Source organism: Schistocerca serialis, chromosome 8 (assembly GCF_023864345.2).
Source record: "Schistocerca serialis cubense isolate TAMUIC-IGC-003099 chromosome 8, iqSchSeri2.2, whole genome shotgun sequence".
Lineage (NCBI taxonomy): Eukaryota > Metazoa > Arthropoda > Insecta > Orthoptera > Acrididae > Schistocerca > Schistocerca serialis.
In genome coordinates, this window is record NC_064645.1 from 297,634,957 (window position 1) to 297,779,135 (window position 144,179).

Genomic DNA, 144,179 nt, shown 5'->3' on the forward strand with positions numbered 1-144,179 from the left:
ACCTGTAATGCACCCGTGTGTGTGTCCAAGGCCGGCAGTTCAGCAGCAGTGGCGGTGATCCACTGGTAGTCCTTGTCGAAGAGCTCGGTGGGGTACCTGGTAGCGTCGCGGGTACAGCTTCCGTCCGGCAGTAGAAATGTCATGCGGCGTCGGCTGCAGGTGCGAGGAAGTGGTGCGGGGGTTGGGGGCATGGCCGCGTGCGACAGCTGGGCGGTCTGCTTACGCGCGTCCGTGAGCTTGGTTTGCACGGCGGCGATGCGTAAGCGGAGGGCCCCATTTCTGTCCCGAAGTTCGTCGTTGTGTGATCTAAGAGAAAGCACTGCAACAGCAGTTTCCGCTAGCTCACACAGCAGAATGGCGCTTTCGGATGAGAGGGGTAAGATATCTGAACCGGTGGTACGGTCTCCCGAGTTAAAGGTTAGTGTACCTCGTTGTAGGTTGGGTGACAGTGCGTGGGCTAAGAGAAAATCTACCCCAAGCACGGGTTCATCCACATCCGCGATAACGAAAGTCCACTGTAAGGGCGTATTAATGTCCTGCAGTTTAAGGCTTAAATTCGTTATTCCATGAGAGCGGATCAGGGAATTATTGGCGGCTCGAAGCGGGGGGCAAGGCTGAAGCTCGAATTTAATACCTGCGGACAAAGGTATCACACTAACCTCGGCCCCCGTGTCGACTAGAAATGAAAGGCAAGACACTGCATCTTTCACGTACAAGCGTCCTGGCGCGTGAGGAGAAGAAGTATTTAGTTATAGGCGTCTGTGCGGTGCAACGCGGCCCATAGCGCCTGAATTGGGTCGCGTTATTAGTTTGGGAACGCGCATGGAGAACGACATTTCTTAGCCGCGTCGCCAAAGCGGGAGTGGAAATAACACCAAGCGGGGCGGCGCGTGGCGTCGCCCGTCGCGCTGGTTGAGGTCGAAGCGGCAGTGGAGGGGGACTTGTTTGTAGTTCCCTCCGATGGCGACGCTGCAGTAGTGCTGGTAGGAGAGGAGTTACTGCGGCGGTTGCCAGGCGGCGTTGGCTCAGCGCGCATGCATGGAGCGAGTCGTGCGCACTCTGTACTGCAGGATGGGAACTGCCGCGCAGGTGTGCCAACCCCTGAGGCCTGAGGGCACCCTGGGGGGGTATGCGGGGGGGGGCAGAATGTTGTAAACCTGGTCTGCGATCTTCAGTTTGGCATCTAGTGGGGCCGAAGTTACATGTAGAAGGTGAAGTTGAACTTGCGGGGGAAGTTTCAGCAACCAGATGGTCCAAAGTGTAATGTCCGGCATGTGATGCGTGTCAATCATAGCGCGGAGATGACGCCAGAGTTGTGACGGGGACCTGGATCCCAGCGATTCCTGACTGATGAGGCGGATAGCTTCCTCTGTCGATGTGGATAGTCGCTCGAGGATGGTGCGTCGGGCGAACGCATATTTGTCCGTAGCGGGGGGCGAAGCCACAATGTCGCAGATCAGATCCAGTTCGTCATGGAGGTGACACAGTAAGCATAGGAACTTCGAATTGTCGTCGGCGACGCCGTGTAGCTGCAGGACGTGGTCGACCAAGGCAAACCATGTGCGTGGGTGATCCTTGCGAAGGGGTGGTAGCTTCGGCCAACGGGTAGGAAAGTCTTGACATAAATGTTTATCAGAAACTGTCTCTCCCTGTCCATAGTTCTGCAACGTAATTGTCTCGGGTGCAGTAGCGGTGCACCAGCTTCCGCCACTGTCAGTGGCACGCGGCACGGTAGGCGCGGCTGGCTCGACCTTGGTCGAGAAATCAACGAATCGAGCGGTCGACGGAGTAACGCTGACGGGCGTAGAATGGACCGGCGCGGTAGAATCGACCGTAGTCGACCGATGTGCGGCGAACGACGGAATACAGTTTCCGGGCCCCTCCCCTACAGGTGCATTAAAATAGTTAAAATCACCTAATGTTTGTGGAACACACGCGGCAGGAACGGCGTGTGCCGTCGGAAACACTCGTAAAGCGGACGCTGGTGGTGTAGGGGGGGTTGGTGCAAAATCTGGAGTTCCGGCAGAAATATGAACTCTCCTGTCTTGAGCGTCCGGCTCGGTTTGTACAGTCACTGATTCGGGTGGAAAATTCACACTTGCACTTGGGAAACCTGTAAACATAGTCACTGGGGTTTGAGCACATTGCGTCGGCTGTTGAGCACTCGGAACACGTGGCTGTGGAATTGTATAAACACTGTCCTGTTGAGTACAGCTAGTCGATGTGTTCGGAACCTGCGTAGAACTATTGCGGACGCCCGGTGGATAATTGTAAAACCATGCCGAAGCGTCCGTTGGAACACTTAGTTGGCACGTGTTCGGTGTAGCAGGCGGCAAGCGATCCATTGTGTACTGCTCGATGGTATAAGATTTCGTTGTAGCACTCGCGAACAAAATTCGGGGTCACCAGTATGGGTTTAGCGTGGTAGGGTTGCCGATTCCAATGATGCACGCTACACCACATGTAATAAACACTATTTTTATTTCTCGTAAGCACACATATACAGTTGTTTACATTCTGAATTCTCGGTACACGTCCGTACACTTTCACGCGCGACCACGGACTGAGGCAAAGAGCTTGCCAAAACAAAGATATTACCCGCGACTTGGTCGATAGTCGCCACAAGTTCGTAGTATAGGTCACCTTGAACTTGAAACATTGAAAGACTTGTACAGTTGTAGCATTAAGCTAGTGTCAAGAATCATTTCTTTCCATTTCATTTATGTAATCAGTTAATGTATTGTTCTTTATTTGCTTGCACTTACAGTTTTTGGATGATTAATTATTATAATCAGAGGATAACATCTTCTCCTATGACATCTGATCAGTGAGCCTGGCAGTTGTAGTTTTTTGTACAGTATTTACACTTTGATAATTCACTGCAAATTTGAGACATACTGGTATCCTCTCATGTTTTACACATAGAAAATTACCTTGTGGATAGGAATGTGCTAATTTCTTAGCAGATACCTCTTGTGTTTATAATAAAACTGGTCAGTTTAATACTTGAGCATTGCTGTATTAGTAGCTTGTCACGTCACAGCTAAGTTATGTGCTAGAACAGCATGAAAATGGCATTTTTGGCTCAGAAATAACTGCACAAGTCTTGGAGACATAATTCTTCTCAGAATTTGTCTTGGAATGTAGTAATGGTTTGGTTTCTTCAGTTGATATTGTGTGCACAGCCAGTGGGGTGTAAGCATGGTCTGTTCCACCATTCGCAGTGAGGAGGCAATAGTAGTGATGCTACTGAAGTCAATTTGTGATAAGATAGTGGAGCTTGGTATGATTTTTATCATGCCACAGACACTGATGGGGGTATCTTGCGAAATGGACATGGGCTGTCCATGCCAAAGGCATGTTTACGATTGAGTATGGTTTTTTTCTTGCTTAGTGTTATTGCCAGTGGAGAGATGTGTACTCGTTGGTGGTTTTCGAATGTGGTACACTTATGGATAATCACCTGTGTTGCAATGCTTTTTGCTGGTGGTACTTTCTCATCTGGGGCTCTAGCTTTTGGATTATTATCAGTGGTGCAATGGTGTTTACCTTGTAGTATTTAGATTGTGGATCACAGCCCCAGAGGCTTGTTATTGGCAAAGTTTTGTATTACATGGTGTGAGCTTGTGGAGCGTTAGTGACGATAGTACATTTCAGACTAAGTACAAAAATACGTGCATTACAATGCATAAGAATTGGTACAGTTGCAAGCTGCTGATGCAAGTTGCCAACTATTTGCAACACAACCATTCTTCATAATTTATGACTGGTTGTTACATGATGACAATTATTGAACTATATTAAAAAACATAAATTCGTTGCAAATTATAGTGTGCACAGTATGGCAGCCAATTGAGGCCCATGCCAGTGGCCTCTGGGTACCCCAGAACCAGAATGTGGTCTTCAAATTGCTCCTCCAGGACATCGAACACTCTCCTGCTTCGATGGGGTTGAGCTCCATCTTGCATGAACCACATCTAGTCAAAATCAGGGTCACTTTGTATAATGGGGATGAAATCGTCTTCCAAAACCTTTCTAGTACTGTTCGTTTGTCACAGTGCCATCAAGGAATATCGCACTGATTATTCCATGACTGAACATTACGCACCACACATTCACCTACTGAGAGTGAAGAGACCTCTCAATCATGAAATGCAGATTCTCAGTCCCCCAAATGTGCCGATTTTGCTTATTGATGAACCCACCCAAATGAAAGTGGGCTTTGTCACTAAACCAAACCATACACTCTGTCTTCAGACCACGAGTGGCCTAACGGGACCATCCGACTGCCGTGTCATCCTCAGTGGAGGATGCGGATAGGAGGGGCGTGGGGTCCGCACACCGCTCTCCCGGTCATTATGATGGTATTCTTGACTGAAGCCACTACTAATCGGTCGAGTAACTCCTCAATTAGCATCACGAGGCTGAGTGCACCCCGAAAAAATGGCAACAGTGCATGGCGGCCTAGATGGTCACCCATCCAAGCACCGACCACGCCCGACAGCGCTTAACTTCGGTGATCTCACGGGAACCGGTGTATCCACTGCGGCAAGGCCGTTGCCAAACCGAACCATACAGTGCATACTAATTCCCATCATGCCTCGCGGCCAACGAGGTAGTTTGAACATCCTAACATAAACCATTTTATTTCATATAGTTCAATAATTGTCACCCTGTATGTAAACAATCAAAGCCCTGAGCTCATATTGTGGTACCAGCTATGTTTCAAAATGAAGTGTTAAACTAGGTTCATGATTATGTATTGGTAGGGCATGGGAGTCGCTGAACAAAAGAGGGATATGGGCACACTAGCACAGAACATTTATTTCCCTACTAGTGGGACATACGTGTCTCATGATAGATTTCAGAGAATGAGTGGGAATTTGCTGCATGTTATTGCTATGTATCGGTGTGTCAGTTGTAAAGAGAGGGATGCTAATGGTTTGCAGAATTCTTATAATTACAGATTGCACCTGTCGGCTGTGCTGTCTTCAAGTTTCACTGTTATACCTCTACTCCATACTGCTGCACTGAATTGGTTTGCATCTGCAGATAGGCTACCCAGTTAACAAATTTCTAAGTGGGCTGCTGTCATGCCTTCCGGACAATTCTTCTCCATGAACTGCATGCACATATTGATGTTTCCTATGTGAGAAATAATGCCCATTCTGAGCACCTGTAATGTGATTCAAAAACTTGGAAACATGTTCTATCCACTGAGGTGTGTATGTTTCATGTCTGTCTTTTATTTCTGTACAGCCATCTTTTGAAATCCTGGAGGTACGTACAGCCTACACCTACCTGGCCAGTCATCAGTCTAATGTATTGTTAGACCACAATGGCTCTCACTGAGCAATGATCTGCAAGTCAACGGCTAACCGTGATGGTTCCACACTTCAAATAGAGCAAGGAGAGCACATGGCAATTGGATTTTTGTAATTTCTTATATTTATAGTATGTGAAATTCAGAACACAAATGTCTATTTCCCAAAGCAGTTCAATGCAGCTCCTAAAAATTCTTGAGAAAATCGACTTTGAAATTTTCTGAGTATCGTTAATACCTCAGATTAAGGTCAGTGTTTTGACGGGCAGTGTGGGTGGTACTGTGGTAGAATGCTCTCCTGGCACACGTGGGGCGTGCGGGCTGAGCTCAGTTCTCAGCCGATGCAAATTTTCAAACAAAGGTACATGTTCAACAAGACTGCTATGAAATGTAATTCACAAAGCACCTGAGAATAGTAATCACTGGTTTGAGTCTTGTTTTGTTCATTATTATTATTTTTTTTCAGTTTGAATACCTACATCATTTAAATATAAAATTTATCCAATATATGCTAATTAACACATATATAATTGTAATTTTATGGAAAATGCTTGTCTTCATATTTCTTGGTACTATCAAATCAAGTTTTCATTGTAAATTAGAATTTGTAGTTACCTATTTGTTATGAAAGCCAACGTACTTGCTGTAGTGGTAACACTGGTTCCCATCAGATCACTGAAGTTAAGTGCTGTTGGGCTGGGCTAGTACTTGGATGGATGACCATCTGGTCTGCCGGTCTCTCTTGGCAAGTGAGGTGCACTCAGGCCTCGTGAGGCAAACTGAGGAGCTACCTGATTGAGAAGTAATGGCTCCGGTCTTGTATACTTACATACAGCCGGGAGAGCGGCGTGCTGACCGCATGCCCCTCTGTATCTGCATCCAGTGATGCCTGTGAACTGAGGATGACACAGCAGCTGGTCGGTACCATTGGGCCTTCCAAGGCCTGTTCGGACAATGTTTAGTTTAGTTTTACCTGTTAATAAAATGCATTCTGGTCTGAGCTGCCAGAGTTGGCAGTCAAGTATGCATGAGTGCGCACTTGCTTGGGTGAACGAATGGTGTGTGTTTCTCTCTCCTCTTCTGATGAAGGCTGTGACTAAAAGCTAGTGTGTAAGGGTCTTTAGCAGCGGCTGCATTGCTGGCACCAGACCAGCATTCCACTGCGAGGACATCATACACTGTTTGTGAGACAAGCTGGACCATGACAGCTACTGCTGTATTGCTGCATGGAGGGCACTGGTCTATAAATTAAGGATAAACTGCTCATGCATTCCTGACTCCGATCTGTCATGGTACTAAAAAACCCATCTGCACACTCAACACTTCAGTCAGGAGAAGCTGCAGCACAGCAGTTATTTACCCAAACAAAATCCAGAAACAAGTTTTCTGAATTAAATTTATTGACTTCTTGCAGTAAACAAATAGCCAGATATTTTTAACATACAGTGTTGTATGTTTAAAAATACAGTGCCTGAAAGGCAATAGAATAGCAGCCAGAATGAATAAGTTTTCTGAAATGTTCCGTATACTCACAAGGTATCATGTGAGCTGACATGGACAACCAAGCGGTGTAGCAGTGTGTTGACGGTTACCATATCTGGTCACACATGAGATCCCCCAGGGCAGAAGCCAAAAGCTCTAATGTGGAAGGGGGTGCGTGGACTACTACACAATATAAAGGTAGAGGTAAGAGTTCAGTTCACACAGGTGTCTAGGAGGGACATATGTGTGAGTCAGGCCTGGGCCTGGACTTTTAGTATTCACTCTGGCTCTGCCTGCATTCACACTTCGCCATGTACCTCTTGCCAGGAGATTTTTGGACAATTAGGAACAGTGTACTTTTATTCAGGTTGCTTATTCAGTTTTGATCAGACAAGCATTAAAGATTTTGTAGTTAGTCAAGTCTTACCTATTTGTTCATATATTTCCCGACTGAGTTCCGTAACTCCAAATATTCAGTTAGCATTCTCCATGTTGCTGAATGGATGGACCATCCTCAGATTCCTATGTCTAGACCGCTTACTGGACATGACAACAGCTATTTTGTACATATATAAAATAACAAATTTCATCTCTGACATGTCACAGTTTTATATCGGCTTTTTGTAACAAATTATTAAAAAGTTAATTTTGAGGTTGTTCTCACTCATTAACATTTTAATATTTGTTCTCATGGAAATAATTTTTACGAGGTTTTCCTGCAGTTTATTTTGATGTGGTATACATCAGGAGCGTCCCAAATATGATATGATCAAGATCCCCCATCATCATCTGGATATTTGCTACATGTGGGTGAGTCTGTCACTCCAGTCCAGGGATGTGTAGGGAAAGACGTGTGCCCAAATCTTATTCTAATAATTGTTGATCAATATTTACTCGGGAGATTTTTATGGCTGTATACACAGTTTTATTGGTACAGTATGCTGAACTGAAGTGAAGAAACAGTCCTTCCTCTGCTGCAGTATTTGCCACCGAGTTTCCCATTCGTAGTACGTCTTTGTGTGTGTGTGTGTGTGTGTAGAAAAAGTAGTAATATGAAAGCTGTGTAAATAGCGGGTACTGTTATTTCATACTTTCTTCAGAAAGACCATCTACTACTTCATTATGCCGAATAACTCAATGTCCCTTTACCCACATTAGATGTACAGATTTATTTTCTTTGCTGGATTTCATTGTTAGTTGTGCCACTTCGTAAGTATAACCTGAACTGCTTCTTTACCTGCTATTCCTTCTGCAGTGTAACTACTACATTATGGTGGTTGTAAAAACTTTTTAGCTATCTGAAACTCAGGGCAATAGTATGTACAACCAACTCCCTCATTTGTTTGAGATCTATCAGTATACACATGCAAAAAAAATCTGGCCAGTTAATATCCTGGTAATTTGTTACATCATTGTTTTAGCTCTGAACACCTGACCTATCTGTCTGGTACATAAAAGACTTCAGGTTACCGAACACCAGTAGCATTTGGTCCTTCTATGTCAACCAAACGTAACGTAACATAATGTAATCTTACAAGGAAACATAAATCTGAGATATCTGAAACTATTTACTGACAGTGGTGCCCATGTGTCTTCTGGATATCCTCTTTTTGCCAGCTGCTTAGCTTTAACTGCAGGGCGACAGTTATTGAGCTATACGAAAAAAAAAGTAAATTAATTAGAAACTACACTTTATTCAACACGTAAATGTCGCTACAGATATTTGGATTTAGGTTACAACAGGTTTGATATGCCTGCCTGCCATCATTGGTGATGATTTGGCATAGACAAATAGCGAAATTCTGCATGACCTACTGAAGTTTCGAAATATCGATGCTGTCAGTGACCTCATGATGGGTGTTTTCAGCTCAGCAATGGTTTTGGGGTTATTGCTGTACACCTTGCCTTTAAAATAGACCCACAAAAAGGAGTCTCATGTGTTCAGATCCAGAAAATATTGTGGCTAATCGAGGCCCATTCTTTTATTTATTTATTTATTTTATTTATTTATTTTTTTTTTTTTTGAGATAATATGGGGCATTTCCACATAGAAAATTCCATAGACCATTTCAGAACATCGGTACATAGTATAAGATGATGAGGATGTCCAGTCAGGCTCCCTGGTGCATATGGTAATTTTGGATGTATGACATAAAAGAAATGTGTATCTTGATGCATTAACATTCACTTTTATTCTTCAGGTACTTTAATGACACTGCAGTGGCTTATAGCAACATATTACAGACAGTATACTACATTATGATACAGCATAAATGGAAGACAGAATAGAGTTGTGTTGAAAACTGACACAAATGTGAAGACAATTTATATATATTCATGTGCCTGGCACAGAACCAATTAATTAATTAATTAATTAATTACAATTATTGTTTCTGCATCGGAAGTGATAACTGTAAAACGGGGCCATAATTAGGTCCTACCTAAGTGTAACTACATGTATTATATCCACTCGGGTCATATTTTGGGTGTGCTATTTACTATACAATATTTCTTTCCAATCTGTATTCTGTCTAGTTTCACATTTTTAATTACCCAATAAACTGTCAGATATGAATTCATGTGTTAGTATTTCTCCAAAAGTTTAACTTAATTGACATCTGTGATAAGAGTGAAAACAAACAGTAAAAAACAGAGTATCATGCCTTCCTCAGGAGCCAAATGCAGTTTCAGCATTTTCAGTGCAGAAATGCAGTTACACATTTAACACATCTGTATGGCAACAATATATTTATATCACACAACCAGAGGTTTAATACTATCTTTTTAATGGCTTCACAACCACCTGAAACAGTTATCGGGAAGTTCACAAATGCAGATGATTATGGAGCTATTTCATACAAGTTTAAGCATCTGTGGACCCATATCCGAAGAAAATTATTGAATACTGACTGTTTTCAGTGCTGTAGCATTTAAAATATGAACAAAATATTTGAGTAAAACATAGGAAATTCTAAAACTGCTCCCACTGCCCAGCAGTTTTACATGAGAGAAATTATTTAGACATATGTAATGAAAATTTAAAATAAAATTACATTTATAATATAAAAATAAAGTTAGAATTGTACTATGATAAGAACTACCTGGGACTAAATCATTTAAGCTCAGTATTAAATTGAGAAAATGCAAGACGTGGTATTGAAACTATATTTAGATACATCTCAATTTCAAATCACTGACTAAATGAACATGAAAATTATTATTTTAAAAGAAGAAACTAAATAATAGACTTTTGACAAGACTAAAATAATTTTTGACATTACACTTTCTTTGCAATAAAAATAAAATACATTCAAAAACTACTACAAACAGTAATGATGTTGAGCTGGACCATACAATTATGAAAATTTTATTTCACAAAATAAAAATTATAAACGAAGATTTTCCCAGTGTAAACTGCTGGATAAAAAGCTAATTTCCTGCCAGGTTGAAGTGTGAGTGTCTCATCTATCATCTTCCAACACTCATCACAATGGCATGGCATTTCAACATTTTAAGCCAATTGAAACCCAAGGGCTTTTCATGTAAATTCAGGGTTGGTTTGTTTGGTACTGAATGAAAACATAGTAAGATTCCCTAGATAAAATAGAAGACAAGGAAGTGTAAGACAAACAACTGAAGGGTTTTGGATATATTTAATCTCTACAGGACTTAAGAAACAGGCAAAAATGAACTATCAGACTGGGATGGGTGGGTGTGGGAAGGAAGCATATCATCGACATTAAACTACTTGATTAAAACATTACTGAATAGAAAATTTTCCTCTTCTTTTACAGCAACATCTCCAACTTACAAGGAGACCATACGGAATGGCCTCCTCCAATTTTCTCCATACTTTCAGGGTTTGAATGTCAGTGCAAAGACTTTAGTTTCTCAGAGCAGTAAGATGCATTTTTTTTTTAAAAAAAGAAGCTCAACCTGAACATTAAGATTTTCGAGCACTGCTAACTACAAACAATAAAGTCACTGGTAGGAATCTCACCTAAAGCAGCTTTTTGGCTTTTATTTAAATTTCACATTTAAAAATTAATGGAGACATTAAAAAATACTGAATCATAATTCTTTAATAAAGGAGATACGCACACTTATAATACTGAGCACTCTAGGTATAAATTATTTACTTTCCTGTTCGATGTTTTATACCAAATTATAAAATAAATAATATAAAGTTGCTGCTAATGAGATTCAAACCAGTGACTTTAGTATTATTAGACATTACTCTAGATTCACAGTTACTGATCGCATTGTTAGTGCACTTTAACTGTTTTAGACTTGACAGCAGTTGGAAATCTAACCTTCAAACTGATTTTTTGGAATTGAATCATACTGCTTTAGGGAACTGATATCTGATCCTTCAGTTTCAAATCTTAAAAATATGAAGAACATCAAAGAGAACCAGACTAACGTACTTTGTTAAATGCTCTAACCCTTTCAGATCTACTATCACACTACGTCTATCATTATGATTTTCCACAATGGCTCAGATGACGGATGATGTATAACAGATTTCCATTACTGTGTTTTCCATCCGCTCCATTGTTGGAGTGTGCTAGGTGAACAGCAGCACTTGGAATAAAGATGTGTAACTCCAAGTGTGTTGCATTCTAACATTTGTGGTAGATAATAGCTGGTAGAAAACATGTGATGATGATATTGCCAGAAAGGCCCCTCGAAGACACTAAGCATGAAGGAGAATTAAGTGATCAGAAGAAATTTTGCACTGTGGTCAGTGATATAAGTTCTAGCAAACCAGACTCTACTGATGGAGTGAAAGTGATGAAGATACACAGCCTGTATCAAGTACGTGTAAGATATCACGATGGCAAGGGTGATTTCATGAAGTTTGTTTTTCCTGTCACACATCAAGGTTTCACCATTCCTCATGGTGTTTGACCAAAATGCAGACTAGAACATTTCCAATTCTTCTTTACTGACAATCTTATTAGTGACATTGTGAATACTACAAATATGTACACTAAAGAAAAGATAAAGAAAGTCACTCTGCCTACAAAACACTCAATGTCAACAAGATAAGGAAAAGTATAGATTGATACCTACCATAAAGATGGCACACTAAGTTGCAGACAGGTAGAATGAGAAGACTGCATCCCAGTCCAAGCTGCTGGAGACAGCAGTCATGGTGTCATCTCTACAGTGAACAGTAATCCATCCTTTTCCTTATAATGTTGATATTCCAACTTAAGAGTTTCCATTGTTTGAAAACACTGAGTGGCATTCATGGAGAAATGTTCCATTGGATTAACTGAAGGCTTTCCCTGGTATAATATTGAACTTGGCCTTGAATTTGAAGGCAGAACTAGTTAACAATTTCACGTAAGACTGGCTAGAACAAACTCCATTTTTCAAAAATGTTTTCTCTCATCTCCATCTATTTTTGAGGTGATTTTTAAAACTTTTATAACTACTCCCATATATGTTCCTTATTCAGAGATTAAGGTTTAGTTGGGGAAGGATCAAAAGATTGGGAAAGGAGTGAGCAGTTGACTAAGACCAAATGTCAAATGGGATACATCTATTTCCTTATATGTAGACCACTGGGAGAAAACCTAAAAAAACTGTGGACAGCACAAAAGGTTATTTCAAATCCATGGAAACATTGGCTGTACATGAATTAACACATGTATCATTTATGAAGCAGGACCATTTAGTGGGCCTCAGCTCTATCTCACAGTGCGACCTTTAAAGGAGGAATGCATTATAAGTGTACTGGAGACTACAATCAATGAGGTTTCTATAAGCTGAAGAGAGGGGCGAACAAAGTCAAGAATAAATGAAACACTTTGGTGTGTAGGATTAGGTTTTCTGTTATAGCTCTGAAGCACTCCTCAACCAGAGGCTGCATTGAGAAATTTATCTTAGTTATTCTGAAAGTTGTTCCACGAACCTTCTACCAAACATTTCAGTCTGAATTGCAGAGTAATCATGTAGACGAAGAACGTATCAAAGCACTAGCTGAGTTAACATTAATGTATTTGTGTTCACATCTACATTCCCATTTTTGTGTTAATACAGGTCTACCTAACATTTCAAACACTTGCTATTTCAAACATCATTTTATTTGCTGATGTTCTAGCAATATGGAAACAAGGACCACTTAAAATTGCAAATCCAGTAGAAATTCTGATTAGTAATTGTCAGTATTATCCTGGAAGCATAAGGGGTTGAAGGTCTGTTATACAACAAGTACGTCAGGTTTGGCACACAGTCCAAAACGATTTTTCAGGTCAGAATTAGGACATACAATACAACTGTTCCACTTAAGCAGTCATTACAACATGGACCACAAGTTTTACATAATACAGCTTTTACAAAGCTTAATTAATTTCTCACATTGCAGAGAAATCTACAAGGAAGTATAACATCCATTTTTAAAACAAAAATGGCACTTAAGTAACGAATTACATAATGCATGGCAGTTAATGTGAACAAGTACTGAACCAATGTAAAAGAAACAGCACAAAAAATGCTGACATAAAAAATTAAAACAAATTCGGGCTAAAAATTCACAACACTTTAATCAACAACAAGCTAAGAGCTGAACCACATGCCAGCCCTAGCCCGAGGAATGCAGCCATCATAGATGATGCAGTCTCCTGTTCAGCAGCATCCACAACTCTGTTGAAGGAGAAAAAAGAAGATTTAACACAAGAAAAAGCACATACATTATTGACACAAATGATAAACCCTCTTTTTCTAAATTCACATATTGTTCAGAATATATCCAATTAATTGCTTTGCAACTGAAACATTTAATAGCTTCATAAACATATAAAAGTACTTCAATAGAATTTTGTTCTCTCATATAATTAATTTTAATTGCATGAACACTACATTATTTGCTGAAAGAAGCATATGAAGGTAACTTTACCACATAGCTGTGGACTGCAGTAATACCATTCTCCTACTAACTCCCCCCCCTACTCTCTCTCTCTCTCTCTCTCTCTCTCTCTCTCTCTCTCTCTCTCTATCTATCTCTCTCTCTCTCTCTCTCTCTCTCTCTCTCTCTCTCTCTCTGTGTGTGTGTGTGTGTGTGTGTGTGTGTGTGTGTGTGAACTGAGAAACATGAAATATTATTTTTTTTGGGGGAGGGGGAGGGGTAAAGTCTCATTGGCAAGAAGATCATTAGACACCATCTGCATCTTTTTTCAAAGGAACGACATCAGTATTTAAATTAATTAATTTATTTCGTAATGGATGGACACGGAGTTGTACCACGCTCAATCCAAAAGTGGGCCCAGTGTGGTGACCACAGTGTCATCTCAATCAATCATTTATCTGTGGAATGATTATGCTTGAAAATTACTATTAACTTAATATTTTTTTCAATATAATGGAAGGAAACATTCCACGTGGGAAAAATTATATATAAAAACAAAGATGAGATGACTTACCGAACAAAAGCGCTGGCAGGTCGATAGACACACAAACAAACACAAACATATACACAAAATTCAAGCTTTCGCAACAAACTGTTGCCTCATCAGGAAAGAGGGAAGGAGAGGGGAAGACGAAAGGAAGTGGGTTTTAAGGGAGAGGGTAAGGAGTCATTCCAATCCCGGGAGCGGAAAGACTTACCTTAGGGGGAAAAAAGGACAGGTATACACTCGCACACACGCACATATCCATCCACACATACAGACACAGGCAGACATATTTAAAGACAAAGAGTTTGGGCAGAGATGTCAGTCGAGGCAGAAGTGTAGAGGCAAAGAAGATGTTGAAAGACAGGTGAGGTATGAGTGGCGGCAACTTGAAATTAGCGGAGATTGAGGCCTGGCGGATGACGAGAAGAGAGGATATACTGAAGGGCAAGTTCCCATCTCCGGAGTTCGGATAGGTTGGTGTAACCGCCCCCGATGCAAAACCTGTCCCATGCACCCTCCCACCACCACCTACTCCAGTCCTGTAACCCGGAAGGTGTACACGATCAGAGGCAGAGCCACGTGTGAAAGCACCCACGTGATTTACCAACTGACCTGCCTACACTGTGATGCATTCTATGTGGGAATGACCAGCAACAAACTGTCCATTCGCATGAATGGACACAGGCAGACAGTGTTTGTTGGTAATGAGGATCACCCTGTGGCTAAACATGCCTTGGTGCACAGCCAGCACATCTTGGCACAGTGTTACACCGTCCGGGTTATCTGGATACTTCCCACCAACACCAACCTATCCGAACTCCGGAGATGGGAACTTGCCCTTCAGTATATCCTCTCTTCTCGTCATCCGCCAGGCCTCAATCTCCGCTAATTTCAAGTTGCCGCCACTCATACCTCACCTGTCTTTCAACAACTTCTTTGCCTCTACACTTCTGCCTCGACTGACATCTCTGCCCAAACTCTTTGTCTTTAAATATGTCTGCCTGTGTCTGTATGTGTGGATGGATATGTGCGTGTGTATACCTGTCCTTTTTTCCCCCTAAGGTAAGTCTTTCCGCTCCCGGGATTGGAATGACTCCTTACCCTCTCCCTTAAAACCCACTTCCTTTCGTCTTCCCCTCTCCTTCCCTCTTTCCTGATGAGGCAACAGTTTGTTGCGAAAGCTTGAATTTTGTGTGTATGTTTGTGTTTGTTTGTGTGTCTATCGACCTGCCAGCGCTTTTGTTCGGTAAGTCATCTCATCTTTGTTTTAATATTTTTTTCTTTACACAAGACTTTATGGATAAAATCATACTGCTCCCGAACTCAAAATTGTTATTCACTTACAATTTGTAGCTTGGAAGTATCCCTATGCAGCAAATGTAATTCTTTGATTTTCTATTCCAGCCCGCTTACAATAAAATGCAAGGACAGTGCATACTAATTTCAGCAGAATAAGATGTTAGAGAAGCACCTCATCCTTAACCTTTTTCTGTAACATACTTCTTACGTTATCTGTCACTTTCCTGTCCTACATAGGCCTCTGTGTTCTCTTGGTTTTTAAATATCTTTCTCAGAGGTGCTTCATCAGTACATATTCTTGTAATTTATTTACTGAAATTCTACTGATCTAAATGTTATTCATTTAACTACTGATTATCGGAAGACAAAATATTCTAAGTAGTTAGACCTCATCATGTTCCTTTTTAAATTTCTTCTTATGCAGTGTATATTTTGAACCCTGTTCATCTACATCTACATTTATACTCCGCAAGCCACCTAACGGTGTGTGGTGGAGGGCACTTAACGTGCCACTGTCATTACCTCCCTATCCTGTTGCAGTCGCGTATGGTTCACGGGAAGAACGACTGCCGGAAAGCCTCCGTGCGTGCTCGAATCTCTCTAATTTAACATTCGTGAGCTCCTTGGGAGGTATAAGTAGGGGGAAGCAATATATCTGATACCTCATCCACAAACGCACCCTCTCAAAACCTGGACAGCAAGCTAAACTGCTATGCAGAGCGTCTCTCTTGCAGAGTCTGCCACTTGAGTTTGCTAAACTTCTCCCAATGCTATCACGCTTACCAAATAACCCTGTGACGAAACGCACCACTCTTCTTTGGATCTTCTCTATCTCCTCTGTCAACCCGAACTGGTACGGATCCCACACTGATGAACAATACTAAAGTATAGACCGAACGAGTGTTTTGTAAGCCACCTCCTTTGTTGATGGACTACATTTTCTAAGGACTCTCCCAATGAACCTCAACCTGGCACCTGCCTTACCAACAATTAATTTTATATGATCATTCCACTTCAAATCGTTCTGCACACATACTCCCAGATATTTTACAGAAGTAACTGCTACCAGTGTTTGTTCAGCTGTCATATAATCATACAATAAAGGATTCTTCTTTCTATGTAATCGCAATACATCACATTTGTCTATGTTAAGGGTCAGTTGCCACTCCTTGCACCAAGTGCCTATCCGCTGCATATCTTCCTGCATTTCTCTGCAATTTTCTAATGCTACAACTTCTCTGTATACTACTGCATCAGCCAAAAAAAGCTGCACGGAACTTCCGACACTATCTACTAGGTCATTTATATACATTGTGAAAAGCAATGGTCCCTTAACACTTCCCTGTGGCACGCCAGAGGTTACTTTAATGTCTGTAGACGTCTCTCCATTGAGAACAACATGCTGTGTTCTGTTTGCTAAAAACTCTTCAATCCAGCCACACAGCTGGTCTGATATTCTGTACGGTCTTAGTTTGTTTATCAGGCGACAGTGCCGAACTGTATCGAACACCTTCCGGAAGTCAAGGAAAATGGCATCTACCTAGGAGGCTGTATCTAATATTTTCTGGGTCTCACGAACAAATAAAGTGAGTTGGGTCTCACATGATCGCTGTTTCTGGAATCCATGTTGACTCCTACAGAGTAGATTCTGGGTTTCCAGAAATTACATGATACGCGAGGAAAAAACATGTTCTAAAATTCTACAACAGATCGACGTCAGAGATATAGGTCTATAGTTTTGCGCATCTGCTAGATGACCCTTCTTGAAGACTAGGGCTACCTGTGCTCTTTTGCAATCATTTGGAACCTTCCGTTCCTCTAGAGACTTGCGGTACACGGCTGTTAAAAGGGGGCCAAGTTCTTTCGCGTATTCTGTGTAGAATCGAATTGGTATCCCGTCAGGTCCAGTGGAGTTTCCTCTGTTGAGTGATTCCAGTTGCTTTTCTATTCCTTGGACACTTATTTCGATGCCAGCCATATTTTCATTTGTGCGAGGATTTAGAGAAGGAACTGCAGTGCGGTCTTCCTCTGTGAAACAGCTTTGGAAAAAAGTGTTTAGTATTTCAGCTTTACGCGTGTCATGCTCTGTTTCAATGCCATCATCATCCCGAAGTGCCTGGATATGCTGTTTCGAGCCACTTACTGATTTAACGTAAGACCAGAACTTCCTAAGATTTTCTGTCAAGTCGGTACATAGAATTTTACTTTCAAATTCACTGAACGCTTCACTCATAGCCCTCCTTACGCTAACTTTGACATCGTTTAGCTTCTGTTTGTCTGAGAGGTTTTGGCTGCGTTTAAAATTGCAGTGAAGCTCTCTTTGCTTTCACAGTACTTCTGGTGTCACAGGTTAGCTGAACAAACTTTTTGGACCTAATCCTTTTCAATATGTCAAAGCCAATGTCAGTGGCTCCCCCCCCCACCCCCTATCTTCCCATGTTTGTTGCAAGGAAATCTCTGTGGTCCTAAATTTTCAATCAGTATTTGTTCTACCTCCTGCCATCAGATTAAACTGAAATTTTGTACACGCAACTCATGGTAGTCCAGTATTATCCATTTACACCACATAATTTTAACACTGTAGTTCTAAAATGCTACGCATCTATTATTCCATGTCCACTTTCACTAAGAATCAATACTGGGAAGTTTTCAAAGCTACAAACAATGAATTTCTATGCTTTTCAAATAAAAAGTTTGTCTTTCATAAAAATGCGGCATTTATTTATTGTGTTCTGTAAATCACATCATGAATGAAATACTTAGCAAAATTTAACAAGGACATTTAATCTGCTGTCAGTTTTATCAACAAGACTAGATAAATTTATTAGAAACATTCAGCATTTCTATGTAGAAAGCTATCAAAGTTGTGACTCAACTTTTCTCTTGGATTTTCCTGGTTTATCAATACATTTCTCTTGACTGGTCCATTGTCGTTTTCTTCAGATTTACATACCTAGCATTCCCCGACCGGGACTCGAATCCGGGATCTCCTGCTTACACGGCAGACGCTCTATCCATCTGAGCCACCGAGGACACATAGGATAGTGTGCCTGCAGGGACTCATCCCTTGCATGCTCCCCATGAGACCCACATTTCCAACATGTCTACACCACTACATTCGTAGTGCACCTAATAGATGTTTACCCATCATACTCATTACTCGTGGCAGATTAATCTACCAAGTCCTGTACGAGTTTGGGCATACAGTGTGCATGGCTTCCCAGCCATTGACCTTCTTGTATGCGAACGCACACGGTATGCCCGAACTCTTACAGGACTTGGCAGATTAATCTGCCACGAGTAATGAGTATGATGGGCAAACTTCTATTAGGCACACTACGAATGTAGTGGTGTGGACATGTTGGGAATGTGGGTCTCACGGGGAGCGTGCAAGGGAGAAGTTCCTGCAGGCACACTATCCTCTGTGCCCTCGGTGGCTCAGATGGATAGAGCGTCTGCCATGTAAGCAGGAGATCCCGGGTTCGATTCCCGATCGGGGCACACATTTTCAACATGTCCCCAATGAAGTACATCAACACCTGTTTGCAGCTAGGGTGTCCATTTAATAATCATTTCATTTCTAGCAAAGTTGCATGGTCATCAACGGTAACTATTCTTTCGGGAACAGATACTAACGTCATATATAGTTAAAAAAGGATAGTTGCTACTCACCATACAGCGGAGATACTTGCCATATAGCAGAGATGCTCAGTTGCAGATAGGCACAACAAAAAGACTGTCAGAAGATGAGCTTTTGGCCACAAGGCCTTCATTGGAGATAGAACATGCACACACATACTCATGCAAACACAACTCACACACACATGACCTGCTGAGGCCACTGCAAGCAGCAGCGCATGATGGGAGAGACAACTGGACGACGGGGGTAAATAGCAGGCTGGGTTGGGGAGGGGGAGGGATCACAGTGTAGCGGTGGGTGATGGTAAAGTGCTGCTTGCGGGAGCATACAGGGACGAGGTGGAGAGGGGGCAGAGCAGCTAGGTGCAGTCGGGAGGTTAGATGGAGGGCAGGAAAAGGTTAGTGGAAACGGAGACAGATAAAAAGACAGTGGGTGTGGTGATGGAATAGATGACTGTGTAGTGCTGGAATGGGAACAGGGAAAGGGCTAGAGGGTAACGACAAAGACTATCAAAGGTTGAGACCAGGAGGGTTACAGGAACATAGGATATATTGCAGGGAGAGTTCCCACCTGTGCAATTCAGAAAAGCTGGTGTCGGTGAGAAGGATCAGATGGCACAGGCTGTGAAGCAGTCATTGAAATGAAGAACTTTGTGTTGGTCTGACTACCACTATGCACCACCTCTACAACAACTTCCAAACCTCTCCCACATCCCCTCATAGCTGACAAACCCCACCTCGCAGACCTACTACATTTACCTTACCCTCAAGAACTCCCACCCACCACCATACAGAACCTAAACAGACTGGAAACCCAGTCATGAACCTTTCCTTCAAGAGCCTTAGCTCCACAGAAGAATCAGTCCTTTCCAAAGACCTCACCTTTTGCTTCACTCCCAAATTCAGTCATGCAGGACCTTCTCCTGGTCCCTACAGTGGAAACACTTTTTCGCCACCAACCCTACCAATCAGACACAACCAAAGACCAATGCTGAACCCTGCTTGACTTAGTTCACTCCTCCATCCAACCGTGACCCAATCCCACTGTCCCCAAGTCACGCCCTGCTAACATTCCAGAATTTCTTAACCTTGAAACTTACCTTCACCATCATTCCCCAAATCCCTCAACATGCAAACTAACCTTATATCCACAGAAAGTACCGCATCCACCACATAAAAACTGATCCCCATCTTATAATCCTGACAAAGGCTCCACCAATGTAGTTTTGAACACAAGGACTATCTGGTGGTAGGACTCTGCCAGCTGTCAGATTCATCCACCAACAAGCCCCGCCACATTGACCCCACATTCCAGTCTCTCCTCAAATGCCCAGGCCCATCCCAGAACTTCTCTCCTCAGTCTGCCTTTCTCCTCATACCTACCACTCCCCACACTCCTACCTTCTACATGCTTTCTGAAGTTCATAAACCCAACCACACCAGGATTCCCCATTGTCGCCGCTTACTGTGCCCCCACTGAGAGAACCTCTGCTCTCTTAGACCAACACCTTCAGCCTGTTACCCACAACCTACCCTCCTACACATAAGATACCAACCATTTCCTCCACCGACACACTACAATTCCTGTTCCTTTACCACATCGTGCCCTGCTCTACACTACTGATGCCACCTCTCTTTACACTAACATCCCTAATGCCCATGGGCCTACCTGTATTGAATACTACCTTTCCCAATGTCCAACGGATTCCAAAAATACAACCTCCTTCATAATTACCATGATCAACTATATCCTCTCCCACAATTATTTCTCCTTCAAAAGCATTACCTACAAACGGATCCGGGGTATGACTATGGACACTTGTATGGGCACCATCCTATGCCAATCTATTCATGGGCCATCTAGAGGAATCCTTCTTAACACCCAGAATCTCAAACTCCCTCATCTGGTTCAGATTCACTGATGACATCTTCATCTTCATTATCTGGATCGAGGGTGAGGACAAACTACCCACATTCCTCCAGAACTTTAACACCTTTTCCCCCATGTGTTTCCCGATGTTTTGACCTCCACCTCAAAGATGGTTACATCAGCACCTCCGCTCATATCAGACCTATCAACCATCAGCAATACCTCCACTTCGACAGTTGCCACCCATTCCATACCAAGAAGTCCCTTCCATACAGGCTAACCATCGGTGGCTGTCACATCTGTGGTGATGAGTGGGTGGTACCACTCGTAATACAGCGAGGGTCTCACCAAAACCTTCACAAACTGTAATTACCCACCCAACCTTGCACGAAAGCAGATCTTCCATGCCTTATCCCTCCAGTCGCCCACCACCTCACAAAATCCCACCGTCCAGCCACAGAGAAGCATTCCCCTCATGACTCAGTACCACTCAGGACTGCAAGCAACTGAATCACACTCTCCGCCAACTTTTCGACTACCTCCCGTTGTGCTCAGACATGAGGAATGTCGTACCCATTATCCTTCCCAGCCCTCCCATTGTGGTAATCCGCTGCCAACCGAACGCACACGATATCCTCCTTCACCCCAACACAACTCCCATTCCCAACCCCTTGCCACATGGGTCATATCCCTGTAATAGACCTAGATCCAAGACCTGTCCCATACTCTCACCACCACTTACTCCAGTCCAGTCATAAGCATCATCTATCCCATCATAGGCAGGGCTACCTGTGAAAACAATCATGTGATCTACAAGCTAAGCTGCTATCACTGTGTTGCATTGTACATAGGCATGACAACTGACAAGCTGTCTGTCCACATGAATGGCCACTGGTAAACTGTTGCCGAGAAACAGTTGGACCACCCCATTTCTGGCCATGCCACCCAACACAATGTTTCTTCATTTCAATGATTGCTTCACAGCCTGTGCCATCTGGATCCTTCCCCCGAACTAGAGATGGGTCGAACTCGTTCATTCCCATGAACTACTTCATTCACTTCACTCTTTGCCGTGAAGCATTCAAATGAAGTAGTTCATTCATGAAGTACGGATGCCTGGCGAAGTTGCCCAGTTTGCCGTTCAGCCACGGCTACGCTCGCTTCACCTCGTTCATACAATAAAGCTTCGTAATACTTCATAATTTTACCAACAAATGGCCGAACTATGCAGTAACGTGCATGCAACATTTTACTCTCTTACAGTGTCTGAGTTAACTTAAATAGAGGATGGTCGAAGGGGACAAAGGAAAGATAAACAGAGAAGCCTGTCACACATAAAGAAGGTATTACATATCAACTTGCTCGACATTTTCTCATGAAGCGCCCAAAAAAGTCTTTATCTGACAAGTGAAGCCTTATTTGTTGTATTCATGGACTGAAAACTAGGACTACCAACAAAATGCAGTCCAATTTTATGTTCTTTTTAAAATTTAATCCAAAATAGAATGAGTATGTTTCCCACTGTCACAAAGTCTATATACCTACATTAAGTAATTATTCAGAAGTTTTCCTGTAGATTTTATTTTTGTTGAGAATAATAACCCTCCAAATTCAAAACGTAAACTGTCACCTGTAATCATTGGTACAATTTCAGGTAAAATCCCTCTATTTTATTTGGAAAGCAGTTTTTGTGTCTGTTCACTCTTATACAATGGTTAGCAACTCGCGATCAAGTAAAAGTAGTGAATTTGGGGTTTCTTCACTGATTTAGGTGATGGGAAAGCAAAGTGCAACTGTTGTTCTAAGTTTACTTCATATAAAGGAGGAAACACATTTAACCTAGCACGTCATGTTCGAGTGCTGCATCAAACAGTGTCAATGTCAGTCAGTCATCTTCCGATATTTCTTGGACAAATAACTCAGACAATCCGGAACCAACATCAGCAATTGCCAGAAACGAATAGCAGTCGGTGCCAGAAAATAACAGTATCACTTCATTATCAGACAGCAGACATCAATATCATGGAACATTACCTATGTATTTTCCGGAACCTCTTTCGAACAAAAGAAATCAGGAGATAGATTTCGCACTTCTGGAGACTGCTGTAAAGGATTATTTGCCCTTCAACATAGTGGAAAGCAAACATTTTCAAAGTTTTGCAGGCGAATTGAATGGTGCTTACAGAATGCCAGCTTGGAAGACCATTCCCAATACACTACTACTACAACAGTATGCCATGATGAAAGAAACTGTGAGAGTCAAAATTAATTCTGAGGAAGCAGTTGTACTGACAATGGATGGGTGGAACTCAACGACAAATGACAGTTATTTGTCAGTGATAGTACATTACGTTAAAGACCTGGAGCTGGCATCTTCCCTCCTAGAGTGCTTTAAATATGATGAAGGGCACACGTCAGAAAAACTCTCCGAAGAACTGCGACGTGTCACAAGAGAATGGGGCATTCAAGAAAAAGTCGTGTGTGTTGTTAGCAACAATGCTGCTAATATTGTGGCAGCTATAAGACACTCAGCCTGGAAACACATCCCCTGCTTGGCACACACAGTAATTGCTCAGAATGGGCTTCCGCACATTCAACACATTCTGGGGAAAAAAAAGGTTGAATTTTTTAAAAGAAGTTCACAGGCATGCACGAAACTGAAAAAGATGCAGCAACAGTTAAAGGAGCCAGTTCTGACACTAAAACAAGACACTGTCACAACATGGAATTCAACATGTAATATGCTGTGAAGAATAATCGAGGTTAAGAATTCCCTAATGACAGTTATCACTCTGAATTATCCGCATCTTCCAAATCTGACTGCAGAGGACATTACAAGTGTAACACAAGCCTGTGACCTGTTGAAAGTTTTCAAAGGCAGCACCGAGGAAATGTCAAGTGAAAATGTTGTCACTGCTTCTAAAGTTATACTCCTTAGTCGCTCATTGAAAAAATGGTGTTGCAGGTTTGTTAGTAAAACTGAAATTCGTGCAACAGATGGCCAAAAAGTTAGCTGAAGACCTAAAACAATGATTTTGAAATATAGAGGAAAATTCCATTTTCACAGAAGCAACTTCATTGGATCCCCGGTTCAAATTACATAGTTTTTCTGATAAAAATTCTGCCGAGAAGGTGAAATTAAACCCAGTCAGGCACTGTGAGAAATTTGTGTCCAACACATCCACTGCTACTGCAACAATCTCAGTTCCAACCACTGAACCTACTTCTAGTCTCTGGCTCAAATTTTCCAGGCTGCAGAGTAATCCACACCCGAGAGCTGCTGCAATAGTGGAAGTGGACAAATATTTACAAGAGCCCCTCCTACAGAGACAAGGCAATCCACTTCAGTGGTGGTTTGAACGGCTGTCAGTATACCCCTCACTCTTTGAACTTGCAAAAATACGACTGTGTATTGTTGCAACCTCCACGCCATGTGAAAGTGTGTTCTCGAAGGCAACAGGACACCTTATAACTGACAGAAGAAATCACCTGACAGGAAAAAAAAGTGGAACAAATCATGTTTTTAAACAGATACCTCTGTACATTCGCCAAATCCGTTTATGTTTATTTATATAATAGAGGGAAACATTCCACGTGGGAAAAATTGATTGGAATGACTCCTTACCCTCACCCTTAAAACCCACTTCCTTCCGTCTTTCCCTCTCCTTCCCTCTTTCCTGATGAGGCAACAGTTTGTTGCGAAAGCTTGAATTTTGTGTGTATGTTTGTGTTTGTTTGTGTGTCTGTCGACCTGCCAGCGCTTTCGTTCGGTAAGTCACCTCATCTTTGTTTTTATATATAATATGTTTATTTATAAATACATATGAATTTTTTTTAATTTAATTAGGACAATCCTCAAATTGACGTTTAGTGTAATTATTTCAATAATGTGTACGAGATAAACGTTCCTACATGAATGATTATCTTTCAAGCGTGGATTCCACGCATGCTTCAGTTCCAGATTCACAAGGTAAACATTTTATTTTCATGTTTGCTGTGCATGCTCACACAGCCAGCCTCTTCATTTGTATCTTTAATATTCATTTGTCTGCAAGCACTGCCAACGGTAGACTAACCGTAGACACGAAGTATAACTGCACAAATAGTCCCCGGGTAATGATGTCAGCACTGCAAGAAGCAGCTGAAGCAGCTGACACTGCCTTCCCCTTGCCCCTCACCTCCCCAACTCCTCCTAAACCTAACATTCCCCACAAACACCACACGATTCGTCGACTGGCAGTAGAGGGAGAACTGAAGTGAAGGGAGAATGAGTGACATAGCGATAATGTAGTGGGAGAGGGAGAGTGGAACCGAGTGAGTGAACTAGAAAAAAGTGTGGAGTGTGCTATCTGTGAAGAGTTTGAAGTACCAGTTCATTGAAATTGAGTGGTTAGTTCACACTTCACAGGAATGAAGCGTTCATTTGAACGACTCATTCACGAGCTCCCCATCACTACCACCAACACCAAATTTTCTGAATAGCACAGGTGGGAACTCTCCCTGCAATATATCCTATGTTCCTGTAACCCTCCCAGTCTCAACCTTCATTATTATTTGTCCTTATCCTCTAGCCCTTTCCCTGTTCCCATTCCAGCAATACACAGTCATCTATTCCATCACCAGACCCATAGTTTTTTTTCATCTGTCTCCTTTTCCACTAAATGTTTCCCGCCCTCTGTCTAACCTCCTGACTGCACCTAGCTGCCCTGCCCCCTCTCCACCTCATCCCTGTATGCTCCCACAAGCAGCACTTTACCATCACCCACCCCTACACTGCTATCCCTCCCCCTCCCCACCCCTGCATGCTCCTTACCCCCATCACCCAGTTGCGTCTCCCATCACATGCTGCTGCTCGCAATGTGGCCTTAGCAGCCAGACACTGCAGCTACGCGCGCGCGCGCGCGCGCCAGCGAGTGTGTGTCTGTGTGTGTGTGTGTGTGTGTGTGTGTGTGTGTGTGTGTGTGTGTGTGTGTGTGTAACCTGAACAAGTTTCATGACGAACAACTGCTATGGCACTACCTTGAAGAACAAAAGAACAAGGTAAAATTATCTCCCATTTGTCCATAGAGGAGTTTTTCCACTAATTATGGTCATGACTGGCTTTTCAGGTATTACATCCTGCTGCTCCAAATTTTCAAAGCATTTCTGCAAGTTGCAGTATAGTGCAGGAAATTGTTCATCCATAGATAATTTTACAACTATATAGGGCTTGCCAGCTTTTTGCAAGGAAAAATATAAGCAATATACAAAGCCTTATCAACATATACAAACTTGTTTAATGAGGAGAGGACAAATTTATATGAACACCGCTTAGGAAAACCACTGAAAACCTAAAATTGGCATAAACAGAACCATTTGAGGCCAGTGTCACTGTAACAAATGCACAACGTTATTATGTAAAGAGTAATATTCCATATTTGCACAGAGATGTATAGAGAAAGGTTCCCCCACAGAAATTTATCACCATGGACAGAACTTTATGAGATATAGGATTGTTCAAGCCCTGGAGAGTTAGTCAAGTTTCTTGACAGAAATTTTGGGTGATGGTACTAGGTCATGTGGGAGACAAAATGTTAAAAAGCCTGTAGGTGGCATATTTTGAACAATACAGTCACGACAGAATTGGAGGAACAGGAATTACATCCATATAATAAACAGCACATGCAAACAGTGGGTTCAAAAATTATTTTTTGTTTAGAATTCCATTTTGTCAATGTATTTTGTTGTAATGTATGCAATAAGACTGGCAGTTGTCACACTAGATACTTAGTATGAAGCTGTTACTGTAAGGTGTAAGTTGTTAATGTCCATAAAAACTTAAATATTCATTTATGAGCATTAGCTCCAGTATTACGTAGCCTTCTCTGCTATATGCATAATTTTTACTTGACATATTTGGGGCACCCTGCACAGAATTGTAAATAATCCACAGGTGAAAACTTACACAGTTATGAAACACAGATTGCTACTCTTCGTATAGATGACTTGTTGAGGCAGATAGGCATAACAAAAAGACCGTTTAAACATTGAGCTTCTAGCTCCTACATCTGACATCATTCGCATTGTGAACACAGACTTGTTTAGATGCTTCAGCAATTCTGTGGTATGCCCTTCCCAACTGAATTTATTATCGAGTCGTAATCCCTGAAATTTAACACTGTCGACCTCTTTTATCCTCATGTCTTCATATATTATACACATGCTGGAAGGCAGTCTCTTACAGGTTCTGAACTTCATATAGTGGGTCTTTTCAAAGTTTGATCATAGTGAATTAGCTTTAAACCAGTTAGTAGTGCCAGTGAAAATCTGATTAGCAGCCATTTCAAAATCTGTACTTGACTTGCTATTTATTTCAATGTTTGTGTCATCTGCAAACAAAACACAATCAGCATCTGGCAATGTAACAGACGAGAGGTCATTAATCTATACAAGAAAAATTTGTGGACCCAAGACAGAACCTTGTGGAAAAGCAAAAGTAATTAATTTGCCATCAGATGAAGATGACTGCTTACTCCACACGCATTTCCCAATGACACCTTTTCTTTTCCTGTTAGTTAGGCAAGAGTCCAATGATTTTACAGCACTGCCAATGACACCATAATATTCTAGCTTACTTAGTAGAATGCTGTGACTCACACAAACAAAGGCTTTCGACAGGTCACAGAAAATGCCAGTAGCCTTTAATTTGTTATCTAATGAATTAAGTACATTCTCACTGTGCGTGTAAATAGCCCTCTCTATACTTGAAGCCTTCTGGAACCCAAATGTGACTGTGACAATATATTATTTGCAGTTGGATGCTTAAGAAGATGCTTGAACACAACCTTTTCAAATACTTTTGAAGAAGTCAGAAAAAGTGAAATTGGTAGATAGTTTGACAGTATCTCATTATCCCCCTTCTTGTAAAGAGACGTAACTTCAACATATTTTAGACAGTCTGGAAATGTTGTGCTGATAAGATATTGATTACACAAATAACTTCCAAGACAGAACCCAACTCACATGAACTCTCTTCGATTAACTTCACTGATATGTTACCATAACCACTAGAGTACTTTGATTTTAAGGATTTTATGATTGATGCTACTTCTTTGGGAGAAGTGAGTGTCACATCCACTTTACTGAAGTTATTTGTAGAGACTGGTCTCAGATACTCCATTGTATGATTTACTGAACTTGACATCCTCAAGCTGTCAGTAAGAGAAACAAAATACTTGTTGAAGAGTTTGCAACACAACATGCACTAGTTACCGATATCTCCATTTATTTTTACAGCTATCTTTTAGTCTTCCTTTCTGGCCTCACGTTTCTCTGTCTTCACTATACCCCCATATAGTTTTTAATTTGTTGCCTGATATAATTATTTTTTTCTCATGATAAAGCTACTTAGATTTCTGGATTACTACTTCAGTATTTTGCAGTATTCTTTGTAATGCATTACAATGCTAATATAAGAGCTGTTCCTACATAGTAGATAGAGTTTCCTTTTTGTTCCACATTATACCTTTATTCCTTTTGTAATCGATGGTGACCTCTGTTTGAACTGAGTTACCTTGAGAGGAAAACAATTTTCAAATGAGGAAGTAACTTTATTAATGAATAATTTGTATTTTCCATTTGAGTAAGAAGTACTGTAAACATTTGTCCAGTTCATGTCTTTGAGCAATCTCCTAAAATTCCCAATTTTTGACTGATTTTTTAACCTCCTGTACTCAGGTATAATAGAGTTTATATCTAGACAAGTTTTAACATCTAACATAAGATGCTGCAAGTCATGATCAGATAGCCCATTTACTATTGGTTTTGTGATATGACTTCTTTCCTCTAGATTTGTCTACAAAGATATGATCAACAGCAGTATCAGAACATTTACATACCCTAGTTGCAAAGTTCATAGTAGGAATTAAATTTAATGACAGTGTTACTGATGGCAACAATTGTTCACTGACAGAGCTTTTCAGTAAATCCAAATTAAAAATCACCAACCACCACTTTTTTTTTATTTTTATTTTTTTATTTTTTTTTATACTGTGAGATGGGACAACAGAGCTTCCAGATTTTTAATGAAGAAGTTGAAGTTTGCTGAAGATGCTCTGTATGTACTTACTATTATAAAGGACTTTTTCTATTTGTACAGGGTGAACAGAGAAAAGGAAATCAATACATACTGTACCTTGGAACACATATCAAGGTGATATTTGCCAAATATCCATTTGAAAGGCCAAAAATCACCATGAGTATGATGTAATACACATCTGAATTTATAAGCAAAGGCATGCCATGGTGTCTCGGATGGGCATTGCACATCAGAAATAGTGGAATGAATACAACTCTTAAGATGCTGATAAGCCCTATCAGCCACGCACTGCCACGGGGCTGCAACAAAATACACATTTTCAAAAACATGATGAACTACTTACTGTAGTGGCGATATAATTTGAACTTTTTTTTTTAATCTGAGAGGTGTTCTATCATGAAATCCATGTCTTCAGTTATAAACACTGAACTACTTTACAACTACTGACGGTATGTCATCAGTTTGGACACTAGCTCCCACAAAGACATGTTTAAGTGGATAGTAGTATAATAATACATTAAACTTAACAAGAAATGGAAGTGTCTTGACAAAACCAAATTACTAAATTTTTTTCACTACATTTGCAATAAAAATTATAGTTTTTATGCAGAAAATACTACCAAAAGTAACTAACTTTCCTTAGCATTAATAATATACATGCAACCAAACATTAACAGTAATTTCACACACCCATTTCAAAATTCCAGCAGTGATTCGACCAATGTAATCACACAAACTGAAGATCAAGTAAGCAACCACAGGAACAAAGTAGATATCTGCAAAAAAGCAAATTAAATTTTAGTAATTTTGTTCCATCCAGTAAACTATGAGAATTCACTGAAATATATATAAGATGGAAACAATGGTGACAGAATGTTGATCGAAATAAATTGGGCAATGCTGAGGAAATTAAATTAGGAAATGAGGCACTAAAAGTAGTAGAGGAGTTTTGTTGTTTGAGTGCAAAATAACTGATGATAGCCAATATAAAATAGAGTCTAGCAGTAGCTTCTGGAAAAGAAAAACCTCTTACATTTAATGCAAATACACATGTTCAAGTCACATTAATGTGATCACCACCTAAGTTCGACTTCATCATGCAGTAACCACTCAGATAGCATGTGGCAGCACTAGCACTGGATGGTATATAAAGCATGTCAGGGGATGTGGAAAACAGTGCAGTCGTCATCTTAATATGGAAATGGAGAGCTCTATCTGATGTCCAAATGGGCATGATCACTGGCTTTCTGATCAAGAGAGGGAGTGTTTCCAGAATGTCTAAGTTTGTAAACTGTTTGCATCGCACCATGGTTAAAGTATACACGGCATGGCAAAATGGTGCTATCAAAAACCAGCATTGAGGCAATTGTGATCCACCATATGCCATAGATGACTAGGGTGAATGATGGATGTGGAGGTGCGTACGGGCTAATAGACGTGCACCTGTTGAGCAACTGACCACCCAGATGAATCAAGGGACTAACAACAGTGTCTCCTCAGTGACTGTTCAGCAAATGTTGCAGCATAAGTGCCTCCGCAGCAGGCATCTGGCTCATGCATCCAAGCTGACTGCTGTTCATCGGTGACGAAGATTGGAATTTGCATACCAACACAGCAACTTGCTGTTCACTGAGTGGCAACAGATGGCCTTTTCAGACGAATCAAGTTATATACATTGACGTGAAATACCAAAGCACACACCCTGCAAGAATTGTTGGAAGGGTACAGGAAGGAGGATTGTTTTCTTGGCATTCTTTCCGTTATCTCATCATTCTAAAAGGCACAATGGATCAATTGAAGTATACAGCTATCCTTGGGGTCCATGTACATGACTGTACCTCAGCATGATGGCATCTACCAGCAGCACAACACAATTTGCCACACAGCTTGCAGCGTATGTGCATGGTTCGAAGAGCATCAGGACGAATTTAACGTGCTCCCTGACCTCCAAACTCCCTGGACTTATACCCAATCGAGAATCTATGGGACCTCGTCAATCGGGCTGTTAGCACCAATCCTCAACAGAGAAACCTAGCACAGCTTATGATGACACTAGAGTGGGCATCGTTCCACACCCCTGCTGGTATCTATTGGAACCTCAAGGACACACTTGCTGCAAGTCTTTTAGTGGTCCACTTTCAGCCTTTTGACATGTGGTCACAATGTGACTGACAGTGTGTATATTATGAAGTCTTTTCTGAAGGTGTTTGCCTACTTTGCATGAAACTGAAATGTGTACAATAAAGTTCAGACATGAACAGAATAGAAACTTTTGAAATGTGGTGCTACAGAAGAATGCTGGAGATTTGGTGGGTAGATCGGGTGGGGAAATAGTAGTTTTTTATTATCTGCATTAAGTCAGTCTTCAGACAGAAGACCAATCCCTGACCTCAGAGACAATCTATTAATAGGAAAAATAAGAATGGTAGTCATTAGGTGATAGGCAAAGTTGCCAAAATTTGTATACACAATAATTAAAAATGGTGATTGTTGAAAGGACATTTGTTATCTGTGCTGATATGTAAAGTACTAGAGCTAACTGAGGTATCTAAATAAAAATTTTTTGATGACTGGCAGTTACAATACTTAATATACCAGCACCAGTTAAAAAAATTCTAAATATTAACTCAATATGCTTCTATGGAAAACTTTTCACTGTTACCCAACACATACAACATGATTACCAGATTGTACATTTTTACATACAAACATGGGAACACAAAGTTAGTTCCAACTTTATGAGGTACAAAGAATTTCTTTTTAACAACAAAAACAATTTATTATTGACAAAATTATTTAATTGGATAGATAAAAATATATACTCACCAAGCGGTGGAAGAACACACACATAAAGGACGGTTGTAATTGGCAAGCTTTTGGAGCCAGTGACTCCTCCTTCAAGCACAAGGGTTGATGGGGAAGAAAGAAGGGTGAAGGAAAAAGGACTGGAGACGTCTAGATACGGGGTAGATTTCAGGCAAGTCACCCAGAACCACGGATCAGGCGAGACTTACCGTATGGGATGAGAAGGAAAGATTTATCATTGGGCGTGACTGTCCCCGCTGCAAGACTTGCCCTATGCACACTCCTACCAACACATGTAAAAGCCTTGTAACTGGCAAAACATATATTATCAAAGAGAGAGCCACCTGAGAAACAGCACGTCATACACCAGCGCTTGTGTAAACACTGTTCGGCCTTCTATATGGGCATGATTACCACCAAATTATTAATTTGGGTGAATGGGCATAGGCAGAGGTTGTATACTGGCAACTCACAATATCTTGTTGTACAGCACGCTCCACAACATGACATACATGACCTTGGCACCTGTTTCACCACACACGCCATCTAGGTTCTACCTCCAGACTCCAGTGTCTAAGAACTCCACAAGCAGGAACTAGTCCTACAACATGTCCTTGGTTCTCACCACCCACCTGGCCTTAATTTACATTAATTTCTTCTGTCTCAGCTTTTCTTCTCTGTAACTACTCTTTGCTTCACTCCATTTTAGTTTTCTACATCTTTCATTGTCTTTCCCATCTATTTTTCACCACCACCTTCCCACCTCTGTTATGTACAATGCACTTAGCTTTTCACTCTGTTTAATTCATGCATGATGTCTAAGCAGTAATCTCTGTCTGCATATTACCCTGTCTTCCACCTTTAAGCTCTCAGGTTTTTCCTTCTCATTCTGTATAGTAGGTCTCCCCCGACACCCCCAATCTACCCATTTTCCTAGACCTCACCAGACCTTTCCTTCATCCCTTCTGCCTGAAGGAGGAGCCACTGGCTCCGAAAGCTTGCCAATTACAACAATCTTTTAGGTGTGTGTTTGCCGCCAATGGTGAGTAGATTTTTTATCTATCCAATTAAATAAAGAATTAATAGAGGGAAACATTCCACATGGGAAAAATATATCTAAAAACAAAGATGATGTGACTTACCAAACGAAAGCGCTGGCACGTCAATAGACACACAAACAAACACAAACATACACATAAAATATGTGTGTATGTTTGTGTTTGTGTTTGTTTGTGTGTCTATTGACGTGCCAGTGCTTTCATTTGGTAAGTCACATCATCTTTGTTTTTAGATATACAATTAAATAAAGAATTTGTTAAGGGTTTTTCAGACCAAAAGACCTTTTTCCTGTTAATCAAGTATGCAGCAAAAGCAAATCTGCAGCACTTACCATTCCAAGCAGAACCATTCCCTTTCTTTGTTGAATTTATAAGGACAGTCACAGAAGGGTATAAAGAAAGGGTCACGAAAAAAGTCATCCACACTGAGAATCCGTACACCCACATCTACAGAAAGGGTACACAAAAGTTAGCATTTGGTTATTACAGCACATATAACTGAGCTACAATGACATGCACATTAATACAGTAAACTATTGTCTGACAAAGATAAGGTACTCATGTCCCTCGTTTTTTAGAAATCTCAGTTAACACAAGACACAGATATTCATGAATACCTCCAAGGTATACTGTATGGAAACTACAAGACATACAAAAAAATGACACACATCAGTAGCTAGAGCATCTCTCTAAGTTTCAATCATAATGAATGCAGTGTGCAGTGGAGTATTTTGCACTACGCAGCAGTTGTATGATAATTTTTAGGTAAATCATGCACTCTGTATTGTTGTATCTAACTAGCTTGTGTCTGCAGACAGAAACACAAAGAACAGATTTCCAAAGTCGACTGTTGTCGCACCTTCCGAGGCAATTTCTGTCACCAGCTTCAATGAACTGCACACATGTACTGACATTTAGCATGTCACAAACGGCGCCCATATTGGTAATGCGAGTTAAAAACATGAATAGATGCTCTACCTACTAATGTGTGTCAAGTTTTTTTATATGTTTTACAGTTTTCATGCTGTGGTCTTCTGAAATGCTGGTGGTACTTACCAATCAACCTTGTGTCATACTCACAGCACACAGCTATTAATGTTGTTAGGAAAGATTATATGTGAAACATTATCCTCTAAAATGCACAAACACACACACACACACACAGTTCACAATGTAAAAAAAAATTAGTTTATATCTACTAACCAACTGCTAAAATTAATGAAAAAGATGCATCATTATGCACATACTAGTACTAACATCAAAGTTATGAATGAACTGTTGAATTATGTATTACATCATATCCTTTGATATGAACTGGTTTTTTCTTTTTTTTAATTTAATTCAGGGTAACAAGCAGAATTTGGCAGATGGACAGTTGAATGAGTGGGACAGACTTTCAAGTACCAGTGTAGTACCTAAAATCAAACAATAATGACCCAAACTAATACCGGCATATACTTCTAACATTTATGGAGGTTTCTTTCTGATAAAAAATGTGGAGGAGGATATCCACATAAACTTAATTATGCCAAATCTCCAGGTATTTTGTGTTTAATTTATTTCCTTCAGAGATATTATCTTTTTTTTTGGGGGGGGGGGGGGGGGATTATAGAAACTTCAATACCAGAGATCATGGTTTTCAGAAAGTTGTCAACTGCTGCTGCTGCCATCTCATAGATAATCCATCACTTACACTAGCTTCTTTCAACTCAGCTGGCACTGTTACAGATGTAGGTAACTATTTAATTTAATGAAGTACATATTAAATTACCAAAAGAAGATCTACAGCAACCACATACATTACTAAATGACTAAATGGTCATCTAGTACCAGTTGCAGATCTCCTATATAATGGCTTCTGGGATTTTCAGTACTTCATTTATTATGAACTAAATTTCAAAATTTAAAATGTTGTCATAATCTACTTGTTACGAGGTATAACATTAAAGGTTTAACAGAATTAGTCAAGTAATTACAGTTAGAAACTGTGTATATGAATTAATCAGAGCTGAGAGGCATTAAGTTCAAATGTGCAACATTTCTCTTTTTTTTCCTTCTTCTTCAAGATCATGAACTATTTAGACAACCCGCATCAAATGGCACTGAAAATCATTAAGTCACCCTTCCACTTGTATGTTGAACTGATGTTGCACCTAATGTGTGCGAATCAGAAAAGCATTAAACTATGGACTTTTTATCTTTCAGCTTTGTGTCATTGTGTATACTGCCAACACTGGTAGGTGTTGATTCCCGCACAATTCTTTCTGTGTGGTTTCATATTCATTCAGTTGTTGCTTGTTAGTTGTGCGGAAGTCAGTATTTCACTATTTCATTCAAAAGAAACAGAAATAATTCTGCTCATATGAAAAATTTAATAAAGCAAACCATTACTAATGGTGTACAATACATTATCTAAAGTGCAAAACACATCCACAATAACAAAAATAGGTCAGTACAAACTTTTACTATGACAATACTGACAATAATAAGCTTTATTTTCACTATATCATTTTCTGATGCCGGGTTATATATGCTAATGAGTCCTGTATTCTTTTCCAATGTCTATAACAGATCACATGATTAAATATGCCTAAGTTTTAAACAATCATTTTGATTGCCACTGCTGGAAAGGCTGTTTTTAGAGAATCAATGACATGGTCAACATTTATGTCCTTGCAAAATTTAAGTGCCTTCCAAACAAACATGCTCAAGAACTGTACCTAATGGGCCTTATTCAAGTGCGTGATGTCAAGAGACACAGACCTTGCAAATTAGATGGTGACATTTTGTAACGTGTGGATCCATAGAGGGCAGGTTTGTCAAAAATAATATTGCAGTTTCCACTCCACTGGAATGAAGTGGGTGTTTACTATACTGCATATGTTAATAAATGGGAACTATTCCAAGATAAATGCAAGAAGAATATAAAAAGAAATAAAATTGCTGATATCGTCCTGAAAACAATACATGAACATGTACAATCTTTTCTTCTGAAGTCCATGGTATCCTGGAAAGGAAACTAAATACTTTGATTCTCAGCTGTGTGTGAAAACTATGTATAAAACACACTGTAATGCTTATCCATATGCTGCTGTGAAATACAATTTCTACAGGCAGTATTCTGGGAAAACACGATTTCTAAAGGCAGTATTGTGGGAAAAAATATGGTTATACATTCAACAGACCACAAACGGTTGTTTGTTCTCTTTATGAGGAGCTTAAAATGAAATTAAAAAGTTGTCATCTCTGTGAAGCTCCAAACTTGCAGCCAAGACAGATTTGGAGTTTCATCTTCGAGTGAGTCTAAAGTTTTGTGAGTCCCTGAAGGAAGTCGAGTTCACTGTCTTCAAAATGAAGAAATGGATGCTGTTGCCTTTGACTATATGCAGAATTTGCTCTTACCAGAAATACCTGTGCAAAAAGTATTTTATATGTGGCAACTATGACTAATGTGTTCAGTATTCGTAATTTAAAAGATGATAGCAACATGATATATGCTTACAATGAGGGTGATGAAAGAAAATGTTCGAGTGAGGTGTGCACTTTTCTATACCACTATATTAAAAGCTACATTCCAGATACCATCAGCTTGTTCCACATGAATGTACTGGATGAAACCAAAATCACATTGGTGAGAATGGTCTGGGACTGACTGTAGCTTTTTAATTTGAGTCAATTACCCAAATGTTTCTTGAAAGTGGTCATTCATTCCTACCATGTGATAAAAGTTTTGGGGTATTCAAAAAGATAATAAAAATTTTGACAGTTTATAGCCCAGGGATTGTTAAGGACTCCAAAAAGATAAGAAATATATATTTTCCCCCTTAAACTTTAAGTACTGCAAGAACAAGATTGGAGAGGTTGAAGTGTCTAATTACATCAACTCGCCTGTGTATTGCATATTTTTTCTTGGAAGGCCAAGGACACTGCAAAATCTTACCATGCCACCCAAAAACATATAAAAGAACAAAGTTCCCATAAACTTTGAAAAGCGACAGGACATTGAAAAGATAGTAAAGTATGTTCCTCACGATGCTAAGGAATTTTATGAGAACATTATGGTTTTGTTGCATCTCTACAGTTTTTTCCTTCTCCGGAAAGTTTGTGCAAATTGACAAATGCCTTTCAGCTCCAATCAATTCATATGTATTTACACTTTTTTTTAAATGGTTCCTTTCTCATCTGTTAATTTATACATTGACTTGTTTAACATATATGTAGTTTCTACTCTTTGACAGGACTTATGGATTATGATGAATGAATCAATGAACTATTGGGGGGAAAATCTTTTTTCCAGTTTATAAGAGCAACGTGAGACAACACGAGATAATTAGAACAGACACTTCTGACAGACATGATACAGACTCAGTTGTTTGTGTGAGGTATTTTATCCTTTTAAAGGGACCATTCATTTTGCTACACTATATTAGGAGGCTAAACAAACTACGTTTGAGAATGACATTTGTGTAACTACTATGTACATACCTTACTGAGAATTGTTTTATAAGAAATTTCTCTTACAGGCTGCCTGTCAATTGCTTCAATTGTAGCAGGTTCATATTGTAGTGTACTCACTGCTTCTTTTTCTTTTGTAAAATACTGGAAGAATACCTGTAAAGAACAATCAGGCACATCATATTGGGAATTTGAAATTCAGAATCAATATTGAGAAATACTGGACATGGCAAAATGTTTGTCTATAAAATTTTATATGTATCAAATGGCACAAGAGAGGTAGGAGTAAACAGTCATAGAAACTCTAGCATTATTGTTTCTGTGTGTCCCAAATGACAAGAAGTAAGAATTGATTAGGAAAGTCACCAAGACCTCATTGTATTCTTTACTTTCAATGAAGGAAAGAAGAAATATCCATGTTTGAGGCACTTTCACCAATTGATGTCATGAATGTAGATTCCTATATCTTTTAACAAGTTTTTAGAAATTATACCAAAGGCTCTTGCTATCATAATTTTTAAGATTTCTCTCATTTGGTGTGTGTGTCCGCGCACACGTGCGTGTTTGCACGCACAAATGTTTGTTATTCTCTATACTCACAGAATCATTATGTGTACAGTGATGCACTGTGACAAATATTGACAGCTTCAGGCACACACTTTTTTCACTCCCATGGCATTTGGTCACTGTCACTGAAACTGTGCTAAGGCCTTATTTGTCTGCCTTATTTGTTTGTTACCAACATTGTCATTATCATTTCTATATAGTAGCATCGATGTACCAAAACTTTGCAGCACAGGCAGAAGAGGAAGAATAACAAGAACAAGAAGAAGAAGAAGAAGAAGAAGAAGAAAATGTAACTTAAATAACACCAAACATTATCTTGTCAGTAGTTATAACAATCAGTTTCTGGAATAAACATTTGAATAGTGCCACTATAATCTTGCCTTTCATATCTTTCAAGATACTCCTTAAAGAAAGTTACATATAAAAGATGTAAGTGCACTTAGCGCACTGGCAGATTTTCCGTTGCATGCTACTGCTGGAAATAGTTTCTGTGATGAGACATGGAAAGTCACCATAGTGAATCATGAGTCACATAAAGGAGCCAAATGAGATTCTCATTCATAATTTCCAATGATTCATAAATAAGGTTAGCTGATATTTTATTCTATTAAGTTAGAATTTAATCACATTTTAAAATTTTCAGCAAAAATCAAAAATAAGACATACAAGTAAGTTATTGCAGTGGTTAATGTATATCTAGGGGTAAGCTACACATCAGTCTACCAATTACAGTAATTGTATTTTCGCATTGCAATTTGTTGGCTTTGCCAACTCACAAGCAAATTACCACATTCCATCATACCGTAGGCCTCAGGCTTCACAACAGGTCAGCATGTCAGCACATTTGATCCCTTCTAGTCACCAAAGGAATACAAAAATTGGCAGGCAATCTTAAAATTCATAATAACCATTTGTTCTGGCACTCTCAACACCAGAAACAAATGTAATCAATTCATATCTTATGTTGAAAGGAATCATTAGATTCAGTGAACCTCGCTGGCTACTCTGTATCATCACCCGATTGTGTACTACCAATGTCAACAAACTGTCAACATCAGCACACAATACAAGCGCTGCTGAGGCTGTAAGTGCACTTTAGCCCATTTCAGGGTTTCAAAATTTATATGTCATCTTATGATGCTTTCAGATGAGACAGTTGTAAGAGTTACAATGTGACTGAAGTTCTTGAATTACTGTTTGTCATTGTGTTTTTAACTGAAAGTCAATAAAAGTCTTAAAAAATTGTCTAATTACATATTTTAATGGAAATCCTTGGAAAGAGAATAAACTGGAAGTTGAATAATACAGTTGGGGTTAAAAAGAAAATTTAACAAAACACATCTATAGAAATGCTACACAAATGTTACTAATTCCTATATTGACATACCGAACGTGAAAGCACCAGATATGCGATCAATGATAGAATCAGTGTTCCATCAGCAATCATAAAGTAAACAAATGCACTGTTGACTGGTGTGGCTCCAATGCATAGGGACACAATTTCTGCAAGGGCAGCAAATATTCCTCCAAGAGCTTGACCACTGACAACAGCAGTGATATACCGAGATGGAAACTTTGCGACTATACCGAAGAGGCCACCTTGGAGTACAGCAGATGCAACTAGAGAACAGAAAGATTGAGGTGAGTCTGAGACAAATGGAGCTCTCAGAGTGGATATCACAATTTTACTGCACTTCCTTTTCACACACTGAATACTCAGGCAGATAAAGAAAAGCAATAAATAATGGTTAATTATTGTTATTTTATACATGATTAACCAAACAGCTAACCCATAGTACAAAACATTCAATAGAACAGTACTCACTATTAAGAACCACAACTGTTGCCAGCGTGACTATAAAAAAGATCTCCTGCCCTGAAACAGAGAAACAAAAACTTGAAGAAAAAAAAAACAACACTTGTTATTTTTCAAAATAAATCTACAGGATATTGCTTCCTTGCATGAAATGAACAAAATATTTTCAACCATAATTCTCCCCAAGAAATTTCAAAGTTTTTTAAGCCACAAATAAAGGCATATGAATCAGCTGTCCAGTGTACCAATGTATTAACCACATGAAAACTTGGGTAATTAAACTAATTCACAGTTTATTTCTTGTTATTCTGCTGGACACTTCAATGGCCCATTTACTGTAATTATGCATATGTCTGGTAAGGTTGCTAGGTGTAGTGAGAAAGATTACATCTGCCAGCACCAGTTCATGTGACAAAACACCCAGGGAAGATTTAAGAGCTCTGTGGACTGTCATGGCCTCATTTTTCAAAATCAGGCAATGTTTACAGTCAGCTCTCCAGAATATCTATTAATGGCAACTGTCTGTTACAGGGTTTTCTCCTGGACTGTGATTCAGACTTTGCTGCTATGTAGCATAATGTTTTACTAATACATAGACTTGCCTTTCCGACTAATCCGGTGCTGTCTTTGTTCATCATTCAATTAACAGTTGTCTTTCCAGTGAATGAACCAACAGCATATGGGCCCACTGAGACCGTGATTTATATAAGTGTTTCCCTGTCAAAACTACAGAGTCCTTCTCCACTAAAAAGTGAGTCATTTAACAAACTTCCACAGTTCTGTATTTGCCAAGAGGTAGCCAGCTCCAGAAGACTTTTTCACATATTTTCAGAAGAGTCAGGACCAATACTTTCTGTGAATTATTTGTAAATAATCTGTGCTTAATAAAGCATGTGTTGCTGAAGAATTAGGCTAACATTCACCAGGCTAATGTCATTTTTCGTTACGCATCATACATACTACATATATAAACATTAGTAATGAAAACATTTAGTTTCCATAATGCTGAATACTAAAATGGAGATACAAAAAAAAGCTCTACAGCAGATGCACATTGCAGGCTGATTGATTATTAAATTAGAAATTAATTAAATGGCAACATACTAAGATCTTCACTCAAACTGTGCTGGTCCAGACCACAAAATAAAATTCCAGATTTTTTACACACTTGCCTTCCCATCAGTTATAACAAAGGATGCATTCGTGACAAATAAATAGTCTAATTGGAATGTAAAATCATTTACTGTGGTAAAAATGTGGTATACAGGAAAAACATACTAGCTACATAAACAGAAGATATTTGCACAAGGTTATAAAGCCATGTATCAAACAACTATACAGACGAGTCAAAGGCACTTTATCTCATCAATGAGAAAAAGGAATTCCTAGTTGGATATTTGCCTTACTGACTAACTCACTGTCTGTAACCTCAAATCATATTGTGTCATTTTCACATAACCTTCAGAGAATAAGAATGTTATAACCAATAGAGAAGCACACAAAGCTTAATTCTGTAACCCCTGCAGTTGTTGTAACCCCTGCAGTTGTCCTTGGCTGTTGCATCATGTAGCACACACTCCTGAATTCTGACACTAGTAGGTACCCAAAAAATGTCAATTTCTTCCTCTACTTTTTAAAAATAGGAGTAATGGAGTTATTATGTCATGAGCAGTTTTATCATGTTGTAATGCATTCCTGTCTGATGTAAAGAGTTGACTAATCAACTTCAGAGCAGGAGCTTGGAATAGTGCTGTTTCCAAACATTCAGCCTAGTCCCCTTACCCTGATCCATACCTAATGATTTTTAAAATTTTATTTTGTGAGGGTCCACAATATCAAGATGTTTTGAGAATGAAAGCATGGTCCAAGTAGGTTGTAATCTGTTCATTACTTGTGAAACTGGCCAATTTCAACCACGGACCATTTCAAGGACATATTTTAAGGTTCAGACCGCATTACACATTTTAATACATTGTTGTTACATGTTGACAGGTATACAAGATATTTCTGTGTGTATGTGGTACAAAAACAGCACAATAATGTACACAATTATGTACGTTAATGGATCCAACAGCCAATGGACGTAATCATGTACACTAATGTACTGATTCTGTGCCATATTCACACAACAAGCAAGCACATCATACAAGCATGACCTCCACCTCTGGCCACTCTGGAGGGGGGAGGGGAAGGGGGAGGGATAGCAGGGTATGGTTGGAGAAAGAGGAAGGAGTGCTGGATGGCAGAGTGTGCAGAGATTAGAGCTGGCAGGCCAAGGATGCCAGACGCAGTGTTGGGAGGAAAGGGGAGGGAGGAATGGGGAGTAGAGGGGAGAGTGGCAGAGAAGTGGAAAAGACCAGTGGGTACACAGGTACAGAGAGGTGCACAGTGAGGGTGGTGGGACACGAGTTGGGAGGAGTTGATAATACAGAGGGGGTGGAAACTGTTGGATGGAGAGTGTGGGGACAATACATTACCATCAATTGTAGCTGGGATGATTCCAGGAGCGGAGAATGTGTTGTATGGTTAACTCCCATGTGTGTAGTCCAAAAGCTGGTGGGTGAGGGGAGGATCCAAATAACCTGGGTTGTGAAGCAGCCAGTCTACATCTACATAGCTACTCCAAAAACAACCATACAGTTCGTGGCGGAGGGTACCCTGTAACACTACTTGTCATTTCCTTTCCTGTGCCCCTCACAAATAGAGTGAGGGAAAAACGACTGTCTGCATGCCTCTGTGTGAGCCCTAATTTCTTATCTTCGTGATAATTATGTGTAATGTAAGACCTTAACTTTTTCCGGTGAATTGAATGTTCAAACAACTTACGGGTTTTCTGCCGGGTGACGTCATCGACCACAGCCGATATTTCGACAGGAGCACACCGTGCCATTCTCAAGGCATAAATGCAAGGAGGAAGAAATGTGCAAGGGAATTTAATACCTTGGTTCACAGAGGAGAAACAAGGAAGATACCACACACAGAACAAGTGTCAACACAAACAAAGATAACCAACATCAGAAATATCGATAGTGACTATTAATCAACAGGTGAGGTAGCACTAATTCTGTCCCTCTGTTTTTTGATGAGAGACAGAGCCAGATTCCAAGCAGCATTTAAACAAAATCCACCATCTCTGTTTATAAGGTTGCTTGATAGTTTGATTTCAACAGCTTCCTTAATAACACTATCCCAATAGCTGGACATGCAAGCCAGAATCTCCGTGTTGTTGTATTCCATAGGATGACCGGTGTCAAGGCAATTTTCAGCAATAGCGGATTTGCTTGGTTATTGTAAGCGTGTGTGATGCTTATGTTCAATACACCGGTCTTCCACAGTCCTGATTGTCTGACTAATATATGACATGCCACAACTGCAAGGAATACAATAGACACCAGCCTTACGCAAACCAAGATCATCTTTTATGGACACCAACAGGGCCTTAATCTTAGAAGGTGGTCGAGAAACACATTTCACATCATATTTCTGCAAAATACGGCCAATCCTGTTGGAAATGTTTCGTGCGTAAGGCAAAAAGGCCGAGGACTTAGGTGCCACTTCGTTGCTATCGTCACTCACTCGTTGCACAGAGGGCTGATAGCGTAATGCACGTTTGATCTGCCTGTCACTATAACCATTCTGACGAAAGGTGACTTTGAGATGTGATAGCTCAGCTGCCAAACTTTCAGGTTCTGAGATAAAGTGGCCCCTGTGAACCAAGGTACGAAGTACTCCTTCACACTGAGCTGGATGGTGACAACTATCAGTTTTCAGATACAAGTCAGTGTGAGTAGGCTTCCTATAAACAGAATGCCCCAATGTACCATCGGTCTTCCTTCTGACCAACACATCGAGGAAGGGAAGGAATCCATTCTTTTCCACCTCCATAGCGAACTGAATACTTGGGTGGATTGCATTCAGGTGTTCCAAAAACCGGTTTAAATTCTCACTACCATGAGGCCAAACAACAAAACTATCATCTACAAATCTGAAAAAACACACAGGTTTCAAGGTCGCTGACTCCAATGCACGTTCCTCAAAGTCCTCCATAAACAAATTGGCCACAATAGGTGACAACGGGCTTCCCATTGCAACTCCATCAGTCTGTTCGAAGTACTGACCATTGAATAAAAAGTAAGTGGAAGTCAGCACATGTCGAAACAAATTTGTTAACTCGACACCAAACTTAACCTCAATTAGCTGCAATGAATCAGAGAGAGGAATGTGAGTGAAAAGAGAAACCACATCAAAACTGACAAAAATGTTAGAGTCATTCAAACGCAATCCCTGCAATCGACGTAAGAAATCTGCGGAGTTCTTAGTGTGTTCACACCTACCTACTAGTGGGCTCAACAAACTAGCAAGATGTTTCACTACACAATATGTCGGAGCACCAATATTAGAAACAATATGCCTCAACGGGACAACCTCTTTAAGGACCTTAGGGAGGCCACATAATCTAGGTGGTACAGCACAGTAGGAATTAAGACTCTTGATAGTCTCCTGTGACAAAGAACTTTTCTTCAGGAGGTTGTTAGTCTTTCTCTCAACACTCTTAGTAGAGAAGGGGAAAAGATGAGTGGTTGTGTAGACAAAGTAGTGCACAATGAGGAGAGGGGACATTAGTTGGGAGGAGGTGATAAGACAGGGGGCTGGTGCAGAAACTGTTGGGTGGAGAGTGTGAGGATAATAGGTTACCATAGGATGATTTCAGGAACAAAGAATGTGTCATATGGAAAACTCCTATCTGTGCGGTTCAGAAAATCTGGTGCTGGAGGGGAGGATCCAGATGGCCCAGGATGTGTTGTAGTAGTAGTAGTAGTAGTAGTAGTACTATGGTATTCTGCTTTACGGCAGATCTTGTCATGGGTTAAGCCTCTTCCACTTTTGTCTGTCCATAGCCAGTCTTTTCATTTCTGAATATTTGCGTCCTTTGATATTGTCCAGCATTTGATATCTTCTTTTTCCTCTTCCCTTTTTTCCCCTCCACCATTCCTTCCTTCAATAAACAGTCCTTCCTCAAACAATGTCCAATCCAGTTCAGTTTTCTCTTTCTGATGACTTTCAGCATGCTTCTTTCTTCTCCAATTCTTCTTAATACTTCTTCATTCCTTAGTCGGTCTTCCCATTTCACTTTTTCCATTCTTCTCCATATCCACATCTCTAGTGCCTCCAATCTTCTTTCATTGTCCTTCCTCAATGTCCATGTCCCCGCACCCAACGCTCCAAATGTAACATTTGGCAAGTCTTTTCCTCAGATTTTTGTTTAGTGGTCCACAAAGTATTTTCTGTTTCCTCTTGAATCCTTCTTTTGCCATTGCAATTCTTTTCCTAATTTCTGTTGAGCAATACATATCATCCATTATTACACTTCCCAAGCCTTCCCAGCCATTAAAATAGAGCATATTATGTTCAGCTGCATGTTGTGCTACAGGGTGGTCTACTTTGCTCTTGGCCACAGTTGGGCAGTGACCATTCAATCCTGGTGGATAGGTGGTTGGTAGTCACACCAATATAAAAGCTGAGCAATGATTGCAGCAGAGCTGGTATAAGACACAGCTGCTTTCACAGGTGGTCCGGTGTCTGATGAAGTAGGACCTGTGACAGGACTGGAATAGGAAGTGCTAGGTAGGTGGTCTGGGCAGGTCTCTTACACCTCGTTTATTCCACAGGGATATAATCACTGTGGCAAGGGATTGGGATTGGGAGTGGCACAGGGATGGACCAGGATGTTCTGGAGGTTGGGTGGGCAACAGATCATCACTTTAGGAGGGGTGGTAAGGATCTGGGGTAGGATGTCCCTCATTTCAAGGCATGATGATAGCTAACCGAAGCCCTGGCGAAGGATGTGGTTCATTTGTTGCAGTCTGGGGTGTTATTAGGTGACAGGGGGCGCTCCTTTTTAGCTGGTTCTTGGGGGTGGTGGGAGGATTGGGGGGGGGGGGGGATATGACACATTAAATCCATCTGCATCCCAGGTCTGGGGGGAAAGTGCCTGTCTGTGAAGCTCTTTGAGACCTTCAGCATGCTGGGCAAGGTTGCTTCTCTCAATGCAGATAAACCATCCCCGGATGGCCAGGCTCTGGGGGAGGGATTTTGTGGTGTGGAAGGGATGGTAGCAGTCAAAATGTAGTTACTGTTGGTAGTTGATGTGTTTGATGTGGTCAGAAGTTGGGAATGGAGCCATCATCGAGGAGGCAGTCAATGGCCAGGAAAGTGGCACGTTGGGTTGAAGATGACCAAGTGAAGTGAATGGGAGAGAAGGTGCTGAGTTTGTGGAGGAGTGAGAATTGTTGTGTCCTTGAGTCCAGATAATGAAGATATCAATGAACCTGAACCAGACCAGGTGTTTAGGAGTCTAGGAAGGTTTTCTCCAGGCAGTCCACACACAGGTTAGAACAAGAGCGTGCTGTGTGAGTGCCCTTAGCTGTGCCACAGATTTATTCATATACTTTCCTTTCACAAGAGAAATAGTTGTGTGTTAGGATAAAGTTAGTAAGGTGAATGAGGAGGTTATTTTGGAGTCTGAAAGATGTTGGGAGAGATAGTGTTAAATAGTGGCAAGACTACGGAAATGAGGGATGTTGGTGTGTAGGCAAATGGTGTCAACAATGATGGGTAGGGATCTAGGGGGCAAAGGGGTGAAGATGGTTGAGTTGGTGAAGGAAATGGTTTATATCTTCAATATGGGAAGTTACATCCCAGGCAATAGGTGGAAGTGTTGGCCAGTGAGAGCTGAAATTCTTTCAGTGGGAGCACAATGACCACCTACAACGGGGTGTCCAGAGTTGTTGGTTTTGTGGATTTGGGGAGCATGAGAAGGTGAGTGTGTGATGTGTTGTAGGGGTGAGGAGGGAAATGGATTGAAGGGGTAGGTTCAGGGAAGGGCCTAAGGCATTAAGCACGGATTGGAGGTTATGTTGTACTTCTGCAAGTAGGATGATTAGTCCGTATTTGTTTTGAGGCTGTGTATGACTGTCATTTCTTCTGCTGAAACGTTGGTGATCTTGGGAAGGGACCTGAGGAAGGGTGGTGAGGCCAAGTTGGAAGTAAGGAATTCCTGGAAGGTCACCAGTGGGTGTTTAGGTGGAAGGGAGAAGATATGAACTAGGAGAGGCAGGGTTCAATGTTGTGATTAGGTTGACTATGGTTTGAGAGATTGGTGTCAAAGAAGTGTTCCCACTGCAGGGATCAGGAGGAGAAGAGTAGATCATTGATGAGTTGAGCATGCTTCAGTTTGGGTGTAGGGCTGAAGGTGAGGCCTTTAGATAGGACTGAACGTACTGTGGGGCTCAGGATCTTAGTGGAAAGGTTAAGTGTTCTGGAGTTGTTCTGAAAAGTTCAGCTAGGTAGGATCTGGGTGATATGAGGTGTTGGTGAGGAGGAACACTGTGGGTAGGATAGGGGTTGGATAGTGGTGCCCAAAGGTGGCAGTAGGGTGTCAGTAGATTGGCAAACTTATGAAGGTAATGTCGAGGTACTCCAGCAAGGGATTCGTTTCAGAGATGTGATGTATGCAGTAGGGACTGCACAGTAGCATATCCTGCGGAGGGAGCAGAGGTGGTTCTGGAGATGTGTTTCTGCAGTACAAGGTTTGTTAGGGAGAGGTGCTGGTGGAATCTGAAACGATGAGTGTCATTGTGAAACAAGGTATCGTATCGAGAAAAGAAATTGGTATAATTAGGCCATTTGGGGATTCCACAGTTTAGGCAACATTTAAGAATAGGATGTGGGACTGGATTTTAGCCAGGGAAGGGGAAACGTTTCTGAATTGGTGCAGAAAGATGGAGCAGGGGTTCAGTGTGGCAGGAATGACATGGGGAAGTCGAAAATGACGTAGGAAAAAGGCAAAAGAAGGCATTTAGGTGGTTGTGCGGGAACCTCCCCCCTCATGCAGCTAAATATAACATGCTTCATTTCATTACTGACAGAGTAGGCAGCAATCTGCAGTTGTTTGCTGATGATGCCGTGGTGTACGGTAAGGACTTGAAGTTGAGTGACTGTAGGAAGATACAAGGCGACTTAGACAAAATTTCCAAGTGGTGTGATGAATGGCAGCTAGCCCTAAAGGTGAAAAAATTTAAGATAATGCAGATGAGTAGAAAGATCAAACCTGTACTGTTCAGATACAGTATTATTAGTGTCCTGCTTGACACAGTCAAATCATTTAAATATCTGGGCATAACGTTGCAAAGCGATAGAAGATGGAACAAGCATATGAGAACTGTGGTAGGAAAGGCAAATGATTGACTTTGGTTTACTGGGAGGACTTTAGGAAAAATTTGTTCACCTGTAAAGGAGACCACATATAGGCTGCTGGAGCAACCTATTCGTTAGTACTGCTTGAGGTTTGTGATCTGTACCAGGTCGGATTGAAGGAAGACATTGAAGCAATTCAGAGGAGAGCTGCTAGATTTGTTACCAATAGGTTGGAACAACATGTAAATGTTACAGAGATGCTTCGGACACTCAAATAGGAATCCCTGGAGGGAAGGCGATGTTCTTTTCGACAAACACTATTGAGAAAATTTAGAGAACTGCTAACTGTCGTACAATTCTACTTCCGCCAACATACATTACGCATGTTCAAATACCTTACAGGTTTGCTGCCGGGTGACGTCATCAACCACCGCAGATATTTTGACAGCACACCCTGCCATTCTCAAGGCACAAATGCAAGGAGGAAAAAATGTGCAAGGGAATTTATATCCCACAGCCTCCTGACATTGGGCCTGGAAACTTTGGCCTGCCACCTCTAGTTCCTGCGGACACTATCAGGCAACACTCATTCCTCTTCCTCCACCCATACCGTGGTATCACTCCCCGTCCTCCACCCCACTCTGAACTGTTGCTCCGTTTGATGCATTTCAGCTGCATTCTATCTGGAGTGGCCATGTGTGTTTGAGATGTGCTTGCTTGTGTGAATGTGTTTGTGGTTTTTGAATAAGGCTTTGGCTGAAAGCTTATAAGTAATCGCCTTTTCATTGTATCTGTCTGCAACTCAACGCATCATCTTTATGGTTAGAAACCATCTGTCCTCTTATATTACTGTTGATATTCCAACCCAGACTTCCCATTATTTCATGTAACTATCATATGTGGACTATTAATGAAAAACGATCAGAAAAAAATATTGTCATCCGACTCTGTGTTGATGATACACTGTTAACTGCAATGACAAAAATGACCCCACACGCAAACCTGATCTGGTAGGATATTAATGTGTAGGTATTTAAAATGGTACTGGAAAAGTAAAGCTCAAATAAACATAGAGATATGTCACTGGAAGACTCAATGAAAGTTATTACACATCCATACAGTACCACAGACTTTCTGAACACACAGACATCAATTGGATGGTGTATGCTTAGATGAAAATGTTGCAAGTAAAATCAGGTTATCTGTGAACTATTATCTCTTGAATCCATACTGAAGGTAATTAATAAGCTGCCTGGAACCTTAGAACTAGATCAGATTCTTTCCATAAATTAGTTCCATGCAAGATGCTGTAAGAAGAGGTAACAAATACTATATTCCATTGCTTCACATGCCACAGGTTATACTCAGTGTTTCCCCCACATGGTGAAGAGGCATTTCTATGTCAATGGTTGAGCTCATGTTTCAATTACTCCTCCAGAGATACTTCTGTATTAGAAAGATATGGATTCTGGCTAGTGGCAGCAACATCATCTACTATTTTCTGGACAATACTTCCTGATCTGGCCTAAAGATGCCCATTTTTATTACAGACATTACAGGATATCTCCCACAAGGCCCAGAAATCTTATCTGATACAATCCCAAACAATAATTTTCATTGTAAACCTTGATGCGATAGCGGTTGACAATGTAATCCACCTCATTGCTGGATACTGCTTTAGTATTAAAACACAGCCAGTTGGCCATGCAGCATCAGCCTATCTTGCTGAAGACCTATTTTCAGAGGTGATTTTTCTTTTCTCCTCATATGTTCATGTGTGGAAGAGTAGTATTGGGAACCAAATGAAAACAATTGATTCGCTCAGTTGTTCAAAAACAGTTGACTCATTCTGCAGATGGTGCAGTCCCTTTGAAAAAGAGGAACAGAAAATTTAAAATTGACAATGCATTTCTAGAAGACTTCACAGTCTTCTCTGTATTCCATGATTCAGTTATCCTGCTTGTTTTGAATATATTCATATTACACTGTACTATGAGAATCATGTTATTGATAAGGTTTTCTCCTGTTTTCTCTCCCTGTCATTCTATTAACATATGGAGATGGTAGCAATCAGGTAATTTAACTTCTTGTTTGTCTAATGTAACTTCATTATCTGGAAAGAAAGACCATCATCTGAGCCATCAGCAACACCAAGATTGCATGGTCTTATCATCAGTCACAAGCAAGTGAAAAAAAAACAGGTGATTCCTGAATATACGAAAGGTAAAATAAAACGGATCCACATAATTACAGACCAATATTCCTAAAATCAGTTTGCTGCAGGATTCTTTAACACGTTCTGAGTGTGAATGTAAAAAAATTTCCTTGAGACAGAAAAGCTTTCCACGAATCACCATGGGTTTAGGAAGCATAGATCGTGCAAAACTCAGCTTGCCCTTTACTCACACAAAATGCTGTGAACCAGGGATGAAGGGCAACAGGCAGATTCCATATTCCTAGATTTCCAGAAAATATTTGACACAGTGCCCCACTGCAGGCTATTGAAGGTCCAAGCATATGGATTAGGTCCACAGATATGTGAGTGGCTCAAGGATACCTTAAGCAGTAGAGCCCTGTATGTCCTCAATGGCGAGTGTTAATCAGAGACAAAGGTATTGCCAGGAATGCCACAGGGAAGTGTGATACAACTGTTTGTATTCTCTCTCTCTCTCTCTCTCTCTCTCTCTCTCTCCCCCCCCCCCCCCCCCTCTCTCTCTTTCACACACACACACACACACACACACACACACACACACACACACACACACACACACACAGGGTGCCTCTCCTATGGGACATTAGGCACATTTTCTCTTGTGTTGCAGCAAATATTTGAAAATTAGTTTTTGCAACATGTAGCTGAAGTCAGTCCAAACAAATATCGCTCATCACATCTTTCATTCAATGCCCAGAGCCAAAGGGAAGCATTGGTTTGTTTCTCCATTATAAACAAAATGATTTTTAAATTGTAATTTTACTTGCCTACTTGACACAGCAGTCACAAATTGGTCTACAGCATTCTTTGTTTTGTCAATATGTATTAATCGGAACAGCAAGACACAGAGAATGGCTAGTACTCCAGCAGCCAAACCACTACCCTGACACATACTGACTGGTACCGTCATGCAGAAATGCTGCTCAGTCACTGCTGGAGTGCTGATTATTCTTCACGCTTTAGTATTCCTGTTAAAACATATCGATAAAATGAATAAGACACTAGACTAATTTTGGACCATTCTGTTCAGTGGCCTTGTAAAATAACACTTTACAAATCATTTTGTTTATAACAAAAAACAAGACACTTTCCACCGATGCTTGGCAGCACATGAGAGACTAGATCAGCAGTATTTATTCGGGCTGACTTGAGCTACATGTTGCAAAAATTAAATTGCAAATATCTGTTGAAACACCAAAGAAAATGCACCTGACAGCTGTTACGAAAGACACCTTATATAATACTCTGACAGACAGGGTGAGCAAGCAATTTATGGCTGTTTGCTGATGACTCTGTGGTGTATGGCAACATGTCACTGTTGACTGAATGTAAGAGGATCCAGGATGACAGGCAGAATTTCCATTTGGTGTGATGAATAGCACCTTCCTCTAAATGCAGAAAAATGGAATTTAGTGTCATTGAGTAGGAAAAACAATCTTCTGCTTGACACAACAACAACAACAACAACAATTAAATAATTACGTGTAATGTTCCAAAGCAATATGATATGGAATGAGCATGTGAGGCTGATGGTAGGGAAGGTTAGTCGTTGATTCCCTGTATTGGGAGAATTTTGGGAAAGTGTAGCTCATCTACACAGGAGACACCACATATAACACTAGTGTGGCCCATTCTTTAATACTGCTCGAGTGTTTGTTATCCCCACCAGGTTAGATTAAAGGAAGACATCAAAACAATGTAGAGGTGTGCTGCTAGATTTGTTACTGGTAGGTTCAATCAGCACCCAAGTATTATTGACATGCTTTCTGAACTCAAATGGAAACCCACTGAGGAATGGCATTTTAGACCAACTGGAGAGTGATTCTACTGCTACCAACATACATTTCACGTAAGGACCACAAAGATAAGTTAAGAGAAATTTGGCTTCACACAGAGGATTATAGACAGTTATTTTTCCCTTGCTTTATTAGCAACTGAAGCAGGAAAAAAACCCACTAACAGTGGTACAGGATACCCTCTGTCATGCACCATATGGTGGCTTGCACTGTACGCAGATGTAGATGCAGATTCTGCAAGGCATCTAACAATCCAGAGCTAATAGAGAGCATCATGACTGATACAGCGATTAGTGATCACAAGGTCATTGTAGCTAGGCTCAATACCGTTTCTTCCAAATCCACCAGAAACAAACGCAAAATAATTTTATTTAAAAAAGCGGATAAAGTGCCACTAGAAGCCTTCCTAAGAGAATCTCCATTCCTTCCGAACTGACTATGCAAATGTAGATGAGATGTGGTTCAAATTCAAAGATATAGTAGCAACAGCAATTGAGAGATTCATACCTCATAAATTGGTAACAGATGGAACTGATCCCCCATGGTACACAAAACAGGTCCAAACGCTGTTCCAGAGGCAACGGAAAAAGCATGCAAAGTTCAGAAGAACGCGAAATCCTGAAGATTGGCTAAAATTTACAGACGCGCGAAATTTGGCATGGACTTCAATGCGAGATGCCTTTAATAGGTTCCACAACGAAACACTGTCTCGAAATTTGGTAGAAAATCCGAAGAAATTCTGGTCGTCTGCGCAGCGCCGATGGTACTGTTACCGACGACTGTGCCGCTAAAGCGGAGTTATTGAACGCAGTTTTCCGAAATTCCTTCACCAGGGAAGACGAATGGAAAATTCCAGAATTTGAAACACGAACAGCTGCAAGCACGAGTTTCTTAGAAGTAGATACCTTAGGGGTTGCGAAGCAACTCAAATCGCTTGATACGGGCAAGTCTTCAGGTCCAGATTGTATACCAATTAGGTTCCTTTCAGATTACACTGATACAATAGCTCCCTACTTAGCAATCATATACAACCGCTCGCTCACCAATAGATCTGTACCTGCAGATTGGAAAATTGCGCAGGTCGCACCAGTGTTTAAGAAGGGTAGTAGAAGTAATCCATCGAACTACAGACCTATATCATTGACGTCGGTTTGCAGTAGGGTTTTGGAGCATATACTGTATTCAAACATTATGAATCACCTCGAAGGGAACGATCTATTGATACGTTAACAGCATGGTTTCAGGAAACATCGTTCTTGTGCAACGCAGCTAGCTCTTTATTCGCACGAAGTAATGGCAGCTATCGACAGGGGATCTCAAGTTGATTCTGTATTTCTAGATATCCGGAAAGCTTTTGACACCGTTCCTCACAAGCGACTTCTAATCAAGCTGTGGGCCTATGGGGTATCAGCTCAGTTGTGCGACTGGATTTGTGATTTCCTGTCAGGAAGGTCGCAGTTCGTAGTAATAGACGGCAAATCATCGAGTAAAACTGAAGTGATATCAGGTGTTCCCCAGGGAAGTGTCCTGGGACCTCTGCTGTTACTGATCTATATAAATGACCTGGGTGACAATCTGAGCAGTTCTCTTAGGTTGTTCGCAGATGATGATGTAATTTATCATCTAGTAAGGTCATCCGAAGACCAGTATCAGTTGCAAAGCAATTTAGAAAAGATTGCTGTATTGTGTGGCAGTGGCAGGTGGCAGTTGACGCTAAATAACGAAAAGTGTGAGGTGATCCACATGAGTTCCAAAAGAAATCCGTTGGAATTTGATTACTCAATAAACAGTACAATTCTCAAGGCTGTCAATTCAACTAAGTACCTGGGTGTTAAAATTACGAACAACTTCATTTGGAAAGACCACATAGATAATATTGTGGGGAAGGCGAGCCAAAGGTTGCATTTCATTGGCAGGACACTTAGAAGATGCAACAAATCCACTAAAGAGACAGCTTACACTACACTCGTGCGTCCTCTGTTAGAATATTGCTGCACGGTGTGGGATCCTTATCAGGTGGGATTGGTGGAAGACGTCGAAAGGGTGCAAAAAAGGGCAGCTCGTTTTGTATTATCACGTAACAGGGGAGAGAGTGTGGCAGATATGATACGCGAGTTGGGATGGAAATCATTAAAGCAAAGACATTTTTTGTCATGGCGAGATCTATTTACGAAATTTCAGTGACCAACTTTACTTCCGAATGCGAAAATATTTTGTTGAGCCCAACCAACAAAGGTAGGAATGATCATCAAAATAAAATAAGAGAAATCAGAGCTCGAACAGAAAGGTTTAGGTTTTCGTTTTTCCCACATGCTGTTCGGGAGTGGAATGGTAGAGAGATAGTATGATTGTCGAAACCATTCTTTAGTGTTTTAATTGAATGAACTACCCTCTTCATTCAAAGTGACACCAATCCTTTAATCATTTAAAACTGATTAATATATTGCTGTGGGTCACACAACTAAGCTGATGTATTGTGTAGCTTACAAAGTTGAGCTTAAAGATCCCTTAAGTGTATGTGAAGAAGATAGGATCATTGCCAAATTTTAGGGACTCAATGCATTTCATTTTACTTGGAAGGATTGATAATTTCCATTAAATGAAAATCATTCAAATCTAGCACTTACTCAGCCACTTATTTTTGTGGAAGGTGAATATACTGTGCAGAAAATTACATTACTGGCTACATATCCACATATCATACTCGTGCAAAGAAACCTCTTTATATTTTACAGCCTTTGAAAAGTAGCAGGTAAACTATTTCACAGGAATGAAGTCTTACCCACATTCACACATTGCTACTTCAATTATTTCACAGATAAGCCTTCCTCTAGTAATCACCGTAAACAGTCTCCAACCATCTTTATGCCCCTATGCGCCCCCACCCTCCAACCACTGGGAGAGAACACTGGTGTTGCCCGATAAGAAAATTCGGTTCTGAGTGGAAACATCCAATCATTTTGACACCGTTTAATTATTATTGTTGACAGCACTCTTATCAGCTTTCATCACTGTTAATTTTGTACCAATATTTGCTTTTTATTTAGGCCAGCAAGTAGTTTTAGTTCAGTTTTTCATCCATGATTATGAATAAGTTTTTACTTAATAGTGAACTCTGCGTCTGGATCAAAATCACGAAAAAGGAATGGAAGAAATCATATTACTGGATAAAAAGTGATCATCAAGATAAATTCATATCTGCAAAACTTATTCATATTCTGAAACTATATTAAAGAAGTTCAAAGGAAATTAACAAATGATGTATTATGCTGGAACAAAAAGAAAAGAAAAATAATACTTCTGACACTTGACAGAATATGCTTAAAAAGCAAGTGATTAAATTGCTTAACAGTTAACAAATGTATCTTACATGCATTCTGTTCACATCACCTCAGCATTTACCTAGCAAAAATCCATATTTAATGCCAGAAGTATAAAAAAAGTATTACTCATGTAAATAAATACACAAGTTTTGAAAATACTTCACTTTTAAAAATATACATTTTATTCACCTCTCCTCGAAATAAGACGTGTTATTTATCTCTCAAAATATTGGCAACCTTATTCACGGTTCATGAATAACAGAAAACTATGAAAAAGTATGTAAGAGAAATTACCAGAACCAGAGACAAAGTGAAAATATTTATAGAACTGATGTAAGTGTCAGAGATGTTTGTCAGTTGGTTTCTCTCATTGAGTGAAACCACTGAACCCTGTAGTGTTTGTGAACAACATTCATATAACTGCCATGACTGCAGAGGCTAGTGCCAATTGGTTGAGTCATTCGACCAAAAAAAACTGACCGAATGAAAAAATTGAATGCCAGTTTGTTGTTAAAACCATTTAGTCGTCCAATCACTACAGACAAGCTCTGTTCTGTTGAAAAATGGCACAACAATACTGGCATGTGAGAGGTAACACATGAGGACAGTTGTTTTCTGTGGCATATCATTGTGCCATCAGAGTTCCGTGGAGTGCTACCAGCCTGATGGCTCCTCACAACATGATGTCAGGAGCAGCACTGCTGTGCATCTCCAAGACTTGGAAGAATGGGAACTCTGCTCAGATCTCCACCATACTCACTGGTGACATTCATCAGGGGTAGTGCAAAACTGTTATTCCTCACTGAACACAATGTGCTGCCATTTATCAGCAGTCCAAGCTTCTTAGTTACAGAACCTCTGCAAATGCACTCATCTGTGTTGTGTTCATGGTAGCCTATGCATGAGACAGTAAATCTCTAGTCCTGCTGATAGTCTCCAACTAATGGTGCAGGATGACACAGAATGTTGCAGAGAATCTATTATTTGATCTCAGATGGCAGATGTAGACAATGTGCTCGGTGCACAAGATGGTAATCCTCTCTTGTGATGGTCAGATGTGGTCGACCAGAACCTGTATAGTAAGCAGTATGCCCTCTTGTTCCCATACAGTCCGACATTGAGCCACCATCAGATCCAAATGCACCAGAGCTGGACAGGCAGAATTGGACCAGCTGGCCAAATGCAGACCACAGTAAACCCCACTTCAATCTCTTCAGGTGTTGATAATTCTATCTCACATGAGTATTCATCATCTTCATGCTCTTCAATGTGATCACTCACATCTGTGCATAGCGAGTGCTGTGGATTGGGCATGTCTAAAACCTAGGTCTTCCATAGGGATACCGCCCGTGAGGTTGGGATTGGGAGTAATATAGCGATAATATAGCGATGGACTAGGCCATGGTTGGGTGGGTGACAGAGCACCACTTTAGGAGGGGTGGGAAGTATCTCTGGTAGGATATCCCTAACTTCAGGGCAAGATGATTGACACTCAAAGTGCTGCTTAAGGATGTGGTGCAGTTCTTCCAGTCTGGGGTGGTACTGGGTGGTGAATGGGATGCTCTGCCGTAGCTAGTTCCTGGAGAAGTGGGAGGATCAGTGGTGTATGGGGATACAACATGGGATATCTATTTGTGGACTAGGTGTGGGGAACAGTGTGTGTGTGTGTGTGTGTGTGTGTGTGTGTGTGTGTGTGTGTGAAGGCTTTTGTTAGAGCTTTAGCCTACTGGGTAATTGTGCTCCTATCACTGCAGATACACTGCCCCTGGGTGGCCAGGCTGCATGGAAAGGATTTTTTTGGTGTGGAAGGAATGTTAGCTGTTGAAATGCAGGTATTATTGGTGGTTGGTGGGGAATGAGTTTGATGTGGACAAAGGTGAAATGGAGCTGTGAGAGAGGAGGAGGTCAATGTCCAGGAAGGTGGCACATTTGGTTGGGGAGGACCAAGTGAAGTGAATTAGGGAGAAAGTGTTGAGTGTGTGAAGGAATGAGGACAGGGTCTCCTGGACCAGGGTCTGGACCCTTCACCACATAATACAACACTTGACTGGAGCAACTGAACCACACTGTCAGTGCTTTGATTATCTACCGTCATGCCCTGAAATTAGGGACATTCTACCCAAGATCTTTCAAACTCCTAAAATGGTGTTCCATCACCGATCCACCCTTCACAACATCCTACTCCATTCCTATGATGCTCCTATCCCAACTCCTTGCCACAGGGATCTTATCTCTGTGGTAGACTTGCCCAATCCCACCCAACACTTCCTATTACACTACTGTAATGCTCTTTCTTACCCCAGCAGAGGCAAGGCCACTTGTCATATACCAGCTCTGCTGCAATCACTTTACAGCTTTCTATATTACTGTGACAACCTACCAACTGTTCACCAGGATGAATGGCCGCAAGCAAACTGTGGCCGAGAGCATCCTCCCCTCTGCCACCAGCATTTCCCATCTATGCAGATGGGAGTAATCCTTACAACATGTTCTCTGCTCCACAAATCATTCTGGCCTTGACCTAAACTAATTTGTGGCCCCCACACCCTCCAGCCAATTGTTTCCGGCCCTCTGTCCTGTCACCTCATGATTCACTTCCCTCACCTTCATTGTGTACTGCTCTCTGCCAGTGCATCCACTGGTTGTTTCCCCCTTTTCTTCTTCTCTGTTCCTCTCTTTTATGCTCTGGTACCCCCCTCCTTTCTTTCCCCCACAGCCTCCTGACACTGCACCTGTCGGCCCTGTCCTGCCACCTCTAGCCCCTGCATGCTCCACCAGACAGTACAGATTCCTCTTCCCCCACCTGTACCTTGCTATCCCTCCCCCTCACTGCTCCAGATCATTGCTCCCATTCAATGCAATCTATTACAGTCTTGCCTGAGTGGCCGGAGATAGTGGTCATGTGTGTGAGTGAGGTGTGTGTTTCTTTCTTCAGAAGGAGGCTTTGGCCAAATGCTAATAGGTAAGGCTTTTCATTGCACCTATCTGCAACTCAACATGTCAACTTTATGGTGAGTAGCAATCTATTCTTTTCATAATATCGTTGATATTCCAACCTGGACTTTCCACTGCATGATGGACAACTGCCGGGTAGATCTGCAGAAGGAGTGGTGGAATGAGGTTTATAGAGCTCTAGAAGAAAATAAAACATGAGTACATAGAGGACTGTCAGTGTTATGAGGGAAGTGGATTCCAATGATAGAGTGTGAGATGAATGTGTTTTAGGAGTTGTTGAAGGTCATTTTGGATCTTTGGGATGGATTCATAATGGGTAAGGTATTTAATGGAAGGTCTCAGAAAGTGGACATACTCTTAGCACGTGGTCACGGATTCATTGGCATAGTGGTGTAGTTTTTGTCTGCTGGAAGACTGATAATATCAGGATTGGCTTTAAGATCACAAAAGCCTATATACTCCATTGTTTTAGTCACTAGAAGAGGAGTAGAATTTACAGAAAAAGTAGCTAGCTGGAGATTAGAAATTCCAGGCGGTGGCATTCATTCAAAAATAAGTCTAATTCTCTCAGCTGTTATCGGTGATTTTGTGGCATCAGACGATCAAATGTAAGTGATTGGTTGTCCATTTAATTACTAGAGGATAAGCATAGCAGGAAACACTGCCCAGTATATACGGCTCCCACAGCATCTTGTCTTTTCTGTGCTTTCTTTCTTTCTTCCTGACCAATTTTAACAATAAAACAACTTCCACTTACAATATGTTGTAATATATAGCAAATTAGGAGACACACATTATTTTATAATTGCCCATATGACTGTTAAGGGTGCAAGAAAAACATCCTTGAAAAAATCTGATTTTAATATTTCTGAATGAATTACAGTCAAACAGTAAGATGTAACAAAAAATTAAAATAACACTTCAATGGTTTTTAATGTACATGAGAATGGTGCACCCAGATTTGTCAGAAAAGTCTTTTTTATTTTTTTTTTACTCTGTTGATATGAATTAAAAAATGCCTTCAGTCACAACTTTTCGTGTTTTATTAAGTACATGATGTATTATGGAACTTGCGAGTCCATCATTAGGTGTAATTCACCTTAACACATGCTTTATTTTTTCTCTTGAATGAGATGAAATGCATATTCCTGTCACGAAAAAGTTTGATGTTACGCTATGAATTTCTTAAGTCAAACATGGAAACTATGTGTGAAATAGTGGAAAAGATGAACAAAGTAAACTTACCAAATAATCCAAGAAATGTGTTTTTAACCTTTTAGCGCCAGCACAAATTCTTTTCTCCGTCGTTTTCATACATATCGCTTTAATCAAGAGGCACAAGTATGTGAATGTGCCTCTTGAATGAAGTGATATGTATGAAAACGATGGAGAAAAGAATGCATGCTGGTGCTAAAAGGTTAAAAATGCATTTCTTGGATTATTTAGCAAGTTTACACTGTTCATCTTTTCCACCATTTTGTACCTATTTTCCATGTTTGACTTATGAAATTCATAACCTAACAGCAAACTTTTTCGTGACAGGAATATGCATTTCACCTCATGCAAAAGAAAAAAATGAAGCATGTAGTAAGACCGCTGTTAGACCCACAGAGTCTGAAATGCATAATGTACTTAATAAAACATGAAAAGTCATGACTGAAGACATTTTTTAATTCATACCTCCAGTGTATTGAATACAGTCACATTTGAAGCTGTGAAATGCGTATAAAATTAAATCTTTTTTTAACTCCCTCACCTACAATATTTTGTATTTCATTTCAACATTTCACTAATAGAAAAATGCATAAGATTGTCAACACCAAATTCAATCATATATGATGGACTGGTATTCCAAAGACAAATTTGCGAGAAGTAAGCTACAAATATCTCTGTATCACTGTACGCGTGCCTGATGTGTGTCCACTTCGATGCCAACTGACATGCTGGCTGGTTTAATAAGCCTTTCACAGATGAATATATTCTAACAATATTATGAAATGGAAAGTTACGACTCACCATATAGTGGAGATACTGGGCCGCAGATATGCACAACAAAAAGACTGTTACAATTAAATAAAGGTTTCGGCCAGTAAGGTCTTCAGCAAAAAAGTCTTTTTGTTGTGCCTATCTGTGACTCAGCATCTCCACTATATGGTGAGTGGCAACTTTCCTTTCACAATATTGTTACATTCCTTCCTCGATTTTCCATCGTTTGATAAATATATTCTAAATGTATATTCTACATATATTATTCTGTACGTATGTATTTCTTTCCATTTTATGAAATATAAACTATATTGTGTTATTTTTTTGTTTTCAAGTTGTCTCTCTTTCAGAGTTAATTATGTTGTATTTGAAATAGTTTGTACATCATTGTTGTAACATTATTGTAAGTCTGTACATCAATGAGGAAGCACAGAATTATTCATATTAAAAAAAAAAAAGAAAAAGCCGAATGTGCTTTGATTCTGCACACCAAGTACACTGGGCAACTGCAATTTCATGACAGGAGTCGCAAACAGAATCACACAGTCTTTAAAGCAAAAATGAACAGGTGTGTCACATTTAGATGATTTATGTTCAATGTAATTACTCTTGTACCATACATATTTAAAAAGACCGATGAATCTGAGAGAAGAAAACTGATTTTGAATGAGCAATTGAGGTTTTAGAATATTAATTCTTACATGCAAGTTAACATCTTAGTTATATAATTACATCTGAAAAATGTTTCATGAAATTTTTCCTTGGCCGAAATGTACATACATCTAATGGCTGAATAATACCAGTTGTTCCAGCAGGAAACTGTTGAAATATTCGCCTCTTTTTTCCATGTTAATCAATGGCATTAATTTTTTTTTTCATTTGGTTGGTCATCAATCTAAACGTAACACAAATTTTTCATTCCTTTTAGGTATACAAACCTAATGAGCCCTGATTTCAATTTATCAGATGTAGATGTGAACACAAGGATATTATCTACTTTGTGTAAATATTTTTCCAACTTTTGGTATGAACTTATCATATTTTTCTTTCAAAACTATGTGCAAAGGGGACATTAAATTTCTGGTCCAGATATAATGGGCTGTGCTGGATACCTATGTGGTAAGCCACTCATGAATTTTGTTTTAATTTCACCTTTGATGTTCCTCTGAAGGATAATGTCTTTCCTGCATGCATTTCCAAACAAAGCTGACAGGTCAGAATTATCCACATTGGTCTCTCCAATCAATACAATCTTCGATTGACAACCTCCATAAGTTCGTAAGCTTTCCTCCTAAATTCTTCTTTATTCATAATTTGCACCTGAGTGATGAATTTATTGATTTTCCCTGAAACAATGTAGTGTCTTACTTTAAAATTAAGAATTCAGTTTGAAGACACCTTAAACAAATGTTATGGTTAATTATCATCATACCTGGCATGTAATGCCCATCTCTTTATATCCAGATCATGCGTAGGTACTAATTCGACCATGGCAATTTGAAATTTATCTAATAGATACTTAAAAATAATGTTTAATTTCTTGTCCCATCTGTTTGCAATTTGTGCTTTCCATTTATACAAATCTTCACTCTTTGAACCTGTCTGTATGCATCTTTTGTTGTTGTTGTTGTTGTTGTTATATTCAGTACAGAAACTGGTTCGATGCAGCTCTCCATGCTACCCCCTCCTGTGCTAGACTTTTCATCTCCAAGTAACTACTGCAAACTACATATTTCTGAAACTGCTTAGCATATACATCTCTTGGTCTCTCTCTATGATTTTTACCCTGCACGCTGCCTCCAATACTAAATTGGTGATCCCTTGATGTGTCAAAGTGTTCTACCAACCGATTCCTTCTTCTAGTCAGGTTGTGCCACAAATTCCTCTTCTCCCCAATTCTGTTCAGTACCTCCTCATTAGTTATGTGATCCACCCATCTAATCTTCAGCATTATTCTGTAGCATCACATTTTGAAAGCTTTTATTCTCTTTTTGTCAACACTGTTTATGATCCATGTTTCACTTCCATACATGGCTACACTCCATACAAATACTTTCAGAAAAGACTTCCTATACCCAATGTTAACACATCTCTCTTCTTCAGAAACGCTTTCCTTGATATTGCCAGTCTACATTTTATATCCTCTCTACTTCGACCATCACCAGTTATTTTTCTCCCCAAATAACAAAACTCATTCATTACTTTAAGTTTCTCATTTCTGAATATAATTAACTCAGCATCACCTGATTTATTCCGACTACATTCCATTATCCTCGTTTTTCTTTTTTATGTTCATCTTATATCCTTTCCTTTCAAATCACTATCCATTCCGTTCAACTGCTCTTCCAAGTCCTTTGCTGTCTCTGACAGAATTACAAAGCTGTCAACATACCTCCAAGCTTTTATTTCTTCTCCATGGATTTTAATTTCTACTCCAAATTTTTCTTTTGTTTCCATTACTGCTTGCTCAATATACAGATTGAATAACATCAGAGATGGGTTACAACTCTGTCTCACCCTCTTCCCAACCACTGCTTCCCTTTTGTGCCCCTTGACTCACAACTGCCATCTGGTTTCTGTACAAATTGCAAATAGCTTTCGCTTCCTGTATTGTACCCCTGCCACCTTCAGAATTTGAAAGAGAGTATTCCAGTCAACACTGTCAGAAGCTTGCTATAAGTCTACAAATGCTAGAAATGAAGGTTTGCATTTACTTAAACTATCTTCTAAGATAAGTCGTAGGGTCAGCATTGCCTCACGTGTTCCAACATTTCTACAGAATCCAAACTCATCTTATCTGAGGTCGACTACCACCAGTTTCTCCACTTGGCTGTAAAGAATTCTTGACAGTATTTTGCAACCGTTACATTAAACTGATAGTTTGGTGTCAGCAACCTTTCTTTGGGATTGGAATTATTATATTCTTCATGAAGTCTGAGGGTATTTTGTCTGTCTTTTGCATCTTGCTCACCAGATGGAATAGATTTGGTATGGTTGACTCTCCCAAGGCTATCAGTAGTCTGGAATGTTGTCTACTACCGGCGCCTTGTTTCGATGTAGGTCTTTCAGTGCTCTGCTGAATTCTTCACACAGTATTACATCTCCTATTTCATCTTCATCTACATCCTCTTCCATTATCATACTTCTGCCCTCAAGTACATCGACCTTGTGTAGATCCTCTATATGCTCCTTCCATTTTTCTGCTTTCCCTTTTTTTGCTTAGGACTAGTTCTTCACCTGAGCTTTGATATTCATACAGGTTGTTTTCTTTTCTCCAGAGATATCTAATTTCCTGTATCCAGTATATCTAATGCCTAGTGATAGATGCTCCTACATTCTTACATTTGTCCTCTAGCCATCCCTGCCTAACCATTTTGCACTTCCTATCATTCTCATTTTTGAGACACTTTTATTCCTTTTTGCCTGCTTCATTTACTGTATTTTTATATTTCCTCCTTTCATCCATTAAATTCAATATCTGTTCTAATACCCATGGATTTCTACTAGCCCTCACCTTTTTACCTACTCGATCCTCTGCTACTTTCACTATTTCATCTCTCAAAGCTACCCATTCTTCTTATATTGTATCTCTTTCCCCTGGTCTTGTGAAATGTGGGCTAACACTCCCTCAAACACTCTACAGCCTCTTATTGCTTCAGTTTATCCATGTCCCATCTTCTTAAATTCCTACCTTCTTGCAGTTTCTTCAGTTTTAGTCTACAGTTCATAACCAATAAATTGTCCACATCTGCCCCAGGAAATGATATAGATATTGCAGAAATGTATGATGTGATTAAAAAAAAATCTTCAGATAGTTAAGGGAGAGAGAATTTTAATAGTCATGATGGACTGGAATTAGATAGTAGAAAAAGGAAGAGAAAGAAAAGTAGTAGGAATGAATGACGAAACTGCCTGGTAGAATCTCTCTCTTACCATTATATAATCTATCTTAAACCTTCCAGTGTCCCCAGGCCTCTTCCACATATCCAACTTTCTTTCACGGTTCTTAAACCAAGTGTTAGCTATGATTATGTTATGTTCCGTGCAAAATTCTACCAGGCAGTTTCGTCATTCATTCCTACTACTTTTCTTTCTCTTCCTTTTTCTACTATCTAATTCCAGTCCATCATGACTATTAAAATTCTCTCTCCCTTAACTATCTGAAGATTTTTTTTTAATCACATCATACATTTCAGCAATATCTATATCATCTGCGGAGCTAGTTGGCATATAAACTTTTACTACTGTGGTAGGCGTAAGCTTCGTGTCTATCTTGGCTACAATAATGGGTTCACTATGCTGTTCATAGTATCTTACCCGCGTTCCAATTTTTTACAGTTTCAAATTTTTTTTTACCAGAGCAATAAAATGTAATGGCTGTTTGTTTATACTCAAGGTCTATGTCACCTTTTGCTTTTTTATCACCATCTACCATTTCTTCATAACCTTCTTCAGTTAGAATAGGACATGAAATTGCATTTTCGTCTTCAAAGATGTGAGTAATGTGACTTCCCATAAGTGCGTCATTTATCAATAATGCGTTTACTCAAATCTTCTAACTCAGCGTTTCCCTCACATCAGCTGTCCCCACTGCTGCCCTTGTGCTTGGATGAGGTTGATCAACCAAGAGAAAAAGAGGGGGAGTCATCTCTTCTTTCCTGCTCCTGTCACGAAATTGCAACTGTCTGATGCACCTACTGCACAAAATCAAAGGGCATTACATTTTTGTGACCTGAACATTTCTGTGCTTCCTCATTACTGTACACATTTGCAATAACATACAAACTATTTCGAATTGAACATAAATTCAATCTGAAAAGGTTACAACTTGAAAACAAAAAATTGCACCAAATGTAAAAAGGAAACATAAATGCAACACAAGATATTTTATATTTCACAAAATTACACTTGTTAAACAAACCAATTTGATAACTAGCACTGAACCAGACACACAGGGCAACTGTACAGAGATATTTCTGGCTTATTTCTGACAAATGCATCTTTGGAATACCACTTCATTGTATATGATGAATTTGGTATTAACGATGCTGTTAGTCATATGTCGAAATCAGAAACAAAAAGGCGAGGGTGAAGGGATTTTGAAAAAAAAAAAAAATACAATAAAAAATGACTTTTTTGACACATATGGGTGCACCGTTGCAATGTATATTGAAAAAATTAGGAGCTCTATTTTTTTTAAATATATCTATCAAGATTTCAATGGAAATCATTCAGAAATGTTAAACTTAGTTTTTTTTAAGGGGTTGTTTTACTCTCTTAGTGGACGTATGGGCACATAAAAATGTGTTTTACTTTATTCTGTACTATAACATATTCAACACCTATCAAAATCAAAGTGTATCCCTTGGATATGTTTACTTGTCAATGCAATATCTTCTGTCTTAACTATTTTGCAGACTTCACATTGTATTAGCTACCCAAATATTTAGAGCTTTTTCACAAAAACTGGTAAAGAATTTCATATTTTACAAGATACAGAGCCATCCTGTCACTGCTTCTTCACCGTCAAAAAACTACTAATAATCTAGGTTTACAAAAAATATTAAAAAATGTTTGATTCCATAAAAAGTGAATAAAACTTTTCTGCCTAACATTGTTATAAATATTTTCATGCAGTTACAATGACATTTAGTTACTTACAATTGTCTGTATCTATTTTTACCAGGACTGTGGTCTCAATGAACAGTAAGACAACAATCGAAACTGATCCCACCATTCGTATTTTTAATGATATCCTGCAAAGCACAAATTGTGTTTGAATACATAAATACATGAAGGAAAACAGCCAAAATCTCTGAATCTTAACAATACCAATAAACACTTAGTCCAGCAGCTTGCTTTTTCTTCTTTCATTTGGCATGCTTGTGAAATGGGACTTTCAGATAAAAGAAAAAAAAAGAGAAAGAACTATGAATTATGTACCAAGCAAGTGTAACTTTTATTTCAGAATTTGTAGATATTTGGCATTATGCAATGGTGAGGAGCTGGATTTCATATACTTGGAAACAGAAAAAAATAATAACAACAGAAGACAAGAAAAATACAAGACTAACACAATACTTTAAGACATAATATGGTGGAAACAGGAATGACTGAAGTAAAAATATGTCAGAGGTAGATGGTACGAAAAAGACTCTGAAATGAGCAGACTTTATGGCATATATGGTACTAATAAGCTTGACTGAATAGAGCAAGGGAGAGAAAGCATTAAACAAACTATAAGTATAGCATGGTGCAGAAATAATAATGGACAATAGCAAATATATAGAAAAATGTAGTTCTTACTTATAAGTTATAATAGTAACTGGTAGAAGAACTGTAATCCTGTTTACAGTCTACTAGCAATGTGTCTCTCAAAATGGGAATGAAATGTGGTTTCACATTACATTATTAGTTACTGCTTACTACTGGATGAAATCTTCAAGGCTTCCTCACAAATTATGATTTGTGACTATGTGACTATGGTCGAAGAAATTTTTCACTTCATGTTTAACCCATAATGGTACTGGACATCTTGGAGGTGCTCCTGGCATTATTGAGTCTTCTCGACTGAGGAGTCTGAAGTCTAAGAGCATCTCCAACATTGTCCATGTACTCTCTGGGCAAAACGCCAGGAACTGAAAAGTTTCTTGGATCACAGCCTTACAACCCAGACGACTCACCAGCAACTAAGACATCTGACTGTGAAAGCATTCATTATATGATATGTGGCGGTGTTTATCCGGCCTATTTTCAGATGATTACTCTTCCATTTGGTTAGAATCCAGAAAAATGGTTATACAGTAATCATATCCATGTCTGTCTTGCAAGTCACCTCTATCTCAGTTGTGTCTTCTCCCTTCTTCATTTATTTGCCTTTCATATCATTGTTATTCCTATTTATTTATTTATTGGTTCTATAGTGAAGTCAAGTCTTATAACTCTCTTCTAATTAAGCTATTGCGTTATCCTACTTTGTGACATTTGTTCTGCAGCTTATGTAACAAAACAGTACCATCAGTAAGTTGACGACTATTCCAACGAGATCCATTGGTAACTGCAACTAGTACACTCCCGTTAGCTCGTAATTTGTCTGTCGAACTTTATTTCCTAACAAGCACCACTGCAGATGTACTATGTTAACTCATTTTATTAGGTACTAAGCTTTGGATTTCTAACATTTGTAAATAACTTTGGTATTTACTTTAGTTCATAATGTTGAAGATTTATTTGCTCTCTTTGTTTAAGTTTTTAACATCCTGACACTGGTTGTTGATTTACACTGCTTGTTATGCCAAATCACTTAGCTCAAACCCTGCACCATTCTGTAGAAACGAAACTTCACTGTTTCGATATTTACCTGTATTGCAGGTTTCACTGTCAATAAGTCCAGCAATTTGTTCTAGTTTACTAATGTGTTTTTATTATTTCTTATATTTCTATATCATATACACTGGAAAATCTGCATTTGCTTGAAAATTGAGTAAACATACCTGTGACTAAGTAAGGAGTTCAACACAAGGAAGAGTGTATTGGGAACTGTTGATGCAACACTGAGGTAAGCTGTGAAACTGGCTTGCAAATCTGATTTCTGATCAATATCGAGGTCATATATCTCAAAAGAGCTCTGATTAACATCCCTCAGTTTATACATCCAGTACTGCAACAAGAATAAAATTGTAGAATTAATTCCAGACCACCAATTAATTGATTCTAACTCTGAAAAATATATAATTACATGAATATTTGTTAATATAGTTCCAATTAGTATGGCTTTTTGCAAACATAACCAAAATGTTTGCTGCATTTATAATAATTTAACTTGCTTAAATTTTAAAAAAAGTATTAAACTATACAGAAATACACTCCTGGAAATGGAAAAAAGAACACATTGACACCGGTGTGCCAGACCCACCATACTTGCTCCGGACACTGCGAGAGGGCTGTACAAGCAATGATCACACGCACGGCACAGCGGACACACCAGGAACCGCGGTGTTGGCCGTCGAATGGCACTAGCTGCGCAGCATTTGTGCACCGCCGCCGTCAGTGTCAGCCAGTTTGCCGTGGCATACGGAGCTCCATCGCAGTCTTTAACACTGGTAGCATGCCGCGACAGCGTGGACGTGAACCGTATGTGCAGTTGACGGACTTTGAGCGAGGGCGTATAGTGGGCATGCGGGAGGCCGGGTGGACGTACCGCCGAATTGCTCAACAAGTGGGGCGTGAGGTCTCCACAGTACATCGATGTTGTCGCCAGTGGTCGGCGGAAGGTGCACGTGCCCGTCGACCTGGGACCGGACCGCAGCGACGCACGGATGCACGCCAAGACCGTAGGATCCTACGCAGTGCCGTAGGGGACCGCACTGCCACTTCCCAGCAAATTAGGGACTCTGTTGCTCCTGGGGTATCTGCGAGGACCATTCGCAACCGTCTCCATGAAGCTGGGCTACGGTCCCGCACACCGTTAGGCCGTCTTCCGCTCACGCCCCAACATCGTGCAGCCCGCCTCCAGTGGTGTCGCGACAGGCGTGAATGGAGGGACGAATGGAGACGTGTCGTCTTCAGCGATGAGAGTCGCTTCTGCCTTGGTGCCAATGATGGTCGTATGCGTGTTTGGCGCCGTGCAGGTGAGTGCCACAATCAGGACTGCATACGACCGAGGCACCCAGGGCCAACACCCGGCATCATGGTGTGGGGAGCGATCTCCTACACTGGCCGTACACCACTGGTGATCGTCGAGGGGACACTGAATAGTGCACGGTACATCCAAACCGTCATCGAACCCATCGTTCTACCATTCCTAGACCGGCAAGGGAACTTGCTGTACCAACAGGACAATGCACGTCCGCATGTATCCCGTACCACCCAACGTGCTCTAGAAGGTGTAAGTCAACTAACCTGGCCAGCAAGATCTCCGGATCTGTCCCCCATTGAGCATGTTTGGGACTGGATGAAGCGTCGTCTCACGCGGTCTGCACGTCCAGCACGAACGATGGTCCAACTGAGGCGCCAGGTGGAAATGGCATGGCAAGCCGTTCCACAGGACTACATCCAGCATCTCTACGATCGTCTCCATGGGAGAATAGCAGCCTGCATTGCTGCGAAAGGTGGATATACACTGTACTAGTGCCGACATTGTGCATGCTCTGTTGCCTGTGTCTATGTGCCTGTGGTTCTGTCAGTGTGATCATGTGATGTATCTGACCCCAGGAATGTGTCAATAAAGTTTCCCCTTCCTGGGACAATGAATTCACGATGTTCTTATTTCAATTTCCAGGAGTGTATAATTAAATCAAGCTATGGAAACTCCAGGTAGAAATATCAAAAAATATAGAAAACGACAGATGGCTACTTACTGTAAGTAAGAAACGTCAAGTTGCAGACAGGAACAATTAAAAGTCACTTACATAAAGCTTTTGGCCACAGCTTTCATCAGTAAAAGAGTGAGTGAGTGAGAGACAACAATTCCCACACACAACCAGGACACCTCACGCATATACGACTGCCAACTCCAGCATCTTGGGCCAGAATGCAGCAATCACATGGGACGCAAGCAGCAATCTGGAAGAGATCTTCATAGCCTTCCAAAACACCGAGCACTTAGTCCTGTTCAAGTTCACTGATAATATCTTAATGATCTGGACTCAGGACTAAGACACACTATCTTCGTACCTTCACAACCTCAAAACTTTCTCTCCCATCCGCTTCACATGGTCCTCCTCAACAGAGTGTGCCACCTTCCCAGATGTTGACCTCCTCCTCTCCGATTGCTCTATCTGCACCTCTGTCCACGTGAAATCCACCAACAATACCTGCATTTCGACAGCTGTCATCCCTTTCACACTAAAAAATCCATTCCATTCAGTCTGGACACCTGAGGCTGGTATATCTGCAGTGACAGAAACTCCCTTGCAAAGCATGCTGAGGGTCTCACCAAGGCCTTCAAAGACAGGCTCTATCCCCCAGAGCTAGTCCGCAAACAGGTCTTCCGTGCCATTTCCCCTCACACCCCAATCCTCCCATCATCCTCAAGCACCATCTACAAAGCAGTGTCCCCTTTATCACCCAGTACCAACCAGGACAGAAACAACTGAACTACATCCTTTGCCAGGGCTTTGATTACCTATCATTATGGCCTGAAACGAGGGACATCCTACCCAAGATAGTTCCCACCCCTCCTAAAGTGGTGTTCTGTCATCCACCCAACCTCCACAACATCCTAGTCCATCCCACTGCCATTCCCTATCCCAGCCCCTTGCCACAAGGATTATATCCCTACGGAAGACCCAGGTGCAAAACCTGCCCGATTCACCCACCCATTACTTCCTATTCCACTCCTTTCACAGGTTTATCCAACTCCATCAGGGCCGATTACCAGTGAAAGCAGCCATGTCATTTAGCAGCTCTGCTGTAATCATTGTACAGCTTTTTATATTGTTATGACCACCAACTAGCTATCCACCATTACGAATGGTCACTGCCAAACTGTGGCCAAGAGCAAAGTAGACCACCCTGTGGCACAAGATACAGCTGAATATAACATAGTTGATTTCAATGGCTGCTTCACTACCCGAGCCATCTGGATGCCGCTCTCCACCACCAGTTTTTCTGAACTGTGAAAACGGGAGTTATCCTTACAACACATTCTCTGCTCCTGTAATTTTCCCGGCCTCAACCTATGGTAACATACTGTCTCCACACCCTACACCAAAAGTTTCCAGACCTGCTGTACTATCATCTCCTTCCCATTCTCATATCCCACCATGTTTATTTGCAGCCCTCTGCCAATGCATATGTCTGTCTTTCACTGCTCCTCTCCTTTTTTGCTCCTTTTTCCCCACCTCTCTGCCCCACAACCTCTCGATGCTGCTGTTGGCAGTCTAGTCCCTGGACACTCCGCCAGCCTGCATTTGTCTCTCTCTCTCTACCCATACACTACTAACCCTACTCCTCCAGATTGCTGCTTGCACCCCACGTGATGGTTGCATTCTGGCCTACGATGCTGGAGTTAGCAATTATATGTGCAGGAGGTATGCTTGGTTGTGTGTGTGAATGGTGTATGTCTCTCATTTACTGATGAAAGTCATGGCCGGAAGCTTTGTGTAAGTGTGTTTTAATTGTGCCTGTATGCAACTTGGCAACTCGACATGTCTTCCTTACGGTAAGTAGAAATCTGTCTTTTTCTACATTGGACAAATATAATTATTTTAATTCCTGAGCATTACACCAACAATCATTTCCAAGTATTTGGATATAATATGGAGCTTCTTTGGGTACAAGATCTTTCAAATTACTTACTTTCCCAATTCCTATTCTCCTACCTTACGCCAGCTGTCCTCAAAGTGGGGTGCAGAGAGTAGCAGAGGGGGCATTGGTTTTCCTTGAGATATTTATATTTTGTAAAATGTAAGAGAGAGACTTTAGGTGAAAAAATATTGCTAGATCATTATTCTCAGATCAAAGAGATATCTCTTTGATGAGATTGTAATTGGGCTGTCTTAATGAAAAAGTTGAATGCAGCAAACTGACATTTTCAAGATGATACTGACTAAATACATTTGGTGGGGAAAGAGAAGCCACTATTGCCTGTACTGATGCTGGTGTGGAACTTATTTCGGAGCCCAAATTACCAATCTTCTGCCCTCTTTTTGTACAATGTGACTGTATCTACAAATTTCCGATAGTTGGGCCTTGCTGACGCATAAAAAATAGAGCCATACTCTAGATGGAACTGAATAAAGGCTTTAGGTGGCACTTGCATCAACCTCCTTTCAGTCCTCATTGTTGAGCCAGTTTGCACTATGCACCATGACCTAATTATAAAAATAATGTGAATTTCTCAAAAGTCATGAGACTCAGTGTCAATGGTATTTTAAAAAGCTGAGTGCTCCACATGTATCACTATTGAACTGTAAGATTACTGAAAACAATTAAAATTGATACTAATTGTTCTGCATAAAAAGTAAAACACTTCTTACAGACATTATTCAGGAGGCTGAAGACTGTTACATGACTGATTGTAATTGCCAAGCTATGTTATGAGCAAAACTATTGTGTTGTTTGTGATGCAGTAAGACGTTTAATTTATTATGTGGCTTCTATTGTTAGGTATGGATATGACGACGAAATATAACAGTGCTACGCTGTGGTCAGAGATGGGGGAGGACGCATTTCCATTATTAATTCCTTTAGTTATTTGGGCTGTTCACTGAAGTGTAGTATTTGCCGCAAGAATATGAGGTGACCAGAGTTCCACTGTCACTGACATTTTTCTTAGTTGTAGGTAAGGTTTTTTGGTATCAATAGTTGTGGTTGATCTACGTAGGTCAAGGGAAATGACTATTTCAGTTTTCATAGTTGAAAGGTCAAGGGGAGTGTCCTGTAGATTTTGTTGGTGTACCAGAGTATTGTAATTTTGTCTTTTTTTGTCATTTTTGTGTGTTTTGGGATCATGGTGCCTTTTTTTCTGTTATATTTAGTTTGTCCCCACTCTAAAACTCAAATTTGTCCGCACATTAAGTGTTTGTGAAAGAAACAACATATGGCATTCAGATGGTATTTTGTTCACACTACCACCACAATATATAGCTTTCCACTGTCTTCAATAGATATAGATGAATTTGCTGAAGACGATGAATTTAAGCACAGGTATTCTATCTGTTGGTGATGTGAAAATTCGCACCAGACTGGGACTCAAATAAAGGTTTCCCACTTATTGCGAGCAGTTGCCTTGCATTCAGCTATTTGTGCATGTGCCAGGGCCCATCCAAACTTTCATGTCACACTGTATACATCCCCATACGACAGTCTCTTACTTTCACAAATATACTACAGGGACATAGACAGAGTGATATATAGAGGTTTATGTTGGTCCTGGAGGCGTACATGGATAGCCTAATGGTAAGGCGACCACTCATGATAAGTGGGAAATCCATGTTCGAGTCCTGGTCCAGCACAAATATATGCCACCAACAGGTAGAACATATGTACCTAACACAGCTGCAGCCAAGTTTTTGCCTTTAGTAAATTCATTTCGATTTAATTTCAAACAGCTGTCAATCATCATCAATGCAAATCTCGAAATAGTTCTAATTTTTAATAATTGGAAAAAGAAGAAAATTTGCAGACTCACATCATCTGCTGTAATGAAGAAACACCACGGAAGCAAAGTAGTCATTCCCAAGAGGTAAAATATAACATAAGCTAGGTTAAACCTGTAAGAAAACAAAACAAATATCATACTTCTACAAAATGTGCTGCAGTTCACTCAGTCTAAATACTGTAAGTGAGAAATCAAATATGTTCTATTGCAGAATTTTGAAGGACCACACGAAACTGATAGCTCTACTTTTTCAATTCACAGCATTTCATATGGCAAATACTAACTTTGTTATAGTTTAGAAAATAAGGCATGCAGGTAAAGTACTACAAACAGAGTTACAACCCTAAGAGGAATTTAAACTTTGATACTCAAAATTTTGAAACTGCATGCAAAGTCATGTCACTGCAGTGATAAAACTGAGGCTAGGCAGACATAAATGTAACTGGGAAAACTTGGTTGGCTTCAAGTTCAGCCCTTTTCTTAAACACCTGATGCCCTACCACATGACAAAACCAACTTTTCATTCATTACTCTGTGATCTTCCTATAGTGGTATTTATGAAACAGAATTGTCATATCTGTGCATCCCGTTTAAGATACAAGTAACAGGTGTATATGGCTATGATTCCCCACTTGTGCTCCTCCCCCCCCCCCCCCCCCTCACACCCGACCCGCCGATAACTGAAATTTACCTCTGTGAGGTGAAATAAGTATCTAATGAGTTTGATATTTGGAAAGCTTTTAGGATTATGGTTTGTATCAAATATGAAATCAATCGATGCTGGATAACATTATATTTGGCGTCTATTAAAAAAAAACAGAGGAACATGAATGAGAGATTTCACATAATTATTTTACCTGTCACACGGTTCCCTGACTTTAAACAGAGGTTTGACATCATCTGTGACGACAACATGGTCATCATCTTCAGCAGGATGATTTTTCGTTGCTGCTCCATCATCAAAATCACTCTCACTTTCACTCTGTTGAAGGAGTGGCCTGGTATTGACTGAGTACTCCATATTCCAAAACTTGAATTACCTGTGGAGTAGGACGACATAGGTGGATGAAAAAATTAAAAAGCCCATCCAATAAATAAAAGTCAGAGGAGTCCCTTCCACCGCTTTTCCTTGTTTCTATTTATTATTGGTCCTTCCTTCATTCTGATAAACAATACAAGCATGAAATATTTGGTACTGAACAACAGATGAGGAACAATAACACCAAGCTGCTGGTACATCTGGAAAATTGTTGCCTAATTACAATGCGACACTATTCTAATCCCTCCGAAGAAAAGGACGATACACTTATATACTCACACCCTTTTTGAAAAGTCAGCGCGTTCTTACTGAAGCCACAGCAATTTACGAATCTGGTTTTAAACACAATGCAGATTTGTTAGTCTTCTTGGCGTTGACTGAGACGTGTTTTCACTTAGCGACTGTACGAAAATAATACGGCCAGTCTTTCGCGTAATTCCACTTCAACACAATATGTTGCATTTATGAAATAACAAAGACGGGCAGCATGTTACTCTGCCATGAGTCACCAGTCACTACATCATCCGAATGTTACTCACAACACACTACCTATACCATTGTCACCGACGAGCGTCAGCAAGCGCACCGTACTCGTAGTTGACACTTGCCGCTGTCAATAGCACAAGCATTACAATATCTCTGCCAAAGATAAGACATTAACACAACTATTGTTTAGTACCGAATACAATCGGGAGATCGCAGCAAATACACAACAAAAGAATCGATAATGTGGTTTGGCGCTCCCAGTCAAAAGAGAACAGTTGGATTGATAATCACATATAAAGTAGATCACAGGTGAGGAGTTTGTTATGTTCTAGATATAATTTACAGCTATTTAACCTGCATGATGATTAAATGTGCTGTTCAAATAATTTTTTAAATCTATTTATTAATCTATTCCTGAGGACTAGTAAGAAATCTATGTTCTCATGAGTAATTTAAAACTCCGTGTGGGCTTTATTTAAAAAAAAGAAACATAGTTGTATGTAGTACGATGCTAAATAAGGTGCACATGATAAAAGAAAACAATTCCATTATACAGGGGCATTGAAAATAGATTCTCAGTTACGTGTAATAAGTGAATAGTCCTATTTAGAACCACGTGCTTAACGTTGAGTCTGATTTATACAATTAGTATTACAAATGATTCAGTGAATCAGATCCCCCTATGAACAGCATTCAAATGAAACAAAAATTCCTTTCTGATGTTTCGGTCTTACTTTTAAACATGTTAGTGAACCAATTAAAGTAACGTAAAAATAAATAAAAAACTTGCTAATTAAAAATAAAATACTAAATCTGGAAGGCTTTCAAAGCAGAAGAAATAAAAAATCGGGAACAACATGGACAGAAGGAAGGAAGATACTTCATGGGGAAAAAATGAGGGAATACTGGAAAAATAGGAAACAACAACAAAGGAAGAAGAGGAACTGAAGTTGTTAACGTGATCCTAGTTTGTCAATACGACTTCAAAAAAAACTGGATGATGATACAGCGACATTGTATGGAAAACAATATTGTATTATTTTGTATATGGCACCACTTCTAAGAGACTGAACTGAGCCTTTCTTCACCCACTTCTATGTTATTATTTCACATTTTCCAACTGAGTTATTTTTATATATAATATTCGTAGACAACACAAGAGTTTAAAAGCAGGAAAAACAAATGTCCCATCAAGGAGTTGAAATCATATTTCAGGTACATTTCCATGGAGAATACTCATGGCTTGTATAAAGAAAAAAGTAGAAAAGCCATCATCAATTGCTGTTGATAGAACTTGACTTATTTGTCAGCAAAGACATGGAGTAAACTGCGAAGTGCTGTGCAAATGCTGAGTTAAAGCGTGAACATACAAAACATTTGTCATCACTAACCATTCGCCATTTGAAAGCAAGTAGCTATAACACAAGGAATATGAATGGTCTTCACTAACTATGAGTTCACCCTATTCTAGAAGCCCAAGAGGTATTTTGTGCGCCATAATTATATTTGACAACTTCACCAAAGTTAATCGTGACAATAAGCAATAATTTCAACTTCATATAGGCCCTAAGTAAAAATATTAAACGGAACTTGCACTTAGTACAACATAAAACTAGTACAAACTACTCATGTAAACTGTTAGTATGTGGCCATATATTACCTTATAAAATATATCAGTTTTTTTAACAGCTGGCATAATCCAAACAATAGCAAGATAGCTTGAATATGATCCAAATAATTTGAAAGTGACTAATAACTATATCAAGGAAATTCTCTTGCTTAATATTCGTCAGTTGGCTTCTTAATGACACATAAGTGCATGCAATCTAGTTGCCAGAACTCTTCTAGATACGTGTTTTGTAGTGGTGTCATGTTTAAGATACCTTCCTTATATATTATTTGCAGTGCGAATGTTGTCAGACATAAGTGATAAAAAATAACAAAAAAGTTAGAGTATATTGCTCACTTTCATTCTGTAATATCAGGCACAATCATATTTTTGGGTAAATCACCAAACCAAACTAAAATTTTTGGGCTCTGAAAGTGGGTAATATAAATTATTTGTTGTGTGAATTCAACAATGTCTGTCAGAGGCCTATTCAAGGAACTGGATACAATAACTTTAGCTTCACAGTACACTTACTTCTTAAAATTTGTCATTAACTTTTGCTTCCCAATACATTTATTCCTTGAAATTTGTCATAAATTGTACATATCTTATTAAAACCAATAACCCAGTTCACTGAATCAGTATTAAAGCCGTCTACATGAATATTTGAAGCCACTTTCCTTATTGCAGAAAGGTGTCCATTATTCAGAAACACACATTTTCAGTGATGTACCAACAGCTATTAAATGTTACGCTACTAATAAACTAGGCTACAATTTAAGAATACGCAGAAGGACTTAAAGGTGGCCAACTCCTTCTATTCCATGGATGAATTTCTTAGTAGAACCAAGTCATATATATAGTAATGCAGTCTGTGTGATTAAGGCTCATAATCTGATTTCTGTTTGATAGTGCATCACCACAATAATGTAAGAGTTATTGTGTGCACTTCTGTGTATATAAATTTACACATTTGTGAAAACATTAATACAACAACATGTCAGATTTTTACCAAATCCATATACTTCAGAAGTGATCACTTAGAATCTCCAAAAGGAACATTACCCCACTCTTCTCTTGTACATATAAATTATTTATTTTTATTATTATGACTTTTGTGCATCGTTGAGGACCTTCTCTGTACAGATCTACAAAATGAATAGCATACCTACTTATGTAAAAGTTAGTCTCCTGGATGATACATTATGAGATGACAAACATCTGGCAGTAGATACGGTTTTTCCACCAACAAAATGGTCAAAGGAAACGGTTAGTGACACATTCAGTAACTGGCTGGTAGACAACAGAACAAAAATTCCTCCTCATGAGTAAGCAACAAACGTTAAACTTGTTTGGTAATATATTCATTTTGGAAACACATATAGCACGGAACAACTCTGAAAGTTTCTGAAATGACAGAAAAGTATGTTGCAAATCAAGTGGACCTGATGTCCCATTATTCTAGAGAAATATATGTCAAAAAACTACAATTAAGACATCCAAAAACTGCTTGCAATATGATAAACAATTTACTGATTTTTAGCAAGCAGTTTAGGATTAAAAATATTTCCACATTTATGATCAAAAAAGATAAGCTAAAAGAAAACTGAGAAACTTTGTCAAGTTATAAACACATCACTGGTTGTGATACACATGTGACTTCCCTTGAATGCGGTGCAAGATTACAGTGAGAAACCTTCTGAATATTAACCCTTTTAGTATGACAGGTAATATCATGACAGATTAGAAGAACTGAAACAAATTTAAAAAAGGAAACAGAGAAACATAAATTTAGTAGCAAATTTATTATACTGTACCAGACAATTAGAGGATTTAAAACTAAGTGAATGATTGTGTATTATAGTTAAATCAACTACAAAACTCAGAAACAGTTATGGATTAATCTGATACATATAAAAGATTGTAATGCATTATCAGCTTATAAGCACGGGAAAAATATGGAAACGACAGGCATTTATTTCTAGGTATTTATTTATTTGTCCCTATGAGCCTCTTTTTCAGTAAATATATCACACACAATATGTTTTGGATAGAAAATCTTTTTTCCTGTTAGTTTTACAACTTATAAATAGATATCATTACATTTCTGTAACAATGAAAAGATAATAAATTTGAGTCAATGCTGTACATCTTCAATGGGTTGTTACAATTAAAAGTATAAATTACATATTTTCATGTGTAGCTACAGAGATACTGAACATTAACAATTTTGCATTATGCTGAGTGTCACAGATTTTTTTGATAATGTGTGGTTCAAATAGTAAGTTTATAAGTTTTGCTCAATGTGGTACTGGAATGACCTCCACTTCAATCACTGACAATTTTGTATTTAGTAAAAAAGTATTTTTTCTACATTGTACTTTTTTTGACATGCATAACTACTTCAAATCCATAAACACAGGGAAAGGGAAGTCTTTCAGATATTAAAAAAGTGGTTTTCATGATTTTCTGCTAATTGTTTGTTTCATTATTCTTATAATTGCACTTTGTTTCCTGAAAACTGTTTTGGTTTCATGTACAGTTCCCCAGAAAATGATACTGTACATCAGTAATGAAATGACATGAGCAAAGTATATGACCTTAACTGTTTCCACACTAGTGTTATTGTACAGGGTTTTTAAAAACATAGCTAATTTTTTCTAGTTTTGAATTTAGGGGTATGATGTAAGAATTAAGAAATGAAGATGTTATTGAATATGAATCCCAAGGAATTTAGTTTCAATCAGAGTACTAATGTTTTGGCTATTCGTAAATGTTATGGTTTGTACTACATTTTATTTGGATTTATATGAAATTAATGATTCTACTTGCTAGGGATTTATTGTTAGTCTGTTTCTGATAATCTACTCAGACACGTCTTTTCTGATATCTACATCTACATCTACATCTACATTGATACTCCACAAGCCACCCAACGGTGTGTGGCGGAGGGCACTTTACGTGCCACTGTCATTACCTCCCTTTCCTGTTCCAGTCGCGTATGGTTCGCGGGAAGAACGACTGTCTGAAAGCCTCCGTGCGCGCTCTAATCTCCCTAATTTTACATTCGTGATCTCCTCGGGAGGTATAAGTAGGGGGAAGCAATATATTCGATACCTCATCCAGAAACGCACCCTCTCGAAACCTGGCGAGCAAGCTACACCGCGATGCAGAGCGCCTCTCTTGCAGAGTCTGCCACTTGAGTTTATTAAACATCTCCGTAACGCTATCACGGTTACCAAATAACCCGGTGACGAAACGCGCCGCTCTTCTTTGGATCTTCTCTATCTCCTCCGTCAACCCGACCTGGTACGCATCCCACACTGATGAGCAATACTCAAGTATAGGTCGAACGAGTGTTTTGTAAGCCACCTCCTTTGTTGATGGACTACATTTTCTAAGCACTCTCCCAATGAATCTCAACCTGGTACCCGCCTTACCAACAATTAATTTTATATGATCATTCCACTTCAAATCGTTCTGCACGCATACTCCCAGATATTTTACAGACGTAACTGCTACCAGTGTTTGTTCCACTATCATATAATCATACAATAAAGGATCCTTCTTTCTATGTATTCGCAATACATTACATTTGTCTATGTTAAGGGTCAGTTGCCACTCCCTGCACCAAGTGCCTATCCACTGCAGATCTTCCTGCATTTCGCTACAATTTTCTAATGCTGCAACTTCTCTGTATACTACAGCATCATCCGCGAAAAGCCGCATGGAACTTCCGACACTATCTACTAAGTCATTTATATATATTGTGAAAAGCAATGGTCCCATAACACTCCCCTGTGGCACGCCAGAGGTTACTTTAACGTCTGTAGACGTCTCTCCATTGATAACAACATGCTGTGTTCTGTTTGCTAAAAACTCTTCAATCCAGCCACACAGCTGGTCTGATATTCCGTAGGCTCTTACTTTGTTTATCAGGCGACAGTGCGGAACTGTATCGAACGCCTTCCGGAAGTCAAGAAAAATAGCATCTACCTGGGAGCCTGTATCTAATATTTTCTGGGTCTCATGAACAAATAAGGCGAGTTGGGTCTCACACGATCGCTGTTTCCGGAATCCATGTTGATTCCTACATAGTAGATTCTGGGTTTCCAGAAATGACATGATACGCAAGCAAAAAACATGTTCTAAAATTCTACAACAGATCGACGTAAGAGATATAGGTCTATAGTTTTGCGCATCTGCTCGACGACCCTTCTTGAAGACTGGGACTATCTGTGCTCTTTTCCAATCATTTGGAACCCTCCGTTCCTCTAGAGACTTGCGGTACACGGCTGTTAGAAGGGGGGCAAGTTCTTTCGCATACTCTCTGTAGAATCGAATTGGTATCCCGTCAGGTCGAGTGGACTTTCCTCTATTGAGTGATTCCAGTTGATTTTCTATTCCTTGGACACTTATTTCGATGTCAGCCATTTTTTTCGTTTGTGCGAGGATTTAGAGAAGGAACTGCAGTGCGGTCTTCCTCTGTGAAACAGCTTTGGAAAAATGTGTTTAGTATTTCAGCTTTACACGTGTCATCCTCTGTTTCAATGCCATCATCATCCCGTAGTGTCTGGATATTCTGTTTCGAGCCACTTACTGATTTAACGTAAGACCAGAACTTCCTAGGATTTTCTGTCAAGTCGGTACATAGAATTTTACTTTCGAATTCAATGAACGCTTCACGTATAGCCCTCCTTACGCTAACTTTGACATCGTTTAGCTTCTGTTTGTCTGAGAGGTTTTGGCTGCGTTTAAACTTGGAGTGGAGCTCTCTTTGCTTTCGCAGTAGTTTCCTAACTTTGTTGTTGTACCACAGTGGGTTTTTCCCGTCCCTCACAGTTTTACTCGGCACTTACCTGTCTAAAACGCATTTTACGATTGCCTTGAACTTTTTCCATAAACACTCAACATTGTCAGTGTCGGAACAGAAATTTTCGTTTTGATCTGTTAGGTAGTCTGAAATCTGCCTTCTATTACTCTTGCTAAACAAATAAACCTTCCTCCCTTTTTTTATATTCCTATTAACTTCCATATTCAGGGATGCTGCAACGGCCTTATGATCACTGATTCCCTGTTCTGTACATACAGAGTCGAAAAGTTCGGGTCTGTTTGTTATCAGTAGGTCCAAGATGTTATCTCCACAAGTCGGTTCTCTGTTTAATTGCTCGAGGTAATTTTTGGATAGTGCACTCAGTATAATGTCACTCGATGCTCTGTCCCTACCACCCGTCCTAAACATCTGAGTGTCCCAGTCTATATCTGGTAAATTGAAATCTCCACCTAAGACTATAACATGCTGAGAAAATTTATGTGAAATGTATTCCAAATTTTCTCTCAGTTGTTCTGCCACTAATGCTGCTGAGTCGGGAGGTCGGTAAAAGGAGCCAATTATTAACCTAGTTCGGTTGTTTAGTGTAACCTCCACCCATAATAATTCACAGGAACTATCCACTTCTACTTCACTACAGGATAAACTACTACCAACAGCGACGAACACTCCACCACCGGTTGCATGCAATCTATCCTTTCTAAACACCGTCTGTACCTTTGTAAAAATTTCGGCAGAATTTATCTCTGGCTTAAGCCAGCTTTCTGTACCTATAACGATTTCAGCTTCGGTGCTTTCTATCAGCGCTTGAAGTTCCGGTACTTTACCAACGCAGCTTCGACAGTTGACAATTACAATACCGATTGCTGCTTGGTCCCCGCATGTCCTGACTTTGCCCCGCACCCGTTGAGGCTGTTGCCCTTTCTGTACTTGCCCAAGGCCATCTAACCTAAAAAACCGCCCAGCCCACGCCACACAACCCCTGCTACCCGTGTAGCCGCTTGTTGCGTGTAGTGGACTCCTGACCTATCCAGCGGAACCCGAAACCCCACCACCCTATGGCGCAAGTCGAGGAATCTGCAGCCCACACGGTCGCAGAACCGTCTCAGCCTCTGATTCAGACCCTCCACTCGGCTCTGTACCAAAGGTCCGCAGTCAGTCCTGTCGACGATGCTGCAGATGGTGAGCTCTGCTTTCATCCCGCTAGGGAGACTGGCAGTCTTCACCAAATCAGATAGCCGCCGGAAGCCAGAGAGGATTTCTTCCGATCCATAGCGACACACATCATTGGTGCCGACATGAGCGACCACCTGCAGATGGGTGCACCCTGTACCCTTCATAGCATCTGGAAGGACCCTTTCCACATCTGGAATGACTCCCCCCAGTATGCACACGGAGAGCACATTGGTTTTCTTCCCCTCTCTTGCTGCCATATCTGTTTCAGATTCAGTAAGATCCTCTTCGTTTTCCATTTGATCAATAGACTGGTGTTATCTGAAAACAGAACTGGTTCCGAATTACTGAGTGTAACAGGAAGTCAGTTGTGTATACAAGAAAAAGGACCTGAAATTGAACTGTTGGAACACCGTGGTTTGGAACACATGGTTTTGAATGACAAACCTAGAGTTCATATCATTCCACATACTTAATATTTCTGTTACTTGTAAGCAACATTGAGAACATAATTTATCCAGTCATTTGACAGGCCTCTTACACCACAAAATTCAAGCTTTCTGAGGAGTACAAAATGATTTGGTACATCGAATAGTTTTATAAAGACTAAGAATGACACTGAGATTTTTGTGTGATTGCCACCTGCATTCAGGACACAGTTTATCACGCTGAAAGTATCTGTTCCAGTTGAGTGCTACAACCTTAAGCCATGTTGTCAAAGAATATAGTCAGCTAAGGAAGGAACACTTTTTCAATAATTTTTGAGAAAACAGACAGTAGTGAACCAGGCCTGTGGTTACTCAAGTACAGCTGATCACATTTTTTAATTTGGGGTGCTATGTTTGCTATTTTTTAGCTGCTTCAGGAAAACGTAAGATAATAACTATGAATTATAGATGTACAACACAGTAGGAAGCATGTGCGTTGCTGATCTTTTTGCAATATAATCCAGTATATCATCACTACTACACTCCTGGAAATGGAAAAAAGAACACATTGACACCGGTGTGTCAGACCCACCATACTTGCTCCGGACACTGCGAGAGGGCTGTACAAGCAATGATCACACGCACGGCACAGCGGACACACCAGGAACCGCGGTGTTGGCCGTCGAATGGCGCTAGCTGCGCAGCATTTGTGCACCGCCGCCGTCAGTGTCAGCCAGTTTGCCGTGGCATACGGAGCTCCATCGCAGTCTTTAACACTGGTAGCATGCCGCGACAGCGTGGACGTGAACCGTATGTGCAGTTGACGGACTTTGAGCGAGGGCGTATAGTGGGCATGCGGGAGGCCGGGTGGACGTACCGCCGAATTGCTCAACACGTGGGGCGTGAGGTCTCCACAGTACATCGATGTTGTCGCCAGTGGTCGGCGGAAGGTGCACGTGCCCGTCGACCTGGGACCGGACCGCAGCGACGCACGGATGCACGCCAACACCGTAGGATCCTACGCAGTGCCGTAGGGGACCGCACCGCCACTTCCCAGCAAATTAGGGACACTGTTGCTCCTGGGGTATCGGCGAGGACCATTCGCAACCGTCTCCATGAAGCTGGGCTACGGTCCCGCACACCGTTAGGCCGTCTTCCGCTCACGCCCCAACATCGTGCAGCCCGCCTCCAGTGGTGTCGCGACAGGCGTGAATGGAGGGACGAATGGAGACGTGTCGTCTTCAGCGATGAGAGTCGCTTCTGCCTTGGTGCCAATGATGGTCGTATGCGTGTTTGGCGCCGTGCAGGTGAGCGCCACAATCAGGACTGCATACGACCGAGGCACACAGGGCCAACACCCGGCATCATGGTGTGGGGAGCGATCTCCTACACTGGCCGTACACCACTGGTGATCGTCGAGGGGACACTGAATAGTGCACGGTACATCCAAACCGTCATCGAACCCATCGTTCTACCATTCCTAGACCGGCAAGGGAACTTGCTGTTCCAACAGGACAATGCGCGTCCGCATGTATCCCGTGCCACCCAACGTGCTCTAGAAGGTGTAAGTCAACTACCCTGGCCAGCAAGATCTCCGTATCTGTCCCCCATTGAGCATGTTTGGGACTGGATGAAGCGTCGTCTCACGCGGTCTGCACGTCCAGCACTAACGCTGGTCCAACTGAGGCCCCAGGTGGAAATGGCATGGCAAGCCGCTCCACAGGACTACATCCAGCATCTCTACGATCGTCTCCATGGGAGAATAGCAGCCTGCATTGCTGCGAAAGGTGGATATACACTGTACTAGTGCCGACATTGTGCATGCTCTGTTTCCTGTGTCTATGTGCATGTGGTTCTGTCAGTGTGATCATGTGATGTATCTGACCCCAGGAATGTGTCAATAAAGTTTCCCCTTCCTGGGACAATGAATTCACGATGTTCTTATTTCAATTTCCAGGAGTGTAGATTAATGTTTACTCTTCAGCGAATTAATGCCATTTAGAAGTTCGGTTGGCCATACTGGACTGAGAAACATGGATAGTGTGGTGTCACCTTAAGGCACTATACTTGCTAGGTTGTAGGCTTCAAATTGGCCAAAGTCCTTCAATACACATTGGATCTGCGAGTCACCACTGTCGACGCTAGCAGATCGAGTGCTGCCACTCGGCTGGTCTTACGAGACGAGCTAGGGCACTGGCCAGTTCTACAGCCTACTTTAATAGGAATGGTTAATGTGTTATAGCTTCAGAGATCTCATTTGCAGAGACACTACTTAGCATAGCCTTCAGTTAAGTCAGTAGCTACGACCTAGCCAGGTGCCCCATACAGTTTATGCATTGACAATTGACATATGTATGAAGCAATTAGAATTGTAAAGAAGTATTCGCAGTTCAGTCTATAACTGCACTTGTAAATATTATTTTACAAAGTCAAGATCGACATTCACCGCTGATGCTGAATTAAAGCTAAGATTTTAATTGTAGTCCTGTCTACTAACTTTCTAATCACCTAAGATGTTCCAGATACATCCCATCAAGTATAGTTCATTCATCCTCACGTCAGCCTACGTGATCAATGCATGCATTTAATGCCACATCTTGTAATCAGACTAAGAGTCAAATTGCGTGACTCAGCCGGGACATCCTTTTTCCATGAGGCCCATAGTTCTGCCTCATACACAATAGATAGATTGCTCATTTCAAGACATTAAAGCCGTTTGATTGTTGTGTCAAATGGTTTTCCAGATTTTGCCTTCAGCAACTCATGATCAACAGTTGTGCAACAAGAAGTTAAATTTTTTGAAACTGCATTAGTATCAGTTACATTTTTCCATGCTGTGATTATACAATATTTTTGAGAGTTGTCGTCTTGTCCATAAGACCCCAAACAGGTTTCAACATGGGTTTAATTTTATTGGATGACTCCATAATATATTTGTCATTTTCCTTTATTTTTGCCTCTTTCTTGACACATCTTGTAACTAAGCTAATTCTTTTAAATAACTTAGAAATTTTGGACTACTTTTAGTTTTTGAGAGCAAACGAAGTCCCCAATTCCTTTTAGAACTTATGGAAATTACTTCATTTTTTGGAAGAGCTATGTCAATATAATGCTCGAAAATACACAAAAATTTTCGATTTTTGCATTGGTAATAGAGGTATCATATGTGAGAAGTGGTCACTGTGGCTATAATCAAAGTTTTCTGAACTACATTTGTCCATGTATACACATATCTGATCAAGGAGAGTAGTCCCAGTTTTTGTTATATGTGTTTTAGAACTAGCTGTCACACACGGACAATGGCTTTTATTGTGCTTAAGGAGTTTTCTCTGTGAGGGCTTTGGCTCAGACAATCATTGTTAAAATGTCCACAAGGTACCACAGTTTTTCCAATAATGCTTATTTTGCCTGTAGGAAGGTGCCGTTTTTTGTGAAAACACACTTACATTGTTGTGAGGAGATCTGTACACAAATAAAATAATAGCTTTGTTGGCCACTAATTCAACAGTTAAGACTCCATAATGTTTTTCACAAAATGATTTGGATTCAGAAGCTACACATTTATAATTTTAATTTTCTTTTACATAAATACAATTTCTCCATGTGTTGGTTCTACTCACAAGAACAGATTGCAAGATTATAATCTAATATTTTTAGGTGTTGAAAGTACTCCTTTTTTTAACAAATGTTCACAAAAACATAAACCTAAAACATTCTTCAATTCACTGCTAAGAACTATATTTATTTTATCAGCTTCGATAAGATTGTAAATCTTGGTGTGCAGTCTTTTGAGTGCATTTACTGTTTAGTTTTGCAGCACATTTAATTGTGGTACAAATTATTTCCCCAAAAAATATCGTTCATTCTTTGTAAGAGCAAGAACCTGTCTTAATGACCCACTTGTCCAACGTACTTTGAGCTGCTTTCATGCTGTGCTTCCTGAAACACAAGTTTACTAAAAGACAAATTTCTTCAGCCAAGAACCTTTTACCACTGTGATTTAAATGAAGGGTGTACCTAATACGGATGGACCTGTCTAATGTGGCTTCATCTAACGAGTTCATTTTGATGGTGGCTGTGGAATTGAAAGGACATGTGCATTTTCTGCAAATATGCGGTTGTGATTTTCTGCTTGTACCTAGTTTGTTTATTTTACTGAGTGTGGGTGCGCTGATTCAGTTATTATTAGTAAACGCATGGTAGTATTCATAAAGAGGGTAATCGAATCTCGATTATGAAAGTGATTATTTAGAAATGTAAACATTTAAACAAGTTAGTGACCACCCTCAGCTAGTTCAACAGCTCGCTATAAGGCAGCACTAAAGTCACCATTTTATTACACTGAAGCGCCAATGGAAGGTGCCACTCCATGCACAACCAGAACTCGAGGAGGGAGATAGCATTACCTTTGCTAGAGAAGGCATTGACCAAAGCCACGGGGAGAGGGAATCCACCATGTTGTTGAGACCAAAACAAGGGTTTTTCCATTAAAACATGGCATGTGGAACTTGCACTCTCTACTTAAAGTCAGTGAACTTATGGAATTCTCTTTCTATCTACTTAGATACAACATACTTTCATGGATTCATGAAAGTAATCATACAGCTGAGAACTTAATTTATTGATGCCAGTTGTTTTAAGTTGAATTATTAGCTGTAAAGGTGAACAGTACAAACGACACTACATCCTTTCGATTACTTCACTGCCGAAATGTTCGATTTTCATAATGTGTGCACCGAAATAACACTTTTCAGTTAGAGGAAAATGGCAGTATTGTATGAAAATTATTGATTGTGTTTATGTGCAACTACTACCAAAATCAGGAGCTTACACTTAATGTCAGGTAAAGCTTATCTTGATCTCTCTTACACATTTCTCCCTTCTAAGCATGTTCAGGTCATTCTTCACACTATCAATTTCGTTGGACAACTTCACACAACCAGGAATATTTATTTCAGTCATGCTTCTAATTCACCATTACAATCATTAGTGCAGGTATGTTCAGTTATGATATGTGTAAAAAGAAATTTCTATAACAAGTGGGTCACACACATAAATGATCATTTTATATTCAGCAAGACATTACTCCAATCTTTATTTCAGTTTTACAAACAAAACAAACTTGCAGCCTATTAACCAGTGGATTTTTTCATGAATATAGTTCACTGCCCTTCAAAGATAATTGGATTAATGTAAAAGCATTCACTTTTGTTTCTGTAAGAAAAGACTTAACAGAATTCTCATTGCATGAGCTACTCTATACTAATACCAAGTCGTTATCAAGTGATTACTGATATCTCATGTGAGCAATCAAGTTCAGAAATAGAGTCCTGTTTAAACAGTTACTTACAACTTCACTAAGCATTAAATCAATCGAATTCTGTGGACACACATAGTGCATAACTTGTGAAACCAGGAGCCCCACGTTACTGCCACTCACTCTTCTAGTGTTGTCTTGGCAAACTGACATGGTAACTCTTCGTTTAAGTTGCACTGGATACACTAATAAGCAGTAAAATTCTTTTCACCTATGTAGTTCTTCTTCTGTGAGGCCTTTCAAAGATTGTTTCACTGTTTGCATGCTGAAGAAGCTTGATTTCCTTCCTGTTCTGCACATTTACTTCACACACAGTGTACAATTTACTCTTGATATGATCAACAGTGTTATGAGATGGTGCACTTAGATTGAGGAGAATTAACAGATATGTGAAGTTAGCATTACATGTCATAGTTTTTGATGCACATAAATTATTACTTCCTGGAGCAGCAGTTTCTGAAACAAAAAAACAAAACAAAAAACCCTTCCAACATAACAATTAGCAGACAGCAGAAAAATTATATTATGTGTGCACGAAAAACAGTTAGTGCACTGAAAATTTTAAAAGAATTATTTGTTGCCTAGTCACAGCACTTGCCAGTTAATCTCAGATACAAACATCTAAGTAAAATGTACAATGCATAGACAGCTGCTGTTGCACCAGCTGCCAACAGCACAGGAAAACAAGTCTAACATCAAATCAATACTGTTCACACACTGACATCATTATGAGAGAAACGACAAACGACGAAAAAAATGCGAAGCTCTCATGTGAGCACATGACATTAAACTTCCATCAAACAGAGATTCGACAAAACCCTCTGAACATGTAGTGGTGTGAGTGGTGTGCTGGATTTCATCTCAAAGCTTTGATCCACAAGCTTTTTCTTGCACTGTCCTTCATGAACCTACATACTATAAACATAAAAGTCAGTGACTGAAAGCATCAAAACGAGTAATCTGTGTTTAAATACAAATATTACTTTAGCTAAAGAATTTACCTGTAGAAAGTAATCTCAAACTTTCCACTTGCTTTTATACATCTGTTGGTAACACGAATAACCATTTTCACAAAAATTTACGTTTGTACTATAATACTACAGTACACACACTCTACTCACAATGTTTTGGGCTCAAAAAAAGAAAATGGAAAAGAAAAATAAATGCGCGCTGCGTGCATAAGTCGCTGGGTTCATGTTTAGGACATTAGCGCATCACCTTAGATATAATGCATTTTCAGACAGCAAATAAGAAGCTATAAGCTCTTGATATAGATGTCAATTGTCAGAAAATAAATGAAACCTGACATATAAGATTTCTAGGAACATGAATGGAAAATAAATTAAGCTGGAATTATCATATTGATTGCCTGCTCAAGAAACTATACTCAGCATGTTTTGCCTATGAGCTATTTCACGCTGTGTTGACAAGGAAATAATACTGTTGTCATATTTCTGTGTATTTCCACTCTCCGATCACAAATGGTATAGTATTCTTGGGAAATGCTGCAATAATGGACAAAGTTTTTAAAATGGAAAAACGAGCTGTGGGTTTGATTTGTGGTGTTGCTAACTGGATCATTCAACATGCACCGATTCAAAATACTTGGGATATTGAGACCCACATCTCAGCATATTTACTTGTTGATAATATTTTTAATCATCAACAGAAAACTTTTCTAAACTAATTGTGATATTCACAGTTGTGATAGAAGTCACAAGCGAAGCCTACACAAAGAGTCAATAACTCTCAATATGGTATGAAGTGGCGTCGTACAGACTGGAATAAATATTTGGATTGAACTCTCACTGAATGTAAGAAAGGACATTAACAGCTATCAAGTATTTAAGTGGAAACCGAAACAATTCTTCATAAACCATACTATATATAATTTAAATGAGTTTCTAGAATTCCAAGTTTTGTAAAAGCTGTCTTATATTATAAATTTTAGGGTGGGCAACAATTATTGTCAACTAGTTAACTTGCTCTCAGCTGAGAAAGACCAGCATAGTATTGTTCTGACCAATGTTATATGTGAAGATCATGCAAAGTTTTACTCTGTCGTTTTGAATACATACTTGATTCTAGAATCGTTGTCTTCGAATATCATTTCATAGGGACTGCTACTCTCCCAACCCCACAGCTGAGCAACAGTCATACAATAATTTTTAATGAACACACCGCCATTTCACTGCATTGTTGTTTATTTAATCAAGAACCAGATTTTGGCCTTTTATGACATTTTCAAGTTATTGAGTTTATGTTCTTAACGTGTACTGCAGCACATCAAGCTCAAAATTGGCCATAAATTAAGAAAATGTTGGAGCTCCACGACATGCTAGATGTAAAATCACCGTCTTGTAAAAAGATTGGTAAATAATGGAGGTAGCACGTCATAATATAGAAGTATCTAAAGGAATAGAAGTAGCTAACCCAACTGCCACAGTGACTTTAAGACATATAAGCTGAGTAGATTGGCGGAAAAAGGAACGGGGAACAGATGTCGATAGTTTAGCGACAGACTACGAAAGTATTATAGATGAAGCATGCAAGAAGGCCTTCATAGCGAGAGAACTATTACGATTTGAGTCTGAATGGCGATCAGTACCATGGTGGACAGCTGATTTAAGCATACAGAGAAAGAAAAGTTAAAGAACGAAACATGACGAGACAATGAAAACTCACCATAGAGGTGTAGCTTAAACAGAAGAAAGAATATACGGAGGCAATTCGTAATGAAAAACTGCAGCAATGAAGAAGTGTTGTAGTTTCAAAGCAGGCAACAATCCATGGAACACAGTCTATCATTTAGCATTAGGAAAAGATTCCTTCATGACACCTCTACGAAAACAAGATGGCACGATGACATTAACCTCAGAGGGTACATTGAACTACATGTTACACTACTTTACACCAATAGATAAGGAAGAAAAAGAAGATAACGAATACCGCAACAAAGTTAAGTGGTTTACTGCAACAGAACAGAAAATTCTTGAAATACCATAACAAACGGATTACAGAAAGCGTCCATAGTACAATTCTACTTCTAGTATTAAACACATTTGCTCAGTTTGTTACAACAGCCCACAATCGTTGCTTTCAAGCCGAATACTTTCCAAAACAATGGGAAAAGAACTAAAATAATACCGAAAGTTAACCCTGGAAAAGAATGCAACGTAGAAATCATCAAGTTTTGCCCAATAAGTCTTTAGTACATAGAAGAGAAGATCCTCGAAAAAAATCTATAAAGAATCGAATAATGCATTTCATCTAAACCAGAAGTCATCTATATAAAAATCAATACGGTTTCACCCCAGAAACGGACACAACTGATGCATTAATGGAAGTAAAAAAATGGCGCTAATAGTCTCACAGCCAAATTTGAGTGATCACGGTGAGTCTTGCTGTACAAGGAGCCTTCGAAGCATTTGGTGGCCTAAACACTGTCCAGTCACATTAATGTGACTACCTCTAAGAATCCTGAATAACCACCTTTTGCACCACAAGATGTTCTGGAAGAGAGTCATTGAGGTTCTGGAAAGTATCGACAGGGATGTGGAGCCATGCAATTCCAGTGCTGTGGCCGGGTGCGCTACATTCCTTGGCTGAGGATTCACAGCGTGAACAACATGATCTACATGGTCCCACAGATTCTTGATTGGGTTTAAATCTGGAAAGTTTGTTGGCCAGGAAGCATGATACACTCATCCTGGTGCTCTTCAAATCAAGCACATACACTGAAAGCTATGTGACACGTTGCCTTATCCTGCTGGTAGATCATATCTTGCCAAAGAAAAAACAAACTGGATGTAGCTGTGGGTATGGTCCCCAAGGACAGATGAACACTTGGGTTGATCCACTGTGTGTTCCAGAATGACGAGTTCATCCAGGGAATACCACAAAAACATCCCCAAAACATATCACTTCCTCCTGCTTGCACTTTGTTTGCTTTCAGACGTTTCAAGCCATAGACCCCAAGGCCCATTTATCCAATGGAGTGTGAAACGTGATTCATCACAATGGACGTCCAGCTGTGCTATTGGTACGCAAATTTCGGCCTTCGCCGCCAATGAGTAGCACTTTGCATGGGTGCATGAACCAGGCACCTGCAGCAGATAGCCATAAGCACAAACATTCGCTGAACTGACATTGGGGAGACACTGTTGGTAGCTCCTTGGTTCATCTGAATGGTCAATTGATCATCAATTATTCTCTTCGCCTGTCATTTACCCATGTCGTCTATGGCCCATGGTGCACTAGTTTTATTGGTGCCAGTCTTGGAGAGTGCCATTTTGCCATGTTTAGCGTACTTTGACGACAGCAGCATCCGAATAGTTTACAAACTTAGCCCTTTCAGAACTGGCTCCACCTTTGGACAGAAAACCAATGATCATGCCCTTTTGGAAGTCCAATAATCGCTCCATTTACGCAGTATGACAACGACTGCACAGTTTTCTACATCCTTACACACACTTTATGTATCGTCTGCTGCTAGTAGCTTCACCTGCTGCCTGTGAATTGTTATTGCACGTTGACGTCAAACATGGCTAGTGGTCACACGAATGTGACTGGACCTTGTATTTTAAAAACTTTGCGTAAATATGAATGTAATGGGAATATGCACAACTTGACTTGGAGCTACTGTAGCCACAGAAACGTATTGTTAACTGTCAACAAGCTTTGAAAAGAGAGAACAGCAATTAAAAGAGGACCCCAAGGGCCTTGTTGTGGTCCAGATCTACAAAATACACTCCTGGAAATTGAAATAAGAACACCGTGAATTCATTGTCCCAGGAAGGGGAAACTTTATTGACACATTCCTGAGGTCAGATACATCACATGATCACACTGACAGAACCACAGGCACATAGACACAGGCAACAGAGCACGCACAATGTCGGCACTAGTACAGTGTATATCCACCTTTCGCAGCAATGCAGGCTGCTATTCTCCCATGGAGACGATCTTAGAGATGCTGGATGTAGTCCTGTGGAACGGCTTGCCATGCCATTTCCACCTGGCGCCTCAGTTGGACCAGCGTTCGTGCTGGACGTGCAGACCGCGTAAGACGACGCTTCATCCAGTCCCAAATATGCTCAATGGGGGACAGATCCGGAGATATTGCTGGCCAGGGTAGTTGACTTACACCTTCTAGAGCATGTTGGGTGGCACGGGATACATGCGGACGTGCATTGTCCTGTTGGAACAGCAAGTTCCCTTGCCGGTCTAGGAATGGTAGAACGATGGGTTCGATGACGGTTTGGATGTACCGTGCACTATTCAGTGTCCCCTCGACGATCACCAGTGGTGTACGGCCAGTGTAGGAGATCGCTCCCCACACCATGATGCCGGGTGTTGGCCCTGTGTTCCTCGGTCGTATGCAGTCCTGATTGTGGCGCTCACCTGCACGGCGCCAAACACGCATACGACCATCATTGGCACCAAGGCAGAAGCGACTCCCATCGCTGAAGACGACACGTCTCCATTCGTCCCTCCATTCACGCCTGTCGCGACACCACTGGAGGCGGGCTGCACGATGTTGGGGCGTGAGCGGAAGACGGCCTAACGGTGTGCGGGACCGTAGCCCAGCTTCATGGAGACGGTTGCGAATGGTCCTCGCCGATACCCCAGGAGCAACAGTGTCCCTAATTTGCTGGGAAGTGGCGGTGCGGTCCCCTACGGCACTGCGTAGGATCCTACGGTGTTGGCGTGCATCCGTGCGTCGCTGCGGTCCGGTCCCAGGTCGACGGGCACGTGCACCTTCCGCCGACCACTGGCGACAACATCGATGTACTGTGGAGACCTCACGCCCCACGTGTTGAGCAATTCGGCGGTACGTCCACCCGGCCTCCCGCATGCCCACTATACGCTCTCGCTCAAAGTCCGTCAACTGCACATACGGTTCACGTCCACGCTGTCGCGGCATGCTACCAGTGTTAAAGACTGCGATGGAGCTCCGCATGCCACGGCAAACTGACTGACACTGACGGCGGCGGTGCACAAATGCTGGGCAGCTAGCGCCATTCGACGGCCAACACCGCGGTTCCTGGTGTGTCCGCTGTGCCGTGCGTGTGATCTTTGCTTGTACAGCCCTCTCGCAGTGTCCGGAGCAAGTATGGTGGGTCTGACACACCGGTGTCAATGTGTTCTTTTTTCCATTTCCAGGAGTGTATATTATATAATTCATAATTACTTGTTCTTAATTATACAAGTAGTTATAAGCCAATCTCTCATAATTGTTTTGCTGATGATCTAATTCCACTAATTAAAGGGAGAAGAACTCTTAAAACTGAAAACATCTGCAACACAAACATGTAATAAATCACATCTTGGGCCAATAACAACAAACTCCGATTCAGTGAACAGAAATCAAAAGCTATGTTCATCACTAGGAATAAGTGATGTGCACCATCAAAAAGTAGCTTTTACGTTCAGAATAAAGCCCTTCAACAGGTGGGTCATTTAAAATACGTGGATGTCATCACCAACAGTAAGTTTATATTCAACAATTCAAGAAACATATTCAACACACTACAGACAAATGTATGGGGTCGAATTAATGGTCTCTCAAGATCAGCTAGACTCAAATGGGGTCCTCACAATGAGGCACTACGAACTGTTTATGAAGGAGTTATATTAGCTGTACTATCGTATACCTCACCTGTATGGAGAGAAGACAGAACAACAATAAAACAGCATGAAAATTAATAGAGAACAATGACTAATCAATTCAAAGATAGTGAAGGCGTACAGAAAGACTTCTAATGAACTGCTATGCGATTTTAGCAGGCTGACAACTGCAAGTATTAAGATTCGAGAAAGAGCCAAATGTTATAAGATGGTCAACTGTAAAGATCCCAGACAGACTATCACCTTACAGTAAAGAAGTTGACCATACCCAGCAGAATTTTCCAGAATCACTGAACAGGGGAAATAAGTACTACTCTGTTGATGTATAAATGGACCGAAACAAATCAGACGATGGAATGCACTCAGGAGTACCAGTATTTGTCAGCCAGAAGCTTACTCGTCTATTACAGCTCCAATTGGGTAATGACTGCTCACACAATCAAGCAGAGCTACTTGCCATTCTAAATATGCTTGCTACAGTTGATAACCAATCTAATGACTACTGAAAGGGTTACAGTAATCAAAACCGACAGCAAGATAACATTGGATTCGTTACGAAATCCAGAGAATCATAACTTCTTAGTTGAAGAAATGCTACCCAAAATCAGAAGATGACAGAAGCACAGTAGATTTCGTATGGATTCAAACTCTCATAAGGGTTTAGAAAAATGAACTAACTGATAATCTAGTTAAAAAAGCATGCCCAATCATGGGAAAGAGTCGGTTACTGGACACTTCCTTCAGGTGCAATAAAGAAAAAAACTAAGAGAAGAGCTCAAAATAAATTGGAGATTAAGTGCCAAAGATAATCTGTGAATCTTTAACTATTAAGCTTCCACTATCACCGAATTTTACAGCCTTGCTAATAGGTCATAGAAAGCCTACTATAAACTTTTCAAAATAGCTGAAGATGCCCAGGTCACATGTAATGGAGGAGACCAGACTATTGGCCATCTGCTTCTCGACTGCAGTAATTTAATGACAGACACAGAGGGACACTCTCAGGAAACAAATAAATGACATTAATAGATCAGACACAGTTCACAAATTTACAACTGATGTTTACAACTTTTGTAATTCGAGAAGACTTGCAGCTGTATGACAATACAGGGCTATTACAAATGATTGAAGCGATTTCATAAATTCACTGTAGCTCCATTCATTGACATATGGTCACGACAAACTACAGATACGTAGAAAATCTCACGTAGAAAAACTCATAAAGTTTTGTTCGGCTGAAGCCGCACTTCAGGTTTCTGCCGCCAGAGCGCTCGAGACCGCAGTGAGACAAAATGGCGACAGGAGCCAAGAAAGCGTATGTCGTGCTTGAAATGCACTCACATCAGTCAGTCATAACAGTGCAACGACACTTCAGGACGAAGTTCAACAAAGATCCACCAACTGCGAACTCCATTCGGCGATGGTATGTGCAGTTTAAAGCTTCTGGATGCATCTGTAAGGGGAAATCAACGGGTCGGCCTGCAGTGAGCGAAGAAACGGTTGAACGCGTGTGGGCAAGTTTCACGCGTAGCCCGCGGAAGTCGACGAATAAAGTAAGCAGGGAGCTAAACGTACCATAGGATGGCGCTCCACCGCACTTCCATCAAGATGTTCGGCATTTCTTAAACAGGAGATAGGAAAACCGATGGATCGGTCGTGGTGGAGATCATGATCAGCAATTCATGTCATGGCCTTCACGCTCTCCCGACTTAACCCCATGCGATTTCATTCTGTGGGGTTATGTGAAAGATTCAGTGTTTAAACCTCCTCTACCAAGAAACGTGCCAGAACTGCGAGCTCGCATCAACGATGCTTTCCAACTCATTGATGAGGACATGCTGCACCGAGTGTGGGAGGATCTTATTATCGGCTTGATGTCTGCCGAATCACTAAAGGGGCACAAATCGAACATTTGTGAATGCCTAAAAAACTTTTTGAGTTTTTGTATGTGTGTGCAAAGCATTGTGAAAATATCTCAAATAATAAAGTTATTGTAGAGCTGTGAAATCGCTTCGATCATTTGTAATAACCCTGTACTTAGTGTCAACTATAGCTTTATACATGCTGTGAAACAACTGAATGTATAGATGTTTACTTGTACAGTCATTGACTCAGTTATTATATTTTTCACACCACAAAGTGCCCATATCCAAAATCCGCCATTCACTTCAGTTGTGAATAGCTTCATGATGCAGATCTATACATATACATATAAATGGGGTATTTGGGTTAATTGTTACATTTTGGCACATTCTAATTTTGATTTTTGAAGTAAGACACCTGATGTAAGCACATGAGTTGAATGGTACATACTTATTCAAATTCTATGGATCACCCTTTAAGTTAACTTTCAAACATGTGATGTTACATTATAATGAAGGAATTATAAATGTTATAATAAAGGAATAAATAATAGTAAAAAATCTACTAATTTCACATATTAAACTTCATTTATCTCTTTATTCACGCTTTCTATTAAGTTATTTACACATAACTGAGGAGGTAGGACATATCTGTGCACTTTATTTATGATGGCTATTTTTTTTATTATTATTATTTCATCTACCAAGCTCCACATATGTGGCTGATGAGCTGTCAGATATTACAATTCACCACTCTTCAGCCAAACGATTTTAAAAATTTAAAATGTATTTCAATTTTTACAAGATGTCAAAAGATGAATGTATTCAAAGACAAAATAAGGCTGTTGGTTAAGAGATAAAGGCTAATTTGCTGATTGTTTAAAATATTGATGTAGATGAATGACATAATGAATTTATGTAGACTGCTATAGGTACAAGTGCTAAGGTATTTGTAGGTTTTTTCATGGTGTGTAGGATGGGTCTTTGTGTGGTGTGTATTTGGTTGAGGTGTTTTGGATTAAAAAATGGCTCTGAGCACTATGGGACTTAAGATATGAGGTCATCAGTCCCGTAGAACTTAGAACTACTTAAACCTAACTAACCTAAGGACATCCCACACATCCATGCCCGAAGCAGGATTCGAACCTGCGACCGTAGCGTTCGCGCGGTTCCAGACTGAAACGCCTAGAACCGCTCGGCCACACCGGCCAGCTGAGGTATTGGAGAGGACAATGGTCTATGATATTCCAAATGAAACTTTTGTATGTTGAGGGAGTGATGGAGTAATGAAGATGGGAGCCCTAACAAGAGGAAGAGAGGTGCATTCTGTTAGGTCTGCTAAGATGGGCATGTATCTGGGTGGGTTTCACCGTCAGGTAAGAGAAAGCGATGAAATTTCATTGCGGGCCGTTACATTTCTTTTACCTAGTATCAGTAGTGCACTTTCGAGAACTGTGACAAGTTTGCCAGTTTTTGCCTCAGGGAGCATCATTTGCACCTGCAAAAATTACTACATAATCTACTGAACCAAGGTTTTCTTTTGTACATCTGTCTCCTTTTCTTTTGTGTGATTTCTAAATCTATTGGTAAAAATTAGAACCTTTCTTTCTTTTTTCACTCTTGAGGTTGGTCAACAAATTTTAGGACCACGTTTAGTTGATTATATGTGAAAGACTCTAAAATTTTATTGTGCATAACTTTTGCTGTTTATAATTCAGGTGTTTTAGAATGGCATTGCTTGCAGCATCACTTTGGACATTACTGTTATGTATTTCATGCACTTTCTTTGATATTTCGAAGTTGTGAACTGGTTCTTGTTGTGCCAGTATTCCTTGTTTTGTTTACGTCATTGTTTTGTACAAACAAGATTTTCCAGTTGTTTCTCTAATAAGTTTACAGTCCTTTTAAGTACGTCAACTTCATCGTTTTTCGTAATGAAAACGAGACGAAAGACGTCGCAATTTTTACAGTTGGCTGTCATCATACTTCCACTTGCCACAGTTTTCCAACCGATTTTGACCATTTGATGATTTAGTTTGTGTTTCATGCCTTAACTTTGCAGCAATAACTTTTTATGGGTAGAACCACGATCTGGAGAAGGAGGAGATTAGTGCTTAACATCTCGTTGACAACAAGGTCATTAGAGATGGAGGACAAGCTCAGATTAGAGAAGGATTGGGAAGGAAATCGGTCGTGCCCTTTCAAAGTAACCATCACGGCATTTGCCTGAAATGATTTAGGGAAATCACCGAAAACCTAAATCAGGATGGCTGGAGATGGGCTTGAACTGTCATCCTCCTGAATGCAAGTCCAGTGTGCTAACCACTGCACCACTTCGCTCAGTGAACCACGATCTGGACTGCGTGCATTACATTACATTAATACTTGTTCCAAAGATCATGAATATGGTATTTTGTGATATTGTTGAATGTGTAAGTTTAACATAAGTTTTCTTTATACAATATGATTTTTTTATAGTTGCTACTTCATATCTAAAAATTTATTAGTTGAGTAGAGAGAGTTGTCATTCAGAAATTCTTTTAATTTGTTTTTAAATGTTGGTTAGTTATGTGTCAGACTTTGGGCTATTTGGCAAATGACCAAAGATTTTTGTGGCAGCATAATTTACCCCTTTTATGCCAAAGTCAGATTTAAACCAGAATAGTGTAGATCTTCCCTTCTTCTAGCGTTGTAGCTATGCAATTTGCTATTATTTTTGATTTGGGATGGTTTATTAATAACAAATTTCAAAAGTGAATATATGTTTTATGAAGTTACTGTGAATATCCCGAGTTCCTTAAGTAAATGTCTGAAAGGGGATATTGGGTGGGCCCCAGCTATTATTCCAATTACATGCTTTTGTGCAATGAATCCGTTTTCTTTTAATGATGAATTACCTTAAAACATGATGCCATGGGAAAGCAGTGATTGAAACTAGGCATAGTCAGCTAATTTACTGATATGTTTATCATCAAAATTTGCTGAGACACCAATAGAATAAGTAGCTGAACCTGTTTTAGCAGATCATCAATAGTTTTCTTCCCATTCAGTTTCTCATTAATGCAGACACCCATAAATATTGAATATTCTGCCTTAGCTACAGACTGTTGTTCAAAGTCTATATTTATCAATGGTTTTATGTCACTTGCACACAGAATTGTATATGCTGTGTTTTTTCAAAATTCTGTGAGAGTTCTTAATAATTTTGTGAAACACATTATTTACAATTTCCTAAGCTAATTTTTGTTTGTTGCTTGTGATTACTATACTAATATCATTAGGAAAAAGAGTTAGCTTTGAATCTTTGGTGAACATACAGTGACAAGTCATTAATATATATTAAAAATAACAAGGAACCCAAGACTGAATCCTGTGGGACACCATTCTTGATCCTCTGCAGTTAGCGGACTCACTTCCTTTTTTGCAGACTATCTTTGCTGTTAATTTCAACCTTCTGTATTCTTCCAGTTAAAAATGAATTAAACCAGTTGTGAACTGTCGCATTCGTTCCATAATACTTAAGCTTATTTAGAAGAATTTCATGATTCACACAGACAAAAGTCTTTGAGAGATCACAAAATATCTCAACGGATGATGTCCGATTATTTAGAGAATTTAATATCCTTTCAGTGGAAGCATACAGCGCATATTTTGTTGAAAAGCCTTTCTGAAAACCAAACTGACATTTTGTTAGTGCTTCATTTTTACAAATATGTGAAGCTACTCTTGAATACAGTGCTTTTTTAAAAAAAAATTGGATAAAGCTGTCAGAAGTGAGACTGGGTGGTAATTGTTAGCACAGGCCTAACTCCTTTTTTATGAAATGGTTTAACCATAACATAGTTCAATCTACCTGGAAAAATGCTCAGTTTCACTGCATATGTAGCTGAGAACCCTACTTACCTGTTGGGAACAAGCTTTTAGTACTCTGTTGGAAATGTCATCAATTCCATGGTATCTTTTGCTTTTGAGTGAATTTTTTATTTTCCTAATTTAAGTAGGAGAGGTGGGCTGAATTTCAGTTTTATCAAGCTGTATAGGTATTGGCTCCTCCATATACATCCTTGCATTTTCTAAAGAATAACTGGATCCCATTTTCTCTAGCACATTTAAAAATGATTATTACAAATATTTTCTACTTCTGGCTTTTTGTTAGCAAATTTTTCGTTGAACTTAACAGAAATACAGACTACTCAAACTCTTGATTGACCTGTTCTCTTTTAACAATATTCCAGTTAGTTTTAGTTTCAATATCAGAGGTGCTAATCTCAGACATAATGCACATACTTCTGGACTTAGTAATAATTTTTCTTAATACAGTGCTGTAGTTTTTATAATGTTTGACTGTTTATCGATCATTGGTCTTTGTAATTATAAGATACATTTCCCTTTTCTATTTAAAAGATATTTTTATCTCTCTGTAGTAATGACCTTTTAGATAGTCTCTTGCGATTATGTTTTATTATTTTCTTAGGGAAACTGTTTTCAAATATTCTCACAAAGGTATAATGAAAGAGGATGAAATTTTAAATTAACATGATTCCCTGTATGCCTCATCCCAATCTAAGTGTTGCAAGCTTTCCCTAAAATTTGTTATTCTTAAATTGTTAATGAATGCACTATTTTGGAGGACTGTTTTGCATTACTGTAGCGAGCTACAGCATATACTGTAAGTAGCTGTGCATCATGATCAGACAGTCCATTGTTAAAAGGAAAAGTTTTTATCTGATTAAATTGATCGTGGTTTATAAAACCTAACTGTACTATCCAAGTAAGAAAATCAGTAACTGATGTCCAATTGAAAGAACCAAGTAATACTTCAAGATCACGCTTTCTATCACACTCTTTGAGAAAATCTTCATTGAAATCCCACCCAACCTATAATTTGCTTCACTCTGAAAGACAGCACAACAAAGAATCCGTTTTTCAAAAATAATTGAAAATTTCTCAATGGGGATCTACATACAGCTACAATTATAACAGTACCATTATTTAGTTTAAACGCACATGCACATGCTTCTATATGTTACTGTACACAATTTTTTTAGTTTTTAAGTTTTTTTACACTGTGATACATTTTAACATATATGGCTCTCTCCATAGTGTCTCTATTTACATGTGCTAAAAGCACATACATTTATCTTTTCCATACTTGTGACTATATTATGTTCAGATAGGTGTAGTACATCTATTCCAGCCTCAGTTTCTAAATCTTCTAAACAAACAAGAACCTCATCCACTTTGTTTTTTAATCCCATGATATTCTGATGCAATATTTTTATATTACTTTTCACTGTACTTTTATGAGAATCTTGTGATATTTTAACATCTCTAGTATCAGCCTGTCTGAGCTGCTCATTAACCTTAATTTCATTCAATGTTGAACCATTGAACACTGATCTTAGCTTAAAAAAGAGGTACTACAATGAGTTTCAGTGCCCCTTCCTCCCTTAAAGATTTTGCTATCATCCCAGCCAATTTACCATACCCTTTCGTATTGAGATGCAGGCCATGCCTTGTGAAGTGTCCCACCTACCAGTAGCATGAACAGAAACAAAAATTGTGCCTGATAAAATAGCCACCCAAAACAGCTGAGCTAGCTCCATATTGATCCTCTTGACAGATCTGTTCATTTGGGGCCAATCATACCACATGAAAGCAGGAGCTGGGGCAACTTTTGAATGGTTTGAGCAGATGCTATTTTTACCAAGTCACATTCAATATTGTAGGCCTGGTTCCTATCAATTATGTCTTCTGCTCCACACACTGTCACAAGAGATTCGTCCTTTATGTTTTTCATGAAAGTCGATTTTTGTGTACTGTGCTTTTTTCATTGTCGATTATGAAGCACACAAATGACTTGCAAGTAAAATATTCCATAGAAAATCACAGTAAGTTTACTGTAAGTTGGCTGGTTTCAAAAGGGTTTTGCAGGGAGCAGAGGAACCAAGCCCAGCCTCCACAAAGAGCCATCATGTGGTGAGAAGCAGTGTGGGGGAACAAATCATGCCTAGTTATGTGGTTCTGGCACCATAACAGTTATGCAAGAAAGTAAAAAAAAATCACATAAATGTTGTTTGTAAATGAAACTGAAGCTATTGTGCATATTTAAATGTTTAACATAATTCTAACTGTACTGATTACCTACAGTTATCTTAAGGAATGGAAACAGCACTGAATAGAGTGAAGCACAATGAAGTAACAGCAGCCAATAATGTCTATATTACATAGTGCTGTCAGCTAGCTAGTGTTGGCTGAAACCAAAAACGAGTGACCATCAGCTGAAGTCATCTGCCTTTAACCAATTCAGAACTAGGAGTATCTGCTAATTTAAAGTTAACACACTATTTTGTATGGGTTACTATGATACTAGCAATAAATTGTATGTGAGAGAAAACTATACATCCACAGGTACGGAAATCTACATCTATACTCTGTGAAAGAATATTTCTTGAATATTTTATCAGGGTATATTGCTTTTCCATATATAGATGTAGAGTGGAAGAGCACCTCTGTTGTTCTGTGGATGCTGTTATGCGTCTAGTTTTACCTTCACGGCTCCTGTACAAGCTGTTAATAAGAAGATGAGGAATGTTAATACATTCCATCCTGAAAACCAGTTTTTTTTGTAATTTTGATTTTGCAAGATTATGGAGTCTTTCTTGAGCATCTGTCAATTGAGATATTTTTTATTATTTCTGTTAGATTCTAGGATGAATTTAACAAACATGTGACCATTTCTTTGTACACATCCAATGTCTGATCATCTGATCTAATGCATGTACCACACATTCATCCACTGGATGTCAAAGTTTACAGTTTTGCATTTTCTGTCGATTTCTCAATGAGTATCAATTTGTGGCCAGTTTGTGTAACTCCTTCGTGATGCATCACTTTCTTTGTCTTGGAATGTATATGAAAAGACTGAAGTTGCAACTGTGAGGCATCTTCAGAAGGTAAGTTACTAGATTTTTATAACTGTTTGGAAAAAGTAAATTACAGTATACTGTTGATACATTTCCTAATTATTTTTCGAAATAATTGCCATCCCGTTCAGTGCATGTGGTGAGCCATGGCAGCAGCTTCCTCATGCCCCCATTGAAGAACTCTCCCACCAGTTCATTCCCCCATTTCAGAACCTTTTTCTGCACTTGCTGGTTGAACATTTAATTACACTTATGTGTGCCTTCAGGGAAGTGAAAAGATGATAATTGAAGGCAAAAAGGCAGAGGAATGTTGAGGGTGGTTCAAAACATTCCAAACAAATGAGTCCAAGAACAACATGATGGCTAAGGCTGTGTAAGGACGAACATTATCGTGCAACAAGCACACTCCTTTCGTTAGCATTCGCTCCTTTTGTTATGAATGTTCCTTTTGAGCTTTTTTGGGGCCTCACAATATCCCTTCACGAGCAGGAAGCCCATCATCGCACATGGTTCGCACTTGGCAGGATTTCTTATTGATATGTTTCACTCAACTGAACACTACAACGAGAGTTTACATACTGTTATGCTCCTGCGATGCTCACTGTGGTCAGGGAGTTCCCTTCCACCACTCTGTTGTGCCAGTGCTCAAAAGACAAAAAACCATAGCCCACTATTGTCACTCTACACTTACTTCCTGAACATGCTTTGTATTACTGTACTATCCACTAGATCATCACTACATAAATAATAATTAAGTCTCTTAGCACACTTCTCAGGGGCATATCTTAAATTATTCCTGTATCAGTGCATGACTATCCATCCAGGACGACATGCTGGAGTTGCGAGGCAATAATTTTTCAGCATAGATGCAAACATGATTAGATTTTCTGAATAAGCATATTGTTTTCAATAGGTGTTTGTGAATCAAAAGCTACACAAAAGTCTAGAAGTATCAGATAATGTTACGCTTATGTTACTAGTTGTGAAGAGCGCCACTTAAGTTTCTCAAATTCGTAATTTGTGCTGATTGCTGGGGAAAATATAATTTTTCTGATGAATATTGTATGGAAATGGAGGTGTGGATGTAGGGTAGAGTTCTGTGAATCAGTTCTGCTGACAATTTTAGGTGTGTGTAACAAACTCCCAATTCCAATAACTAGGATCTGTAGCTAATTCACTTCAAAATTTAGTATAGAATCTGAGTAGAACTCCATTGGGTCTCTCTCAGTTTTGGCAACTTCAGCTGTTGTTCGGTATCTCTGATACCAATTACAATGTCAATTATATTCCCAACACTATGAAAATGATTTGGTGTAATATTCCTTGGTTTTTCTCTGTTAACGAATATTTGAACACGAAATCAGTTTTTAAATGTTCTGTTTTCCATTGCCTATTACAATGCCTGTGTCATTATTAAGTATCTGTACCATAATGTTTGTCCTACTGACATCCTTTATGGAGGACAAAAATTTGTTAGTAAAGGCAAAACTTCTGTAATATAATTTTTACGCAACAGTTTTCGAGCGAAAAATGTTCCCATTAATATCGAGTTTATTCTAGCATTGATGCCTATTTTGTTTATTGTTTCTTGAGAGGTGCGCTGATATTGTTGGTAAACAGATATCATCTCAATAATCTTTAACGATCCTGCCGAGAATACTACACAACACACAAAAAAGAAAGAATGGCCACTGTGTACAAAACGTTGAAAATTCGGAGCATTTGGCAGTAGCAACAAAAAAGCAGTATAGGTTGTAATGTCAAACAGAGGAAGCGTGTCATTGATTGAAGATATGTGAGATACAACGTTTACTCTGTTACTGCCTGCATTTCATGTGTAAGGAATGTTTATTTGACTGGCTGGGAGATGGCACTCCAGAATGACTGTTGGATGCCTGACTGGTTACAGACAAGATTGAACAAGATGTACATGAAGAAACATTAGCTACAGAAATAAGTCCCAACAGAAAAGTTACTGTAACAATACCTGAAGCAGCAGCAATAAAAAAACCAATGACAAATATCTGAAGAGGAAAAGAAGATGCTGACAGTACACACATCAACACCAATAACAACAGCAGATGGAGCAGGAACAACACCGCCAGAAAAAGTAAGTGAAATGTGCAGTGTAACAATCATGTGAAAAACAATGCCTCCATTCCGCCTGAAGGATATTTTAACCTCAAGCATGAGGCGGGAGAGGCCACCTTGGTAAGTACAACTAACTATTTAACAGTCTTCCTACAAAATATACGATCCAGGGAAAACAAAATTCAGCAACTAGAAGCAAATTTGCAAAGACTAGACGGATCAATTTTGTGTCTTACTGAACACTGGTGCAAAGAGAATGAAATTTTGTATTTAGCTTTAAACTCATATGAACTTGCTTGTTTCTAAAGTACACTCTCCACGAAAGGTGGGGTTTCATGTACTTACGTGAAAAGAGGTATTTCATTTAAGGTCAGAAATGACCTTATTGCATTAAGTGTTGAAAAATATTTTGAACTATCAGCTGTTGAAGTAAGAGAAAATGTCAAAAAAATTAATTGTGTTCTGCATGTACCAATCCCTCAATGGTGATAAGGACATGTTTTCCTTAAAACTAGACCAGACACTAGCTAAGATGTCTTGCTGAAAAACATACACAGTAATCTGCGAGGATTTAAATATCAGTACAATGAAGTAGGATGATGTTAGCAATGCCTGCTTAAATCTTATGTGCAGTTATAGCATGTTTTCACTTTTAAAATCTCTCAGTAGAGTGAGCAAACAGTTTTCCACGATTGATGGACTATGTAGCAACAGACACAAACAGGGAAAAATGCTATATTCATGTTCAAAATCTAGGGCTATCAGATCATCTGTGTCACATATTAAAAGTTAATATTGATGTAGGAAAGATGCCTAAATTCAAAGTGTACTAAAGGGTTTTCTCGTTGTCAGACCTGGATGAATTTCCATTGACTTACAATATTAAGGATGGGAGGAAATATATGCTGAAACAAATGAAAACAAAATGTTTAATAATTTCATATCCATTTTTAAGCTAAAATTTGAAGGACTGTTCCCCAGGATGTTGCATTCTGTATCACAGGAAGAAATATATGAGTGATCAGAGGTATCAATAAATTCTCTGAAATTGTCAGGTATCTTCCATCCATCAAAAATGGACAGAATGACACAACCTTTTTGCAATTTTATACAAACTACAGAAAGGTAATAATAGCTGCTAAAAATGTACAAACTAGCAAATACTATTGCAGGCACTAAACAAAAGCAAAGCAGCTTGGAATATTATCAAATGAGAGACAGCAAGCATTGGGCAGAAATATTCGAATTCACAAATTTACAGCAAAAATGTCAAATAAGCCACATTAAAGACATTGCAATCTTTGTGAATGTTTACTTCAACAACGTTGTTGAGAAACTACAGTAGCAATTTATAGACACTTGTATTACCCATTCAGTACCAGCCATCAAACTGAATGGTGCTCTATCTGGCAACAGAGAGAAAGGTGGCACAAGTTATATGCCAATAAAAAAAATAAAAAAAAATCAACCAGTCTAAATGAAATCCCAGGTTGTGTTCTTAAGGCGTGTGCTAATACCATAAAAGTTCCATTGACAAGAATAATCAATGAATCAATCAAATCTGTCAGTTTTCCTGACCACCTAAAGCAAGCAAAAGTAGCACCCACACTTAAAAACGGTGATCTGGAAAATGCAGAAAACTACAGACCAATCTCTTTACTGTCTATCATTTCCAGAATTATTGGAAATCTTATGAAAAATAAATTAATGAAATACAGAATCTACTATTGCACAGTTCACAAAAGTCATTTTTGGAGCACTGGGCAAAGGTGATTACGTGAATTGAATTTTTTTGGACTTATCTAAGGCATTCGACACAACTGAACACAGAATTACATAAATTAGAATTACTAGGAATAATAAGTGTGGTTAAGAATGTAGGGAAGCAGCATACTCACGCCTTATAAAATTCACATCAGTCTTTTCATTGTGCGCCAGCCTAGTCCGCTGTAACTAGCTCTGACGTCATAAATGTTGCGCAATATTTTAAAAATCAAGTAAATAACCTGAAACGTTTTTAGCATGTCAGGAGTAATACTAAATCAATACTAAATCAATCAGTTCAATAAATTTAACCATTTTCGGAATTTGGATGTTTTTCTGTAAAAATCATTGGCGCAACAGAAAAGAGCTACAAACTTAAAAATTTATATTTAGATTCCTTTTGCATAATAATTTAGTAGAAACAGTATTTTGGATCTCACAAATTAAAATTTTAGTTGTAATTCATGATTTTCTGGTTTTTGCCTTAGAAATTAAGGAAGCAAGATAGATTAAGTAGGCGAATAAATAAGGCTAGGATGTTTAAATTTAAGTAGAAGGGAGATCCGCTATAATCATAAAGATGTGAGACGTTTCAACAGAATAACTATAAAACTATAGCGATAGCACATCTCCAAAGGGCAAGTTCAGAGCTCGTCTACTGCGTGTAGTGTAATTAAATTAATTCTCTCGTCCAAAATATTTGACTTAGCCACGTCAGACTTTTATTATGATTATTTACCTGTGTGCTGATTGCACATTTAAATTGAGAGCTTCATCGGCCATCAGCAAAGGAAGTAATGATTTATTCAATAACTTAAAGTGGTGCATTACTAGCCCAGCGGCTAGTCGGGAGAGCGGATTTGATCAGGCGTTCCCTTAGCCGTCCGCACCGCGGCTTTATATATAAGAACACTGCACGAGGAAGGAAGGCCCCAGTTCTCTCCAGACGCTGATTAGCGCACCACCTGTGCCGGGAGTCGCGTCGCGTCGGTATCATTGCTACAAACAGCCTCAGATGCCGTAATAAGTTACTCGGGATACGCGTAACCATGAAATCGTTTTCGAGTGAAGTGTTAATTCTGGGATGACTTTAATGATCTATCTTCAGTTTGCGTATGTCGTATTTTCACGTGCCGCTGCGGGACAGACATTCTTCCATTATTTAGCATGGCGTTTCATGAACATTATCATCAAATTATGGCGAGCATTCACTTAAACATTTAATTTGAACAGTTATAGTTGCATCAGCGCATTAGACTCTGAACTGTCCTGGTAGTTGGATTGTGTGGATTCTTTTTGGTCTGTGACTGTCAGAATATAGTGAACATTTTAGAGAAAATGGTTTTTGATTATGAATCCCAGACAATCTCCTAATTCCTCAGAGCTATAAGCTGTAGCTATAAATGTATTTCTCAGATGAAGTGGACACTAGGAATTCTAATTACAGGCTTCACGTTTTGCTAATCACTTTCTGGTTGCCAATATTGTAGTTAGAGAGCCAGTGTTGAGAACGGCAAACAACAGCATTAAATAAATAATAGGAACATTTTATAAACAATTAATTCCACCAACCGCCCCACATATGGTGCATCGGCCGGGAAATGCATCTTTTCTACATTACATTCTACATTATAACAAACAATTATTCCACCCGCCACCCCACATATGGTGCATTGGCAGAGAAATAAATAAATACAAAACATTCAAATAACAATGACCCCACCCGCCGCCCCACATATGGTGCGTCGGCCGGGAAATCGAACTGAGTAAAAGTGAAAGTGATTTTTAAATATTCAGATTCGGGAGTGAAATGCGACATGCATCTGAGTAATAGAACAGTGATAGTGTTATGTGTGCATGTGGATGACGCAATTGGATTAACAACGCATTTGGATTGACGAAGCTGGCACTGAGTCTAGTGGCACTGCCGGCATCGCGAGAAGCCAGTTTCGCCTCACCGCAGCAACCGGAGCTGCGCCTGCAGTTGCGGGCCACGCAAACACACAGCAGCCATCAAAGTGCCGTCTGCAGTTCAACGCGCCGCGTTGCATCAGTATTCCTGGTATGTCGCGTCGGCAACGCCATATGTCGTGCAGAAGGAACTAAGTTAAGTGAAAAGCTGTTAAAAATTTTATTAACCTGCACTAAAAGACTGTCGGCGATGGAACTGCCAGAAGAAACCGAGATTAAACTTAAATCAGAACCTAAGTCTGTTGAGGGAACTGTAAATCCAGACAACTGTTCAAGTGTAAATATGCATGAAAATAGTAATGTAAAGAGAAGTATGAAGTATTGTCTCCTGACAGTAGTGTGAAAACGGGCAATGATTCAATAATAGAAACCCCTGTAGTAAAGCAGAAATCAGAAATTGTTAATTTATTGGATGATAGTTTCTCTGATGAATTAAAAATGAAACAGTCATCAGAGGTGGTAGAGTTAAACAGGAAAAGTTAGATATGACTGATCAATAAGAAGTTTCATTTAGTTTTGATGATTCTGGTGTTGGAGCTAGTTTTTCGTCACCTGAGTGTGATAAAAAGCCAGCTAGTGAGCAACCCAAAGACACTGGGGCTATTGATTTAAATGTAATATTGCAAGAAGTAGCTGCCAGGAATGCAAAAATGTGAGCCAGTAATGCTAGAATGACAGATGAGTTAAAATCTGATATAATTGAGGTACATAACAGGATTGTGGCCAGCCAAACCAATTTTGATAAACGGTTTGAGGCAATGGACAATAAATTAGAATCCAATAAAGCTGAATTAGAAACTTACTTCCAGACTGGCTGCAATAAGCTGAAAGAGGATCTGGACAGTTTAAATTACAAAATTGATTACAATCATGAGGATATTAAGAAAAAGTTTGCTCAACAGTTATCTCAGATGTATAAAACAGTAAAATCCGAAGTTGCTGAGGTTCGCAAAGACTTCCAAATGGAAGATGCGAAGCTGGAGCACAAGTTAACAGAAAAGATCGAGGCGGAATCTGAACTGTGCTCAGATACGTTTGAATATGTTAATATAAAAGTAAACATATGTCAAGCAGAAGTAGATGCAATCAAAACTGATACTACTCATATTGTGCAAAGAGTAGATAATGTTGAAATGAGAGTAGAAAATATTAATACTAACATTGCTAACATTGAGAGTAAAGTAGCTTCAGTAGCTTCTGGTAATGGTAGTATGCAACAAATTGTAGCTGCAAACGCCGCTTTTATCGGGTGTCGGCAGTTCTTGCGGTTCGATCCAAATAAAAATATCCACCCGCTAGATTTCTGGAACGATTTTGAAGATGTGATTCCACCAACTTGGTCTGAACGAGAGAAAATCTCATTTATTAGAAGCCATTTAGCAGGTGACGTCATGTGTTGGTCAGCTGATGTTATGTTGAAGTGTAAAACATTAGTGGAAATTAAAACAGCTTTCATTAATGAGTATTGGTCTAGTAATAAGCAAAATGAAGTGTTGAGAGAATTTTGGAGTGGAAAACGCTTCAATGCAGGCAAGGAATCTATTAAAGAGTTTGCCAGGTCATGGATCTCACGTTTGTCACATTTGGCCGAAAAGCTAAAACCTGAAATGATAATACTAGGTCTTGAAGCCAAACTGCCATGGTATTGGCAAACTAGAATTATATCTGCCCCTAGAGACAGTCTGGATCGTTTAATTGAATATTTGGAACGTGTAGAGCGTGTGGCTGCCAATGAGGAGCAAGCATGTAATAACAGAAATGGTAATAATACTAGTAGTAATTTTAAGAACGAGCAGAATGGCAATGTAAACAGCAGAACAGTAGGTGTTCGCCATCCTAAGAGAGGTAAGAATTGGAGAAATAATTATCAGAACCAACAATGGCATCCAAGTGATAGTAATTTTGTTCTGAACAAAATTATGCAGGTAAACAACAGTGTGGAAAGCAATGCTGTGGCAGTTAACTATAATGGAAATAAAGGAAACAGTAGTAGGCCGAGGCAGGAAAACTAGTTCCCGTCTATGAGGACACTGGCGCTCACCAGGCGGTTACTTTTCCTAAGCCAGTAATTACAGTAATTGGTAAGACAGATCAGAATACTCAGACTGAACAAGTGGATGAGGGGTCGGTAGCATCTAAGGATACAGCAGAAATATTAGATCACTCACAGTATTTGATAGATACCATGTTAGAGACGCTTTCTAAGTGAGAAAGAGAAGGCGCAGCAGTGTAACGGTAGGGAAGAGCTACAAAATACTGAATTGTCAGGTGAAGAAGCAGAAGAAATTCATGCTTATATTTACGATGAGGATGATGTGCTCTTATCTAAAGTGTCTGTGGAGGATGTTGATACTGTACTAATAGATTTAGGACAGGAAGTAAGTGAGAATGTAGGGGATAGGCTGTTGGGGGCCGATGAACCCAGTAGCTGTGACCAGTTGTCACTTGAGAAGGAACCCAACGATAATAGTGAAAGTGGTTTAGCTGTAACTAGTGTTATGACCGGCCTGGAGGCGCAGAGTCGCTCAGACTAAAGTAATTTGGGTCATGTTCACCAAACTAAATGTAATGAAGTCGTGCGGTGTTTCGATTTGAAATTAATAGAGCGACTGGAAAAGTCAGCTGAAAATGTAGTTCAGGAAACCCCTACACACTTTGACCTAAATGTAATGAAGACAGATGTCGATCACTTTAGTTGGAGACAAATCCAAACGGAACTATTGGATGAGTTTGAGGAACCACCTGTACAACCTAGAATAAGCCACCCTATAATAATAGTGAATATGTTGGGTATCAATGTACGTTGTCTCTTAGACAGTGGAAGTGAGGTGAGTGCGATATCTCAGTCCTTCATTGATGTATTACCTGATAAAGACAAGCTCACAGTAATGAGGGTATCAGGACTAAGAATAATTGGTGCTACTGGCAAGGTGTCGAAAACGGTAAAGCAAGAAGCTTTGCTGCCCTATGATATTAATGGTAATTTAATTGATCATCTATGCTTAATTGTAAACAATCTCAGTATTGAGGTTTTAATTGGCATAGATTTCTTGTCAAAATATCAGTGTGTTGTTGACTTTGAAAGAAGCCAGTTAAAAAGGTCTTGCCGATAACCAGAGTAATTACGGTACCTTTTATTGATAAACGTGTAGTAACTAATGATGAAACTTGGGAGCTGCCTATACGAGTTCTGAAAAATAGGAGATATTGGGACGAAGGTGTTAATCTTAGTAAAAGTAAGCTAAACACAGAAGAAGAAGAAGCAATTATTTTGGACAAAATAGAAGCTAAATTGCAGAGAATCGATAAAATTTCAGCTAATCAGAATGAAGAACTGAGACAAGTTTTAAAAAGGCATCATAAGGTATTTTCAAATCGACCTGGCGTGGTCAAAGGTTATGAATGTCAATTAAAGGTGAAACCTGGCCAAGTGTTTTTCAGGAAGCCATACCAAATACATGTAGCTACGAAGGAGGCGGTTCGAAAGGAGACACAGAGAAGGCTAGAGTGGGGTGTGATTGAAAAAGCGGTCAGTGAGTACAATAATCCTCTTGTTGTTGCACCAAAAATAGATGGGAGTGTCAGATTGGTTTTGGACGCTCGTTGGTTGAATGAAATAGTGGTTAGGGAAAGTCATAGACTGCAGAACATGGACGAGTTGTTGCAAAAGTTCTGGGGAGTAAAATTCTTAACCTCTATGGACATCACGTGTGGAATTGGAATTTGCCACTGGCGGAAAGTTCAAGGAAGTACACAGCTTTCTTGTACGAAGGAGTTTATTACCAATACCATGTGGTACCTTTCGGACTTAATATCTCTGTTTGTGCCTTCGTACGTGTGATGTGCCATGTTTTAGGACCAGCCTTAATTAATAAAATCACAGTCTACGTAGATGATCTGTTAATAGCAACTCCTACCTGGGAAGAACACATAGTTTTATTAGAGGAAGTGTTAGAGGCTATTGAGAGAGGTGGCATGAAACTAAAGATTGAAAAAACAGAGTGCGTTAAAGAGGAAATAGGTTTCTTGGGATATATGATAAGTGGAAAAGGTATTCTGCCTGACCCAGGCAAGCTAGTAGTCATTGAAAAAGTTGAGGCTCCCAGAAACAAGAAACAGTTGAGATCGATGTTCAGTCTTTTCGGCTTCTATAGGCGTTTTGTTAGTGATCAGGCTTTTAATGCGCCCTGTCTTCACCTCCTGCTGAAAAAGAATACCCCTTGGGTTTGGACAGCAGAATGTCAACAGGCGTTCGAGGTGCTTATGCAATCTTCAATCTTTAATTAATTTTACATCATCCTGATTTTGAAAAAACATTCTGTATGTCTGTTGATGCTAGTGGCTATGGTATAGCTGTGGAGGTATTCCAAGTAGAAATAGAGAACGAACAAGAAGTGCACAAGACTATAGCTTTCGCAAGTCGATCTTTACAGGCAGCAGAGAGAAATATTGGCATCTCAGAACTGGAAGCATTGGCAGTTGTATTTGGGGTACAGAAATTTGAGCAGTATCTATTAGGTCACAAGATAATTGTTTACAGTGACCGTAAGGCGTTGACCTTTTTAAAGACCTGTAAGTTGAGGAATGCTCGTTTGGTAAGATGGTCATTGTATCTCCAGCAGTTTTATCTTGATGTTAGATATATTCAAGGGAAAGACAATCTGGTAGCTGATGGGTTATCTAGAAGTGCGGAGCTCTGTGATGACGCGGGAATTACAGCAACAGACCTAACTGAAGTACGAATGTTTGCGTTGCACGAAGTAAAGGAAGAAAGTGCATTAAAGGGTGATTACGAAGTACACTTACTAATTGACTATGTACACCTGAGGTATGGGCACTATGGTGCAAAGAAGTGCATTGCAAAATTAAAAGAGAAAGTTGTGTTTGACAACATGTACCGCCCTGTTGCCAAGCGTCTAGAATCTTGTGTAGTGTGCCAGAAAGTCCGTGCTGCGAACACCAGAATATAAGGGGATATGCATTCAGTAGAGCCAACTGAAACGCTAGAATTACTGGCTTGTGATTTGTTTGGCCCTCTTCCTGCTTCAAGAGGTTTGCTGTGGTGGATGGATTCAGTAAATATGTTAAGCTATACCCAATTAAAAGAGCAAATGCAAAAACGTTGGTAGAAAAGTTGGAAAAAGATTTCTTCATGAACGTTGGCGTTCCGAAGAATTTGCTGTCAGACAATGGGCCTCAATTTACTTCTGATAGATTTAAAGAATGTCTTAATAAGACCGGAGTGAAATATCTGAAATTATCTGCGTATTTCCCCCAAGTAAATATGAATGAGCGTATTATGAGAGAATTGAATAGGCTTTGCAGGACTTATTGTGCTCGGAAGCACTCAAGTTGGGCAGAGCACACGAAGTATTTTGAGAATGTAATTACCAACTTAAGGCATGATGCAACTGGTTTTGCGCCTTGCGAATTGATGTTTGGCCAAGAACCGCACAATGTGGTTGCAGATATGGTAGAATTCCCTATTCTAACGCATATATCCACAGACTAGAAGAAGTTAAAGACTAGGGAAAATATAAGAAAAAGAGCATTGGAAAGGAAGAAGCGTCATGACACAAAAGCTGTACCCACCAGTTTTGAAATAGGTCAGTTAGTCCTTGTCAAAACCAAGGAAAAATCAAATAAAATAGATGCAGAAACAAAGAAATTCATGTTCGTACACCAAGGACCTTTCAGGATCATAGGAAAACCACATGCCAATGCATATACGCTAGAGTACCCTAAGAGTAAAAAGCTATTAGGTCTCAGGAACGTGATCGACCTAAAGAAGTTCATAGGTAGTGAATGAATTCTGTAGGGAGGAGGTTGTTCTGTAACCTATACACAGTGTGGCAGCTGTGCAGTCCCAGCTGTGTGAGACCTTCTTTCCCATTTCAGATTTCACTCTATCTTCATCTTTCCTATCTACAAAAATTTGGACTCCTTCTTTGCAATACAAAAATTTTCCGTCATGGCTATCAAGCCATGAGTTCTGTAACCATTCTATCCACCGATTAGTGAAGAAAATACCTAATGTGACAAATCTAACAGTGACATAAACAATAGAGAAGTATGACGTAATTAAGATACAAATGTATTTGAGTAACAAGTATGTATAGAACCCAGGTAATATTATAAGTACAAAGTTGTTGTTTTATTGGAAATGCTCCACCAACAGTAATTTAAAAAAATATACAAATTCGAGTACAAGCAGGATCTGAAGTGGCAGTAAAACCTATTGTATGTTGTAGAGCTAACTAATTAATAGTAAAAGAGATTGCTTAGGGTTATAAAAAATATGCAGGTAAGTTGTAAAAATGAACTCACATTGTGTAGCAAGGAATGGCAGTGTAATAGAATTGAACAGTGTTTGTGGTTGAGACGTGAAGGACACGTCCTTGAAATATTTATAAGGTTGGAGCTGGCCGTTATTTGGTGTAGTGTGTGGCAGAACACACCCACACGTATTGAGGTTATGAGTTGGAGGCGTGAATGCGACCATAGGTACCCTTATGTTAGATGAGACAGAGCAGCTCATGGTGTCCTATAGGTTTAAGGAATTTAGCATTATGCTCGTCCATAATTACTTAATACACTTTAGTGGTAGGTCGAGAGAGAATACCTGTGGTTTCAGCATCCGATCGAGTGGAAATGGATTGCCACGTGAGCAAACTGATCAGCTGCAATACACTATAGATATGAAATAGATGTGCTATCCTATGCTTTAAATGTTAATGGAATGAGTGTTAAATAAGTACATACACTAGCAACATAATTGAGTAACATAATGGCAGACGTGAAACATTATTTATAGCTCAGCGTAAATACACTTCAATGAAATAAGTACATAATTGCAGATGTGGAACTGACACAGAAGCAGAGGACCAATAAGTAGTGTGTTTTGAACACTCAGAACTGTACTATTACCACAAGTTACTCACATGTACAAAGAAGCTGAGAAGACAACTACTAATCAAATATACTCATACTATCTCTAAGAATAAGGTAATCGAAGATGAGTCAACTAAGTAAATAAAATACAAATGTATCAGAAATGTACCAAGCATTGGTTCAGTGTTCCGGCCCAGAAATAATAAATTGAAATTAAATAGGATTTATGATGGTATGCCTTAAGCATAAATTTTCTCTAATACGTGACTAACGGCATTTTGAGCCATTTGTTTACCGATTTTATGACAATTAAGTAACTGCAAGAGTAAAATTGAAAAAGTTCTGTTAACTTTGTTCCAGCAACATATTGAAAGATAAAATGTATATATCCCCATTTCATTGTGACCCACCCTTAGATGTTAAGTGAACAGAGTCTGAGGCACTCTTTTTGTTTGTTCTACAGGACAAACCAGATAATGGCAGCCTGGTAGCTGCGTGAAAGCGTGGAGTGACTTGGACACAACTCACAGTAACCCCTCCCCTTTCCCCACGTAATTTAGAGTGAACGTAAAGGACGCGCACCATAGCAGCTTCCCCTTCTCTACCCTTGGGAATGGAAGTGTAGAACGCCAGCCAAAGTGGCTACAACCACGTGTATAAAAATGAAATTGTCATGATTTGTGAAATTTTCTTTCAGGTTTAGAAAAGACTGCTAAGATATAATTATCTGTTTATGTATCATGAATAACTGTGTTATTTTCTTTGAATTTGTGTATGTAAAAATGTATTTAATGGATTTATGATTTTTATAATTTTACATATTTTATGTGTTTGTCTGTCTAAGGCAATATGTATGCCACAGTGTTTCATTGATTTTCCTTAATTTTTGAGTGATAATGTTGCTTATTAAGCAGTGAACATCACAGCAATTTAAATAATTGAAGTAGGTAATAAGTTTTCTTTTAATATTTGTATATGCTTACAATTACATTTTTAATTTTCATAGGGAGTTAGGCTGTACTCTTGCTTCCCTTTTTGTAATTTTTTTTCCATTTACATTAAAAAAAAAATTAAGTAGAGGGTGATGTAGGGAAGCAGCAAACTCACGCCTTATAAAATTCACGTCAGTCTTTTCATTGTGTGCCAGCCTAGTCCGCTGTAACTAGCTCTGACGTCATAAATGTTGCGCAATATTTTAAAAATCAAGTAAATAGCCTGAAACGTTTTTAGCATGTCAGGAGTAATACTAAATCAATACGTATTGAATACCAGTTCAATAACTTTAACCATTTTCGGAATTTGGATGTTTTTCTGTAAAAATCATTGGCGCAACAGAAAAGAGCTACAAACTTAAAAATTTATATTTAGATTCCTTTTGCATAATAATTTAGTAGAAACAGTATTCTGGATCTCACAAATTATAATTTTAATTGAATTTCATGATTTTCTGGTTTTTGTCTTAGAAATTAAGGAAGCAAGATAGATTAAGTAGGCGAATAAATAAGGCTAGGATGTTTAAATTTAAGTAGAAGGGAGATCCGCTATAGTCATAAAGATGTGAGAAGTTTCAACAGAATAACTATAAAACTATAGCGATAGCGTACCTCCAAAGGGCAAGTTCAGAGCTCGTCTACTTCGTGTAGTGTAATTAAATTAATTCTCTCGTCCAAAATATTTGACTTAGCCACGTCAGACTTTTATTATGATTATTTAGCTTTGTGCTGATTGCACATTTAAATTGAGAGCTTCATCGGCCATCAGCAAAGGAAGTAATGATTTATTCAATAACTTAAAGTGGTGCATTACTAGCCCAGCGGCTAGTCGGGAGAGCGGATTTGATCAGGCGTTCCCTTAGCCGTCCGCACCGCGGCTTTATATATAAGAACACTGTGCGAGGAAGGAAGGCCCCAGTTCTCTCCAGACGCTGATTAGCGCACCACCTGTGTCGGGAGTCGCGTCGCGTTGGTATCATTGCTACAAACAGCCTCGGATGCCGTAATAAGTTACTCGGGATACGCGTAACCATGAAATCGTTTTCGAGTGAAGTGTTAATTCTGGGATGACTTTAATGATCTATCTTCAGTTTGCGTATGTCGTATTTTCACGTGCCGCTGCGGGACAGACATTCTTCCATTATTTAGCGTGGCGTTTGATGAACATTATCATCAAATTATGGCGAACATTCACTTAAACATTTAATTTGAACAGTTATAGTTGCATCAGCGCATTACACTCTGAACTGCTCTGGTAGTTGGATTGTGTGGATTCTTTTTGGTCTGTGACTGTCAGAATATAGTGAACATTTTAGAGAAAATGGTTTTTGATTATGAATCCCAGACAATCTCCTAATTCCTCAGAGCTATAAGCTGTAGCTATAAATGTGTTTCTCAGATGAAGTGGGTACTAGGAATTCTAATTACAGGCTTCACGTTTTGCTAATCACTTTCTGGTTGCCAATATTGTAGTTAGAGAGCCAGTGTTGAGAACGGCAAACAACAGCATTAAATAAATATGAGGAACATTATAAATACAAAACATTTGTAGTTTAAATAATGTGTAGAACATCAGCTGCAACGAGTTCTGACCTCACATACTTCAAACGGATTTATAGTGAAACACCTGTGAGATCCAAAATATATTAACACAGATGTCTCACAGGGAATTTTATTAGTCCCAATCCTTTACCTTATTTGTATAGACGATTTCACACAGTGTCAGATGTTAAGAAAAAAATCACAACACAGTGATTGGAGCAAAAACTACAACATGGTTGACAGAAAACTCTAATGTGGTCATCACAGATGTCACTACTGAAAAATGAATTAAACCTAAACATAAAAAAATAATTGTAGGCACTTCCAGTTGAATAAAAAACACAATGATGCTAGATTAAATATTAATGATAATATATTAGAATGTGTAACAGATACCACATTCTTGAGTTTGAATTTAGAATTTCTTGTTGAAATGGACAGAACATGTAGGAGCTTTGACAAAGAGTTTATCTACAGGATTTTATAGTTTGCGAATACTTGCATCACTTCACAATATTTCATTCCTCCATGTGACATGTCGTGTGTACATATATTCAGTTTTCAGTTACAGAATGTTTTGGGTAACCAGTGCTGGAAACATTCAGACTGTCTTCAAGGTACAGAAAAGGGCTCTACAGATAATAACAAATAGTAGCAATAGGGTCTGTTGTACTGATCGATTCAGAAAGTTAGAAATTCTGACTGTCCCATGTTAATCCATTTCAGAGACTATAACAGACATAAGAAAAAATAATTATGTGTATACCAGAAACAGCTCAGTACATGAGCATGAAATTGTAGCCAGACACTGGTTATATCAAAACAGGATAAACAAGTCAAAAACACTGAACATTATGCTATATAATGGCCTAAAACTGTACAACAGGGTTCCATAAAAGTGTAAATGAGCTTCATGCCTTTAGCCAAAAGCCAAAAACATATTTATTAAGTAGAAGCAGTTACACTGTAAATGAATATTTAGAATAATTATAGATAACCACTTAATAATATTCATCGATATTCCATACATTAAGCAACACTACATGGCATAATTACAATATAAATATTATAAGAGTAATTATAAGAACTGTAAGCATCCATGTATGTTTATTTATAAGAAACATTGTTCCAACAATTGATGGCATCCATACAATTTGTATTACTTATTGGATGAATAAATATTTCTACCTATTTCATGGAATTGTGATATACATGGGTTGGATAAAAATAGTAAATATCAAAAATGCGACACATTATCATGCCTCATAAAGCACAGGAAAATCATTGGCATTCAAAACAGCTGTCATTCATCTCGAAATGAATAAATACAGCTGCTGTTCATCAAGGAAACCTTATACCATTCATCCTGCAAAATAATTGCTACTTTAGATAATGGTGATGGGGATAAATAGCAATCATGCAGCCTTCTCTCAAAGTATAGCACAAAGGCTCAATACCATTGAGATCTGGTGACTGTGGTGGTCAGATGCAATAGTTCATTCTCATGCTCACAAAACCAGTCCACATTGATGCAACAGTGTGAAGAGGAGCGCTTTCCTCTTAGAACACAATATTACCATTGGGGAATAAACATTGTAGCATGGGATGAATATCATCATGCAAAATGGTCACATAAACCTCGGCAGTAGTGTGATCATGAAGACTAACCAAGGGCGCCAATTGAACACCGTGATATGGCTGCCTAAATTATTAATGAGTCCCCACCATGGTTCACTCTTGGGACGAAACAGGGCCAGAAGTTGGAAACGGTGTAAAACAAGACTCACCTGACCAGATGACTTTCTTCCATTGCTCCACAGTCCAGGTTTTATGTCTTCAGCACCTTGTTTTCCAACTATGGGCATTTGCATCACTGATGAGTAGTTTTGGAATTTCAGCTTAATCTATAGTTCCCTGCTTATGGAGAGGTCCATTTGTGTCAGTTTGATGCTGACAGGTCTTACGAGTGAGACATTCAGTTATGCGCTGACTTTGGAAGCTGTTGTCGCCTTGCTTTTCGTGAGCTGTTCACGAACACTAAAGACACACTTTCGTCCACATTGTAATGTAGTGGCTGATGTTCTTCCACTTTCCATGTATGTGGCATAAATCTTTGATACGGTGCATCCTGAAACACCAGACACTTTGGCTACCTTGGTCATGGAAGCACCAACAATTTGCCCACATTCGATTTCATTGAACTCCGACTACATAAAACACTGTTCAGAACACGGCTAACACTTGCAACGTATTGAGGACATTGCACAGGTGCCAATCGTAGTCAAATACCACAGCACATCCCGTGCAGTTGGGTAACACCTGCACGTATATTCAAGTGGTTAGCTTAGGTTGGGCTAGGTTAGGTTAAGTTAGGTTTTCTCACAGTGGCTCCATATTTTTGTTCAGCCCCTGTACTTCTCTACTGCGTTTACTTAGCTTATTTTTAATCTGCACTTACACTCTTCTCTCTAGTTCTTGCTATCTCCCTCCGATCTTCCTTCCCATCTCTCTCTCTCTCTCTCTCTCTCTCTTTCTTTCATTCATTCTCTGTCTCTTTCGCTCTCATCTTTCCAGTTGTGTGTGCCTCTCATACACATACAAACACGAACACAAATGTTTACTCACACACACACACACACACACACACACACACACACACACACACACACACACATACATGCAAGTCAAGCGAGATGCACGACACAGTGATTCATTTTGTTAGCGCATATGGGTTTCTTAGAACACCTTTGTTACCCTCGGGGATTAGACAAGTTACGTTTTAGGTGCAATCAGACTACAAAAATTCTAAGTTATGTTCCTGTGCACGGGCGCGCAGATTCAATACCAGTTTCCGACTTCTGAATGCGATGTTATTATTTAACGCAGATGTGCGAGACTTCATGGAGGCGGCCTCTAGTAGTGCTGACTGGTTGGCAAGTTTTTAGTTCGAAAGGAGTATGTGGAGGGCTTAGAAGCATCTGATGTTATTAACAGAAGGCAACTTTATTCTTTAAATAACTTAATTACTTTTTAAATTTTTTTAAAAATATTTACTCATTTGCTTCCACGAGAATTGGTATGTTACATTTGTTGTGACTGTTGGATCTTTCTTGACTAGGTTATTGGTCCCGAGAAGTTTTCTTTAATGAGATTTTTCACGATGTTGTGTGTTCTGTGTGAGAGTTAAACGGAACGTGGTAGTGAAGCATGTTTCAGTTTCAGTGACAGAAATTCGAAAACTTTACTGAATGTGATCACATTGCTACAGACTGATAGTAGCACCGGGTGTGCAAGAATGAAACCGTAATTTAGTAGCAATTCTAACACGTCCGTTGTTTTAAACTGATAAACAATATGTTACTCAAAATAATGTACATTGTTATTTATACATTTCTCGCACCTCTCTGGCAGGCTGTGAATGACACGCCAAAAAAACTGTTCTTCTTTTGAAGCGAACCAGCCAGCGAGTCATTTTCGTACATTTTCATACGAACTGAAGCGTTGTTCAGCGACAGCGAGTCCCAGTGATGCAAATAGATGATAATCGGATGGAGCCAAGTCTGGAGAACAAGCCGCAAGCCCTACTATTTCCCAGCTGAACACCTCGATCGTTTCCCTGACCCGTTTTGCTGTGTGTGATGGGGCGTTTATCATGGAGCAGTGCGACTTTGTGTTGCCTTTTTCCATATTCCGGTCGGTTTTCACGTAATACTCGATTTAAATCGATTATTTGCTGTCGGTAGCGATCAATTTAGCGGTTACACCACCTTTTAGCAGCTCATAGTAGATGACACCCTTCCGATCGCACCGTACACAGAGATTGTCTCCTTACCAAAGCGATTCGATCTCGCAGTGGATGTCGATGGTTTGTCTGAATTCATCCATGATTTACAACGCTTAGTGTTCTCAAAATATACCCGTTTTTCATTACCTGTCACTATTCGATGGAGAAACGACTTTCTTTTGTACCTGGCGAGCAGCATTTCACAAGTGGTCTTTCGATTTGCTTGTTATCTTTCATTCAGTTCAAGCAGAACCCATTTTCTCACTTTCTGCACCTGTCCAATAGCTTTCAACCGATGAGAAACGGCTTTCTGCGTCACATTCAATTGCTCCGCTAGTTCCTGCTGAGTTCAAGATCATATTCATCCTATAAAGCATGCAGTTCGTTGTCTTCGAACTTTTTTGGTCGTCTCCCGTTTTTCACGTCAAAATCACCACATTTGAATTTTTTGAACCACTCGGAACACTGTGTTTCCCAGGAGCATGTTCGCCGAAAGCTTCGACAAGCATTCGATGCGATTCTGCAGCAGTTTTCTTTAAAGGGTGACAGAAAACCAATGCTGTCAGCAAATCGTAGTTCGTAGGCACAAAAACTCGACATGTTTACGGGTTTGAAACAGGTACCAATGTACTGAACTCGGGTTACTGTGTGTTGACATTCGTCACCAGCCGCTACAAGAAGCAGATGCCATTACAGACGCGGTCTTACGGGTCCTACACTGACGGCTAGCACCATCTAAAGGGAAATTCCGGTTTCATACTTCTACACCTGGTATATAAAACGAGCTCCTCTTCCAGGCCATGAAGGTCCAAGGGATGTCTACTGGCCGCTGTGTTATGCTGTGCCTTGCAGCATATGCAGAAGTGATATGGAGGCCAGCACACTGACCTCCTGGCAGTTTTACAGGCTTTCCAGACTGTGGAGCCGCTACTGCTCAGGCAAGTAGCTCCTCATTTGGCATCACGAAGCTAACTGCTCCATTTACCAGTCCTTCCAACAAGAAAAAATCCTTAGCAGTACGGGGAATGGAACCCCGGGTCTTCCACATGCTGCACTGACCCCTCAGCTACAGAGGCGGACAATAGTAAGTATATGAGGTGTTAAAAAACAGCGTTCCATATTCTGAGAGGTGATAGTATGTACCGAAAAAAGACAAAAATGTACTGTAACATGGGCTTTAAAATGTATATCGTACTTTAAGAGCTATAAAAAAAGAAGTGTGTGAAATCTTATGGGACTTAACTGCTAAGGTCATCAGGCTCTAAGCTTACACACTACTTAACCTAAATTATCCTAAGGACAAACACACACACACACACACCCATGCCCGAGGAAGGACTCGAACCTCCGCCGCCACAGTCCATGACTGCAGCGCCCGAGACCGCTCGGCTAATCCCGCGCGGCTAAGAGCTATCAGCACTTGCTCAACTTTGCTACTGTGAAACACATTTGCTATTATGAATGTCTTACATAATGCAATAAATAAATAAACATCTGTTTATGTTGTTACTATAAACCGGACTCACTGTTCTGAGTAAGTACAGGGCATACGGTAGTTCTAATGGAATCAGTTCTTGTTTTGATATATTTATGAAATGCTTTTGCATCGTAGTTTATCCTTGATTTTATCAGCATAATGGAAGCCTACCATTCAACATGCGCAAAGACAGACATAACCTTCTCTAACTGTCTGGAAAATGGAAGTAACTATCGACTCCATTTACTGTATACTGAAAAATATCCAGAACACAGGACACCATCTTCAACGTTATGCAGCCATCTTTTCCAGCGACTAGTAGGCTCTGGCTGCATAGCTCCAGCAGCGGCTGGAACTATGTAGGCGCATAGGTTATTTTGTATGGTCCGTCAGTGTTCTGTGGTGGTGTTCTGAATTTCTCCGTTAATGGAGTGTGGAGATTAATAAATTTCCACTAATTAGGTGTTTGTATACTTTTGAAGAGATACTCTAGAATTGAAGCGTTTGCCAAAGAAAGAAGTGAAAACACTGATGATATCAAAAAATCTCGCTGTGTTCCAGCACCATAACTAAGGTAATTGGTTAGAAAGTGGGAATTCCTTGAAATAACGACACTGAGGACTGCGCTATGGTTTGCTTCTTGGATGTAACAATTTTCACAGTACGCAGTGCTAGCTCCGGTTTCAATACCGCACATGGCTCTGTCCCTGTAAAGTATCTTAATGAGTGGCGCTGCTCGAAAGACCTTACCTCGACTGATAAGGATATGAACGTAGCTCGCATCGTCTAACGACCGGTTCAGTACGGACACCCACATGTTTCTTCCTGTGAAGTAGATTCGCTTTAAAAGCAGGAGGGAAAAGAAAGGTACAGTTCATATGCAGGAATAACGAAATGTACAGAAAAGCAGGCCGATTTTCCTACTTTTAGTGTTTTGGATAATTTTACGGTGAGGAATACAGGTTTTCTGAACGCGAATGATAAATATTTTAACAAATCGTTGTACGGAACGTTCCAAGTCAAATCTAGTAGACCCTGTCGACATGCCGTTACATACGTTCTAAACAGTGACTTGAGCATCCAGTAATTATACATCGTTATTGGATAAGACATTTATTCTCTAGATGGTCGACCAAAATATTCGGAAATTTGTGGTAAGGTCTTATGGGACCAAATTTCTGAAGTCATTGTTCCCTAAGCTTAAACGCTACTTAATCTGACTTAAACTAACTTACGCTAAGGACAACACACACCTATGCCAGAGGGAGGAGTCGAACCTCCGACGGTGGGAGCCACACGAACCGTGACAAGGCGCCCTAGACCGCATGGCTACCCTGCGCGGCTACCAAAATATCTTTGGCTGTTTACGTATTTGCTTAATTGTGGAAGACAAAGCTGATTTCACCTGCAAGTGCCTAAAATGCAGTTCTGACTCCAAAGAACAGCCGACCAGGGTGGACGAGCGGTTCTAGGCGCTACAGTCAGGAACAGCGCGACCGCTACAATCGCAGGTTCGAATCCTGCATCAGGCATGGATGTGTGTGATGTTCTTAGGTTAGTTAGGTTTAAGTAGTTCTAAGTTCTAGGGGACTGATGACTTCAGAAGTTAAGTTCCATAGTGCTCAGAGCCATTTGAACCATTTCCACATAGAATGCATTCATTTAAGCTATTATGTAAATTGATGTAGTGGAAACAAATGAAGTTCGCGGCATGAAGAATGATGTTTCTGGACGGGACCCAACAGGGTTATCAACACAAAATCAAATAGGGGTAAGGCAGGAGTAGGCCTAATAAAGAATAACAAAACATGAATGCAGATATACTACTATGAACAGCGTAGTGATCCCATTATCGTAGCCAAGACAGACACGAAGCCAGTACGCATCATAGTAGTACAAGTTTATACGCGAACTAGCTTTGCAGGTGATGAAGAGTTTGAAAGAACGTACGCTGTCTCGTCACATTAATGTGACCGCTAGTCAAAAGCATGAGCAACAAAACCACATTTTGCAGCGCGGAGCACTGTGAGGGTGTGTGTGTGTGTGTGTGTAGTGAGTGAAGCGGTGTGAAATAATGTGTGCATAGTGTGTGCAGTGACTGATAGTGAGATATGAGTGAACAATGTGGCATTACATTATTTAATAAGTTATTTGTAAAAAAAGGTATTGTATACCAGGAGTAAATCTAATGATTGTCTCTAACTAGAAGTCTGTAAATATTAGTGTATACGAATTAGCTTATTTTAAATTGATCTAAATTTGTAAATACTTTGACATGTCCTATATCCTTGTAAAAAGAGATCTACGGATGAATAAAGCTACTGCTACTACTAATATGTGCAGGAAGAGAGTCAATGAGGCTTCAGACCGTGACGACTCGAGTGCCGTGGTCAGCTGCGCCAGGTTTCTCGGTTGAGGATCCGTGGCGCGAACATCCTGAAAGAGGTGGTCCCACGGATTCTCGATTGGGATTAAATACGGGGAGTTTGGCGGCCAGGAGACTTCAGTGAACTCACCCTGGTGCTCTTAGAACCATGCGCATAACATGGGTACATGGAAAGACCTAGAGGTTGTTGAGAGTTCCAGAGGGAGCATTAGGAACTTGAACTGTAGCAAGGGAGACGAGTACAACAGAAGGACGAAATGGAGAAGACAGTAGAAATCCTGGGATAAGACAGGAGATACTGAATATAACTGACGGAAGGAGAAAATATAAAAACGCTGTAAATGAAGCACGGAAAAGGGAATACAAAAGTCTATAAACGAGAGTGCCAGAAAATAAGAAACGGCTAGGCAGGAACGACTAGAGGGCAAATGCAGAGTTGTATAGATATCCGACTCGAAAGAGGTTCCACACATTTGTGTTGTAATTCCGCTGAAATAGTACCGTGTAATTTGTGACCTTTGACTTGGCAACACTGCACTCTGCAACATCGTCTGACGCAACAGTGTGTTTCCGCACATCACTGTGGCTGGAGCCCAGTGTTCAAAGTTCAGTGTTTAGTTACAATATATCTCGAGTTTCTTGTGAAACAATATTGGATTATTGGTTCCATTAAGACATGTCAGTGAATATTTGTCGAACAGTTTGGTGACCTGCATACACCGTCTAAATGCTGCATACTTAAGTTAATGAACAAGCTGGCGAGCAGCGGAACGGTGTTGGATCCTCATGGCGGGGGACGGTCTTTATAGGAAGAAAGAGTGACTGTTTAAAACAACGATTGTTTGCCTCTCCTGCAAAATCTATTCATCTCAGGAATGTGGAATTTCATGGAGCACATGTCACAGAGCTGCAAAGAAAGCTGGCTTCTATCCACAGAGGTTTACAGCTGATCAGTAACCGAATGTCAATGAAAAAGACAAACACATTATATTTTCCCATTAGTTTCAGCAATTTATTGCTCAGACGCCAAGAATACTATAGCACACATGGTTCAGTGACGGGGCGTGGACCCACCTCCCTAGCTATTGAAGCTCTCGGAATACACGTTTGTGGTGTGATGAAAATCCACATGCACTGGTCGAGCAACTCCAGTATCCACAAAAGACTGGCGTGTTCCGAGCAATATCACAACAATTTTTTTCGAGTCTACTGTGACAAGTGTAGTTTAAATCGAAATGTTTCGGGGGTTTGTGAACCAGTTGTGCAATCAAGAACTCACCCTCGGATTGTACCAACATGCCACAAATCTCGAGTGACCATGGCTGTGGTCGAATCATTCTTCCCTGGCAGAGTGATTTCGAAAGGACTGTGCTTCGACCACTACGGTCGCAGGTTCGAATCCTGCCTTGGGCATGGATGTGTGTGATGTCCTTAGGTTAGTTAGGTTTAAGTAGTTCTAAGTTCTACGGGACTGATGACCTCAGAAGTTATGTACCATAGTGCTCAGAGCCATTTGAACCATATTTTGACTGTGCTTCCCAACGTCGACTTATTAACACCATCTGACTTTTTCATCTAGGGTTGCCTAAAAGGCAAGGTCTACTGGAAAAAAAACTTCACAGCTTGGAAAAGTTTACGAGAGAACATCATCCGTGAAATCCAGGCTGTGATACCAGTGGTTCTGGCAGCAACACACGAAAATCTGCAGTATTGTGTTCAACTGTGTTTGCAAGCCGAGGGCGGTCGCTTCCAGGACCTTTTGTGATTCACCTTTATTTTCCCATGGACAAGGTATGACATGTTCATTTCATTTCCTGATTTTTATGAAAAGCCTTTAAGTTTAATTTAAGCAAATATTTGTTTGGGGGGACCCTTTAGAAACATGCATGATTAATAGAAAAATGGTTCCCGCCTACAAGAAAATTGTATGAATATCAAGAGCTGAGATGATGAACGGTAATTAAGTTAAGAAGGAAAAGCTGAAAGGTGGAGGAATAGATAGAGCAGGAGTGTACGAACTCGCTAGTATCGTGGGCCTCAAACCTCTGACTACATAAGAGCCACGAGCTCAAAAATAATGTGCCGTGAAGCAAGGGATTATTCTAAATCTGGAGTACCTTGCCACAATGCCAGTTAAACTGGGCTCAGAAGAACCAAGTTCTACCTGGGCCTGAACTTCGAAGGAAGGAATTAAAGATGAGTAAAAATTAATTCAAGAACGAACGGTGGGAAACAGGTCACCTTCAGATTAGTGGCTGCGTTCTGTGCACCCCTCATATAGAAGCTCTATACAAGGGAAACAAACTTAAGGACAGTATTATAGAAACAGCGGATGAAGTAGGTGAAGATGAGGTGGGAAATAAGGTTCTGTACGAAGTATTACATAGAGCACAGAAGGCTCTAAACGGGACAAAGCCCATGGAATAGACAAATTATGGTAGTTCTTGGGATAGCCAGCCATGACAAAACTGTTCCACTTGATGTGCAAAATGTTTGAGACAGGAGAAATACCCTCAGACTTCAAAAATAATGTAATAATTCCTATTCCAAAGAAGTCAGGTGTTGACAGGTGTGAATACTACTTTCACTAATTCTCACCTATCCATTACCCTTATTATATTTTCTAACCTACATGACCGATTAAGTGATGTAACAGTCCACGTTCCGATCCATAGAACACCAGTTTGTTTCTCCTGATGATGATATCCTCCTGAGTTGTCCCCACCTGGAGATCCGAATGGAGGGACTATTTTACCTCCGGAATATTTTGCCCAAGAGGATGCCATGACCATTTAACCATACAGTAGAGCTACATGGCCTCGGGAAAAATTACGCATGTAATTTCCCCTTGCTTTCAGCCGTTCGCAGTACAAGCACAGCAAGGCCGTTTTGGTTACAAAGCCGGATCAGTCAGTAATCTCGACTGTTGCCCCTGTAACTACTGAAAAGACTGCTGCCCCTTTTCAGGAACCACACCCTTGTCTGGAATCTCAACAGGTATCCCTCCGTTGTGGTTGTACCTACGGTAAGGCTATCTGTGGCGCTGAGGCACGCAGGTCACACTACCGACGACAAGGTCCATGGTTCATGGGGGGCTTGTAACTGTAAGAACTGAAAACAAACAATATGTCGAGTCGCAATGAACAATGCCACAGGTTAGCAAGCTGCCTGTTAACTGCAGCGTAATGCAAGCTGGAATTGCCGTAGTTGCGGGGGCGAAGGTTTGGCATTCGTGAGTGTCTGCTGAGGGTGAGATTGACTGAATGCTGCCGTGCCTTCCACTTAAGCCTCATCCCACTATTTTCTTCACAGCTGTCGTCCTGAAGTAATTCTGAACAGAGTATAGTAGAATAGATAACAGCGAATTGTGAAAACGAAATCTATCGTTGAGCAGTCGGCTATGTTTAAGATATCCAGAAATAGTTAATTTGGTATTCTAAGAAGCGATAGAGGGAAAACTTTGTTGTTTGCAATAGGTACATAAGGATGAGATGATTTGTAGGAAACAATGGAAGACTGAAGATAGCATCGACACTGTACAAAGACTGACAGATGAAAAAGAGCTATGAGCACTTGTTAATTATCGCTATTATGAAACACGTCTCGTAGCACTTAATAAATGCGTTTTAAGATCCATGTTCACTAGTTAATTTTTTCTTGCTTTGGTCCATACTATAACATCCCAAAATATGGGAAGCAAAGAACTTGCAGACGAGATTTGTTTCACAGTATTGACGATGAAGAAGTGTTCATAGCTCTGAAGGTATACATTTTAGAGCCCACATTTACTAGACGTTTTTAGTTCGAAGTATCGTTCCTGTCGTAGCCGTGAATATTGACCATTCCCTCTGGGACACCCTGTGTACCGACTCGATATAATTAACAAACTGTGTACTCAAGTCAGAGGATGGTTGTTACAAAGCTACATTAACTACCTAATGTATTAAAAATGATTTGCTATCCGTAACGTGAAAAAAAATACAAGTATTTTTCTGGATCGTTGGAAATCTCGTTGCGACAACGTCGCAATTCGTAAAAGAGATAGGGAAAATCTGTGCTGAGCTCGGTCTGATGGAAAACCAATCACATGAATTACCATGTGAGGTCCTTCAAACAGATAAAGGCAGAAAGATCACTCTTGGGGAAATATTAGCTTTCAGTAAGCTACAGATATTTATCTTCTATCTCCCACATGTAGTAACTTCTGTATCACACACACACACACACACACACACACACACACACACGTGCGTGCGTGCGCAGATTTTCAAAATAATATTTCTTTTTTGCGATTACCATTTTCAGCCAATCTCTGACAAAGAATTCAGTTAATGTTATTTCTGGTTTTGACAGATCTTTCTGGGAAGAAAAACGAGTCAAACGAACGTCGCTCCGAACCGGGGACCACGGGTTTATGTCACCTCGTCACCCATAATGATCTTTTCCCGTAAATTTTTGTACTGTTACACACTTCTGATTTACATAAGCAACTAGTGACTTTCAAAACTGCTGAAATTTTGCTTCGTTTGAATGAGATCTAAACAGTGATTGTTTTCTGCGGCTGGTTAAATATTCTGTTTTAGAGAGAATAATCGTATTATTGAGTGGATTTTGTGTATTTGTTTCTTTTATTAGAAAACTTGAAATTAATATGAACGCACGTTTCTGTGACCGAAGTCAATCTAAATAACATATCTCTGCGTGTGTAGCGACGACAGGGTGCGAAATACTCCAGTTTGAGGAGTTGTTGCAGGTAGGTTTCGTTAATTGTATTCTGTTCATTACTCCTAAGTGGTTCGATACCGGAGTATTTTACATCACGACTCGTCAACATCCTCAATTATGCAGACTATAGCCGGCCGGAGTGGCCGAGCGGTTCTAGGCGCTACAGTCTGGAACCACGCGAACGCTACGGTCGCAGGTTCGAATCCTGCCTCGGACATGGATGTGTGTGATGTCCTTAGGTTAGTTAGGTTTAACTAGTTCTAAGTTTTAGGGGACTGATGACCTCAGATGTTAAGTCCCATAGAGCTTAGAGCCATTTGACCTTCCGCATCTGCAAATCACACTGTATACAAGTTTCCTGTGTGATATTTCTTGGAAAATGCCCGAGCATTTGAGATTCCCACCAAATCGGCCAGCTGAAAGAGATCGATGGAGACTAAAGGTATGCTGACGCGATTGTCGCTGCAGAGTTTGGTCCACGCGAAAATGATCGGGGAAGTGTGGAAGAAAAAACACCGTTCTCTCACGAATCGTTGCTGGTTACATTTAGAGAACCAAAACAGCAAAGAGTCTGAAAAGTGGCTCTGTTCCTTTCTCCTTTCATCACGTAATTTGCGAATGGTCTGGTGGTATAAGATAACGAAGTTAGGGCAGCCACACATCATTTTTTTCCTCGCTCCGTATGCGAATAAAATGTGATAGAAAGACACCAAAAATAGTTAGAATCACATTTCGTCATGCACTATGAGAGTAAATCTTAGCGTTTCTCTAGTAACGTTTACGTAACCATTCCTCTTATACCTAGAGATAACATTATAGATGCGTTCCAGTAACTTCTCATTTTCTCCTCATCTGTTCTTCCAGGACCCACTCTTGGTGAGTCCTTTCAAGTCGAGAATCTAACATTTTGTATGGCCGGATTCTATTCTTGACAGCACAACGTAATCACATAACCTAAGCAATGAACGCAGGTTGTACCGTACGTTTTTGTCCGCTAATCTTGTTATACTAGTTCTGCAAAGTTTTAGTGTTTTAACAGCTTACCCTCTCCGAAGCGAACGTTTGAAATCAGTTCGGTTTCCGCATAAAATGTAAGAATTAGCCCAGGATCTGCTGGTTGGTTTAGTCGCATTCGATCTAGTCTGCCTTAACCCTCCTGTTGATTATCGTTTAAAGACATAATCTGTATAAGCGTGTCCGCGATCGTATATGGCTCTTTACTCGTAGTGTTGCCCCTCGCGACCTCACATTATTATATAATTCGCAATTTGGCTGCTTTTGGCTTACTGCCACCATCATATCGTTAGTTAGTTTCATGTTCCGCGGACCATTTGTACGATCACCTGTAATGATGTGGAATGAGTCATTTTAGATTCACATTACACGTTCATACCAATGTGAGTGAGTAACTCCTTTTACACATTACGAAAAATGAAATTCTTCTACGAAATAGAAAGAGTTGTCAATGAGAAACTTTTTCAGCATGTTTTCAAATTTAACTCCGCTATTTGTCAGTCGTTTTACGTCATTGGTTAGGTGATCAGAAATCACATACTATACTTACAGCACGTTTCTGACAATGAACGCTTCATTTCTTTCTAAAAGATGAATTACTTCATAAGATTATTCGATAGTTATGATATTGCTGAATGAAAATAGGCAATACATGTCAACTTAATGACTTGTTTGTTCCTAAGGTTTGCAATGATAAGAAGTGAAAATGTGGCAGAACTAAGTTGTTTTACGAGTTCCAAAATGTGTTTCTTCTAACTTAAATTCTCATCAATGTGGACGCCTAAGATGTGGAAGTTTCCACTCTACTTATCATTTCTCGTCTTGTATTACATTTATCGTTGGTGTTGTACCTCTATAAGTGCAGAACTGAAGATGTTGTGTCGTTTTGAAACTGAGAGTATTCGTAGAAAAATCACTCAGTAGTACTTTTAAGAACGTTACTCACCATTTCTCCTGTTCTTGTATGTATGTTTGGATTGATTACAATACTACCGTCAGGCACAAAATGAACTAATTCTGCTTCCTGTATATTAAATAGAAGGTCGTTTACGTGTATGAACAGTAGTGGACCTGAAATTGAGCCTTGTGGAACTCCATAAGTGATTTCTCTCCAGTACGAAGAATCTCCACTGATTACATTTATTGATTTATTAAGCAAAAATTTCTGCATTCTTTTTGTTAGACGTAACATTATCCACTGCTTGGCTACACCAACGGTTCTATAAAAATTCAGTTTATCTAGGAGAATATTGTAGTTCACACTGCCAAATCCCTTGGATAGGTAACAGAAAATAACAATGGGTGCTCTTTTGTTGCCTGATTAAACAAATCGCAAAAAACACTAATGTATCGACAGTACATACGTTTTACTGTTAGCCACACACATCATCAGTGTGAAACCATTTTAATTAGTGACGATGAATGTCTTGTTTTAAACTATTGAGTTTGTGATTCTCGAGATCCACGTTACATCACCACTAACGCCCTGCCAGCTATAGCTCTTGTTTAGCTCAGCGTCACGGCTAGCACTTGTTCATGTACCCCGTTTACAAAACATTCAGCGTTGACGTTGATACTCGTATCAGAACACTCTTAAGGTTATGCCGTGGCCATCAGCCATTTTGTCCTCATTATGCGCGCAACCCTTTTGTCCCTCGAGAGCTTGTGGTACGTGGTGGTAGCTGTAACATTTAAATTGAAAAGACTGTGTAAGAAGCTGAAAAAAGAAAGCACTCTTACTTAACAATATATAGCTTTTTCTCTTGAATTAACCTACTAACCTACTATTCTGTACATTTTGTGAACTTGATATTGCACAATTAAACTTTGAAAAACTGCAACAAAATTTTGAGCAGCTTCTGTCTTTAACAACGATTGTAAATGGCGCTATAGCCCCTGTGTAGTAACTATGTGATGCTTTTCAGGTTTAATGTAAACATGTATATGGAAAAATAAGGAAATGTAATCCAATTTTTTCACATTAAGATTTCAAAGTCACACGTAGTAGATTTCCAACTTTCTCCCACTATGGCAAACTCTGTTGTTTAGGTGGTTTTCAAACTGAACGCGTTAATTCTGATGAGCTTGAACTATTTAATTTTCGATTAGAACATATGCCCACTAGTCTAGTTACCCGCATGTTTCTGCATCTACAGGTATGTTATTCCATTTCCGCCTCTCCAGTGTACTAACAGATCGCGTTTTGAGAAAAAAATTAGATACAGTCTAGAATACAAGTTTCTTTACAATAAACTTTCGATGTTAATCGCTTCCCTATAAAGTAAAATTCGTATCTTGTGTGGGGTAATCTAGAATTTACATAAGAAATAGTCAAGTGATTTGATTTCACAGTTCTCGAGTCTTATTGCTACTTATTGTTTACTTCTTTAAACGTGACAGAGAAGGAGAAAAATAAATTCGGGTTCACTAAAGCCAGAGGCTAAATGAAGGAGAACGTTGAAAATTTTTCTTGGTTAAATTCTGTTTGTTACTTCAAAGTAGCAAGTGATCTATTTTGACAGGTTTTCTTGGAATACATAGAAATGGTGTCGTAAGATCCCATTACAATATAAGTAGGCTGTTTAGGTTTTTATGTTGGTAACGCCACATATCACTGTATGAAAATCACTGGCTGTGCTATGTGCAGTCTGTGGCTGGTTGTCATTGTTGGAATATTCGCCATTGTAGCGTTGGGCAGTTGGCTGTTCACAGCGCGTAGCGTTGCACTGTTGGAGGTGAGCCGCCAGCAGTGGTGGATGTGGGGAGAGAGAGCGGATGATCTGGACATGTGTCCATCAGAGAGAGTAAACAAATTTACTCTCTCTGATATATATATATATATATATATATATATATATATATATGTTCATGACATCCAGTCTTACAAATTTACTCTCTCTGACGGACACATGTCCAGATCATCCGCTCTCTCTCCCCACATCCACCACTGCTGGCGGCTCATATATAATGACTTTTGAACACTATTAAGGTAAATACAATGTTTGTTTCTATCGAAATCTTTCATTTGCTAACTATGCCTATCAGTACTTAGCGCCTTCAGTAGTTAGAATCCTTTATTTAGCTGACAGTATTGGCGCTCGCTGTATTACAGTAGTTCGAGTAGAAGATTTTTGTAAGTGATTCATGAAAGGTATACGTTATTGTTAGTCAGGGCCATTCTTTTGTAGGGATTATTGAAAGTCAGATTGCGTTGCGCTAAAAATATTGTGTCCGTTTAGTGTTGATTAGAATAAGTAAAGAGAGTAACGTTTGAGTACGTTCATTTTTGCTCAGCTGTTTGAAAATCAAATAACGTAAGAGGTTTATCAGCACAGTCATTCATTAATTTTTCTAAGGGGACGTTTCAATATGTCAAATTCGTATAGGTTTAATGACCGCGATGTGCGACTGTACAGTACAGCATTGTGTTAACGTTGCTATGGATTTAGATTAAAGGAAAGAAAGGGCGAATGTTAGTGCTGGCAAAACAACTGCTGAATGAATGACATTTTCACTCTGCAGCGGAGTGTGCCCTGATATGAAACTTCCAGGCAGATTAAAACTGTGTGCGGCACCGAGTTCGAGTCTCGGTCCGGCACGCAGTTTTAATCTGCCTGGAAGTTTCAAAACAACTGCTGTTTAACACGAAGGGAATCGTCCCCCATCCGACGATGATTCAACCCCATGGAGGTATAATAAGGGGAGATGACACTCTGTGAGCTGCCTAGAATGTGGTGCCGCCACGTTAGACGCCGCCACGTTAGACGCCGCAAAACATTTGCAGACTCATGTTTACTATTGCTTCTTGTTCTTAATTTCCATCCTGTGCACGAAACAGTTTTTTAAATAGAAAATATTGCTGAGCTGCCATGAATAACACACCGTCAAGAAGGAATTTTCAGACGTTTCTCAGATCTTAAACGCTCATTTGTCCCAGTAATAAGATGTATTTCGCCTTGTTAATGTAACTTTCTTTTTGTTATACGTTTCGAATAATCAACGAGAGAAGTGTGCGATATGAAAAAAGCCTGCTTTCGTAATGCAGCATTTTTCTTAATACGCAGTGACAAAACTGATGTTCGATCTATATCCTCTCCCCGAAAATTCTGAGAACATACTTTGTTTTGGCCATTTCCAATCTTTCCTTCTTACAGCGTACACCCAGAGAGCTTTTGGAAGTGGACTGATAGCGAAACTAAAGTTAAATGGCCGGCCGTGGTGGTCTAGCGGTTCTAGGCGCGCAGTCCGGAACCGCGCGACTGCTACGGTCGCAGGTTCGAATCCTGCCTCGGGCATGGATGTGTGTGATGTCCTTAGGTTAGTTAGGTTTAAGTAGTTCTAAGTTCTAGGGGACTGATGACCACAGATGTTAAGTCCCATAGTGCTCAGAGCCATTTGAACCATTTTAAAGTTAAATGACAAAAACAAAACCGCTACAGTAAAAGTAAACAACGCAGTCAAAATTCACATATACAGGGTGAGTCACTTGCTATTGCCACCAAGAATGACTCTGAAAATATGATAGGAGCTGAAAAGTTCGTGAAACAGTGTTGCATGGAACAACGGGGGCCGTAATATGACGGTTTTTTGTTGCTAGGTGGGGTCGGGTCAGAGATATGAAGGTCAACTTTGTTTTTTTAAATGCAGTGCTGCAATCTTCTTTCATGAGTTGAGTGGTATTCCTTATCACATCGGCTCTTATTGAAGCACATACTGTGACAAGTCTCTCTCGCGTATCTTGAGGTGTAGTTGGATGTCTTTATAAACAATGTCTTTCACGAATCCCCACAAGAAAAAAATTCAGAGGCGTCAAGTCTGTCGAACGAGCCGGCCACGACACATCTCATACGCCTCCAATCCAACGATTTGGGAATTGCCTCTGCAACTCAGTTCTAGCCATCAGTGAAAAATGTGCCGCACACCCATCGTCTTGATACCGCATTCCGTTCCTTGTCCCTAAAGGTATTTCTTCCAATAACAGACCTAATGATTCTTGTAGGAATATGATGTACGTCCTACCATTAAGATTCCCTTCGATGAAATAGGGGCCTATAATTCTGTCCTGGCTCACAATTTTAGACGAACAATTGGTAACAGGTAGGTTTTTTAATTTAAATACAGAACGTAGGTACGTTTGAACATTTTATTTCGGTTATTCCAATGTGAACTTATCATTTCTGAGAACGCATACTGTTACAGCGTGATTACCTGTAAATACCACATTAATGCAATAAATGCTCAGCTGATGTCCGTCAACCTCAATGCATTTGGCAATACGTGTAATGATATTTTTCTCAACAGCGAGTAATCGCCTTCCATAATGTTCGCACATGCATTGACAATGCGCTGACGCATGTTGTCAGCCGTTGTCGGTGGATCACTACAGCAAATATCCTACAGCTTCCGCACAGAAAGAAATCCGGGGACGTCAGATCCGGTGAACGTGCGGGCCATGGTGCTTCGACGACCAATCCATCTGTCATGAAATATGCTATTCAGTATCGCTTCAACCGCACGCGAGCTATGTGCCGGACATCCATCATGTTGGAAGTACATCGCCATATTTCTTTACGTACTACACGAATACGTAACAAAAAATGGGGGTTCCTATTTTAAAAAACGCAGTTGATATACGTTTGACCTATGGCAGCGCTATCTAGCGGGCCAACCATAGCGCCATCTGTTTCCCCCTTCAAGCTAGACGAGTTTCGTCTTTGTAGTTTTTTCGTTTGATGCTTATTTCGTGAGATATTTGGCCCGGTCACTATCAATGGACCATCCTGTATACGAGAGAGAATTATCAGAGCATGTAATTCGATACGTGCCGAAATGATAAGGAATAGCACTCAATCCATGATAAGAAGATTGCAGCAGTGCACTGATACCAATGGTCACCACTTCGAACACCTTCTGTAAATGAACGTTCATGCCAACTTTTTGACTTTCGTTGACCTTCAAAGACCTTACTGTTACACATGATTGGATTCGTCTCGGTAGACGCTATCAGAAAATAAGTCACAAACTATAGCATCCCATTAAAAAAAAAAAAATGTTGAATTTCATATTTCTGAGGCGACCCCACCTAGCAACAACAAACCAACGTCATATTATGGCCCCACTGTCCCATGCAACATTTGTCCCACAAACTTTTACTTTCGGAGTTATTCTAGGTGGCAATAGTTAGCGAGTCACTCTGTATAATAGAAAATATCGCTTTAAAAAGTGCACGTACGAATGAAATTTGATTCTCTTACATTTTAGATCCGTGTTTCTCAACTTTTTTTTTCCTTTGGGGCACTCCGAAGTACGTTCTAAACTTTCTAGACATCATAACATGTGATTTTTTTTCTAACTGCGAAAAAGCAAATACATACAGAACATACAATACTTTTTAATTATTATGCATCTAGTCATGTGTAATGATGGGCGATTTCTTGCAAATTGGGATACTGCAAGAAACGATTTGGCGATAAATTTTTTACGTTCCAGATATTACATCGGAAGGGTAGAAGAATCTCGCGACGCTTCTGACATACACTTCCAACATACCTATGTGTCGCAAAACGGCGGTTGAGAAACGCTGCTTTAGAGTATACTCAGAATGCTTAGTACAACCGTAAATGAAACAAGCTGGTAGTTCTTCCATCAGAAGCTAATGTTTGGGGGAACAAACATGACAGATGTGGGTTTCAGGTTTGTGTCGTCATGCCAACTCCCTTTATCATATTTACATTACATACTCTGCAAGCCACCGTGCGGTGCGTGGCGGAGGGTACCTTGTACTACTACTAGTCGTAGCCATTCCTGTTCCACTCGCAGACAGAGCTAGGAGGAAAGACTATTTATACGCCTCCGTATGAGCCTCAGTTTCTCGTATTTTATCTTCGTGGTCCTTAACCGAAAAGTATGCTGGGGGCAGGAGAATAGCTCTGTACTTAGCTGCAAATGCGAATTTTCTCAGCAGTTTTCCTTGAAAAGAATGTCGTCTTCCCTCCAGGTATTTTCATCTGAGTTAACACTTACCTGTCGTTCGAACCTGCCGGTAACAAATCTAACTGCCTGCCTCAGAATTGCTTCGATGTGCCCCTTCAATTCAACCAGCTGCCGATCCCAAACATTCGAACAGTATTCTAGAACGGGTTGCACTAGCGCCCTATATGCGATCTCCTTTGCAAATGAACCATACTCTCCAAAAATTCGCCGGCCGAAGTGGCCGAGCGGTTCTAGGCGCTACTGTCTGGAACCGCGCGACCGCTACAGTTGCAAGTTCGAATCCTGCCTCGGCCATGGATTTGTGTGATGTCCTTAGGTTAGTTAGGTTTACGTAGTTCTAAGTTTTAGGGGACTGATGACCTCAGAAGTTAAGTCCCATAGTGCTCAGAGCCATTTGAACCATTTTTGTAGCCGTGGAAAGTGCCACAACTTCGGAGAAAATCATCCTCCCCCTCTGCGAAAACTTAAAAAAGCCAGTAATTGGCGGTTTATTTTTTCTCCAGAGACGCAGGTTTCTTAATTATTGCCGTGGTGGTTCGACATGAGTTTGGCCCGAATTGTGCCCTCCGACACATACCGCTTGGTGGCTGGCGGAGTATATATGTAGATGTAGAGTTTGTGCTGTCGTGTGGGAGGGGAGATTTGGCGCCTCTAGAGCCCTGTAATTGGCTCAAGACGGCATGAAGGCGGTGCCGTTCATGCACTTTGCGGGAAAACGGATTTTTTTCTGGAGAGGCTTGAAGCACTCGGGTGCGGGACTTTGGTCTGGTAAGCACTTTAGGTCGAAGCTCTGGCGGCCAAAGGGAGTGGTCCATTGGCTCATTTTGCACTTTAGGCAAACACGAAAACTTGTGAATTTTTACTATGTGTAATTCTGCACACAATGCCCGGCTTATCATTCCACTGTCTACATGCATTCTTTCAGGCTGTCGCCCCCAGCCCATGCTTCTGTTGGTGCCGCTGCAGGTAGCTTGGCATTGTTCTGCTGGAGACCTGTCTCGATGAGGGGCTGCCCTGTCTGCCCTGTATGACTGTGGACGTGTCCGCTATGATTTACTGAGGGATGGGCCTGCTGCCAATTGCTTTCAACTCCCAACATGCCGTTTCTATGAGCTAAGAACCATATACCTCATGCTTTTAGCGCCCTACCAGACTCCATCGAAGTCTGCTCAGGCCATTAACTTTCTGTATTATTGCTCAAGGTGCGTTAGGTTGTAGTAAAATCTTTAATAATTTTCCATATACGAAAAATAAGTGGGAGAGTAATATCTTCTCTCTCACATTTAAACGATATGACTGTGTCAAGCAGGACACTACTAACACTGTAGCAGAGCATTACAGGTTTGTTTTCCCTACTGATCTTCATTAACTTACATTTTCCTACATTTAGAGCGAGTTTCCACTCATCACACTAACTAGAAATTTTCTCTACATCATCTTGTTTCATCCTACAGCGACTCATCTTCGACACCTTTCCCTACATCATCAGTAGACAACCCTAGGAATCTGCCCACCATCTGTGCCAAATCGTTTACGTACATAGAAAATAATAGCTGTTCTTTCATACTTCCCAGTGGCACTCCTGGCCATAACCCTTGTCTCTGATAATCACTCACCATCGAGGACAACATACTGGGTTCTGTTACTTAAGAACTCTTCGAACCATTCACTTAGCTGGGAACCTACTTCGTATGCTTGTACCTTCATTAACAGTTTGCAGTAGAGTATCGTGTAAAATGTTTCCCGCAAATCTGGAAATACACTACTGGCCATTAAAATTGCTACACCACGAAGATGACGTGCTACAGACGCGAAATTTAACCGACAGGAAGAACATGCTGTGATATGCAGATGATTAGCTTTTCAGAGCATTCATACAAGGTTGGCGCCGGTGGCGACACCAACAACGTGCTGACATAACGGAAGTTTCCAAAGGATTTCTCATACACAAACAGCAATTGACCGGCGTTGCCTGGTGAAACGTTGTTGTGATACCTCGTGTAAGGAGGAGAAATGCGTACCATCACGTTTCCGACTTTGATAAAGGTCGGATTGTAGCCTATTCCGATAGCGGTTTATCGTATCGCGCCATTGCTGCTCGCGTTGGTCGAGATCCAATGACTTTTAGCAGAATATGGAATCGGTGGGTTCAGGAGGATAATACGGAATGCCGTGCTGGATCCCAAGGGCTTCGTATCACTAGCAGTCAAGATGACAGGCATCTTAGCCACATGGCTGTAACGGATCGTCCAGCCACCTCTCGATCCCTGAGTCAGTAGATGGGGACGTTTGTAAGACAACAACCATCTGCACGAACAGTTCGACGATGTTTGCAGCAGCATGCACTATCAGCTCGGAGATCATGGCTGCGGTTACCCTTGACGCTGCATCACAGACAGGAGCGCCTGCGATAGTATACTCAACGACGAACCTGTGTGCACGAATGGCAAAACGTCATTTTTTCGGATGAACCCAGGTTCAGTTTACAGCATCATGATGGCGCATCCGTGTTTGGCGACATCGCGGTGAACACACATTGGAAGTATGTATTCGTCATCGCCATACTGGCGTAACACCCGGCGTGATGGTATTGGTTACACGTCTCGGTCACCTCTTGTTTGCATTGACGGTACTTTGAACAGTGGACGTTACATTTCAGATGTGATACTACCCTTCATTCGATCCCTGCGAAACCCTACATTTCAGAAGGATAATGCACGACCGCATGTTGCAGGTCCTGTACGGGCCTTTCAGGATACAGAAAGTCTTCGACTGCTGCCCTGGCCAGCACACTCTCCAGATCTCTCCCCAATTGAAAACGTCTGCTCAATGGTGGCCGAGCAACTGGCTCGTCACAATATGCCAGTCACTACTCTTGATGAACTGTGGTATCGTGTCGAAGCTGCATGGGCAGCTGTACCTGTACACGCCATCCAAGCTCTGTTGGACTCAATGCTCAGGAGTATCAAGGCCGTTATTACGGCCAGAGGTCGTTGTTCTGGGTACTGATTTCTCAGGATATATGCACCCAAATTGCGTAAAAATGTAATCACATGTCAGTTCTAGTGCAATATATTTGTCGAATGAATCCCGTTTATCATCTGCATTTCTTCTTGGTGTAGCAATTTTAATGGCCAGTAGTGTATGAAAACTGCCTGTTGCTCTTCATCCATAGTTCACAGTACATATATCAATTGAGGAAAGGGCACTCTGAGTTCCACACGAGCGATTGTTTCTAAATCCGTGCTGATTGGTGGGCATAAGCTTTTTGATCTCGAGGAAATGTATCACATTCGAACTAAGAATATGTTCAAAAATTCTGCAGCAAACTGACGTTAAGGATGTTGGCCTATGATTTTTGCAGGTCCGTTCTTTTACCTTTGTCACATACAGGAGGCACGTGCGCTTTTTTCCAGGCGCTTGGGACTCTGCGCTGGGCGGGGATTCGCCATAAATGCAAGGTCCAGTAGGTAAGGGGCCAATTCTTTAGAATATTCTTTGTAAAACCTTCATGTTTAACCTACAATCACGGTAAGACGAGGCGTAAAGTTTTAATTATTACCCTAGAAAAACAAAGTTACGTTAATAATTAATATTAAATCATGTGCAGGGTCAGTCTAAAAAGCCTGTGGGGCAAGCCCGTGATCTGGTTATTGGCGTGACTACAGATAGAATGCGGTCTTCCTATTCGCCGCGGCATTAGGAGGGGGAGGGTGGCGGGCTTGTCGTACCAGTCGCCTTTCACCCCCATGGAAAAATCTCCAGTGCTCATTTGATAGCAGGCTGAGTGGACATATGGCCGTCCAGGACGAACCGGGAAAGCAAAATTCTCCGCCAGGATTGAACTTGTGACCTCCAGAGAAGGAGTTTGGGCCCTAAAATTTAGACCACCGTGGGCAAAAGCAGATGTCTGCAGTCCTGGTAAACACTGAAATCTCCTTCCCATAGTACCGTAGCACGCCGCCAGAGGAACCAAAACAAAATAGCGCGACTCATTGATAAAATGGTATGTGGTGCAGCAGTGAAAATGTTGCAGTTGTGTCAGGCAAATCTTGATACCTTTTTCAGCCGACGAATTGACCTGATACAGGCGCAACATTTCCGCTACTGTCGAAAACGAATCATGATTACTTTAAGTTTTCGCGCCATTTTGTTTTGTCACCTCTGGCTTAGGGAAGCGGAAAAACCGACCAGTTTGTGGTTGCGGCACAGTTTCTCGCGCCGCGCGCCACGCGAGATCTGCTGGAGGGGTGGGGAGCGGAGCGGGAAGGCAGTCCTGCCATATACTCACTTAGGCATGGCGCATATGGACAGTCGAAGTATTGGCCGTCCGAAAAATACAGCCTTGTGGTATACTGAATTTTATTGTCACTGAGTTGTATTTCGTTTTTCGCTGTTTAAGCGCTCCATCTATTTTAGTTAGTCGATAATAGTTTTCAGTTACAAATATCTCTACAGTTATTTTGTTTTATTTCTTCTTTTTGTCAAGAACAATGCACAGTTCAGTAACTGGTGAGCCATTAGGCACGGGGATTATATCTTCTGGCTCCAAAATGTTTTCAGGTCGTAAGAAGGGACAGATGATTCATGGTGAGTGTAGTGAATAAGGAAGTGAGAAATATAATAAAATCACGTGATTGAGAAGCAAGGCAGGAAAGTAAAACAAAGTTATCTACTTGGTGCCTGTTATGCTGACGTATCTCTACGACCTGTTGCAGAAAGTCGAACAGGCGTAATTTTCACAGATATGATCTCTTTGTGCTTCTGGTAAAGAAGCGTCCAAGATATGAAGTACTTAAGTTTCACTATCTTTACTTGGCTATGGATGTAATAAGAGACATTATACTATGCACATGTGGACATCACATTTCCACAGCA

General features: G+C 40.0%; 1 protein-coding gene, 2 non-coding genes and 1 pseudogene across 3 annotated transcripts; 1 reads left to right on the top strand and 3 right to left on the bottom strand.

Annotated features, from left to right (window-relative positions):
• Nucleotides 1-4,444: 4,444 nt before the first annotated feature.
• Nucleotides 4,445-4,562, bottom strand: LOC126417351 (5S ribosomal RNA; annotated as a pseudogene).
• Nucleotides 4,563-8,974: 4,412 nt separating this feature from the next.
• Nucleotides 8,975-75,016, bottom strand: LOC126416267 (equilibrative nucleoside transporter 3). Its single transcript, XM_050083900.1, has 12 exons — nucleotides 74,689-75,016; nucleotides 74,228-74,410; nucleotides 73,401-73,482; nucleotides 67,759-67,925; nucleotides 65,927-66,021; nucleotides 39,804-39,854; nucleotides 39,366-39,598; nucleotides 37,442-37,567; nucleotides 33,289-33,403; nucleotides 29,784-29,869; nucleotides 29,190-29,392; nucleotides 8,975-13,459 (listed from the first exon to the last, which is right to left on the bottom strand). The coding sequence occupies exons 2-12, from the start codon at nucleotides 74,389-74,391 to the stop codon at nucleotides 13,348-13,350; spliced, it is 1,434 nt and encodes a 477-aa protein (XP_049939857.1). The 5' UTR covers nucleotides 74,392-74,410; nucleotides 74,689-75,016; the 3' UTR covers nucleotides 8,975-13,347.
• Nucleotides 18,467-18,540, bottom strand: Trnat-ugu (transfer RNA threonine (anticodon UGU)). The gene has a single exon. It is a non-coding gene; the product is annotated as a tRNA-Thr (tRNA).
• Nucleotides 18,934-19,008, top strand: Trnat-ugu (transfer RNA threonine (anticodon UGU)). The gene has a single exon. It is a non-coding gene; the product is annotated as a tRNA-Thr (tRNA).
• Nucleotides 75,017-144,179: the final 69,163 nt, after the last annotated feature.

What these genes read in the sequence shown, in the direction of transcription:
- LOC126416267 (XM_050083900.1), bottom strand. Translation starts at nt 74,391, where the DNA reads ATGGAGTACTCAGTCAATACCAGGCCACTCCTTCAACAGAGTGAAAGT. An exon ending in ATAAAACAATTCTCAGTAAG is followed by an intron (nt 33,404 to 37,441) that starts GTATGTACATAG and finishes CCCTTTCTGTAG; the next exon opens with ATGTGGGTGTACGGATTCTC. An exon ending in CTGCTGGAATTTTGAAATGG is followed by an intron (nt 29,393 to 29,783) that starts GTGTGTGAAATT and finishes ATTTTGTTGCAG; the next exon opens with CCCCGTGGCAGTGCGTGGCT.